This window comes from Acomys minous (assembly GCF_964271855.1).
Source record: "Acomys minous genome assembly, chromosome: 5".
Lineage (NCBI taxonomy): Eukaryota > Metazoa > Chordata > Mammalia > Rodentia > Muridae > Acomys > Acomys minous.
This window is the reverse complement of record NC_140494.1, coordinates 103,791,754-103,924,558: the sequence shown is the minus strand read 5'-3', so window position 1 is coordinate 103,924,558 and position 132,805 is coordinate 103,791,754. Positions and strand designations below refer to the sequence as shown.

Sequence of the window (132,805 nt, the reverse complement as noted above, 5' to 3'; positions counted from 1 at the left end):
GAGTATTCACCAGAGAAGACTGCTCAGACATGCGTTAAGGCAATAGAAAGTCTTTATTAGTTGGCCAGCACCTAAGATGGCTACCTGGATCCCAGCCCCCAGCCTTTCTCAGGGTGAGTTTTTAAGAACAAACACCGTGTCCTGGCCTGACACACTTCAGTTAGCAAGAACCGTTACCCAGAAGCAGAGCTACAGAAGCCAAAAAGCAAGACTAGCACATTTACAGACCATCCCATAATTGTGACCTTTGATGGATTAGGTCTTTGTTTTCATTTGGGCAGGTGGTGCTGTCTACCAGATGAGTTTCATAGCCTGAAGGGCACTTGTGTCATGGAGTCAGTTGTGCTAAGGTCTGGAGCTCTGTTACAAAGTTTCCAGGCAGCTATTTGGCTAGAAGGCAGGTGAGGAGGCTAGGCGACCTGTCTTGTGGCTATATTTTCATAGCAAGCCTTCATTCACTCCCACTATAGTGTTTACTTCAGAAGAATGTTTGGGCGACGCTAACCAAGGCTTATGTGAACAGGAAGTGTGTTAGCCAGAGGAGACATGCAGATGAGGCAGGATTGGGTTATGGGGAAACACCCTGGATTTCAAGATAAGTTAGGCAACGGGGTGTGGGTGTGGGTGTGGGTGTGGGGTGGGGGTGGGGGTGGGGGGCACTGAAAGCTTTTGAGCAACCAGAATAATGTGATGAAATGGGAATTTGACTTTACATTGGTTTCTTGAGATCTTTTTTGGCCCAAGAGCTCCCCCTGGTGCCTTTCATTTGGATTGCTCCCTCATTTTATGGACTAGGTGAGAGGATTCAGGCCTGGAGCTGCAGGATTCCAGAGTTACAGAACCCCCCCAGGCTTCCTGGGTCTGATTCCATTTTATCCTGAGTGATGCCAGAGCACTTCGGCAAAATGAGGTGACAGAGGAGGTTCGAGGATACGACGTAGAGGACGTGTGTGTGTGGGTCCCCCCTTCTCTCTGTTTTCTAACCCCTCTGCCTTTGGAATGGAGTCCACTAGTGTGTGTGTGTGTGGGGGGGTGACCATGAAGACAACATGCCCCTTTCTGAGAAGCGTGGATTCATAATGAGCCAGGCAAGTGGACTAAGATGTGCCAAGCACTGGGAAGCAAACACATGCATGAAACAGCTGTGACGACAGCTGTGTGGGTCAGGGGCAGCCTCCTGGAAGAGTGCCACCGAGCCAGCCTCACTCTGAGGGAGGAGCAGTAGGGTAACCAGGTAACTGTGTGTGTGTGTGTGTGTGTGTGTGTGTGTGTGTGTGTGTGTGTGTGTGTGTCCCTGCTGCTTAGAGAATAGCACAGTTCACTCTGTTGAAGGGACTGTTGGCCACTGGTCAGCATCCTGTGAGGGAGGAGGTTGGATTACAGACGATTTGTAAATTGTGATAAATTATTAACAGCAACAGGGTATACACCACGGTTTTAAGGAAGGAAACAATCCCAAGCTGCTTTAAATCCATTAATAAGTCCAGGCCCCAGAGGGCCAGAACCAAAGGAGGCTGCGCTTTTTAAGATTCCATTTCCCTTCTCTCCCTTAGATGGTGGAGATTGGGAATGTCTTGGAGGCAGTCTCCAGCAACATATAGGGTGTGGCCTCATTTTAGTCTTTTGTTTCCTACATGTGACTGAGGGTTTTTTTTTTTTTTTTTTGGCAGCCTCTTCTGCTTCGTGTGTCCAAGTAGAGGAATACACAACCACAACCCTTGGCCTTAAAGAGTAACTGCGTGAAGGGGAGAACTGGGCGGCTTCCATCAGAGCAAGTCTACTGGAGTCATGGTCAGGGTGTAGGTTTTGCTCCCTCCACTTTTTGGTTTCCTCTCTTCTCCTTTCCCTCCTTCCTTGCTTTTTTTTTTTTGTTGTTGTTGTTTGTTTGTTTTCCTTCTCTTTTCTGTCTGTGTGTTTCAAGACAGGCTATTCCTTTGTAGCCTATGCTCACCTGGAACTCCTTCTGAGCTGGCCTCATAAGTCCTAGGATTGCAGCCTTGAGCCACCATGCCTGGCCTAGGATGTAGTTTCCTATGACGAAGCCAGCTGTAGGGCCGGGAAGATGGTCTGTTGGGTTAGGGCACTTGCTGCCAAGCCTGAAGACCTGAGTTCAGTCTCCTGAACTTACCTGGCGAAATAGAACCAACTCCTGAAAGTTGTCCTCTGACCTCCACATGTAAGGGGGACACGGGCCCATCTCAGTCAACTCACTGTTGGTGTATTTGTTTAGCTATTTTTACTGGATTTGTATATCTCTACCTCCCTTCGAACTTACCTCTCTTATCCACCTTAATCCCTTCCAACCCCCCAGTTCTAGGTAGGAGAGAAGGAAGGTTAGAGGGCAGAGGGGGTGTAGACCTCTATAGACTACTTCCTGCTGAATAGGGGTGTAGTTCTTTGGGGCTAAGTCCAAACTTCATCATCAGGATATCCAGCAGTCCAGCAAAACAGCAATAGCAAACGCAGCAGCAGGAAGAACCAGCAAGGGGCAGAGGCAGCAACAGGAAGAGCAGCAACCACCACAGGCCCTCTCAGGGCTTTCCAATTTATACCCTCAAGAGTTCCCAGAATTAAACCATCTGAAGCTGGCACAAGTCACACTTGAGCATGAGACAATTATACTTAGTGGCTGTGGGCAAGCTAAAGCAGTCCCATCTCCCACACCTGGTATTAAGAACATATTAGCCACAAAACTGGATTTTTAAAGAAACCAAAATTCTCGCTACATCTCACCAAGTGGGCGGAGCAGCCTATGTATGCAGGCCAGTGTTTGGACCAATCACAGCCTTGTCTCTTAGCATCATGGAATCTCTCTGCTAAGCCACCAGGGGAAGGCTCTCTTCCCCCAGCTGGGATGGAAATGGTTGCAGGGTCAAGGCTTGGTACAGTGAAAATTCTGTGGCAATCAGTCTTTGTGCAGTTACCTCAGGTGTCCATGAATGTTCTAGATTCCTAGTGCTGGACGTCTGGTAATGGCTATGAGGCTGGCGGTTCTTTTGCTGAGGGGAGTCAGGGAGAGCCAGTGCTAGTGATGAAAACTGTCACAAATCTAATATGTGTGCTTATTTACAGGAAAATGACCACTAGTGGCAGTGTTCACAATACAAACAGACAGGACTTATTATTGACACTAATAGGGATCTTTTTTTTTTTTCTTTTTGAGACAGGGTTTCTCTGTGTAGCCTTACCTATCCTGGACTCGATTTGTAGACCAGGCTGGCCTCGAACTCACAGTGATCCACCTGCTTCTGCCTCCCAAGTGCTGGGATTAAAGGCATGCGTGAACACGCCCAGCCCACTAATAGGGATCTTTTAAACAGATTTTTAAAAAGATGTATTTATTTATTTATTATTATGTATATAATGCTCTGTCTGCACATACACCTGAAGGCCAGAAGAGGGCATCAGATCTCATTATAGATGGTTATGAGGCACCATCTGGGAATTGAACTCAGGACCTCTGGAAGAGCAGTCAGGGCTCTTAAGCTCTGAGCCATCTTTCCTTAAACAGATTTTTAACATAGTTCACCACTTGCCCAGTGCTGCAGAGTGCTCCTTATATGTGTCAGTGGTAACTTCCAGTATGAATTAAAAAGACCTATAAATAAAAAGACCTATATATAAAAAAGACATATATATGTGTGTGCGTGCGTGTGTGTGTGTGTGTGTGTGTGTGTGTATGTGTGTGTGTGTGTATATATATATATATATATATATATATATATATATATATATATATATATATATATATATGAATGATACATTGGTTTGGATGAGTAGACAAGTTCCAGTGCGCACTGTCAATTTAATGAGTATAAATGTATCAACATTGACTCATTGGATGATGGGGGAAAAGTGAACAGAACTTAAGAATTTATTTGTTTATTATTATTATTTTGAGACAGAGTTTCACTATGTAGCTCTGGCTCTCCTGGAACTCACTGAGTGTTTTACCTGAATGTATATATGTGTACCATGTATATGTCTGGTGTCTGAAGACATTAGAAGGTGTTGGATCCCCTGGGACAGGAGTCATAGATGGTGCCCTTTATTTTTTGAGACAAGGTCTTAACATTTCTTATGTTGTCAAGCATGACCTTGAACTCTTGAATCTCCAGCTTCTGTCTCCTGAGTGCTGGGGCTATAGGCAAGGACCACCCAGCCGAGTTTAAGATTATGTGGAAGGGATGGGAGTGGGTGTTTCAAGATAGGGTTTCTCTGTGTAGACCTAGCTGTCCTGGTCTACTCTCTCTGTAGACCAGGCTGGCCTTGAAGAAGATTTTTTCCCCTGAGGGCCAGCAAGATGGCTTAGTAGGTAGATGCTCCAATAGCTTATCAAAGCACTTACTCAGGAGGCTAATGCAGGAGGATTGCTTTGAGTTTGAAGCCTATCTGGGTTACATAATGAGATCTTGTCACAAGAGAAAAATGGAACAAAACACAAGTACTCAAAAATCAATAGTGCTTTCAATCACATCTGAGGGACACTTTGTAACGTTAATCCGTATTTCTCTTCAAATTTGTATATATTGCCAGGAAGATCAGAAGTGCAAGGCCAGCCAGGGCTACACAGTGAGACCCTCATACACATAAAATAAGATGAGACAGGGTTTCTCTGTGTAGCCTTGGCTGTCCTAGACCCACTTTGTAGACCAGGCTGGCCTTGAACTCACAGAGATCCGCCTGCCTCTGTCTCCCACGTGCTGGGATTACAGGTGTTCCACCATGCCCAGTGGAAAAAGAATTTCTAAAGAGGTAGTAGGGCCTTCAGGTTCCAAGAATAGAAATAGTTCTCTGAGCCAGAACACTGTTATTTCCAGAATGAATAATAGGGTTGATGGTGGTTCTGCCTAACTGACAGAGGAATTAGCAGCTATCAAAACAAAAAAGTTTTGTTTGGTGGTAGTATTTTGTTTTGTGCTTTAGCTTTTTGGGGTTTGTGGTTTTTTGTTTGTTTGTTTTGTTTTGTTTTTAGACAGGGTTTCTCTGTGTATCCCTGGCTATCCTGGAACTCTGTAGACCAGGCTGGCCTCAAACCGAGAGCTCTGCCTGCCTCTGCCTCCTGAGTGCTGTGGTTAAAGGCATGCGCCACCACCGCCTGATTCATTTTGGTTTTAGTACTACAAAAGTTTATTTATCAAAAACCTTCAGGGCTGGAGAGGTGGCTCTGAAGTTAAGAGCCCTGGCTGCTCTCCCAGAGGTCCTGAGTTCAATTCCCAGCAACCATATGGTGGCTCACAACCATCTATAATGGGATCTGGTGCCCTCTTCTGGTGTACATAATAAATAAATCTTAAAACAAAACAAAAACAAAAACCTTCAGAGGTCTAGAGAGATGGCTCAGTGATTAAGAGCACTTGCTGCTCTTACAAAAGACCTGGGGGTCAGTTCCCAGCACCCACATGGCAGCTGTGGTTTAACTAATAGCTGTCTGAAACTGCAGTCTCAGGTCATCTAAGCTGCCTCTTCCTGCTTCCCTGGGTGCCAGGCAAGCAGGCAGAGAACCCATACACGCACATAAAAGTAAACAAACCTTCTTTAAAAAGCTTATGAAAATGCAGATGACCTGATTTTGATACAATCTTTGTTTTTATATTATGAGTGGTTTGCCTGCATGTAGGTCTGGGTACCACCTGTTTGCTGTGTCCTCAGAGGCCAGAAGAGAACGTCGGATCCCTGGAAATAGAGTTATCCTAATGGTTGTGAATTACCAATTGGATGAGTGCTGGGAATAATAGAAGCAGGTCCTCTGGAAGGGCAGCCAGTGTTCTTAACCACTGAGCCATCTCACCAGTCCTCCATGGGCCCATGGCCCATGATGAAACAGGTTTTTGTGAGCAAGCCTCTCTGTGGACTAGCGGACATCAACTTTGTCTGTTTCCTCAGTGTTTTTCTGACGCCCACCACTTCACGTCTCCACACAGTCATCCACCACCACAAAAGTTACAAAGGGATGGGAGCCTCAACTGTTCCATGGACAACAGGGCTCCCATTGGTAACTTCAACCTTACCTTCTGGTCCATACACTCCTTTAGCTCGGGAGGGTGGGCCTTGCTCTGGGCCTTGCTCGAGGCAGCTCCTCAGTGGGCTGAGTGCAGCTGTGGAGGAGCAGGTGGCCTGAGTGCAGCTGTGGAGGAGCAGGTGGCCTGAGTGCAGCTGTGGAGGAGCAGGTGGCCTGAGTGCAGCTGTGGAGGAGCAGGTGGCCTGAGTGCAGCTGTGGAGGAGCAGGTGGCCTCGCTCTCTCCTCCATGAGTATGTGGGTGACTTCAAGACCTTGGGTGCTACTGGAAGGGGGACCCTGAGTGGAGAGGATTTGAGTGAAGAGCAGGCCCTCAGGGAAGGCACTTTTTTTTTTCTTTATTTTTCTATATTTGAGACACTGGGCTAGCCTCAAATCCATGCTGATCTTTCTGCCTCAGCTTCCTGAGCTGGGATTGTAGGTATAAGCCAACATGCATGGCTTAGAATCTAATATTTCATATAGTGTCGCTCCTCCCTCCCCTCCAGTGCTAGTGATTGAATCCAAGGCCTTGTACAAGCCACGGGCAAGTGCTCTACCACTGAGCTATCCCAAGCCCCATTTTAAGATAATTTTGACTTTGCCCCTGTAAATAAATTATTTCCGGGCTCGAGAGATGGCTCAGTGGTAAAGAGCACTGCCTGCTCTTTCAGAGTTCAATTCCCAGCAACCACATGGTGGCTCACAGCCATCTGTGATCTGATGCTCTCATCTACAGATAAAGCACTCATATACAAGAAATAAAATAAAAATTTACAAATTACTTCCTTGTACACACACACACACACACACACACACACACACACACACACGCACATGCACACGCACACACATATTGCAAGGGATGAAACCTAAGGCTTTGCCCATGCCAGGCAAATGCTCTACCACTGAGCTCCAGTCTAGCCTTAATTTGCATAATTAAAAAATAAATTACATAAAAAAGAAAACCTTCAACTCTAAATATCTTGGCAATCAACTTTATCTTACCAAGGAGATGAAGGAGGTAAGAACAGCATCGTAAACTGGACACAGTCCTGGTCTCATCCAACTTCTTAACCCACACACACCCCCATAAACTATAAAAAAAGCCCTACTCTTGTCCAGCTGTGCTTTCTCTTACCACGCCGAATGAAAGCCTGGCTGCCAGCAGTGCAGATGCCCCTGGTGCTAGAGCAGGGCCCCTGCAGGACTTCAGTGCTTGCCAGAGCATTTTCCCTTGTCAACTGCAAGGAGAGTACCTGTAGGCATCGGCTTTCTTCAGAGCTGGTTTACCAGCTCCAGAGAGCACACTGGCAAGCAATTACAAATTCTTCCACCAAGTTAGCTGAGCTGGGATTGCCCAACATTGACCACAGCTGGGATTCTTAGGTCAAGGGCTGTGGCTCATTGTAGGCTTTGTAGACCTCCTATCAGGCTAAGGGAAGGGTCTATTTCCAAATGAACAGGAATTGCCTTTGGGGACCCAGTCAACTGTGGTCTTTCCCTGTTTCTGCCTGCGGAAACCCAGCTGTTTTGTCTTGTTATTGTTTTCTTTCTTTTTTTTTTTCCCGAGACAGGGTTTCTCTGTGTAGCCTTGGCTATCCTGAACTCGCTTTGTAGACCAGGCTGGCCTTGAACTCACAGAGATCCGCCTGCCTCTGCCTCCCGAGTGCTGGGATTAAAGGCGTGTGCCACCACCACACCTGGTGCATGCCTTTATCTAATTGGTGTGGTGGTAGTTGTGTGTGCATGGGCCACAAGGCATTCACAGAAATCAGAGGACAGCTTTTTGGAGAACCGGTTCATTCCTTCTATGTGGGTCCCAGGGATTGAAGTCATTAGGGTTAGCAGCAGGGCCACTTTCCCGCTGAGCCATGTTGTAGGCCCTGGCTGACTGTTTTGTTTTGTTTTGTTTTTTGAGACAGGGTTTCTCTGTGTAACAACGTTGAATGTTCTAGACTCACTTTGTAGACCAGGCTGGCCTAGAACTCACAGAGATAACAGGCCTCACAGAAGGCCTCCTCCTCCTCCTCTTCCTCCTCCTCCTCCTCCCAGAGTACTAAGATTAAAGACGTGCACCACCACGCCTGGCCCCTCTGGTTGGCTATTTAATTGGAACCATTGGCAGCGTGTCAGGTGTGGCAGGTGTGCGAGGTTTGATTGTGGGCACAGGGAACGTGAAGCTTCAGACACAGGTTCAAGAAATAAAAATAAAAATAAAAAAGCATGCTAGGTTTTTGGAGATAGCGCAGAGCATGTCCTGTGTTTGGAGCAAGAAGACCCAAGTTTGAATCTCCAGCACCCATAAAAAGCTGTGTGTGAGCACTCGGGAGACAGAGGCAGGTGGATCTCTGTGAGTTCGAGGCCAGCCTGGTCTACAAAGTGAGTCCAGGATAGCCAGGGCTACACAGAGAAACCCTGTCTCAAAATACAAAACAAAAAAATCTGGGTGTGAATGGGTACACCCATAACCCCGGGGGCGGGAGATGGAGATAGACTCCGGGAACTCACTGGCCAGAGAAAATAGTCAAAATACAACAAACAAACAAACAAACAAAAAGGAAGTGATAAAAGACACCCTGGTCTCTGTGCACTTGCACGTATCTGTATCTGTGGAATTGTTCTCTCTCCTCCACTGGGGATCCAGATCAGGTCACTAGGCTTTCACGGAGCAGATGCTGGGCACCTGAATTCTCGATGGCATGGAAGAGCTACTGAACGAAAGGTTTATGGGGATCAAACTGCTGAGACCATCTCTCGGTGTGTCTGTGTGTGGGGGAGGTGGGGTGTGTGTGCAGGGAGAAGAGCAAAATGGCCGAAAAGCATCAAAAAAACTTTTTAAAAAAGATTTATTTACAGTGTTCTGCCTGCATGTACACCTGCAGGCCAGAAGAGGGCATCAGATCACATTATAGATGGTTGTGAGCCATCATGTGGTTGCTGGGAAGTGAACTCAGGACCTCAGGAAGAGCGGGCAGTGCTCTTAACCATTGAGCCATCTCTCCAACCCAAGCAAGCAGATTTTATATGACAGTGAGGAGAGTAGGGAGCTGATACAGGCTGTCAAGATTGATCCAGAACTAGGTGCCCTTGTCATAGGTTACTGACCTTTGTGGGAGGGTTAGGAGAACTTCTGGTGAGCAGAAGCTGCTTTGAGAGATCTGATTTTTCTAATGAATAGAAACCTTTAGGCTCATTTACCTGGTAAGAACCTTGTGCTTACCCAGCCAGGATCTATGTTTAAAACAGTGTCACCTAGCAGGGCTCGGTGGCACACGCCTGTAATCCCAGCACTCAGGGAGGCAGAGGCAGGGGGATATCTGGGAGTTCGAGGCCAGCCTGGTCTACAAAGTGAGTCCCAGACAGCCAAGTCTACATAGAGAAATCCTGTCTCAAACAAGACAGCTCTCTTATTTTGGACCTGATAACCTGCACAGCTATGTCTCTGGTCATTTTCTTTCCTTTCCTTCTTTCTTTTTCTCTTTTCTTTTTTTCTTGAGACACAGTCCCTAGGTAGCTCTGGCCTTGGACTTTGATACGTAGACCAGGCTGACCTCCAATTCACAGTTCTGCCTGCCGCTGCCTCCTGGGTGCTGAGATTAAAGGTGTGAGCTAACTTGTCGGGCCTTATTTATTTTTAAAGTCAGGGTTTCATGTAGGCAAAACTGTCTTTTCTGTTCGCAGCTCCCAGGTGCCCCACGAGGCCTCCTTTATGTAATGCCGAGGACTGTACTTCATGCATGCTAGGGAAGCGCCCTTCATGGGTGATGCTTGGAGGAAGGGCTTAGGCGCTGTTCAGAGTCTGGGTTAGAGCTAGCAACCGAGAATCTGAAGTCAAAGCAAGTAGGAAATTGAAAAACAAACAGTGGTGACCAGGGGCAGGGTAAGTGTCCTTGTTTACTTTTTGTTGCTTCGATAAAAACACTTTGACCAAAAGCAACTTGGGGAGGAAAAGGTTTGTTTACCTTACACTGTCAGGTCACAGTGCATCCCGGAGGGAAGCTGGGCCAGAAACACACCCAGCACATGAACCATGGAGGCTCCTGTAGCCAGCTGGTTCAGTTACTGCTCTGCTCTCTCAGCAAGCTTTCTTCTTCTTCTTCTTCTTCTTCTTCTTCTTCTTCTTCTTCTTCTTCTTCTTCTTCTTCTTCCTCTCTCTCTCTCTCTCCCTCTCTCTCCCTCCCTCTCTCTCTCTCTCCCTCTCTCTCTCTCTCTCCCCCTTTGGTTTTTCAAGGCAGTGTATCTGTGTAGCCTTCCTGTCCTGGGCTCACATTGTAGACCTGGCTGGCTTCAAAAATCACAGCGATCTGACTATCTCTGCCTCCCATGTGTTGGGATTAAAGGCGTGCCTCTTTAAAAGAAAGCAAGCTTTCTTTTCTTTTCTTCCTTGTCTTCTTCCTCCTCTCCTCCTCCTCTTCTTCTTCTTTGTGTGTGTGTGTGTGTGTGTGTGTGTGTGTGTGTGTGTGGTTTTTTGAGACAGGGTTTCTCTGTGTTGCCTTGGCTGTCCTAGACTCACTTGTAGGCTGGCCTCAAACTCACAAAGATCCACCTGCTTCTGCCTCCCAAGTGCTGGGATTAAAGGTGTGTGCCACCACGCCCGGCTTTCAGCAAGCTTTCTTATACAGTGGGCTGGGTCCTCCTGTATATCAGTTAACAAGAGAAATCAATTCTTCGCAGACAAGTTTACAGACCAACCCCAGCAGGGCAATCCCTTAAATTGAGACTTCTCTAAAATGATTCCAGCCTGTGCCGAATTTGACAATTAAGGCTGACAAGGGTGATAGTCACCCAAGAGACCTCCAAGTAAAGTAGAAAACATCAGGGCTCTTGATGTATGGGGCACAGGTGGCCTACACGGTAGGAAGCAGAGCTCTTTCACTCTATGGCTCCTTTTCTCAGTGACAACGAATCTCCTGTAACAACCTTTTTCTCTTTGTGAATACTTGAGACCAGACGGTATCTTAAAAAGGGTTGTGTTTCTAAAGCATGGTAGGTGCTTAATAAATGATACAAATAAATGATGAATGAGAGGATGAGGCAGCGGGTCCCAAGGGGACACAGAGGAGGGTAATATCCCAGAGTCCAGGATTGGGGGTGGGGGAGGGGCGGGCGAAACACTTAAAGGCAACTTCATTAAAGTCTGGCTCTGCCTGACCACGTAGGAGAGCAGCAGGAAGCCGTGGAAGAGGAGCTCCCGCAGCTCCTTATTGCTCTAAGCCTTTATATCACTTCCCGTTGTGCAAAAGCTTCCCGGACGCAGGCAGTTGGAGAGGGAGTTGAAAATTAGTGGCTCTGCCAAGCCTTTGCACCACACAAGTGCCCAGGATCCACTCTAGCTGGTCTGAATTTTTCTTCTTCCGAACTCCCTCGTTCACCTGAGAGGACAGGCCCTCAGTTCGTTCAAGGAGGAGTGGTCAACGTGTCTTTGGAGTGTTCGCCAGGATACCTCTGATGGTCAGAGGGTAGCGGCTGATACTCGGCATGGGCTTCAGCTGGAAGCTGTACAAGGGCATTCCTTTGCATCGTGGGTTTGATGCCAACTTCTTTAAAGATTTCGACGTCTGTGTCCTCATTTGTCTTCTGCTGTAACAGGTTGCTCCATTAAACTGACAGCTGCAGAACCGGATGTTGGCTTGCATATGGGACAGCTCCGCGGCCAAGATGTCCCCAATCGTCTGAACTGGCAGCTTCTCACCCGCAAGTTTTCTTCCGCAGACTGCTAGCGGACCAATCACCACCTCAAAGAGGAGGGGCTTTATAAATATATTTCCACCCCTCTCATTGGAAACTATGTCTTCAGGCGCCGTTCAAAAAGACCAATGGTTCGCCGACATTTCTGCCACTGCCCCTCACCGATTGGTCACAGGCTATAGTCCCGCCTCCCACTTGCCCCACCCCTTCGCACACAAGATGGCGGCGCCCAGTGGAGCGGAGGCCGCGCTTGGGCTTTGCCGAGGCTGACTCCCTGTCCGGTTCTCCCTTTGGGTGCCAGTCGCCGCGAGCGGGAGGACAGGGGCCGGGCGGGGACAGGGGCACCTGCGTGGCTGGACCGCGAGCCCGCGCCCAGCCTGCGCCGCCCCCACCCGGCCCCGGCCCGGCCTTTCCAGATCCCGTTCCATCTTTCCAGGTGTCCTCCCGGTCTGACCCGTTGCCCGGCCTTGTGTGCCGCTCCAGGCTTCTAAAGCTGAGGTACTTGCTCCAGTCTGGGCTCCCGTCACTGTAGAGATGATCCTCTTCTTCGTTCCGAAACAGCCCGCCTTCCAAACCGGGACTCCTTTCCCTCGTCTCAAAATCTTCCTTGTAACCCACTTTTTTAGACCGTCGTTCACATCCCTTCCAAATTAACCCCAAACTCTCCCCAATATTGGCAACCTTGACACCGCCTTCGCGGAGGAGCCAGCCTTCCTTTTGGCCTGAACTCCACAGCCCTATCATGGAGGCTGTGTACCTGGTCGTCAATGGGGTGGGCCTGGTGCTGGACTTGCTGACCTTGGTGTTGGATCTCAACTTCCTGCTCGTGTCGTCCCTCCTGGCGACCTTGGCCTGGCTTTTGGCCTTCGTCTACAACCTGCCACACACAGTACTGACTAGTCTACTGCACTTGAGTCGAGGGGTCCTGGTTTCTTTGCTGGCTTTGGTGGAAGCCTTGGTCCGGTTTACCGTAGGAGGATTGCAGGCCTTGTGTACCCTTTTCCATAGCTGCTGCTCCAGCTTGGAGAGCTTAAAGCTACTGGGGCACCTGGCCTCTCACGGAGCTCTGAGGAGCCGGGAACTACTGAACAGGGGCCTCCTCAACGTGGTCTCCAGTGGCCATGCTTTGCTGCGCCAGGCCTGTGACATCTGTGCCATTGCCATGAGCCTGGTGGCCTATGTGATCAACAGCCTGGTCAACATCTGCCTCATTGGCACGCAGAACTTCTTCTCCCTGGTGCTGGCCCTGTGGGATGCCGTGACCGGGCCTCTGTGGAGGATGACAGACCTGGTGGCCGCTTTCCTTGCTCACATTTCCAGCAGTGCGGTGGCCATGGCTATTCTCCTGTGGACCCCCTGTCAACTAGTGCTGGAGCTGTTGGCCTCATCGGTCCGCTTCCTGGCCAGCTCCGTGCTTTTCCATCTCACCGGTTTGGCGTTGCTGGCTTGCGTGCTGGCGGTGGCTTTGGCTGTGTTGCACCCGGACCTCACCTTGAGGCTGGCCACTCGAGCCCTCAATCAGCTTCATGCCCGCGCATCCTACCACCGCCTGCGAGAGGATGTCATCAGGCTGTCTCGCCTTGTCCTGAGTCTGGAGGCCTGGCACAGGATCTGGAGCCGGAGCTTACAGCTGGCCAGCTGGCCCAATTGGGGAGGAGCACCGGGGGCTCCCCAAGGTGGCCCGGGGAGGGTGTTTTCAGCCAGGACCCAGGGACAGGACACTCCTCCTGAAGCAGAGGAGGAGGAGGAGGAGGAGGTCGGGACCACCGGGACAGCACCTGCTAGAGGCCGGGAGAGACTCAATGACGATGAACCTACAGCAGGGCAAGACCCATGGAAGTTGCTGAAGGAACAGGAGGAGCGGAAGAAGTGTGTCATCTGCCAGGACCAGAGCAAGACTGTGCTGCTTCTGCCCTGCCGGCACCTGTGCCTGTGCCAGGCTTGCACTGAGATCCTCATGCGCCACCCTGTCTACCACCGCAACTGCCCGCTCTGCCGCCGTGGCATCCTGCAGACCCTCAATGTCTACCTCTGAAGATTCCCTCCCTCCCGCCTGCCCGCTGCGCCCCACACACACACACACACACACTAGGACAGCCTCAACATTTTTGCCTCTGGCTTTGGGCCCGAGTCTTCCTTGCCCAGGACGGCGACTCTGCCAAGCCTCAAGCCATATATCCAGGCCCTCGAGCTGGAATACTCTGGAAGACTCCAGTCTGGGTGGGACAGGGTGACAATGTCTCTGAACCCCGTGTGGGGCCTTGTGATGCTAAGGGTGGTGAGTATGGCACTCCGCAAGGGCCCTGAGACTCTGCGGTGGGCTCCTCTCCAGCCTGCCCGGGACCACCCAGATGCCTGCCTCTGGGGCCATCCTCTGCTTCTGGCTTTTTCTCTTGGAGTCTTTGGTCCTTTTCCCCCCAGGCCACACCACATCAGTGTCATTTGAGGATTTTGGCGACTCACGGGCCTTGGCGTGATCTTGATTTTTCTATTTTCTGTTATTTCTTGTTTTGGAGTGATCTTGAACCTTTATGTTCAGCCAGAGCCTCTGCCCTGGTGGGTCTGGGAGTAGATTCCCACAGGGGCCCTTAAAAGCCACTTCTGCCTGTCATTGTCTCTTAAAGACTCCCAACTTGACCAGAACCTGGGGTCAGGAGTTTATCCCTGGGTACAGGGGCACAGCTACACCTGGCTTTGGGACCATTTACCCTCAGGCTCCATGGGGGTCCTCAGAAGGAATAACCAGATCTCTACTTACTCCCACATGGCATAGAACATGGCATTCCTCCTGGGCTCTCTCTGACATCAGGGAGGGCATTCCGCACATTTCACTAGGGTCCAAACGGGGCCAGGCCTCAGGGGGCCGTGCTCCCGTAGATCAGCCTGCCCAGTTTCTATTAATAAAGTTCTGTTGACAGCTCTTACCGTGTGGTCCTTGCAAGTGCCAGCAGGTGCTGCCTGGGGTCTTTTGAGCCTGGCTAGGGTAAAAAGTGAGCATCTGGATTGCTGAGCTAGGGTGGGGATGAGGTGATACGGGGTGGTCAGCTTTGCTGAGAGAGAGGAAAGCCCACAGCAAGAAACGGCTTAGTGCTCACCCTTGTGGCCAGCCCTGCCGCTGCCATGGTTCTGGAACAGCCTTTTCTGTACTGCATTAAGTCCTTGTGAGCGGATTGTGAACTTGTCCCTGTAGCCAACTCTTCTGTGTTCCTGCAGGCACCCAAGGGCACAACAGAGCCTGCTGTCTGGAAGCCAGTCTGCCCTCCAATTCCTGGAGCAGCTGGCGTTTGTCTGCTTTTTGTTTTTTCAAGACAGGGTTTCGCCTTGGCCGTCTTGGAACTCACCCTGTAGACCAGGCTGGTCTTGAACTCACAGATCCACCTACCTCCACCTCCCAAGTGCTGGGATTAAAGGCTTGTCTTATTTCGTGTCTTGGTACAGGGCCTGGTACTGTGATGGGGTGGAGTGTGGTGGGACCTTTTGCTGGAGCTGGAGCCTACAGGCCTATTTGGAAGACACAAGAAGCCTAGAACCCTTTGATGCGGCTCCCCTCCCACAGACAGCAGGACATTAGGGGCACTTAACTGTAATTTTATGCTGCACCTAGAAACACTGTGTCCAGACGGAGGAGGAGGTGCTGGGTCCTGAAGGAGTTCCCTCCACTCTGCTTTGAGGGGTTGAGCAATTGGGATTAACAAACCTGGGTGTTTGTTAGTCATTAGTCTGAGCCTGTTAAACTGAGTGTCACAGGAGGTGGGCCTGTGGCCAGCCTCAGACTTTATGGCTTTGCCCACCCATCACAGTGGAAACAAGTTCTCCACCTCAGAATTGGAGGCCTGTGGCAAGGCTGCCCCCTCACCCCCAACTCCCCAACCCCTAGGGGAGGTAAGCCGACCGAAGCCTGGCTCCTTCCAGTCTCTGTTTAGTGTGGAGGGTAAACATTTTATTAGGGAAGATAAACTTCCCGGGCTGGGGCCCAAGGACCTCCTCTTCCACTCCCGTCTGGAATTCTTTCTGTAGGCCGACCTTAATATCCTTTCCCCTAGCCATCTTAGCTCAGACCTTAAATCATTGTTGCAGTCCGGAGCTTGGTCGCCCTCTTGTGGTCATCTCAGGAACTACTTGTCTCTGGGTGGGAGTGACAGCAATGGCTTTCCAGTTATCTAAGAAAGCAGGGGTCTTTATCCACGATCTGACATGCAAGAGAGGGCACCCATGATCGAAAGTCCCTAGTCCTTTTTTTTTTTTTACACCATACAGTGGCAGCTCCCATTTGGTTTAGCATCTCTCAATTAGGAAATTGTCACTCTCTGGGTGGTCATAGCCCTAAGTCAGAAGGGCAATCCGTGCTCAAGTAATCCTGCTCACAAGTCTACTTAACTAGGTGGCAGCCCTGTGGAGCCAACCGTTCTAGGTCTGCTTGCTTATATCTCCACCTCATGGCTCCATCCGACCCAGGGACCCCTCAGAAGAAAGGCAGAAACCAGTGGGAGGTTTTTAGGTTTATTAAGTGACCTCTGAGAAAAAAGTCTGGCCCTGGGAGCAGGAGAGACGGAATCAAGGACCGAGAGGGGGCACAGGACTCGGACGGGAGCGTGCCACCTTGGAGTCCTGGGCAGGAATCCATAGTTGCCAGCCCAGCAACTATGCAGAGAGACCCAGCCACTGCTCCACACTGCCTGTCTTGACCTCGGACAGCCTCTGTCTCCATTCTTTGCCAGCAGTGGTGTCCCCCCTCCCTTCCCCAGCCATTCACAATATTCCAGGGGGGCCAGCCCTCCTGGTATACATCTGTCGGTGTCACACCTCACACCCTCCTCTAGGAGCAAGTGCCAGCTCCGGGTTCACTATATTTTAAGCGAAGACTGGGGAGCTGTGCCAGTCAGAATAGACGAGAAATCCAGAAAAGGTGCTGTCTGTCTTGATGCTGGCATAGATGCCAATGTAATCACCCACGCCCACCTGCACCCACACCTGGTCCTCAGGCTCCAGCCTTACCATAGCACCCCCCGAGAGCGAGGCTGGCTTGGGCCACCCCCCGAAAAACTGGAAGAAAGAGGCGATGGACTGGCCATTTTTTACAAGATCGAACTGCAAGCTGGCCCGGTAGACCGTGGCGTGAACAGCGAAGTAGTAGACACCAGGCACTTGGCAGGTGAACTTGCCCGTAGTGGCATCGTAATGTCCCTGTTCATTCAGCAGCACGCGGTCGAAGGGTAGGGGTGTGTCGGCTGGCGGAGGTACCCGGCTCTCCGAGCGCTTGGCACTGAAGGCTGATCGCGGGGGCACCGAGCACTCCCCAGCAGGCCCGATAGCCCCCACCGGACCTGCCTCTCCACGGGGCCCGGGCTCCCCACGTGGCCCAGGCAGTCCTGCACGGGGTGGAGAGGGAGAAATTAGGAGCCACAGCTGAATGCAGAAGGGTGACTCCATTGACCATTTCTAAACCTCCCAGCCTCCTTGGCTATTTGCCTCCTGCTAAGAGCAGCTCTGAAGTGCAGAGTAGAAAGATCAGGATTTCTGACTCCCGTGGAGCTGACTCACTCGCCTCCACCCGCAGCTCACTTCGCCCCACATCAGCCTACTGGAATGGAGAGGGAGTAGCGCCCCCTGGTGGGGCCTATGAACTCCAAAGGATCCACCAGACCAGCTGCCACGCTCACTAGGATGTCCCCATGCACTGCTACTAAGATGACTTCTTACCAGGCCTCCCGCCCTCGCCTTTCTCGCCCGGAGCTCCAGGGGCACCGTCGCGGCCGTCACGGCCATCACGGCCAGGGAGGCCTTGGATGCCATGGTGGCCTGGTGTGCCTGGGAGGCCGGGCTGCCCGGGACACAGGCTGGGGATCTTGTTGTCATCCAGTGGAGGAGAGCCTGACACCAGGCCCAGAAGCAACAGGGCAAGAAGTGGTCTCATGGTGGTGACCCCAAAGGCCCGGATGCCAGGATCCTCTTGTAGTCTGTGGGCTGGGCAGGACCAGAGTTGGAACTCAGAATCTTGGGACCCACCTCGTGCCCCAGCAGGTCCCCGCTCCACAGACATGCCTTTGGGGGTGAGCTTAGTGTGACAGGCTAAAGATGGGGGTGCTCCAGGCCAAGAACTGGGAAAGGAAAGACAAGCCCTTCCTCCCTCGTCCCCTAGCTGGCGCCCAGACTTTCCCACAGTTCCCTCCCCTCTCCCCCCTCCCTTCTGCCAGACTCACCCCCTCCCGGCTCCCCTGCTCCCCCAACTACTCCGATCTGAATGGCTTCTTCAGACCCTCCAGCTGGCTCTGTTCCCACTCCTACCCCAACTAGGCAGCCCCTGCCCTTGCTGACTGACTCCCAGCTTCGGGCTGATCCTTTGCCGGCTCAACAGCGCTCCTCCCAGACTCCTAGCGGAAACCAGTTGTTCAGGGCCCAAGAGCTCCGGGGCTGGGAAATAGCAGGGAATTAACTCGTGGTGTCGCTCGGCGGCCGGCCAAAGTTGTGGGGGTGTAGGGGGTGTGGAGAAAGGAGGGGGTGGAGAGAGACTTGAGCCTGCATTACAGAGACGCTGAACTGTGTGACAGACACTTGGGGCTCCAGTTCCCAGGAGCAGGAGGGAGGGATGGGGCAGTGACAGAGACCAAGGTCAAGACTAGTGTGTTTGGGCCGGGTGGGGTGAAAAACTGGATTAGGAGAGAGAGTCTGGAGTGAAGAATTCCAAAACCAGAGGACCTCCAGGCTTAGATTAGGTTCCCGCCACACCGGTGGGCACTTAATACAGCTCTGTTGACTAAATGAAAAAGCTGAAGGTCAGGTGACAGTGACCGTAAATAAGTGGAAAAGGGGCAGGCAGAAGACAGGGTCAGAGACTTGGATAGGAAGTCTGCTAGGCTGTCCAATAACACAGTATGAGGCCTGGCCACTGCCTAGGGCTGTCTTGGCAAATAAGAGCACGGGGAAGGTGCAGGGGAGATGGTGTAGGTCAGAGTTGGAACTGGTCCCTCTCCTCCCTGGGAAGCACCAGAGAGGATGAGCAGAGTCCCACGCAGGCACGCACACACGCACACACGCACACACGCACGGCCAGGTCACTCTTCCCTTTCTTTTCTGCTTGCCCACCCATATAGGTAGGGGGATGGGCAGACAGAGGGTAGGGCCTGGCTTCAGGTCAGGGCTGGGCACAAGCTTCCAGGCTAGCTGCCTCAGGCAGCCTGTTGCAGTTGAAGGGCCAGGGGGTGCCTAGGAGTGCCAGGCTAGACTGGCACTGTTGTTCTGCCTCCTGGCAGACAGAGCGGCAAGGGGGTAGGATAGTGCCCAGTGGGGTGCAGTGGGGTACAAGCAGCCCGCAAAGAAACCTCCGGAACATCTGGTAGCAAGGTAGACTTGTCAGACTCTGTGGGAGGAAGAGACAGCCCTCAGGCGTCCAGTCCCAGTGTACCCACCCCTTCCTGCAACCTCCCTCGTCTCGGCCCCAGCACCTTGTAGCCTCTGAGGATGCTGATCACCTCGGCCTGGGTGGCCAGGCCCACCCAGATGTTAGGGAAGGCTGTGGTACTGTAGCTTAGCCCAAGGCACATCTCCACCTGAACAGGTTCACAAGCCAGCTCTGTAAGGGGGTGAAGGTTGTGTCACTGGGGGTTGGAGGAGAGGGGGAGGGGGGCAAGACACTGCCTGGCCCTGGGTCATTGTCTCCACAGGGGTCCAGTCTGAGTATCTCAAGAGGCAACCACAGAGTGGTTTCACACACTCCAAGGAGGCCCGCTGTTTCCCAAAGCCTGTGTTTGCCAGCCTCTGCATTGTAGAGGGCCCCCTGATCTTAGGGACTATGGGGAAACCACTGGGGACCACTTCTAACATGTGACCTGTAAAGTAGGCTGTGGAGAGGGGCTCAGGCCGACAAAGTTGGTAAGTCTCAAAGCCCCTACCACTGACGGCTACATTCCCATGTCCCTTGCAGGTGACACTAGCGTACAATGCCACCACTGGCAGAGACTCTGTGAAGCGGTCCCAGGATGAGCAGAGAGAGGCCCAGCATGAACTTATCAAGGAAGAAGGAAAGGAACACGAAGAAAGCATGGTAGAGAATCCAGCCTGTTCTGGCCAGCGGGACTTGCTCACAAGTACAGCTCTTTACCTGGTTGTGGGAACAATTGGCCGCTGCAATTGTCATTGCTGTCATTTGCACAGTCTCTCCATAAATCACACATCCACCGCAGATCCCTACATCCTCCATCCTGGCAGAACTCTCTGGGCCCACAAAAGTCTGTGGGCACAGGGGCGTGACAGTGCCCTAGGGCATGCCTGTACCCACTGCCCTCCGGGGTACCCTTTAAGAATCTCTGTTGCCCACACCCGCCTGCCCAGGGGCACCTACTCTCTGTAGTATTGATGGCTTGGTAGGTGGCGTAGAAGCCCCCGCTGTTGATACCAAGATCAGTCTTGAAGATTACAGCCAGCTGGTGCTTCGAGGAGACCAGGTGGGGTGGTGGCTCTGCTCCACAGAACCTGCCCAGGGCAGAAAATATATCCTGGCTCGGGCCACTCGCCAGGCCCTGGGGCTCTAAGCTGAGGCCTTGGCCATGTCTGGGGCCACAGGGGCCAAGACTGCTGATTCATGGCACTTAGGGGAAGGAAGGAGACATATGCTATTTGCTACAAAAAGTACGAAATGACTTCTTAAACTTGAGCCACTCTGAGATGGGGAGAGAGTCACGGAAGACGGGGGAAGGCAAAGACCATACAGATGGGAAGACTAGGACCAAGCAACTGCAGAGGCGAAGGGCCAGGCACAGGGAGAAAGCGTGAGCTGTTTCAGGATGCCAGCTGAAGACAGTGAAGCTGGCGACTCCCTTGAGCCTAGCATAGGGAGCCAGGCCTGCCGGGTAGGGGATGGGTTGCCCAGCGCGCATGCTCCCCCACCCCCATTAGTACCTGCCCAGGAAGCCGGAACCTGAGCTGTTGGCTTCGTACACCTCCACGTAGTCAAACCTGCACTCAGCCTGTGCTTCCAGGCTAAAGTTGAGGAACTGTAGTCTTATGCCGTATCCCACAGGCACCGAGAGGTACCATGTGCAAAGCTGGGGAAGGGTACACTACAGATGACTCATCGGGACCTTCGCCTGCCCCAGCCCTGACACGCAGGGGCCTCTTTGCCCTGAGCAGACTAGGCAGGGTGTGAGTGGCTGTTTCCTACCTCACTTTCCACTGGTGCCTCTTAAAATAGGAAGGGTCAATCAGGCATAGTGGTTTACACCTGTAATCCCAGTGCTTGGAAGGCAGAGTTCAAGGTCAGCCCAAGCTATATGTCAGGCTCCATAGCAGCCAAGGGGCAGCCATGGATACAGCTCACTTGGTAAAGAACTTGTCTGGCATGCACAAGCCCCTGGGGTTGACCCTCAACATGGAAAAAAAAAAAACCTCAGTAGGTGTGGGGGTACGGGCGAGGACATTGGGGTGCAAACCGTTAGTCCCAGGCCAGCCATGGCTACATAGTGAGATCCTGTCTCAAAATAAACAAAAACCCAAGCCTGGCATGGTGGCTCACACCTATAATCCAAGCATTCAGGAGGCTGGGGCAGGAGGATTCTCAGCAGTTACAAGATCAACATGAGCTACAGAGTGAGGCCTTGACTATATGTAAATAAATGCCTTTTCAAGTTGTCTGGTCCCTGAAATAGATGTGTTTACCCAGCATGGAAATCTCTGGTATACAGTTGGTGCTTAACAGGGGTTCCTTCTGGCCTGCATAAACTGGTTTTTACTAAGCACATTTTCCGGCATTCTGTTCCCAGGCACACTAACCTAGGCGCTGTGGTGTCCTACACCAGCTCCTGAGGGTGCTGCACTCACCTGTTGGTCAAGGTAGTGCTGTGGATAGTTGGGAGTAAAGAACACGCCGTGGAGCCCAGTCAGGTTCCCTCCACACCCTGTGGAGAAGCCAAATGGCTTATGAGTGACCAGGTGAGAAAATTCTGGGTCAGAGCAGGAGATCCCAGCCTGAACCCCGGACAGAGGCCTGAAGACGTATCTGCCCTGACCCAAGCTGGGCCTATACCGGGGATCTTGGCACTGCAGTTGGCCTCGTCGCTACCGTCGGCACAGTTGGTGATGCCATCACATACTAAGTCATGCTGCAGGCAGAGGAGCAGGTCACAGCGGAACTCATCAGGGGCACAGCTCCCTGGAGAAGGGCACAGGCCATCTGGAGTCGGAACCCCGCAGCCTTCTGGGAGTAGCTGAAGGGGAGGTGGTTGGCGACATGGGGGTGGGGGTGGGGAATCCACTTACAATGTCCGGGGGCTACAGCTTGGTACCAGGCCTGGAAACCAGACCCTTCCACATCGCCATCAGAGACGAAGGACACACGGAGGTGGCTGGTATTGGTGTTTAGTGTAGCAGGAGGCGTTTTACCACACACCCTGTAGAAAGCCAGGTTGGGGGTGGGGGTGGGGGTGGGGGTGGGGGTGGGGGTGGGATGGAGGATCCAAACTCAGGTAAGAAAGAGATCAGAGAGGCCGGTGACTTTTCCTAGGCCACACAACAAGGTACCGGCAAGGGAAGGGTCAGAGGTCAGCTCTGTTAATTTTCTTCCAGTCCTGATTTTTGCTTTAGCTTCTCATTTCTCTACCTTTCAGACAAGTGGGGTCCCCTAGAAGCAGAGGGACCCACCTGAGGAGAGGGCCTGCAGGCTCTGGGGTGATTTCCAAACGATCAAAAAGACAGGAGAGCACACTTTCTATGCTGAGGGCTTGAATCTTGAGCTGTATTGTCTGGCCTGTGGCTACCTGGATGTGCCAGACGCAGTGGCTGTGGGGCGGGTAAAGGTCTGGGTAGTTGGGGCTGCTGAAGAAACCCCTTGGACCAGGAAGGAGGCCTCCGCAGGCTGCAGGGGATGGAGATGAGAGTTCAGAGGTCACTAGAAAAGAAGCCTTTCTCCGACCTGCGAGGTTCCTTTTCCAGGCTTCCTCTCCCCCCATTGCCATCTTGGGCCTCCTCCAGAGAGCACCCTTGGGACTCACGGGTCTGGTGTGTTGGGCTCACGGCTGCTTCTTGCTGTCTGCTAGTTGCTGGGGAGGTGGTGAGGGTGGTAGTGTTGATGTTAGGGGTGGTGCTGGGAATGCTACCCATGGAGGTGGGCAGTGGGCTCTCGGTAGTTCTGAGGAGGGATGTAGTCTGCAACTCTGGGGGGGGGGCGGGAGGATAGAGCATTGTCATTCAGAAGAGCAGGTCCCTTGGGGGCTGGCAGAAAAGCTCATGGACTCACGATGTAAAGCCCTCCCAAGTCCTTACGAGCCAGGATGACAGCCACCAGTAGCCCCACCAGCAGGAGCAGTAGGCCACTGAGGAGCAAGATGCAAAGCCAGGAGAAGCGGCAGTCTGGTTGTAGCCCTCGGAGATGCTGGCCTGCAAGGGGGACACAGTGGGCTTTTGAGAGGCACCCCTGGGTGGGGTGTCCCTCACACCTCGCTCTCTCTTCTGCCCAAGCAACCCCTGATGGTTACCATGCCAGGGAGCTTGGTGGCTGCTGCTGGCATCTTTCTGTAAGGCCAGTGGAAGGCCTGCTTCAGGGTCAAAAGCAGGGTTGCAGAACTCTGTCTGGAATGGAAGGCAGTGACCTTTGAGCCAGCACAGGCAGGTTCACTGGGGACATGGGATCATGGAAAGTGGGTGCCATGAGGACCTTACCTTGCTTGACTCGGTTGCCTCTGGACAGAGAATGACATCAGAATAGTCCTTCATGGCTTGAGATTCTGCATGGCTTTCTGGAGATCCTGTGACAGCCCAAGACCCCCCCGAGGGTCCACTCCCTGGTCACAAGTCACCTATCAAAGAAGCAACCTTTGCTCTCAGAGGGACAGGGCTGTCGGGAGAGACCAGTTCTCTGGTTGCCTTTGGCAGAACGGTTCGAGCTCCGGGCCACTCTGTCTCCATGTGGGGGAGGGAACTGAGGCGAGAAGGAATTTACAAAAGGCACGGAATGGTCCTTAATCCAACTCAGCTGAGGATGCAGAGGTCAAGACCCCAGCACTGAACAGCAGTCCTTAAAGGCACAGGCAGCGGCTGTGGGCACCAGCAGAGAAGGCTAGGTGCTCTGTGGGGTGTGGGTAAGGGAGTCACCATGTCCCTCTTCCTCACCTTCCAGGAGTATGGAGGGAGCTCCTAGGGGTGGAGAACATGGCTGTAGGGTGCCTCAGGTGAAGAGAGACAGAGGCAGGGAGCAAATGCTCAAGGCAGGCTGCCTTCTAAGGGTCGCCGACAACGTTAGCAGCATACTACTACTCATCTGAGTGGCAAAGTTATTAGCTAACCCTGACCCTTTGGAAGAAGCTGTTTCTCCATCCTGGCTTTTTGTTTGTTTGTTAATTAGAGTCAGATTGTTCAGGTTTGAACTTTTTGTGCTAGGCAGGGATGACCTTGAACATTTTTTGTATTATGTACACACACACATACATACATACGCACACATTTATCAAGGCAAGGTCTCTCACCTGAGCCCAGAGCTTGCTTGAGCCTGCTTGTCTAGCCAACCAGCCTACTCCAGAGATCACAGATGGGGCTGCCACGCCTGACTGGCACTCACAGCACTTCCGTGAGTACTGGACATCTAAACGGCAAGTGTTTTACCTGTTAGGCCGTTTCCTCAGTAGGACCTGGAGCTTCGGATCCTCCTGTCTCTATTCCCCACGCTGCGTGAGCACCATGGTGTGTGGGTGTGGGGGTTGGGGGGGGCAGGGTATGGGAGGCAGGAGCAGGTGTAGGGGGAAGGCTGAACCTATGTGTGCTATATCAGCACTCTACCAACAGGAGCAACAGCCTCAACTCCATTTTTGGTAGTATTGTTGTTTTGTTTTGAGACAGGGTCTCTCTCGGTCGAAGCCAGCCTCAAACTTGGAGCCGTCCTCTTGCCTCAGCCTCCCGGCTGTTGGTAGTGAGTTTTCACATTTGGCTGGCAAAGGCCTCTGTTACATCCACTAGCTGTGCTACAAGAACAAGCAGAAAAGTGATCGCGCAGGAATGATGGCATGAGACTGAGGGCCTGGCTCCGACATCGGGGTCCCCAAGCCTGCAGGAGAAAGGGCCGGTGGGAGGGGATGGCTGGCAGTGTGGGCAGGTTGGGGGTGAAGTCTGCTTGTTGGTTCTGGTTGCTGTCATGGGGGTAGAAAGGAGTGTCCTCTCTCCGCCTGGCACAGCTGTTCCAGGGAGAAAGGCAAGGGACTTGCCACCCTATCTTGCTTTATCGCGGTGCTGGGCAGGGCTGAGAAACTGGAGGCGATGTCATACTCCTGGCTACTGCTTGTAGGATGTCTATCATGCTTTAGGCCCCAGGCAAGAGGTCTTACATATTGTTTTCTCTCTTTTCATACACAGCTCAGTGAGGGAGCACAGTCATTTTACAAAAGATGGTATTAAGGCTCTGAGATGCTAAGTAACATCCCCAAGGTTACAGCTGAAAAAAAAAATAAAATAAAGAGGTGCGTTAAAACAGAGCATGTGTTTTGTTTGGGATACAACCTATGAGGGGTCGAGTCCTGTTAGAAGGCTAGGAGGTGTGGACAGATCCTTGATCCTAAGACAGCTAGCTGTTCTGCACTCAGGAAAGAAGCCTTTCTCTAGATCCTCCATCTGCTTTCTCAGACACCTGCCTGCATCTTCCTGGGCGCTGAGCATGGAGTCCAGTATGGGCAGGGCCAGCTTTGGTAGCTTTAGGAGCAAGTGTCTTGAAGAGACCATGAGAGGCATTTTTTTGGGCCACAAGTCTTTGCCCATTCTGATTGGACCACACTGAGCAGTATCCCTAGCCATGGAAAGAGTTTGGAATAAAGAGCATGGTAGGGCACACCTTTAATCTCAGCACTCAGGAGGCAGATCTCTGTGAGTTTGAGACCAGCCTGGTATACAGAGTGAGCTCCAGGACAGCCAGGCATACATAATGAGACCGTCTCAAAAGTGAGGAAGAGGAGAGAGAGAGAGAGGGAGAGAGAGGGAGAGAGAGAGAGGGGGGGGGAGAAGAGGAGAGGAGAGAGAGAGAAACTAGGACCCACAGACTAGCCTGCACTGGTCCGTGGTGTAGCTGGTGAGTATGGGGGCTGAGCCCCTTGATTACTCACTGGAAGCTGCAGGTATCAGGCCTGGCTGGGTGATGAAATGGCACGATAGAGCTGTTCACTTCATCTTAGTAGCACATGACTTAGCAGGAGCAGCTTCAAAATGGGGCTCAGAGACTCCTCCTCTCCACCCTCAACTCAGACCGGATAGGATATCTTAGTCATGACTCAGTGGGGTAAAGGACAGCACAGTGGAACCCTGTGTGTATAGGGCCCATCACTTGCCTGGGGGGGCCATGACTGACCCCACAGCCATCAGTGATGAGCCACATCCCAGTTACCATGTCTTCAAGTTCACCCCTGTTAGGCTTATAGCAGCCAGGGGCCTTGAACTTGGCACAGGGGCTCCATGACTTGTTTCTTATTCTACAGATTGGTGTGGATGGGTCAGATGACCTGGGTATAGCCATGTACCTACCTGGTGCCTAGATTAGGGACAGCATGGACAACAGAAGAATGAAGACCACGAGAGAATTGTCTCCAAGGTCCTGAGGGTAACCCATGTAATCTACGAATGAGGAGCAGGCATTGCATCCTCCTCCTTTGTCACTTTTTTTTTTTTTGAGACATGGCCTTTATGTATATGACTGTGCCATGTGACCTATAGGGTGGGTCACTACGTGGGTTCCAGGGATTGAAAAAAATTTTTTTCGATAGAGTTTCTCCATGTAGCCTTGACTGTCCTGGACTCACTTTGTAGACCAGGCTGGCCTTGAACTCACAGAGATCCGCCTGCCTCTCTCCCAAGTGCTGGGATTAAAGGTGTGCGCCACCACGCCCGGCCCAGGGATTGAATTTGAGAGGATGTTTGGTTCGCTTCCTGATGAGAGTAGGACAGTTCTGCCGAGAATTCTGCCACCATTGCTGTCACCAATTCAACCAAAAGTCTTCAGATGGAGCCAGAGCCAGGTGAGATCCGCCCTGCTTCTGCCACAGCCAGGTGGAGTGCTGTTCGACAGGTCTTGAAGCCTCAGTGCCCTCACCGTCAAAATGACAGTATGGACAAGGCAGCCTCTAAGGTCCCATATCCAAAAACTATAAGTTGGGCTGAGCATCGATCAACAAAAAATTAAATCTGAGGCTGGAGAAGTGGCTAGTACCGTGCCAGATCCCCAATACAAGCAGATCTGTCTCTGTCCCTGCATTTGTTACTGGCTTGGCAAAGGCACTTGACTTAAATTTGATCCCTGAAACTGACATGGGGGAAGAAGAGAACTGACTGAAAAGTTCCACACACATACCGCGGTGTGCAACACTGTCCTCCTAGAATAAGTAAATGTAGAGACAAAAACAAAACAAAAACAAAAAAACCCAAGCTATAAACTGGGCCAGGAAACCACGGCTGTGTGAGTACCAACTCAAATGTGTGTTTGGAGGAAAAGTGGCTTAGAATGAGACTACCTGAGCAGCGACCTTCAGTTGGCTGAGGCCTGGAGGCCTACGGAGGGGGAGAGGCGCTTGTTCAAGGTCACAGCTGCAAAGGCAGCACCTCCTCTCAGTGAGGGCCTGTAGAACACTGGCTGAGAGCGATGAACTAATCCAAGTTGCTAGGAGGCAAAGCAGCTCGCAAAACAACGCAGACCATAGACTTGCTTGTGTTTGGGGTTTGGTGCAGTGCTGGGGACTGTTGCCATGGGGATGAGATGGCTAAGCTGCCAGCAAGGGCAAGGGCAAGGGCTTGAGTCCCTAATTCCTTACGGTCTGCTCTCTGGAGAACAGAATGCACAGGGTGGCTTCTACCACCACGGAAAAACTAGGCACTGTCAACTTGGCTGCAAGCCAATTTCTATTTAGTAGAGAATATATATTTTTTAATTTATCTTTTGTTTTTACCTGTGGCTGGCTGGGAGAAGCCATCAGCTTTGAGATCTCTCATCTTGGGTGGACAGGGGAGTCCAAGTTCCTCAAAGAGAAGTCATAGGGTTTGGTTTAAATCTTCTCATGCTGCTAGTGTGGTCTGCTGCATCCAGCCCCAGCCTAGCACACCAGAGGCCCTGGGTTCAAGCCCTAGTACCAACTAAAGTGGGATGGTGAGGGCACACAGGCCTTATGCAACGGAATCCCAGCCTCTGCAGGAGGAGAAGCTGGGGGCGCAGGCTTAGCTCATCCCAGGCCTCAGCTGGCTCGAGAGGTCACGTGGACTACATGAGCCTTTGCTACAGTGAGATTCTCAGGTTAGAATGCTGTCTTCCTAAATGAGGTGGGCCACACGGTAGCACTCGGGCACCAAGTGGGAACCAGGCGCTTGTGCCACAGCAGGGACGGCTGGACGAGACTGTTGTTTCCAAGTGTCCAGAGCAGTGAAGGCAGCTGGGAAGAGGGGCCCTGGTGCTCTGGTCTACACACATCAGGTCTTTTATAGAAATGTAAGCCAGGTGTGGTGGCTCGTGTACTTCATAGGCTACAGCAGGAGCACTGCTGTGAGTTCAAGGCTGGCCTGGTCTACAGAGACTGTATTTTAAAAGCAGGTTGGCTGTCCAGGTGGCTTTAGCAAGTAAAAGCACTTGTCCCAAAGCCTGGTGGCCTGCTTGATCCCTGGGTCCCACATGGCAGGAGAACCGACTCTGGCCCGGTGTCCTTGGACCTTCACAGGTGTGCACATGTAAATGTAAAAACATTAAAAAAAAAAAAAAAAAAAGGAGTTACCACCAGAGATGCCAATTTCCCCAGGTGTTTAGATTGCGCCCTTGCAGGATAATGTCCTCAGAAGATGCTGCTGAGGACTTTAGAAATGTGGTGTGCCTCATCTCTAAGCATTTTAGCTCAAAGAATTAAACCCATAATCACAAGGACAAACTCAACCTGCGAAGCCAGATGTGGAACATGGCACCTGAAATACATGCTACTTCAATGTAAAGAGTTTTAACAAGTGGGTAAGCTCCTAGGATACGGCACTTGGAGCTGAAGCAGTGAGCTGCCGCCCTCCCTGTGCTAGCAACACTCCCGGGACGTAAGCCCCTCCCAAATCAAGACTGTCAGGTCACCAGCTTCTTTCTCAAAGCTATTTATTCTGTACAAGGCTCCTCTGTACATTAGACATTCCACTCTTGCTTACACAGTAAACAAGTGTACACAGCCCTTGGGCTCAGGTTCACAGGTCTTCCCTAGAGAAGGGCACCAGGCCAGGTAAACTCAGGGTGTCTTTCTCAGGTCCCTCGCCCTGGGAACACTCAAGCACTCCAGGTTCTGAGGGCATGAGCCAGGCCCACCTGTGGGGTGTGCAAAATGCCTTAGTGATGAACAGCTTGGCTCTTGGGGGCAGCATGGAGTTTTGTCTGATGTCCTGGCAAAACCCAGCCCACGGCCAGTCATACAAGACATCCTCATAACATGCGGGTTCGCACTCCCGGGGTAGGACCAAAGACTGATGCCAAGAGGGGGTAAGGGGTGGCGTGGGTGTCCCTGAGAAGAGCTCAGTCCAGAGGGCCTTTGTCTAAGAGACTCTGAGAAAGGGACAGGTGGCAGGGAGCTTGGAGGATAAGGACATGAAGAGAATAAATTAAAGGGGAGGTATAGGGACAAGGGGCCTGTGCTGTCCTTCAAACAGCTGAGGAGCAGACCTGGGGCGGGTCAGAGGGTGGCAGGAAGAACCTGATACACTATCTTAAGAAATATCCTTTACCTGCTTCCCTCTTAACCACTGTGATGTACAAGAAGCCAGGGCAAGGGTGGGACCTCATTTCCCCAAGTGGCTTTCAACATGGCACCGGGATAAAGGGAAGCAGCAGAGAGATCTCAAGAAGGGGAAGTTACCCCCTGGTCCCCAAATGCTATAAGGCACAATTCTTGGAGGCAACTAGATTCCATCCAAAATATTAAAAAAAGAAAAAAGAGAGAGAGGGAAAGAAAGAAAGAAAGAAAGAAAAGGGAAAAAAACCTTCAAAACAGAAAATTTTAGATCCTAGGTCTACTGTGACTATGCTTGGGCCTGGCCAACACTCACCTAGCACCACAGGGGGCTAGTATTAGAAAAGCTGTGTTTGGACAAGGAAAATAATAACAATTAAAAAAAAAAAAAAAACAAAGCAAAAACAGAGGGCCAGCCCAATGTCCCAGCTGTGAAGAGGTGTGAAGGACGGCATCTCCAGTCAGAACACGTTTGTTACAGTTCATTAAAAAACAAAACAAAAACAAAAACAAAAAAAAAAACAAACTTGGGCTTTTGAAAACCCAAACCAGCTTTTTTCAAAGATGTCCCCCTCATTTGTACCCCTGGACTTAGCAGCGTTAAGAGGGCTCTTGGCTCATGGGTGTTTCCTCTCTGGACTGGTGAGCAGGTCCAGGGTAAAGGGGTGGGGGTGGGGGGGAACTCCGAGGAGGCTCCTCCCTAGCTCCATCCAGCAGAGATGCTACCAGCAGGCTCCAGATGGCGCTGTCCTCCCAGAAGGTGTGGTGCTGGAGAGAGGGCAGCAGGTGGACTGATCTCCCCACAGACCGCTGTTGTTTATGACACACAGGAAAAAAAAACAAAAAACAAAAACAAAAACAAAAAAACCACAGGCTTAAGAATGCAAATAAGAGAAGCAGAGGGGTCGAGGAACACTGCTGACTGTGTCTGCATCAGTCCGTCTTTCCCGACAGGCCGTGGCTCAGGGGCTCCGGGCTCCTGGCTCCAGACCCTGACCAGGCTGTATCAACTTCTGCTCGGCAGCTTTATTTTATGTTTATTTTTCTCTTACTTGTCAGGACTTTGCTGTTGTTTTTTAGTGGTTTTTTTTTTCTGAATTTTTAAAAAACTTAGGACGTGGGGCCACCACAGGGAAGAGGGAAGGGCTGTAGCTCCTCAATGCTACATACGGGAGGGTGGACTGGCCAGTTCATAGAAGAGCAAGTAGGCGTCGCTGGTGCGCACTTGGCTGGAGGACATCGGTGTGACACTGTGGAAAGAAGAGGGCAGAGTCAGAGCCTGTCAGGGAGGGCTGGCCATGCCAAGTTAACCTCTGCCTCTGTCCTTGGGAGGTTTTCTTGTTTTGTTTGTTGGTTTGTTTGTTTTTTAAATGTGTATATGGTATGAGTGCAGGTGTCCATGGCGACCAATGGCAAGTCCTGTTCTCTGTAATAGTAGTAAGAGCTCTTAACCGCTGAGCTATATTTTCAGTGCCACCCCCCACCCCTTGTTTGAGACAGGGTCTCACATAACCCAGGCTGACTTCAAACTCACTAAGTAGCTGAGGATGACCTTGAACTCCTGACCCTCTTGCCTTCACCTCTTAGGTGTTTGGTTACAGCTGTGTGCTACTGTACTCATTTCTGACAGCCCCAGAAAGGGCAGGGGACACTTGTGTCAGGAGGTAGCTTGTGGCCCCGACTTTCTGTCCATTCAAGATGGACACCGTATGAAGTGGTTTCTATCCAGGAGCCCTGCCCAGATCCTACTCCTCACCTGGAGTCATTGAAAGTGTGCCACTCGCCCGTTGCCGGACTTCGGCAGTAGGCTGTATAGTGGCCGCCCATGGTGGTTCCGGAGTGGTTGGACACAGCATAGAGGTTGTAAACAGCATGGTCTGAGGAGGGACACAAGTGTCAAGCCCTGGAGGTGGTCCTGTCCCCAGTTCCTTCCCTTCCTCCCTTTTATTTCCCAATCTTTTTTCCTTAAAAAAAAAAAATCCCCCAAAACAAAAACAAAAATAGCTTTACTTAAAAACTTAAAACTTAATTTTATTTACTTTGTCTATGTGTGTGTGTGTGTGTGTGTGTGTGTGTGTGTGTGTGTCAGAGCGAAACATGAAGGAGGCAACTCTCTCTTTTGCGTGGGTTTTGGGGACTGATCTCACCCGCTACCGTGTCTCACTAATCCTTACTTCCAGATTTTTCCCCCCCCCTCATTCGCTAGCTTCCTGCTGCCTGGTTGCCTCTCACCTTCATTCTTCCCCTGCTGAGGTATACTCACTGGTGTTTTCTGAAGCAAATTCTCTCAGGTCCAGGTCTCTTAGTGGGAAATTCACAAATGTTGTGAGCTTGCTGGTTCGTATCCTGGATTCTGAGAACCGCTTCAGGTCTGTGATTGCCTGGAGTCAAGGACGGCAAGCAGGAAGAGAGTCCTTGGGAGAGGCGGGGCCTTCTCAGGAGGCAGGGAACACAAAGGAACAAGTCTACACTCTTTTGTCCCTCCTCTGCTCCCCTCCCCTTGAGGTCCCCACTCTGTGAGTTAAGGATACGGAGCACCAAGATCTTTGGGAACCGCTGGACAGAGAACTTCTTTATACATCGCTTTCTGGCTCGGCAGCGGCAGCACGTCTGCAAGGCAAGATAGAAGGGGCTAGAAAGAACTCAGGCCTGAGGCTGTGAGGCTCAGAGGTAGCCTTCCCCAGCTGGGCACTGCGAAGGTGGCTGCCCTGTCACGGAGGAGGTGTGACTTACCGGCTTCTCATCCCCATCCAACACATCCTCTTTGGTGAAGAGCCTCATACAGTCCATTAATGTCACCTCAGGATAACCTCTCTGCAGAGAAAAGAGGTCCAGGTCAGCTGCGGTCACAGCCCCGCAAAGCCCCGAGAGGGAAGCCGCGCTGGGACGTACCTTTGCGATGGGCAGTGAGAGGTCCCAGAAGGGATCGTAGACTGTAGAGCAGTAGCCACAGTCGGTGCACGTCAGGGAGCTCTTCAGCTGCCCTACAAAGAGGTCTGGGGAGAGAAAGCCGGAGCATGCTGCTGGACATACTGCAGGCCTGCCTTCCTTCTCCCTCCCACTCGTGCCTTCGTTTTGAGAGGTACAGGCAGAAGCGGAGTTCCTTAAGAAATGACCCCCTGGATTGCTTAAGCAAAAGTTGGCAACAGCAGAAGCAGGTACTGTCTCATCTGTTACTTACCCCCAATCCGACTGTCTTCCCTTTCCAGATACTTCCTCCACATCTGTCGCCCTTTTTCATCATCACTGGGAACCACAGACAGGAAGACAGCTGGGTCAGAACTCAAACCCGGTAGGCTTAACGGGCTGTCAACTAGGTCTTCACGTATTTATATGTTAGTGCTGGGCACAGGGCCCCTGGCTTCCATCGTGTCCTTCACACAACCCTCCACCGAGCTGTCTCTCCCAAACCATGGTTTTCTTGAGACACCCTGAACTCAAATTCATAATCCTTCCCGCCTCAGCCTTTTGAACTCTAGGACTACAGGTGTGTGCCACCATGCCTGTCTTCAACCTTTTCATCTTCAAAAGCAATCTAGAGGATGTAACTTGGTGGCAGAAGGCTTGCCCATCATTTACAAGGCCCCAGGTACAATCCGCAAGAACACAGACACAGACACACACTACCAAAACCTTTTAAATAGCCGGGTTTAAAACCAACAACAGGAGGCTGGAGAGAGGTGGCTCAGTGGTTAAGAGCACTGGCTGCTCTTCCAGAGGTCCTGAGTTCAACTCTCAGCAACCACATGGTGGCTCACAACCATCTATAATGAGCTCTGGTGCCCTCTGCAGGCAGAACACTGTAAACATAATAAATACATCTGAAAACAAAAGAAAAAAACCAAACCAAAAAAAAAAAAAAAAAAAAAAAAACCCCAGCAGCAAAGCAAATCTGATTCTCCCCAAGTCATTACTCTCACTGAAGTCGGCACCAGTGTCACATTCACAAAGACCCCATCCACAGCATCCTCCTGCTCATACTTACGGGAGATGGTCAAGGTTCTCAGGGCTGGCCTTGGGCCTCACTGCCACCCGGTTCACCTCATTGTGGAGCCCGTCCAGGAGGAAGCGAAGGAACTCCTGAGCATCCTGCTGACTGGACCCAAACAAGGTGAGTGAGCGAGCAGCATCTACAAAGACCCTGCCTGTGCCGCCACCCTGGGGAGGACACGCACGCCAGGCCTTACTTATAGCCAACAAAGCGTGGCGCGTATCTCTGGATCTGGGTCTTGAACTCGGATGGGCTCACCACGTCATTAGGGGATGACGTCCAGATGGTCTGGATTAGTTTTGCAAACTCTGTTGGAATAGTGATCAGAGAGAGGGTGGAGAGCTGGTGAGATATTTTATTTGTTTTTCTTTCTTTCTTCTCCCCGCCCCGGTCTAAGACAGGGTTCCTCTGAGTAGCCTTGGCTGTCCTGAAACTTTCTCTGTAGAACCAGAGCGGCCTGGAACTCAGAGACCCGCCTTCCTCTGCCTCCCAAGTGCTGGAATTAAAGGTGTGTACTACACACCTAAAAATAAATAAATAAATAGCTGGGCGGTGGTGGCGCACGCCTTTAATCCTAGCACTTGGGAGGCAGAGGCTGGTGGATCGCTGTGAGTTCAAGGCCAGCCTGGAGTACAAAGTAAGTCTAGGACAGCTAGTGTTACACAGAGAAACCCAGTCTTGAAAAACCAAAAATAAATAAATAAATAAATAAATAAATGTGTGTACTAGCACTGACTGGCAGAGATATTTTCTTTTTTGTTTTTTGTACTTTCGAGACAAGGTTTCACTGTGTAGCCTTGGCTGTCCTGGACTCACTTTGTAGACCAGGCTGGCCTTGAACTCTCAGCAATCTGCTTGCCTCTGCCTCCTGAGTGCTGGAATTAAAGGCATGCGCCACCACGCCCTACTGATCTTCTCTTTTTTAAAAAGTGATTTTATTTTAAATTGTGTGTGTGCTTAGGTTTTGCATACATGCTTGAGAGTTCCTAAGGAGGCCAGAAGAGGGCGCTAGATCTGTTGGAGTTGCAGGTTGTTGGAAGCTGCCTGACACGGGTTCTGGGAACCAAATTCTGGTCCTCTGCAAGAGCAGTAAGCACTTTTTTAGTGTACACCCGTGATCTCAAGTTAAGGTAGGAGGATCAGGAGTTCAAGACCAGCTTGGGCTACCGGAGACGCCGTCTCAACAACCCAAACCAAACAAGTAAACAACAACAACAAAACCCAAGACAACCAACCAAGCAGCCATGGATCAACCAACCAACCAACCAACAAGATGGAACGCTAAAGCTGGAGCCAGGCATGACGTTGTACGCCTGCAATCCCAACACTCGGGAGGCTGAAGCGGGAGAGCCAGGGTTACACAGCAAGTCCGCATCTCAAACAACAGAATCTGAAACTTGAGTCCCAAGCAAGAACAGGCAAAGAGAGAAAGGAAAACAGAGGGGTGGGGGTGTTTCTACCACACACCAGTCGGTCCAGCCTGGTAGAACGCAAGAGTTGTGAGGGGAAGCAGGGCCACACCCACCCGGGGCTCACCTTCCATGAGGGCTGTGTGCGCGTTGCTGGTGTGGCCGAGGTCCCGCATGTATTGCCTCTGGAGGCAGTAATCTCTCAACTCTCGGGTGTTGCTCAGGCACTGAAGAATTGAGTTCATGAAGCACTAAAAGATCATCTGGCAGTTAGTGGGGGTGCACAGGTCTATAAGCCACGTGTCCCCCGCTAAGGGCACTATTGCCATGTGACAGCAACTGAGACGAGGCCCAGCGGGAGACCTTCACGGGGCTTGTCCTGAAGAGGCCTGGAGGACCCCGATCTCTTCTTTTCTCTCTTGCATCCTGGCCACGAGGTGGATGGTTTGGCTTTAATACATGTGCGGCCTTGTCACAAGCCCACAGCAACAGAGGCGTGAACTGAACCTCCCAAACTGAGCCCAACAAACTCACCGCCTTTTTAAGTTGTTTTCTCTGCTACATCTATCGTAGGGGAAATCTGACTAACGCTGTGGTGGAGGAAAGACCTGGGGCCTCTATTACTTGCAACTAGGGGGTCTCTGTTTTATCTACCCCCAAAATGAGCCCTCCCACAGCTCCAGGTTCCTCTTTTCTGAGCGAAGGCAGGAGGGTGTGAGACAAGGCCTCACTATGGGGAAAGGCTATATACTTGGTTATTTCCCACTGAGGTGTACAAAAGGGTGTGGGCACGCTGGCCAGGAGTGGGTGAGAAATGATGGGAACCAGGAAGCAAGTCCAGGAGAGCAGCGAGCTGCCAGTGACTATGGGCAACTTCCTTCTAGCAGTGCTTCCTGCTGGGGCGGGTGAGACAGAGGCCAGCAATTCACTGAAACACCAGGCAGGCAGGGCCAGTGCCCTTCCCAACTGCCTAGCTAGGAACGGTAGTAGGATCCCGGAAGAGGCTCCTGGATTGTCCCAGAATGAAAAGCATGGGGGGGGGGGGTGCTTGGGAAAGACATGACTTGGGAAGAACGTACCGTGTTCCCAAGGTTTCGAAGACCAGCCAGACCCTGGGCACCCTTTGAATTCTGTAAGCAAAGAACATACGACCTTTGAGGATGGGGTACACTGACCCCTGGGTCTGTGTACCCCATTCAACACGCTTCCCCTCACCGCTGGCGTGTTCTATTTTCAGCCTTGGTCCACGAGTCTTGGAGAAAAAGAAGATGGAGGAGTGCCTATTTTTCAACATACAGACAACTCTTCGGGGGTTTGCTTTTTTATGTATCACCACATCTTTTTGTTGTTTTGAGACAGACTCACTAGATAGCCTAGTGAACTTGGCGGCAATCCTCCTGCTGCCTCAGCCTCCTGAGTGTTGGGATCACAGGTATGAGCTAGTACACCTGGCTTCTGTATATTTATTCTTTCCCGGCTACAGTGGCGACTAGAGATTAGAACTAGGGGGTAGGGACTCATAAATCCGGAAATAGTCAATTCCTTGTTGAAAGTCCAGGTCAGGCATGGTGGTGACAAATCCCTGCAACCCCAGCACTCGGACGTGGAGACAGGAGAATTAGCAATTCAAGGCCAGTGGATTCACTACATAGGGAACCCAAAGGCTAGCCTGAGCTACATGAAACAACCCAAAGGCTAGCCTGAGCTACATGAAACAACCAAGAGAGGTTTCATATCCCAAGTCCAGGCACTATGTCAAATGACCTATATTTGTGCTCCATGGTCAGTGTAGCGATGAACCATCAGAATCGGCACTTTGAGGGCCGAGAAGGTTTAACGACCAACCACCCTGATTTTCCATCTTCAGCTGGGAAAAACTCAAGCGGCTTGCCATGCTGAATTGCCAGAGACAGGTGGAGTTCCTCCCAGCTGAACTCAGTGTAAAGGCTGAGCTAGGGAGGGAGGATCCTCCCTGGCCGCCTCAGGTTTCAACATCCGACCAGCCACGGGCAGCAAGCTGAGGAAGCACCTGGCTAAAGGTGCCACTCTTGTGTCTACTGTGGAGGCTGGTGAGGGGGTTGGAGAGAGAGGGGGAGAGCAAGCGAGCAAGCGAGCGAGCAGGTGCGAGATTGCAGGCTCTGAGTGTTATCTGTCAAGGTCTCTTAGCTAATCCTGGACATACCTCCTGGGAAACAGAAAACCTTCAGGCTCAAAGGGTTAAAGAAACAGTGGATGAGTCTGTGGATGAGTCTGCCACCCCCTCTCTTAGGAAGGGGGCCCCGGGGGTGGGGGGAGGCAACTCTGGAGCAACACTGGCTGGGGCATGCGTGGGGCCAGCTCAACCCTGATCAGAACAGGAGCCTGAAATAACTCAGCTAAAATTACTCATGCCATGTGCTGACAATCTCATAGGCTGTCAGTGGCTCAAAGCCCATGAGGCTGTCAGCTTGAAGGGGGGTGGGGGGAGGAAGCAGGCCGAGGGAGGGCTTTTCTTAAGAAGGGCCAGGCCCATCCCACCAGTAAGAGGATTCCTCCCCTCCCCTGGTCAGTTATCAGGTCCAACTCCAGCAGGTAGAGAAAGAAAACAGGCTCAGATGGGGGACATGGTTTAAACCTTCAGCTGGAGGAAAAGCCTGCCGGCAGCATGTAGGGTGTAGCAAGGCCCTCCTGCTCTGGCCTGAAATGCTTACCGTATGTGGCCCCAACTAAAATGTGAACCCCAACCACTGGGTGTCGTGGTTCAGCAGAGGAGGGCTTGACCCCTGGCTGGGGTGAAATGTGGATTCTGCCTTGCTGACAGACAGACAGACAGACAGACAGACAGGCAGCTGTGGACTACCACCTACACGGTCCCTGGGGACAAAGATCTTACCAAGCTCTGGACAGAATGGCAAGGCTCCCTTTTCCAGAGCCCAGCAAGAAAGCGGCGGCGCAGCAATCTCTCGTGCTGGCGGCCTGCAGGCACCCACCGCGGGGTGCCCACACACGATGCCCACTCACACCTGGTTTCGGTAGCTCTTATCTAGTCCTTACCCCCTGTGCCTGAGACGACATCGGTCTAAACAGGCTGTAGAGACAGAAAGCATCCTACCACCGGTGACCATGTCCACATCCACCAAGGCAGGCTCTCAGCTGAGGCACTTATCTCCCAGCACTAGTGAGGGTGGGGAAATGGAGGCTGGAGTCACCAGTCCACAGAGGCGCTCCTGTTTGCAGCCGGACGGGGCAGCAGGAAGATGGGAAGAGCATCTGGCCTTCTTATGGGCTCGGGGGCAGGGAGAAAGGAAAGGCTCCCCCAAATCACCATCAGGACCCTCTGATTTGTTGTTTTTTGTTTGTTTGTTTTTGTTTTTTCTTTTTTTAGTATGGGGAGTCATGTTTTTGTCTGAAATCTCCTGAACTCCAAAACACTTGTTAATCTCTTCTTCTTTCCTTTCATAGACACAGGGGTCTCACTGTGTAACCCTGGCTAGCCTAGACTCCACTATGTAGACCCGATACCTCTGCCTCCCAAGGGATGAGATTAAAGGCACTCACCACCATGCCTAACCCCATTTGCCAGGTTCTTAGTGCTCTGTGTAATAGGTGTGTGTAGAGGAGGGGGCAGGGAGTGGAGTTGCAGGGCTTGTGGCGGGGGGCAGTGGATGGGAGAGCAGAGCTGCTTTAGGCCAGGCCAGATATCCTTCAGCCAGGAATAGGAAACCAGGAGCTGCAGGGAAAGTCAGCTCTGTCCATTCCAGGGAGGAACAAAATGTCCCAGGAGTGACCTTTCTCACAGGGCAAACAATCCTACCTCCAGGCTGGCAGGCAGAGAGAGAGGGGGGCCGGGGGCTGGGACTGAAAAGGTGGGACAGACCCCTGCACAGCCGGCCTCTCACAGTGACAGCACAAGGGAACCATCCCAGCTGTGCGCCTGGGACTCACGTGCAGAGTTCAGAAAGTTTGGACTCGGCGCCTCCTTACACCCAGCCATCAGCAAACCTAGCTTTGACTCAGTAGCAAGCACTGTTCGAGAGAGCAGATGCCACCTCCATAGTCAACAGCACACTCCTCTGCCAGGGCAGGGGCGGGGGCTCAAACAGCCTGTCACTGGGTAATGCCGGTTGGCATCTGGGGATGGGCCTGTGAGAGAGGTGGGCTGAGATTGTGACTTCACACTGGGGACCCCAGCTGAGGGGGCATCCTTGCTTTATGTGCATGGGGAGGGTCAGCCATGTGTCCTGGCTGCAAGCAAGGAGCCCAGTGTAGCCCTGGCACGGGGCAGGGCACGCACTGCCAACACGGGAGCTGGTGCCTGTTACATAAGACCTGTCAAGCTCAGGCCCCTTCTGTTTCCCAAAGGGACAGTGGCCAGCCTTAGCCCCGGAATTCCTCTGGGAGCTGCTTCAATCAAGGAATCCACTGCCCACTCTACACAACTGAAGGAGGCCAGGAAGAGAAAGGATCCTCTCTCACCTGCCTGCAACCTCTGCCCTTCACAGGGTCAAAGCACCCTGGCCACTGACCCCTGGGAGAGACCTCATGTGGGAACAGAGAAGGAGAGGCACCCCTTTGATCCACTTTCCTTGTTGGAGTTTGGTCTTGGAGTCAGCCCCCCAACCCCACCCCCGACCCGAGAGTCGAGCGTGCTGCCTGGTCCCTCTAGCCACACACCAGCCCCAGTCAAGGTTACTGTCGCCTACACCTGTCTTGATATAGGTGACTGGAGCTAAAGACGCCAGGAGCCACCAGGTGCCCGGGTCACCCAGGGACAGGGGTCAGGGAGCCTTAAGGACTTGGACATCAACAGGGGAGGGGTCTGGGGCAAGCCTACAATCTCTAGGGAAGGGGGCATCCCTTGCCAGAAGATCCTTGGAAAACATGGGAAAGAGTTGGGAAGGAACATTCCCAGGCTCAGAGACTCGAGGTGGGCTGGGGTTGATCTCCGGAGCAAACAGGACCCCAGACCTTCAGCGTGGGAGGTCCCAGAAAAGGGCCCGCGTACCTTGGCTTTGTTGAGCAGGAGCCCCACGAAGGTAGAGAGCAGCAGGGACGGGGACAGAGGGGAGCGAGGCCGCAGCTCCTTGGCCAGGGCGGGAAAGGGGGCGGCGGGGGGCTCTTCGGGCAGGGTCACGGTGTAAGAGGTACGCATGCTGCGGAGCGGGCGGTGGGCTAAGCCCTAAAACCGTCACGGCTGGCCAAGGGGTAACCGGGAGTCCCCGAGCCGAGCCACAACCCGGACACCGAAGCCGGCGGAGATTCTCGGCGCGCTCCTCCGCCTCAAACTCCCCACCACGGGCAGCTAACCGACCCGACCCGGCCCGGCGCTCGCGCTTCGCCGGACTAGCTGACCCGCCGAGCCTCCAGCCTTGCGACGTCAGCGCCGGGGCGGGGCTGGGGCCGGCACCCCGCCCTACCCCGCCTCCGCCCCGCCCCGCCCGGGAGCCGGCACGCGGACGCCGGCGAGGTCGCAGGACCCGCCCAAAGCCGAAGACAGCCCCCTTCCCGCCCCCGCCCACAAAGACGCGGGAACCCTACTGGGGCAAAGCGAGGGTGCGCTGTCCCTGGCTGGCCTAGGTGTTGGACTCCACAATCTTTGGGATCTTTGGGAGACGCCCCCTTAAGATCAAGTGTCAGTTAGCCTAGAGCGCCTAGGCAGCAGACGGTTGTGAACTTGAGGGTTGCGGACCCTTTTCAGACCCTAAGGACAGTTCACTATTTTGGTGGGCAAAATGCACAGGCGCACACACTTTTCGTCAGTCATGCGGGGAACCTAGGTCTTTATAACGTCCAGCATTCTCTCGATCTGCAGGGGTCGAGGAACCCTGACTTGGAAAGATTTCCAACAGCCTCCGGGGATGAGCTCCGCTCCGTCTCTAGGTCTAGCCTAGCCCATTATCAAGAGAGGCGGTGCTCATTTTATCAGGTACAATAGGTCACTGGCCCTTCTGGCTCTAGGAAAAGAACCATTTCTGGACCCTCCTAACCAATTATCCAAAGCCATGTCTTCTGGAATCTCTAACTTAACCTTTTCTAGAGGATGGGAGGAAGACGCTCGTCTTGTGTATGGGGGGTGGTCGTGTGTGTGTGTGTGGGGGGGCTTTGGCCTCCAAGTGGGCGATGTTTAGAAGAAAGAGGTCTAGGGAGAGGGGTTTGTTTCTGATGCTCCGCCCCCTCACCTAACAGGGAAGCGCAGGAATCTGCCGAGAGAAAGTATCTTGTTTGGAGCTTGCAGGCTATTTTTAGCCAGTATTTTTAGCGTTTAAAAATACTCGGGGAGGCAGCAGTGTGCACTGTTACTCATCTGTGGGCTACTTCTGTTCCTCTTGGCATGCTCATCCCCACATGTACACGCGTACCGCACACACGACCAACAGCCACACGGGGGATCGCATCGAAGATACATGTGTGGGATGTACCCTAGGAGGGCTACCCACAAAATAGGAATTTGGTGCAAATATTTGCACCCACCATCATGTCCTCAGCAGTGATGGCAGGAGGAGGCAGGAGCAGGGGGCACTCGGCATTGAGGGCGGTCACGGTTGGAGGCGTGATCTTCAGACTTTGACCCAACCTGGACCCAGCGACAAGCCCTTTCCTTCTGCAGCCACACCCTTTTCCAGGGGGCGGGTACCACACTAGGTGCATCAATGCTCACATTTGATCACAGCACTGCTGCGAGATAACTAGAGCATCTTACACGTGGTCCAGGAGGCTGTAAAGCTCTCTGTTCATAGCCTCTTTCCATTACCATCACCCTCGGGTTTCTTTGATCCCTGCCGCCAGCTTTACCTTGCTCCTTTTCTGCTGTTAGGAAACAGGACCAGAGCTGGACAGAAGGCCCAGTGGGCAAACGTGCTTGCTTTCAAGACTGACTACCTGAACCTAACCCCTAGGACTCACAGGGTTAAAGAAGAGACCCTATTCACACAAGTTGTCCTCTGACCTCTATACTTACAAAGTAAATAACTACAATTTATTTTAAGACATAGTTTAAGTCTAACTATGTAGTACTGAGTGGCCAGGAACTTGCTATGTAGCCTCATAGAGATCTTCCTGCTTCTGCCTGGAGTGCTGGGATTTAAGGCAAACCACCAAGATTGGATGATGATGATGATTTCGAGACTGGGCTTCTCTGTGTAGCCCTGGCTGTCCTGGAACTTTCTTTGTAGACCAGGCTGGTCTTAAACTCACAGAGATCTGCCTGCCTCTGCCTCCTGAGTGCTGGGATTAGAGGCATGGGCCACCATGCCTGTTATTATTTGTTTAAGAAACAGAAGTAGGCAGGTGGTGGTGGCATTCTGGTGCACACCTTTAATCCCAGCACTCAGGAGGCAGAGGCAGGTGATCTCTGAAATTGAAGACAGCCTAGTCTAAAAGAGTTTCAAGTCAGCCAAGGCTATACAGAGAAACTGTCTTGAAAAACCAAAAAACCCAACCAAACAACCAAAATGAAAAAAAGAGAAAAGAAAAAACAGAATTAGCTGAGCATGGTGCTGCTATAATCCTAGCACTCAGAAGGCTGAGGCAGGAGGACTGCCAGTTTAGGGCCAACCTGGGTTGCATAGCAAGACCCTGTGTTAACATTTCTTTAGCAGTGTAGCCACTGATGGTTCTCACGCTCCGGTACATAATCTTTTAGTCATAGTCCTGTGAGTAGCTCTGAGGATGCTCACTGGGTCACCAAAAAGGGGGTGGGGTAGAAGAGGGACTGCTTGGGAAAGGGAAGGGGGTCAGCAGAAGTGGAAGGGAGAGGAGAGGGGGTGAAGGGAGGAAGTGGGGGGGTATGATCAAAACACACTAGACGCATGTAGGAGAATGTCATAGTGGATCCGTTATTATGTGTAGTTACACATGTTAACAGAGAACATTTAAAAAACAAAACAAAACAAAACAAAACAGAGGGCTGGTAAGATGGCTCACCCGGTGTAGGTGATTGCTACCAAGCCTAACAACCCGAGTTTGAACTCAGGTTCCACGCGGCGGGAGGAGAGAAATGAATTTGGCAAGTGATGCTCTGCCTTCCACTCAGGTGCTGAGGCAAAGGTGTGCCCACCCACAATAAATGAGTTAATGTCATAAGACCACCCATGCCTGGCTGCTGCTCAGTTGGTGGAGTGTTTGCCTTGCATGCACAAGGCCCTAGATTCACGAAGCACTGCAAAAATGTACAAATATGTGATCCCATGAGATGAGATGTTCAAGGTTATCCTTAGCTACACAGCTATATAAGGCTAGCCCAGGATAAGGCCTAACACACACAGACATACACACACACACACACACCATTAAGTCCCTTAAAAGACCAAGCACTGGGCTATGGGCTTTATATACATTATCCTAGTTAATTTCCATAACCACACATGAAGCTTTAACTATTATTTCTCGCTTCTAGATGAAGGACCTTATGACCCAGAGGGGTCAGTGTTCTGCTCAAACCTCAAAGCTAATAACTACGCAGGGCTTGAACCCAGGCTTGTCTTACAGCCAAACTCACACTTTTAACAAGCTCTAAGAAATTCTAGGATGTTCTTCCTTTTCTCTGCCTACTTATAAATTCTACTCAAAACTCAAGGTTTGCCAGGTGGGGTGGTGCACACTTGTAATCCCAGAGCTTGGGAGGGAGCGGCAGGAGGATTGTAAATTTGAAGCCAGGCTGGGTTACATAATAAAACCTTGTCTTAACACACACACACACACACACACACACACACACACACACACACACACACTCAGACCAGCTCCCTGAGTGGATGAAAGGCCTTGGGCTTGATCCCTTGAACCATAAAAACCAGACCAAACCAACTTCTGCTTGGGCTTGGTGGGGTGGGGGTGGGGTGTGGGGGTTGGGGAGTGTTGGTGGGGGGGCGACCACACACTTTAGTGGCAGAGTTAGCACTTGAACTTGATCCCCAAGGACTACAACCAGCCAAACAGCAACCTTGAGCCTTCCATAAAGCCTCCCCTAGTTGATTCCACCCAATTCTGAATGGCCGTTACTTCATCCCTTCAATTTGCACGCTGTTAATTTATCTGAATGTGTTTATCTTCGTTTTATAACTAGAAAACCTGCACATGGTCTCTGATGCTGTGTGGCTTGTCTTGGCTGCTCCAGCACCCTGGAACCTCCTCTAGGCCGGGGTTGGAGGTTCCTTAATGCAGGGCCTTAATGCAGAGGGCCAGACCAAGCTCTGCTGGGCATCTGCAAGCAGCAGTTTTCCTCAAGGGGAAAGCATGTGTCTGGTTTTACATGCCAAGCAAGTGTGTTGTGGATAGGGTGCTTGTCCAAGAGATGCTCGCCCACTGCAGCATGGCCTCTGTCCGCATGACTTAGTCTTAATTACATGCACAGTCCCATCTTGGCATTGCGCCAGGATGTTTTCCCCCTTTCCTGGGATGCAGGAGGTTGCCGGGGAGGTGTGGGTGTTTCTGGTAGCAGGGAGGGACAGATGGGGAAAACTGTTGCATGGGAGTATTTTGAGAAATCTAGGGTGAGGGAAACATTCACCCAGTGTCCAGTCTTGTCCTGCAGGTCTGGCTGCTGCAAAAACTCAGCCAACAAAGATCTACGGCTTATTTCTCAACTAGCCAAATTCCTGTGAGACCCTTCTGTTCAGAACCATTTCCTCAAGTGGGCTGGATAAAAAGAAGCTAGTCCTCTGAGGTCTGACTCTGGCTAAAACTCCATGATTCTTGTGTCTGAAATACACAGTCATGAGGGCCCAGCTGAGTCCTGCAGCCCAAGGCCACCATTTCTCTGAGCTTGGGCTTGGCCTGCCTCTGCTGTAGGACAGGTCTTTTTTTTTTTCCACCTTGGCCAGGGTTAGCTCTGCAAGGACAGTGACTGAAACCATCCTGCTGCTCTCAGAGCCCAGTGGGCAGCTTTGTCTAGGGTTTGGTGACACTGCTTGGGCTTGGGAAGATGTCTCAAGGCCAGTGGCCCAGATCCCTAGCAAGTGTCTGTCTGTCTCTCACCATCATCACAGAAACAGACTGCCTGCATGATTGACTGAGACACGGAAAGGCAGGGGCTCTGAGTTTTTGGGAGGGTTTTGCAGGCTTGCTGCCCAACAGTGTACTTTGCGGAGGAGGGTCAGTGTACTCTTCCCCTCAGGGTTAGGAAACTCCACTTCCTTGTAGGAATTAGACCCCCACAGGTCAAATGTTCTGGGCTCCTTGAAGCCCCAGGAAATCTGGTTTGAACCAGCTGTATTCTAGAAGCCCACACGCACTTCCTTCTCTTGCTTACAGCTCTGTCTCGGGTGCTAGTTTTATGTATCCATTGAGGTAAGAGGGAACAAGGGACCACGTGCGCAGCTCTGAGCTCTGAACATGTTTGTTTCTGAGGCTCATGGTCAGTGGAGCGGGTCCCCCAGGGGCAGGGAACATTTTGCTAGGCTTGGATTAACCTGTGTTGCTTTGTGCCACCCCAGCACCGTATTAACTTATGGCGACATCCTGGAGTGTATGTATGGGATTGTGGGGGCAGGGCAGGGGGGGCAGGATGGGTGGCCGGTTCTGGGTATCAGTTGAGAAATGCTTCACGGGATGGAGGCATATTAGCACTACACTGATTTTTAATAACAGTCATGCCCAGAGCCGCTGCCCTTCCTCCTCAGTAGCTGGGACTTGTCCTGACCGCGGAGTCTCACTTAATGTCTCCTCTGTGTGACCTTAACACAGACTGAAGTCCTCAGGAAGTTTGGTCTCCTCAGAGAGGCTGAGGCTCCTCAGAGGGGTGGGCTGGGTAAGGGTGGGGTGGGAGGCGGGTGAGGGGGAGGCAGGCTCTCAGGGTTGCCCAGCTGGCCAAACAAGACAGCAGAGGTGCAATTCAGTGTGGCTGAGTCAACAAAGTGGGAAGGCAGGGGACGGGAGAGGAAGGTCCACTTTCTGTCCTGGAGTTCTTGGGCAGTCACTGCCATCCTCCATTTGTTCTCACTGCGGGGCATCATTCAAGTCCAGAGTCCCACCCGAGAGGCGGGTCACGTGACCCTGCCTTATATAATCTCCCTGCCACTGAACAGCTGGAGCCCAAGGCTACAGATGAGTCAGCAACCCCAGTGGCAAACAGGACCCTGAGCCTGGGATTCCGTCACTTCTGGAGACAGCTCCCTGAGCAGAGGCGAAGGGTGCATAAGGTCGTGTGCGCCAGAGAACAGGCCGGGCCAGACCTGGTCCTCAGTTCCTGCCTCTGTGTGGAGGAGGCAGGTCTCTAGCCTGCTGACTGTGCTTGGAAGGGCCCTGGGCCAAGCCCTGGCTCTTCTTGGGGAGAGGAGGTGAGGCCTGGGAGGGGCAAGTGCAGGGCCTGAGGCCAGCAGGCAGTGTGCCAGGGCTGGCCAGGGAGCAGCTGGGGGGGTGGATCACAGCAGGATTAGGAGGGATTGTAGGGTTAAAGCACAGGGCTGGCAGTGCTCAGTGGGAACAGCTTGTCCTTCCATAGGCCCCGGGAACAGAAGAGGTGGGGGGGGGGCGGAGGTAAGGGGGGGAGAACTGACTGGGTTGGCAACTCTTGGGGCTCTAGGCTCTCTTCAGGCCTGAGCCACCTGGGCTGCTTTGCAATCCTCACTGGGATAGATAGATAGTGAAACACCTTGGCTTCTGGCTCGTCGACCTGCATTTTCAGTGAAAGGGGAGACACGAGGAGACCCTCATAGTCCCAGGGCTGAGCGGCAGCCTCACTCACTGGCATGTTGGTGGTGCCTACATGCCCTGCCTCCCCCCTGCCCCCCCCCTCCTTTACTCATGCTCAGTGGAGCTCGTGAAGGTCCAGGTTCAGGTTGGCCGTTACTGTTTTACTTGCTTGAGATGCCCCCACAGTCATGTTTGCTTTGAGCTTTGTGGCGACCCTACGAGGTGGTCAGGGCAGGTGCGATCACTCGCTTTTATAGAGAAGGAAACGCACCTGAGCTGGTAGGTATCCAAGGTTAAAGGGTCAGACTGTGCCTCTCAGAGGTCATGGGCAGCCTGTCTCAGCCTCAGATGACCTCTTCCTTTTCCTGTGGCTGACAGCACACACACTCAGGCCTGCCTCCTACCGTAATCATGTTAAGAATGGCTTTCCCGACGTGAACCGAGCGCGGAGACTGACTCACACATCTCTCGTCTCCTAAAGCACCTGGACAGGTGCAAAGATGACTGACCTTTACTGAGCACCTAATAAGTGTCATTTATGAAGTGGAAACGGTGAGTGTTTTCCTTTTACAGAAGGGCAAACAAGCTTAGAAGTTAAGGAAGCTGCCTGAGAAAACCAGGTGTGAGGTGCAGAGCCCTCAGTGCTAGGTGCAGAGCCCTCAGTGCTAGGTGCAGAGCCCTCAGTGCTAGGTGCAGAGCACTCAGTGCTAGGTGCAGAGCCCTCAGTGCTAGGTGCAGAGTACTCAGTGATAGGTGCAGAGTACTCAGTGCTAGGTGCAGAGCCCTCAGTGCTAGGTGCAGAGCCCTCAGTGCTAGGTGCAGAGTACTCAGTGCTAGGTGCAGAGCCCTCAGTGCTAGGTGCAGAGTACTCAGTGCTAGGTGCAGAGCCCTCAGTGCTAGGTGCAGAGCACTCAGTGCTAGGTGCAGAGCCCTCAGTGCTAGGTGCAGAGTACTCAGTGCTAGGTGCAGAGTACAGAGCTAGAAAGCAGAATGCCGTAAAGCCGTCCTTGGAGAACAGAGATTACTGAAAGGCTTGTGGTGGGACAGATTTCGAGGCACCGAAAAGGTCACTCTCACTTCCTTCGGATATAGTCAGCTCCCGGGACTAAGCACAAGATGGCTGAGGCTGAGAGAAGGTGCTAGGCCAGTGCGACCTTAGAGCTCTCTCCTGGTTGGTGGTGGTGTACTGAGTGGGGCTCAGGATGAAATGCTAGCTCAGCTTTAGAGCATTCTTGACCACCTACCAGTGCTGTGCCTGGCTTCTAGGTGGAAGGGGTGGAGGCCCCAGTGACTGAGTGTGCTCAAGGCATGTGTTACCCCTTTAAGGTCCTTTCCGAAAATAACTCTCTGGCCCTGGGGTGAGGTAAGGGCCAGGTGTCCCCAGGAGAAGTGGTGGGCAAAGGGGCAGCAGATTCCAGGAAGAGTTGTACCTAGGCTGTGGGACAGAGTGCCATTGGAACCTGACATGGCCGTATGGCAATCTGTAGTGTAGCCTTTGGCCAAGAATGCTTCAGCCTTGGTGTGTTTAGACAGCCCAAGAAGTGTGTGACACGGCAGGCCCCCTCCCCCCCCCCCCACACACATAGTCCTGGCTGTCCTAGACTCAGTTTGTAGACCAGGCTTGCCTCAAACTCACTGTGATTTGGCCTGCCTCTGCCTCTGCCTCCTGAGTGCTGGGAATTAAAGGTGTGTGCCACCACGCTAGGCTCGACAGGGCAGATGTTAAGGCACTGTCCTGAGAGTGTTTGCTTCTGAGGGCCTGGTGGGCTGTTAAGCCCACACAGGTGATTCTGATGCAGGCTGTTTGCAGACTCCACGGAGTAGCGCGCACACATGAGATGGGCCTTCCTGATGAGCAAGGGGAGAGCCAGCTGAAGCTCCCTCCACAGAGAGAAGCACTGGCATTGCCCCTCCCCCCTGTGAACACCACTGACATGTTCCCAGTGGACCCTACTTCACCCCACACCTGTCTCCAACCCTGACTGTTAAGGTCTGAATGCCCTGGGAGACACAGCTTTTGCATCTTCTATGGTACTCCCCAGGCCGACCAGAGAGGCCGAGACACTTTAAGTAATACTATCAAAGTCGTCCCAAGGCTTTTCCTCATGATATACTTTAGTCTACGGCTCAACTATGGTCCCTGGTCCTGACCAAGCCCTCTAAAGCACCATGTCCTGCGGTGGCATAGCTGTCCTTTACAGGGGACATATGTTCCAAGAGAAAGGATTCATAAGCAAACGGAGAACACAGCACCCATTCCTCCTGCCCGCCTGCATGCTTGCCCACCTATGTGTTCTTCTGCCCGCCCACCCCTTTCCTCCCCCAGGGCGGCCCCTCCAATCTATTCACCCATCCATCCATCCATGCAATCAGCAAGTCAGCTGAGCTCTGAGTTGCCAGAGGCACTCTGGGAGGGAGGTAGAGCTGGGATCGGTTTAAATCTCCGGGAGCTCGCCACCTAATGGACACACGAGTAACTACAGGAAGGGCGGGACATAGTCAATGTTGCAGGGAGGTGTGTTCAGGCATTAGATGTGAAGGAGATCCGGCTAGCCCTTGGTCAATCTCCAGCAAAGCTTCTCCTCTTATTCTAGCCCAGGCAGGCTGGCGCACTGAGCTATGAGATCATCTCTGTGTCCAGACAAGAGACACTAAGCTATTTCCTCCAAAGATACAAATCCTACTCTCCAGATACTCTGGATCTGAGCCTGCCTACTCGTGATATCTCCTGCCTGGACAGGAGGAGAAACATCCAGAATAGGGGTGGGGTGGGAAGATGGCTCTCTTCACACAGGGAGCACGGTGGTCATTTCCACTTTGACGTCCAGCCCTGGATGAACCAAAGCCTATAGGGGACCCTGATATTTTGGATGGGAGAGCACAGGGTGAGAAGAGCAATGCAAAGATAGGGGTGTCTGAACATTCTAGAGCACCACTGGGCCATTCCCAAGTGTGCAGGTCTTTGGAGCATGGGTCAGCCACGGGGACACCGGTCATGCTGGGATCCCCTGTGCTGGCATCAATCAGTCAGGCTGGGAGTTCTGTTCCTAGCCTGGCTCTTTGTAACACTGGCTGTCTCCCCCCAGCCCATCAAGCGGATCCCCAGGAGTAAAACTCACCATGGTGTCTCGCCCTGGAGAACTGGAGCGGCTGGGCCCAGAGGCCTGGCCCTTGCTCTTCTCCCACAGTGTGTAACGGCCACTTGGTCGGTAGGTGGGACTGAGGACTTCAGAGACCCGGGAGGGAGGGGCCGGAGTGAGCACCTGCGGTGCACTGCCCTTTCGACCACAATTGTCCAGATAGTCTGTTAGGTACTCAGAGCGGCTGGCTGCTTGGTAGAGGCCCTGCAGGGCACAGAGCTCCTTACGGGTGCGGGCCAGCATGGGGCTGCGGCCCAGGTTCCCGGGGTCTATCCGGTAGCTATCTGAGGTCCGGAGGCTGGAGAAATCCCGGGCCAGGTCTGATTGGCTGTTCGATTTCCTCTGGCTCAGGGTCACCCCCTGGTCTCGGGCACTCGTAGGCAGGTAGCTGAGCGAGTTGCTGGTCACTCCATAAGGGAATCCACTGCCTCCGTTGAGTCCACTGCCTGAAGGCCTTTCATTGCCACGGGTCTGGCTCTCAGCCCGCTTACTAGCCCCGATGTTGTCAGGTCTCAGCAGGGGGCGGCCCCTGTCATAGTCCAGGATGGAGGAGGGGCCGTAGGTTCGGGGCCTTGGGAGGAAGCTGGTGGGGGAGACCGGCTTGAAACCAAGCTTTTCCTTCTCCAGGAAGGAGGCAGCCAGGTTGGCCCCATAGGAAGAGGGGGTGTAGGTGCCATAGCCCGATTTGGCATAAGGGGCATCTGTGTAGCGGGACGATTCTGTATAGCGCTTCAGGGTGGAGGAGAGCTGGGACATCCTTCAGGGTGGTACTCAGTGGGTACTGGGGGCCTCATGGGCTGAAAGACAAGGAGAGCAGTTGTCAAAGGGCCCTGAAAGGTGCCAGGCCCACTCTGTGCTTGATCTTTACGTCAGGGGAGCCAGGGCCTTACGGCTTAACAGGAGCCGCTTGGAGCCTGTCCACCATCGGCAGCCTAGCTTCAGAGAAACACACACGCAACCAGGTGTGTACGGGCTTGTGTACACACACACACACACACACACACAGAGCAAGAGGCTCAGCCTCTCTAGCTCCCCAGCCCTCTACATCAGAGACTCTAGCTGACTTCCACCTGGGTCCATCTTGTAAGTCTTGGCAGGAACTTCAGAGCTGCTGGGGGTTTGCGGGGTCCCACCACCCTCAGTGCGTGGACTGGGGACAACAAGCACTTTGAGGGTTTTTGTTTGTTTCTTTGTTGTTGTTGTTGTTGTTGTTGTTGTTGTTGTTGTTTTTCCAAGACAGGGTTTCTCTATGTTATCTTGGCTGTCCTGGACTTGCTTTGTAGACCAGGCTGGCCTCAAACTCACAGAGATCCACCTGCCTCTGCCTCCTGAGTGCTGGGATTAAAGGCGTGAGCCACCACGCCTGGCAGCACTTTGAGTTTTAGCTGCTTCCCTACTTTTGGCAAGCAGTACTACTTCAGGTACCAAAGACTCCCAGAAGGCCTGGACTCTTAGTCTCCAGACCTACCTCTGTGGTCTTCCTTGCACACAGGTACCTGCTGCTTGGTCACACAGCGAGGGCGGCGGGGTGGGGTGGGGTGGGGGGGTGGGGGGGTGGGGGGAGGCGCTGATGAGGTGGAACATATCTATCTATTCTCTTCCTCTAAGTGGTTTAGGAACCGGAGGTCCCAGCACCAACGCAGGTGCCAAACTGGTCCTGGCGTTACTTGACTTGTGGCGCCCCCTAGGGTCAAGGCCCTGTACTGAAGGCATCCCCAGACTTAAGGTTTTTGCAGATGAATCGCTGAATGTGGAAGTTGAACAGCCCAAAAGACCATGTACTTTTTTAAACCTCTCCGTTGTCCAGATAGAAAGTGATGCTTGTTGGTCCAGGACTGGACCTGTAGAGTCAGGACTGGAACTTAGGTCGTGGTTCAGCACCCTTCCCCCTCAGCCTTGGTTTAACAGAGTCAGGCTGCGCTGGAGACTCCCAGACTCCCTCCATCACGGGCAGAGGTGAAGAAGGGGAGTAGGAGAAACTAGGCGCCTTTCTATAGGACTCTTAAGTGGGGCGGGGGGTGGGGCTGCAGTAGCGTTGGAGAGACCTATCCAGAACTCTCAAAGTTGAATATGATTTTTAAAACCTCTCTCTCTCTCTCTCTCTCTCTCTCTCTCTCTCTCTCTCTCTCCCTCCCTCCCTCCCTCCCTCATTCCCCTCCTCCCTCTCCTCTCTCTTTTTCTCTTCATGCAGGTTTAGGGGTTTGAATGGGGGTTTGTCATGGTGCCTTTGCTTGCTGAGCCATCTCACTGCCCCACCCCCAAGGGCTGGTTTGGACTCCCGCTGTGACAGACTACCTGAGCAAAAATTACACTAGTTAATTAACCTCTTTGAGCCCCGATTTCCTCACGTGGAAATGAGCATAATAATTATCAGGGTTCCTATCTCGCAGGGTTGTTGTGAGGGCTAAGTAAGATAATAACACGTGAAAGCGCTTAACAATGACTGGCTATTATCTCCTCGACCAGCTAGCCCAGCCCGGCTCCTCCCTCTGTCGTCTATAATAATGGCAGGGCTGGCCATCTCCTGGCCTGGCTGGCTCAACCTCAGCCTGGGCGCCAGGCTTCCCCCTGCCACCCCCAGTGAGTTAAGTGGGCAGTGAGCAGACATCTAGCCATTCGGCTGACACTGTTGCCTAGGCCAGCAGCCCAGCTCACTAGTGCCAAGCCCCAAATGCTGAGAGTTTGGCAGAAGGGTACAGAAACTCAAGCCACTCAGGGCTTGGGATAGAGACGGAGGTGGAAGGTGAGCAGATGGCCACAGGACAGTGTTCCTTAACTGTGCCAGAGACCTCAAGTAATTTCCAGTCCTGGCTGGCACCAGAAAGGCTGTCCACCTTACTGTTTTTTTTTTTTTCTTGCCTGGCCCAGGGGACCCCCAATACCCTGTTATGTCCACGGGCATCCCCTGGTCCCATGCAACTTCTACTTTGCTCTGGGAAATGGTAACTGTGGAGGATCAGGATTGGAAGCAGGGCTAGGGGCGGAGTCACTGTGAGGAGACAGACAGAGGCCTGGGGGTGAGGGCTGGAGGACCTGTCCTGCTCTGTTTCACTTTGGAGAACTTCATCAATAATGCAAAGTCAAAGAGACTCCAGGTCTCCGGAGCTGGGCTCGGGGACACCCAGCTGCCAATCAGATTGGTCCCCACCCTCAGGGTATGAGCTCATGGCTCCTCCCCATGAGGCTCCCAGACTGAGGCTCCTTGGGAATTGGTATTCTGCGGGCACTGCCTCAAGCCTGTGACCTCTCTTAGCCCCTAGGATGACGCACAAAATGCCCAGGCCAAACCAGATACAGCAACAGGGACAGTGTTGGCACTCTTAGGGCTGGACCTGCAGGCCCATCTTCTAGCTCCAGAACTCTGGGGAGGGTTCTGCTCACTTGTCTGCTCCAATCTGGCAGGCAACTACCCAGCCTCCTCCCCCTGCCCCCCCCCCCCCCCCCCAGTACCACCTACTCTATCCCAGCTCCTGGAAACTGCCAGCCCTAATGTCTGCTTTACAGCTCCCAGGGCTAGGAGAAGGTGTCTTTTTGGAGTTGAAACCTTGCACATCTCTCTCCCCTCCACTAAGCCCCACTTTTATTGGAGAAAAGTCCCAGCACCTTGTAGGTGAGAAGAGAGTTTAAGTTGGCACCTCTTTGCATTACCTGGTCCTGCTGTCCCTGGGGCTACTGACTGCGCCGTGGGCAGGAGCTTCAGTTGGGGACTCTGGCTGTGGCCTTGCTGCGTAAGACAGGGACCGGAAGGGCAGCGCTCACATGGCTTCGAGTCTCCCTGTTGCCACAGGAACGGCTGGGACTGAATGGCTCTTTCATGGGGCAGTGGGAGGCCAGCCTATTGGCTGGGATCCCCCATACTCCTCCCTGTCCAGTGTGGGGCCCCTGCTGCCTGGCTCCTTTCATTGTTTATCCAGAACTGGCAAGTTCAGGCATGTGGCTTCTGGCTGTGCCTCCCCAGGTGCCTGCCACCTTGGACACCGGTGGGCGGTAGTCCCTACACATGCAAACTCCTCTTTCATGCCATCTTTACAGAGGTGTCCATGCCTCCCTTCTCTCTGAGATTCTCCATCATTTTTGCAGAGTTTACCCCCCAAAACTGGCCTGCCGGCATTGTGTTACACAGATGCACTCAGCTTCCTGTGGGGACACCAGAGCCATGCAGCTGTGGCTCCCAGACAGATGGTCCCACATACCTGTAGACCAGGTACCAGACTCCCTGAGGACCTTGAAAGCAGCCTCAGACTTTGTCTGCCAGGCAGCCTCATACCTTACGCCCTTGGCCTCCCTAGCGTTCCTGACAGTGTGCTCAAATATAGAGTCCTGAGTCTAAGGGCAGACTGGAGCTTGAACTATTTCAGATACATAAATATTCAGGCTTACAAACATAATTGCAAAGGTTATATTGATTGCACTAAATTAAGACGAAAACAACATCCACATTTTTAAGAGCACAAGGAATTTAAAATAGTGATTTTTTTGGGGGGGGGGCAGGGATAGGTCTTACTTTGTAGCCTAGGCTGGCCTCAAACTTTCTATCTTGTCTCATGACCCAAGTGCTGGGATTGTAAATACAAGCCACCACACCCATCTAATAGTAAATTTTTCAAGTGACATTTTTATCAGTCATATTTCTGGCCTTAGCATTTAACACTGCACTGATTGGGCTACAGTACACCAACTCAGGGCTCCCAGCAGCTTTAAGCAGTGGGTGCTATCAATACATCTACTTGCGCATAGGGAAACGATTCCTTCTGCAAGTACTGTGGATCATCTCCCACAGTCAGGCTGCTGTGGTGTTGGGGCTGGGTCTGCGCTCTGTCCACTACAGTGCCTCTGAAGTCCCTGGAGCAGGACTGTGGGCTCATGGAGCCAGGGGAGGACCCCTCCAGGACACAGATGGCCATGTATCCAGCTGGGAGAGATGACTCCTTGTAGGAGCAGCCCCTGGATTTTCCACTGTAGGTGAATGAAAGTGAAGCCTGGTGCAACTTGAGCTGCGGCACAATGCTGATCGGTCCCGAGATGCTGAGGGAGGCCTCTATTTCACCTGCTGTGCCAAGCTCTGTGTGTCCCCTAGTACTGGTATCTACCCCAGCACAGGCTCCTGGGCCCCTACCTGGTTGTGGACATATCTCTGAGCAACTTTCCCCTAAGCAGTGCTTAGCCCACTCCCCAAGGTACCCATACTAGGTGAGTCAGGGGTTGAAATGAACCCTGTTCCCTTGTGCCAGCCAACCTCCTGGGCATCAAGTCACTGTCATCAGCCACTGTCATTTCCTGGAGCTCACGTGAAGGGCTCCCTAACCTGCCCAGCTAGGGGAGGGGCTTAAATCTCGAGAATCCCAGGCACTCCTGGCCCTGGAGGCAGAGGATGGGTGATGCCCCACATCTCAGCAGATTCCGTACCCGCTTTCTCTCTGGATGTGCTCACCTTTCTGCGGCAAAGGCGTAGCCACACCTGTGGCTTTGCTATTGCCTGTACTTACCTCCCATACCCCACAAGACACACTTCATGGACACACCCAAAAGAGCACCAAGTCCCTTTCTTCCTACCCAGATGTTCAGGGCAGGTCAGTGGGGGAGTCCCAGTCGGTCTCACTAGGTGCTTGGGAACCTCCACAGTGGTGACCTCAGAGCTTCCCAAAGCTGCTTGCTAACTGCATCAGAATGTGCTGACCTGAGGAGTAAAAGAGGTGAGAGGGGACCCTGTCATACCTATGGAAGGCCTCCTGGCTTCTTGGATGCCTTGCTACACAAGTGTACCCCCTGGCAGATGTGCAGAAAATGGCCAAGAGGATAGGAGTGGCATACATTTTATATGTTATACCATATGCTCCTCTTCGGGGGGGGGGGCCCTCGAGCCCCTAGCCTGGCCCTCTGACCTGTTGCTAGCACCCCTCTCTGTCAGAGGCTGGTTCACAGTAACCCACCCACTTTTATCACAGAATCCTCGCTCCTTTGGGGGATCCTGCAAAGGAATTTGTGCCTGTCTTTATTTCTCTTGCTCTTAGGAGGTGCTCAGAACTTGGGGAGGGGAGGGGGGAGGAGATGAAGAGGTAAGGTGAAGAGATCAGAGATTAAAGAGATTAAGGCAAACATCCTGATTTGTGGAGAAGAGGTGGGTGGGCCCAGGAGGCATTTTATTTGGGGTTGGAAAAAAAATGGATATCTCTTAGAAGCAGGCTTTCTGGAAGCAGAGGTATCTTTCCACTTTCTTCCTCACCCCCTATGCTCACGTACCTTCCTAGTGCCCCGACTCTGCACTCTCATCTCTCTCCTCTCCCTTGGGGCTTCAGTTGTCCTCTGTCCCCTTATCTTGAGGAGCATTTGGGTTTGGTTACAGGACTCACCCGGCCCAGTGGGTGGCCTCTGGAATATTCCCCCAAACTCACTCAGGGCTTGCTTGGGTCACTCGAGAGCTACTGACCTGTGTCCGGAGGGTACTGGACGGGACCTGGGGGCTTCTTTCCCAGCAGGGAAGGGACCAGCAGTGTAGAGTCCAGAGGCCGCAGCCTGACTGGGGCTGGGTAATCCGGGAGCTCAGGTTACGCTAGCTAGATATATATAGTATCTTATCTGACCTCGCAGAGATGGCAACTCACTTGCATTCCAAGCCCCAGGAGAATTAAAGGGGCAGTGACGAGCCCACCTCCTGCCCTATGCCTAGTGGCCGGGTGATAGCCGAGAACTAGCTAGACTCCCATCCCGGGAGGGGATATTTAGAAATAAAACAGCAGGAACGATCAAGGGAGGAATAATATAGAGAGCTGGAACTGAATTTGAGTCCTAAACACGGAGAAGGTGGATTCTGTAGAGCTGTCAGTCACAGACTGAGTGAACAGGAAGAGGCCAAACTGCTAGTTCAGCTGCTGGAATTTTGAGATAGGGAGGACCTGGTTCCAGGACACCGGGACAGAGAGAGGTGGATGTTTCCAGCACTCACTCAGGTCTCAGTCCACTACACTTTTTTTTTTTTAAGGTGGACTTCTCAGTGTAGGCCTGAATTCCTGTTCTTCCTCTAATTGGATCTAAGATACCTTTCCAAGATACTTAAGTCTCTGAATCTTAGCTATGTAATTTGTAAGACATGAATAATAGAACCAGTGTGGCAGCTCATGCCTTTAATCCCAGCACTTGGGAGACAGAGGCAAGCGGATCTGAGTTCAAGGTCAGCCTGGTCTACGAAGCAGACTGCTGGGGTTACACAGGGAAACTGTCTCGAAAAACCAAAACCAACCAACCAAACAACCAACCAAACAAAAGCCTGAATGACCAACAAACAAAACCCACAAATAATAACAACAGTCGTGATTACGGTATGCTTCACACCAATGAGGATAAAATAATAGTTTTAAGCTTCCTCTCACACAACAAGAATTCAATAAATGACAATCTTATTGACTATTTTCACTTATCTAGTCACTACTGATGTTAGTGGTAACAGACAACCTTTCCTAGAAGAAAAGGCCTCAAGCTGCCACTCAGGGGATTGCTGATGCTAGAGAGCAGCCCTGTGATTTTCTGAACTGGTCACATCCCCAAAATGGAAAGGGCAGACAAATTTTGCCTCCTTCCCGACGCGACAGGTCAAGCCGGCTTGGGCTCCTTTCCTCTTTGCTCAGGGAAAGAAAAAAGAAAGAAGGCCGGGCGTGGTGACGCACGCCTTTAATCCCAGCACTCGGGAGGCAGAGGCGGGCGGATCGCTGTGAGTTCGAGGCCAGCCTGGTCTACAGAGCGAGTCCAGGACAGCCAAGGCTAACACAGAGAGACCCTGTCTCGAAAAAGAAAGAAAGAAAGAAAGAAAGTGTGGCTTCCCCATGCTCCCATGAGTAATGCTTGGCTCCCAAGGGGGCCCATCCAGTCTACCTGTTGGAGGGCTCAGGGTTGCAGAGCAGCAAAGGCTGGACGGGGTCACTAGAGGAGGGCCTCTTTGGCCTTGGTGCACCTGTCTGCTCCCAAGATGATTCTTCTTTTTCTGGATGGCTCTCCCAGGAGACTGGAAGGCCCCGGGGCTGGTGCCTCCGCCCTGTCTCAGCACCGGGTACTGACTCAGACTGGGTCCTGTGATGCACTTTAGAGGACGCCCTCATTCCAGTCCGCATTCCAGAGTGGTATGCATCTATAGCATCAAAGAGTAGGGGACACCCCCACCCCAGTCCATCCACCAGTTCTCTATGCCTCTTGTTTTGTGGGTTGATTGATGTGTGTGTGTTTGTGTGTGTCTGTGTGTGTCTGTGTGTGTGTGTGTCTGGAAAGAAAAGCAGCCCAGAGGGATCTTCAACTCAACCTCATTCTCAGAAGCTCTGGGGCCAAGAGCTAGGAGAACTCTTAGTTCTCAGAGGAGCTAAGAGTTATTTATTTACTGTTTAGTTGGCCAGGGTTCCCCTTGGTAAGCTGTATGTCAGGGAACACTGCCCGGCTGCTTTTGCTTTGGCATTGGGTGAGAATTTCAAAGTTGCCTCTTTCTGATTTTGGATTGGTGGAAAATTTTTCCCTTCCGTTTAACTGCTGGTTTCCCCTGAAGCAGCCCCCACCCCCCACTCCGCTTTGGAAAACTGACCATAGACAGCCCCGGGAGGTTTAACGCTAGGGAGGGAGGTAGCTACACGCACACGTGGGAAGAAGGGGTGTCAGGGTCCAAGGCATCCTTCTCAGGCCACACAGCACACAGGGCGTGGAGACTGTACCGCCGGTTACAATGTTTCCTCAGAACACACTGATCAGCACACAGATGGCTCTTTCTGGCACCCTGAGCTGTCAGCTGTCAGCCCTTCTCACACACTGGCACCCACAGCTGGAGTTCCCCCACACAGCTGGCCCTCGCCCTACATTTCTCATGTCCAGAATGCCGGGCTCTCGTTGACACCCTACTTTCCGAGCCTCTTACCTGGCACTGACCCTGGCTTTTCCCTTCCCACATCTGCGACAGGTGGCACGTACCTGCCTCTTCTCGGAGGATGGACGAGTCGAACCGGGAACAAGCATGGAGCTGCGGTAGAGTCCAGGCTGGTACTGGCGCGGCGCAGCGAGCAGTGGCTGACGCAGAGGGCTCCCTGGCCTCTCTCGGAGCCTGCCCGCCTCTCCCCCACCTCCGCCGGGGGCCCAGAAAGGACCTCCCCGGGAAATCGGCGCCACCCAGCGGGCAGCGGCCTCATTGCGTCCAGGCCGGCAAAGCCACACCCCTTGTTTGCGTCGCTAGTGTACGTCAGGGCTATTGGCTTGTTCCTATTGTTGCGTCATACAGCCCCGCCCGGCGTGGGTCTCCCAGGCAACCGGTATATACAGAGAACCACGTGGAGCAAAAGCACGCCTGTTTGGAGCCGGGTGGCGCAAGGAAAGAAGTGGACTGGAGTGTAACACGTCCGGGCCGCTGGAAGGACTGAGACAGAGGATCTCGTCACGGGGAAAGGCGGCATACCAGCTTTCAGACTTTAGTGAAGGCTTAATGTTCCTGCATGCTTTCCTACCGGGCTGGGAATGCTGTATTCCACAGGCTCTTCTTTTTCTGCCTACCTTTTAATTTCATTTATTCATATTTAAAACTGTGTTTATTTAAACGAACAACCAAGTGCACTTCATAGCAATATTTACAGAGCCCCATCAACCAGTCAGGTAAAGAAGATTATGTCCATTCAACTCTCCTATTACCATTCAAACGACTCATTCTATGGGCTACTTATTAGGTACATTATTTTATTAGGCACTGTGATAAGTACTTTACAAATGTTAGTTTTCTCATTTAATCTTTTTAATGGTCTTGTAAAACAAGAACCACTATCATAGCCATCTATTGCATGATGTAGTTGAAGCCTCGAGAGACCGTGTACAGCTCAGGTAGTAAATGTTAAGGGCTTATTACATTTCTACCAACACAGTTCGTTTACATGACTGCTGGGAGGCACATACTCCAAGAAAGGTTAGAATTTTATGCAAGCTATTAGCTTCAGAATAGGGGGAAAAAAACAAGAGGCAATTTGTATTTTGATTTTAAGCACACTTGACTTTTTTTTGTTAAAAAATGATTATCTATCTATCATCTATCTATCTATCATCTATCTATGCACTGGTGTTTTACCTGCATGTATGTCTGTGTGAGCATGTCAGATCCCTTGGAACTGGAGTTCCAGACAGTTGTGATCTGCCTGCCATGTGGGTCATGGGAATTGAACCAGTGACCTCTGGAAGAGGAGTCAGTGCTCCTAACCACTGACCCATCTTTCCAGACTGCAAACTTGAATTCAAAGAGTTATTTATTTATTGTTTAGTCTGACAACAGCCTTAACAGAAATCGGAATCAACCCTACCCCCCAGACAAGATTTCTCTGTGTGCCCCTGCCTGTCTTGGAACTTGTTCTGACCTTGAACTCACAGAGATCTGCCTGCCTCTGCACCAACTCACATGGTCTGACCTCTACATGTGCATGTGTGGGATATATAAACAAACAAAAAAACCATTAAAAGGAAAATCAAATGTTAACTCTGTTGGGCTTTCTCTTTAAAAAGAAAAATAAAAGGAAAAAAAGAAGAGGAGGAGTCAAATCTTAATTTTTTTTCTTTCCTTGAGAGACAGGGTCTCTCTGTATAGGCTTGGTTGTCCTGGACTCACTTTGTAGATCAGGATGGCCACGAACTCATAGAGATCCGCCATCTTCTGCTTCCCAGAATGCTGGGATTAAAGCAGTGTGCCACCACCACGGCCCCTCCTTCCTCTTTATTTTTACACACTGATGAGGAAAACTGCCTAACCAAGTAGGGTGGTGCCAAGATAAGTCCCTTGACTTCAGCTTTGCCTGGATCATCAATTCTCCCAGGTGCCCTTAGCTGCTCCTCCCATTTCCGTACCAATGTCACAATGTGTCCCTACTCTCAAATTCCTCTTCCTCTTAAATTTCCCAAAGAATTGAGATGCAAGCAGCAGGGGCATATTCTTAAATCATTACCAACCCTCATTCCATCTCTTCATTTACCTAGTAAGTATGGAATATATCAGACACTACTCTAGATACTGGAGGCTAAGTGGGCGCACATTTTAGTAGGAGCAGAAGGAAAGGAAAAAGGACACAATACGGTGTGTGAGGTGGTGCTGCAGCGATGGAAGCCAGCTAGGCAGCTGGGGGTGGTGAGTGCATAGGCTGTGGTCTGAGATGACCCGATGTGAAAGTAACAGGACTGAGCTGCACGTGGTAGGAGGTGAGCCGTGTGCATGTTTAGGGAAAGAATGTTCTAGGCAGAAGGCACGGTAAACGACAAAGTCCTGAGGTGGGTGTGCCTGGGGTTGTGTATTGGTAAGCTTGCCGTGCCCGTAGCCATCTTGGGTCACAACCATCATCATTTCCTGAGTCCTCTAGCTGATTTTTCCTATGTGCTCTCTTGGATTGCTAGCTAACTTTCTCAACTTGACCCAAGCTTGAGTTATCTGAAAGGAGGGGGCCTCCATTGAGAAAATGCCCCCGTAAGAGCAAGCTGTAGACCATTTTCTTAGTTAGTGATTTGTTGGGGGAGGGCATTGGGGGTGAGGCCACCCTGGCTCTGGTGGCCCTGGGTTCTATAAGAAAGTAGGCTGAGCAGCGGAGCCCTCCATGGCCTCTGCATCAGCTTCTGTCTCCTGCCTCCAGGCTCCTGCCCTGTTTGAGTTTCTGTCCTGACTTCCTTCGACGATGACAATGATGTGTAAGTGTAAACCACACAAACCCCATCCTCTCCAAGTTGCTTTTGGTCATGGTGTTTCATCACAGCAAGGTCAACCCTAACTAGGACACCCAGAAAACCACAAAAGGGTAATACTATTAGAGTCATATATGGGGCTTTATAGTCATCCCCTGCCTCCAGCCAGAGATGCACCTCACTATGCTGTTACCTTTAGGTAAGTCAGAAATATTCTAGCCTGTGTCCTAACCCATTAATATGCCCCTCTTTTTGGCTCAATTTGTGGGGATCCACCCAATCTTGCTGCTGTCCTGGACCACACCTTCTCTTGTTCAACTGTCCATACACTGGGATGGGAGCCCCAGAAGGTTTTGGGCAGAGAAACATGGGTCTGATTCCTGAATGGAGAATGGATCCAAAGAGAAGCCAGACCAGAACAAGGTTAGTGAGTCCTCCTGGGGAGAAGGGACAGGTGCACTTGTTGGTTTCTGTGGAAGCAAGAGAATTGCCTAGAGCTGGTGGTAACCGGAGCATGCTCAGACTTCAGCATGAACAGGACTTTGTGATGGGTTAGTAGCAAGATGGAAAGGGAGGAGTTACTTTTCTTGAACATGAGAGAGGGGAGCTGTAGAAGGGAAGTGGTGGGGAGGACCAGGTAAGTTAGCCTGGGTTATTATATCGTACATTTGAGATGACCGTTAGGCATCCTGATGAGTTATCAAGAGAGCAGATGTTGGAGCCGGGCATGGTGGCACACTCCTATAATCCCAGCTCTTGGGAAGCAGAGGCAGGCAGATCTCTGTGAGTTTGAGGCCAGCCTGGTCTACAAAGTGAGTCCAGGACAGCCAAGGCTACACAGAAAAAAACCTGTCTTGAAAAACCAAAACCAAAACCAACCAACCAACTAACTAACCAAACAAACAAAAAACCAAGCAAGCATATGTTGTAGTCTGGTGAGATCTGGGCTTGGGGGAGGGGGGTTATAAAACCTCAGGTGGTTTAAAACTATGATATGAAGAGAGATTGGCCATTGGAGACAGAAGTGTGTGAGGACTGAATTCTGGAGTATTCCATTTAGTAGCTTCAGAGCTGGTTGGGTTGGAGCCCTCTGAGAGACCGAAGAGTGGCCAGTGTTCTGGAGGACAGTCTCAGGAGACAGCAGGCACTATGTTGGATGCTCAGTCAGGAAACTTATCAAGGAGGAGGGAAAGAGCAAACCTGTCAAATGTCAATAGGTTAATTGAGACGAGTTTCAGAATTGGGTTAGAAGATTGGTGACCTTGACCAGAGCACATCTGGTGAAGCTTGGTAGAGAGATCACATGAAAATTTGAGTTTGGATGAGTTCAACAAAGAATGGAAGGAGAGGGATGGAAACGTGTGTGTGTGTGTGTGTGTGTGTGTGTGTGTGTGTGTGTGTGTGTGTGTGCCTGCACATGTGTATGTTATGAACAAGAATGTGGACCCACTCATGCCATGGCAGAGGTCAGAGGACAACATTTGAGAATTAATTTTCAGTTGGCTTCGGTGGGGCACACCTTTAATCCCAACCCACACTTAGGGAGGCAGAGGCAGAGGCAGGTGGATCTCTGTGAGTTGTACAATGTGAGTCCAGGACAGCCAAAGCTACACAGAAAGCCTGCCTAAAAACACACACACACACACACACACACACACACACACACACACACACACACACACACAGAGAGAGAGAGAGAGAGAGAGAGAGAGAGAGAGAGAGAGAGAATATTAATTCTCCCTTCCTACTTTGTTTTGAGGCAAAAATCTCTCTCGTTTCTGTTGCTTAGCTGCATACTCTGGGCTAATTGGCCCAATTCTTCCTAACCTGAGCTCCTTGCTGTTGAAACACTAGGTCACAGATGTGCATGGTGGCCTTCACTTCTTACTTGGTCCCAGGTATATGGACTCGGGTTGTCAGGCTTGTGTGGCAAGTGCTTTTACCCACTCTTTGGCTCTGCCTTTTTTTTTTTTTTTTTGAGACAAGGTCTTACTATGTATCCTTAACTAGCCTTGAATTCACTATGTACAGTGTCCACCATAGCATCCCAGTTGGATGAAGAGATGGGTTTGAGTTTGGGAGCAGAGCGACTGACCGACCTGGCTCACCTAACGTGAAGGCAGGGGCACAGAACCTGGAGACAGGCCCTGGAGGTGGATGGATGTGGCAGGGACTCTAGATGACCTCGTCTCTTAGTGAGTCAGAGAGTCAGGCAGGCTAAGGGAAGGCTAGGAATTTGCTGAACTAAGAGAAGTTAGAAGAAAATAGCTGTTAAATTGGAAGTGGGGGTACAAACCTGTAATTTCAGCTATTCAAGAGGCTGAGGCTAGAGCATTCCAAGTCCGAGGCTTTTCTGGGCTACAGAGTGAGGTCAAGATCAGACTGGGTGACCCAGTGAGCCATTGTCTCAAAAATATGAAGTACTTAGCAAAAGTGCTAGAGATACAGCTCAGTGGCAGAGGGCTTGCTTGAAGCCCTGGGCTCAAACTCCAATAAAAAACAAAAAACAAAAAACAAACAAACAAACAAAAAAACCAAGCTGGGTGTGGTGTCTTATGCCTTTAATCCCAGCACTCGGGAGGCAGAGACAGATGGATCACTATGAGTTCGAGGACAGCCTGGTCTACAAAACGAGTCCAGGACAGCCAAGACTACTCAGAGAAACCCTGTCATGAAAAACCAAAAAACAAACAAACAAACCAAAAAAAAAAAAAAAAAAAAAAAAAGAAAAGAAAAGAAAAGGAAAAAGAAAAAGGTAGTTACCTAGGTCAGTGGTTTTCTAATGGAACCAGAACTCTCTAGAAAGACAGGTGGAACCCTCTCTCTGACTCAAGGAGTCTAAGACGGCCTTGAGTATTTGCATTTTCAACAAGTTTGTGCCACTGCCGCACCTCCTGGCCTGGGGACAACTGTCTGAGAAATTTTGGGCTTCCATGGGACAGGGGGCGGGGTATGAAAGGCATTGTGAACAACAGCCAGTGTCAAGGTTACGTCTCTGATTTGCCCTCACTTGTTAGGTAGATTTGGAATCCTATAGCTTTGCAAAAATTTTTATTGTGTGTGAGTAGGATGTGTGTGTGTGTGGTGCAAAAGTGTGCACATTGGTGCCATATGCATGTTAGAGGTCAGAGCCGGTTCTTTGCTTCTACCAGGTAGGTGGTACAGGTAGGGGTTAAAGGTCAACATATGCTACTCCTCTTTTTTCATTTCTTTTTCTTTTTCTTTCGTGTGTGTGTGTGTGTGTGTGTGTGTGTGTGTGTGTGTGTGTGTGTGGTGGGGGCAAGCAGGTACGTATGTGTACACACACACATTTGTGGAAACCGGAATGGGGCATCAAATGTCCTCCTCTATTCCTGTGAGACAAGACCACCCCCTGAACCCTGAGCTCGCATTTACAGTGAGGTTGGTAACCATCAAGCCCCAAACTACCCTCTGTCCCTGCTCCCACAGTGCCGAGGTGACAGGCTTTCTCAAGATCATGCCTGGGTGGTTATATGGGGGCTAAGATCCCAGCTCAGGTTTCATGGCTGTGTGGGTGTAGCCACGAGAGCCAGCTCTCCAGCCCCTGCCCTTCCTCTTCTCCTAACCCGTGTATCCTTGAAAAGGGGGTGGGTATTACTTGCTAGGGCTACCCTTAAAAGTGACCATGACAAAAGTGGTACTCCAGAACTCAAAGAGGCAGAGGCAGGTGGATCTCTGTGGGTTCCAGGACAGCCTGGTCTACAAAGTGTATCCAGGACAGCCAGGGCTACACAGAGAAACCCTGTCTCCAAAAAACCAGCACCCTACCCCAAGAAAGATCATGACTGAGGGGAGGGGCTTAAGATGATGGATGTGTATTATTTTCCGGTTCTGGAGTACAAAAATCCTAATCAAAGTGTGAGCATCTTTGCGCTGTCTCCAAAGCTGGAGAGGCAGGGCCTTCCTTGCCCTTCCCAGTTTCTGGTGGCCCCAGGTGACATTGTTGCAGTCTCTCTGCCCGGTTTCCCTGGCTGGATTTTCTCTGTCTCCCATTTCTCTTTGTCCCGATTCCTCAGGTTTTATGAGGCTAGCAGGGGCTGTTCTAATCTAGATGACCTTGTCTTAACTTGGTTGCCATCCCCAAGAGCATATTTCCAAAGAAGTCCACACTGACAGGGAGTGGGGAATCAGAGCTTGAGTGCGTCTTTTCTGGGTACACAATTTAACCTACTCTAAGCAGGGTAAATCCCTTTGCCCTCTCTTCACTAATGCCACCACTGCCTGCTCTGTGGAACAGCTGGCCTGTAGTTACGGTATGCTACCCTTTTTGGTTGGTCTTAACTATGGACTCCGTCCAGGACATGGTATCTCATCCACAGCTGGCTCCTGTTCACCCCTGGCTGTCGTTCTTGCTGATATCAGCCTCCCTGTCAGCCTGTAGGCCTCTTGACCCCCCCACTGTCTCACCATGCATCATCTGCCCACCCACAGGCTTCTTCATATCCATGCCCAGCTTAGTCTTTGACAACGTCGGTTCTTCTGCCCTTCCCCTCTGTCACTCCTGTCTGGAAGCACCTGACCATCCGCGAGCTGACTTGCCTCCCTCCTCAACACTGCTTCAGAAGACTAAAAGAGATGGGAAAAGGTGAGCTGATTAGGTCCACTCCAAGGTCATCACCACCCATCTTGGCCCTGTGCAGCATTTCCTTCATGTTTCTGTGCTCTGGTTCCTTTCCTATTGAGTTAATTTTCTCCTGCTGCATAATGCGCCCAGACAAAGAACAGCTTAAAACAACACCATTTTTTACAAGGTGAGGGTCTCTTAAGAATAGTGCTCCGGTGCGCTCCCGGCAGGATGCTCAGGGACCGAGCCCACCTTCATACTTGGCCAGGTTGTTGGTGGAATTTAGCTCCTCAGGATGCTGATGTGAGGCCCTTTAGTTCCTTTAGTTTTTTTTTGGGTCTGCCCTCTGTTCCTAGAGACCACTTACTTACTTACTCTTGCTGGGACCATCTGTAGCCATGGCAACACTTTGGTTCTTCCATCTCTGTCTTTCCTGTAGACTACTGGCCAGAGCCATTTCTCTGCTTTTTAAGCCCAGACAAATTCATACTCATGAGTTCCAGGGACTGAGGGTGGGCGTGACATCAGGAAGCTACCTCCAGGGTTCTGCTACTGTTCCCCCTTTTCTGATAGGGTGACTTTGTCAGTTCCTTTGTTTCTTTCCAACAAGTTGTGACAGCACTGAGCTGCAAGAGGTTGAGGTAACAGGCCACCCCCAACCCCAACCCCGCCCCAAAGAAGAATTAAAGCTAGGTCTCTCAAACTTCTGGGAACAAGCATTTAGGCTTCCTTTTCATTCCTTCCCTTTTGAGACAAGGTTTCATGTGTCCCAGGTTGGCCTTGAACTCGATATGTAGCTGAGGACCAGCTTGAACTCCCGACCCTCTCGCCTCTACTTCACAGCCGCTTGAATTACAGGTGTGCACCACCACGCCCAGTTTGTGTGTGGTGGGGACTGAAGCCAGAGCTTTGTGCTTGTCAAGTGAGCGTGCTACCAGCTGAGCAGTGTCCCCAGCCCACCGTTCAAGCTTTCTGCCACACTGCTGATTTATTTTTCTTTTTTCAAACTTTCCTATTTCACTTTCACTTCTCAAAACTCCTGTTTGTCCGCTTGAGCACACCTGTATTTAAGAAGCAGAGGCCCCTGGCATGGAAAGCCCTGTTTTAGTGCTTTCACCATTGCTGTAGCTGAAGTCTGGAGGAGGCTGGGTAATTTATAAAGAAGATTTACTTTGGCTCAAGGTTCTAAGGCCTGAGTGGTCTAAGGGTATGCTATTGGCATCTGCTGAGGACATTCTTTGTTTTTGTTTTAGGACATTTTAAAAAGGGTCTTACTATGTAGCCCTGGCTATCCTGGCTCATTATGTAGACCAGGCTGGCCAGAACTCACAGATCTGCCTGCCCTTGCCTTCTGGCTGCTGGGATTAAAAGCATGAGCCACTATGCCTATCTAGGACTTTCTTGTTTTATCATAATGGGGCAGAAGGTTCTAAGGGCAGGGCAGAGCAGATGTGCCGGCCTAAGTCTCTTTTCTCTGATTTTAATTTTCTTTTTATGATGTTGGGGATGGAATCCAGTGTGCATCCTAGGCACGACAAATAGCCTATATCTGGTTCTCCACCTTAATACTTCCTTGCCTTTTTCTGTCTGAACAAGTGTGATGTCACTGTTTAAGATTGAGATTCTCTCACACTTTCTCTCAGCGCCTCCCCAACAGCAATGGGGAGGTCACCAATAAGCAAAACCTCAAATAGAACTGGCAGGGCGTTAATAGGACTCTTTGTTTGTTTGTTTGTTTGAGACAGGGTTTCCCTGTGTAGCCTTGGCTATCCTGGACTTGCTTTGTAGACCAGGCTGGACTTGAACTCACAGTGATCTGCCTGCCTCTGCCACCTGAGTGCTGGAATTAAAGGCATGTGCCACCACCGCTCAGCTAATAGGACTCTTTTTTTATTTTTGTTTTTGTTTTTGTTGTTTTTTTTCATTACTAGAATTCTTTAAGCATGTTTTGTTTTTTATAGAGACAAAGTGATTATTAGGTTTATAATAAAAAGTAGTCTGTTTTTCCATCCCATATTCTCATCCCCCTAAGCAACCACTCTTAACTACTCTTTTCTTTTCTTTTTCTTTTTTTCAAAAAGATTTATTTATTTTTTATTATGTATACAGTACTCTGCCTTCATGTACAACTGCATGCCAGAAGAGGGCACCAGATCACATCATAGATGGCTGTGAGCCACTATGTGGTTGCTGGGAATTGAACTCAGGACCTTTGGAAGAGCAGCCAGTGCTCTTAACCTCTGAGCCATCTCTCCAGCCCCTCATTTTTTTCTTCTGTTTGTTTGTTGTACATACATATATAAAATATCTTTATATCAGTCAGCTTTTAGATAACAGCAGCAGGGTCACACCTGAGTAGCTGCTGGTTACTTGGGTCTGGGGACTGGGCAGTACTAGAATAACTGCTTCTCACTATGGGGGTGGGGTGCAACAAATCAGAAGGCACTCACTGGTCCCAATTCCAAACCTAGAAGTTTCCTGGAGAGCAGGCATTCCTCAGTGAAAGATTGGAAATGCTGGTTCTGCTCTGGTGGGGGTGGGAGGGACGTGGAGGGGAAGACCATCATCATCGTCTTCGTCGTCGTCATCATCATCATCATCATCATTGTCATGGTGAATCTACTCAGCAGCCAGAGGGAAGCTCCCTCCTGCAATCCTTGCTTTACCCAGGCTGCTACCAGAAGGTGCTGCCCACAAATCCCACATCAAGGGGATCAGGACAGTCAGTCCTTCAGGTGAGGCTCCCTATTCAGATGACTAATTTGTGGCAAGTGGACATTAAAACCAACCATGATACTTGTATATTAAAAAAAATTCCTGGTATGTATAAACATTAAAAAAATTTTTTGAGGTTGTGTAATCTATTGCTTTGAGCTTGTTTATTTACCTGTTGTATGTGTGTGAGCGAGCCTCCAGAGAAGGGACTCAAGTTGCCGTGCTGTGTGGCAAGCACATTTTCCTGCTGAATCATCTTCTGGTCTTAGTTTTAAGCACTTTTACAGGCTCACTTCCTGCCCAAACAAATATATTTACTTCTTAAAAAAAGAATCTCCTGTAGCCCTGGCTGGCCTTGAACTCACTATATAGCTAAAGATGACACTGAACTACTGATTTTTCTGCTAAGAATACACTTAGCCTACTTTTTCTTTTAAAAATATTTATTTATTTATTTACACCTGTTTATTGTGTGTGTGCACATGTACACATGGAAGCCAGAGGAGGATGTTCAGGGTCTTTCTCTACTGCTCTACCTCTTTAGTATGTATGTATGATGCATGTATGTATGTATGTGTGTATGTATTTTTTTTTTAGACAAGTTGTTTTGTTTTTGTTTTTCTCCCAAACCTGATTCTATGGCTAGGCTGGCTGGCTAGCTAGGTCTTGGGCTTTGCCTGCCTCTGCTCCCCTACACTGGGGTTATAGGCATGGGCGTTATGCTTGGCTTCTACATGGGTGCTGGGAATTTGAACTCAGGTTCTCTCGTTCTCACAGCAAGCACTCTAATCTACTGAGATGCTGCTCTCCTTTCCTTCTTCTTCTTGTTCTCCTCCTCTTCATTATTATTCTTTTCTTTCTTTCTTTCTTTTTTTCCTTCAAGATAGGGTCTCTCTGTGTAGCCTTGGCTGTCCTGGACTCACTTTGTAGACCAGGCTGGCCTTGAACTCACAGAGATCAGCCTGCCTCTGCCTCCCGAGGGCTGGGATCACAGGTGTGGCCATTGCATCTGGCACTTACTCGTGTTCTGATCTTTCCTATAGAAGCATTGCTGTGATCTTTGGCTAAGACCATGTTTATTGTTATCTTAGTCCATTCTGTCTGCTGGAACAAATACCGTGGATAGTGTGGCTTGCAAGCAAGTGACAAAATTTTACTTTTCACACACTTCAGCAGCTGTGCTAGTGTGGGTGTGTTTTCATTAAATCTTTGTAGCAACTTAAAAATAATGAATGTAGTGGAAAAGAAAAGATTATTCCAACCCCAAGAAGGTGAAATTATAAAAACTGTACAAGAAGGGCTAGAGAGATGGCTCAGTGGTTAGGAGCGCTTGCTGTTGTTCTGCAGGACCTGGGTTCAATTCCCAGCACCAGATGGCAACTTGCAGAAACATCTGTAACTCCAGTTTCAGGGGATCCAATGCCTTCAGGATGTCTGTACCCTTGAGGTAGGAGGTTAGAAGTCTTATACACCTGTGACTTGGTTTCCCCCAGTGGGTCGCAGCTTGTATAACCAGTACAATAGCAAAGTTGGGACATTAGTATTGGCAAAGTTTATGGGCTTCATTCGGATTTCATCAGTCCTCTGTCTAACTCAAACGTCTCTCCAAGTCACCACTTCTCTTTATTTTCACCTCTGCAACTTCTGTCCATGGCATCGTCCTTTCTTTGGACTCCTGCAGTGTCCTCTAATTCCAGCTCCCCAAGACAGTGCCCTACTCCCATAGTCCAGGCTCAGCTCAGTATGTAGCCCATTCTGGTCCTGAAATCATGGCATTCCTCTTGCTTCCGCCCCCACCAGGTACTGGGGTTGCAGGTGTCAGCTTGTGCCTGGGATTTCCCCTTCTTGTTTCAATTACTATTTTCTAATGAGAGAGAGAGAGAGAGAGAGAGAGAGAGAGAGAGAGAGAGAGAGAGAGAGAGGGCACACTAGCCACAGGCTTAGATCAGATAGATCCTGGCGTATCCAACTTGTGGTCTGTGCATACTATGACAGTTATGAATGTAGGCTCAACACCAAATTGTAAACTTGTGGAGCATGGCTTTGTACTGTTTTAATCCTAGAATTTGGAGGCTGAGATAGGAAGATCTCAAGGCCAGCCTGACCTACATACAGGGTTCTAGCCAGCCAGGGCTATATAGTAAGACTGGCCCCCCCCCCCCAACTATCAAGGTCCTTCCTGAGTGTTGAGCCATACTTAAGGCCTTCATAGGCCTTTGCTATTGGTCTTAAGCGACCTCCTCTGGCCCCAGGTTTTCCATTTGCCAGGTGAGAGATGCTTCCTGTCCAAGGGCTGGGAAAGATTCTGGGCCACATAGTCTTCTGAGGGCCTTGATGAGGAAAGCTGCTCCACCATTACCTTAAGTACTGTTGGACTGAGTAGGTAGAGGATGGTGACTCTTTAGCCCATGCCAGAACTTGGGAGGACCTCACCCTAGCTCTGTCAGGAGGGCTCATGGGAAGATGTACCTGCCCACAACACAAAAACTACAAATTCAGGCAAGAGTTGGACTTTGTGCATAGAGGCAGGAAGATGCATGTCACAGGTCCCCGAGGCTATGATGTTTCCCTCTTGGCCAGCGAAACACCCCAAATCTCATGGCAAACCCCTTTTAGCCTTCCCAAGAGAGTTCTGGATGTCAAGAAGACTGCTAGAGTCATGGCCAGTACCGTCTGTCTCTGAGGGTGGCCCCATTCAGATGTCGGGAATAGAGAGGGGCATCAGAAACATTTAACACTGGGTGTGGTGGCACATGCCTTTAATCCCAGAACTCTGGAGGCAGAAACAGGTAGATTGACATGAGTTCAAGGCCAGCCTGGTCTATGAAGCGAGTCCAGGACAGGCAAGGCTACACAGAGAAACTCTGTCTGAAAAAACAAAACAAAACAAAACAAGGCAAACAAACAAAGAGCATTTAAAATAAACATTTTGAAAAACAATTTGGTGCATGAGCGTGTGTGTATGTGTGTGCATTCACAGGCATGCATACAAGTGTGCCAAAGTACAAGTGTGGAGCTTGGGACAGCTTTTAGCACTTGGCTTTTCTCCCTCCATCAATGTGCATTCCAGGGATTGACCTCAGGCTATCAGAGGCAAATGGTTTTACCACTGAGTCATCTCACCAGCCCCAAGACAGGGGCATTTGATGCTCTTGGACAAGAAATTGTAGGCCTTAAGGTAGGGAATTACGTGGTTGAATGTAGAGAGAGGTTAGGGGCAGTGAGAAAGTAGGTTGGAAGCCTGTGGCATAGGGGCAGGAGCCCCAGGCTTTTCTAAGTTACCTCCAGATACTACAGACATCCCACAGCCTCTACAAGATTTGCTGACTTGGCCAGAGAGACTGATGGGTATCATGGCCAACTGCCGAAAGCATTCCTGTCCGCATTTGTTCATGGTCTTGGGTTGGTTTGGTTGTAAGGCCTGCCTGATGGCTTTCCCCACCTTATCCTCATCTGCTGTCCTGGTCCATGGTCCTCTGTGGTGTCTTAGGCTGACTATATTTTAGGCCTCAGAGTCCACAGCTCTGAGACAGCTTCAGAGAGCAATCCCACCTCCCCAATGACTGAGTGTGGCCACAAAGCTCTCCAGGGAAGAGTGCCAAGTGTGACAAAGGCTACAGGAGGAGCACCAGGAACCAGGGCCTCACACTGACCTCTCACTTGAGGCTTCCTATCTGGCCTCTCAATTCTTTCCAGAAAAACATATGAATTTGACCGCTCATTGCTCTATGGGTGGGGCTTCCCAAAATTGCCTGGTGTTTAGTCACTCCTTTCGCTGCAAAGGTTTCCTTACAGACTTCTCTGGCTTGACCCTTGTAGCTCCAAGGAATTGCTGAGCAGGGAGCCTGGCTCTTGACAGTGTCCCTTCCCTGGATAGCTCAGGCTTGGCTGCATGCACCTGCCAGGTGACTGTTAGGCACATGGTCTGTGATGGGTGCCTTCTCCTGCCTTCTTCAGGCATGGTCAGAAGAGAGGCCAGCGCAAGGGCCGGAAGACTGGGAGCTAGTGGTATTAATTAATTAATTAATAATTATTTTCTTTTTTGGTTTTTCGAGACAGGGCCTCTCTGTGTCAGCCTTGACTGTCCTGGACTTGCTTTGTAGACCAGGCTGGCCTCGAACTCACAGCCTCCTGAGTGCTAGGGAAAAAACGTTAAATACCAGGTGATTCAGCCTCCTTCCCCATTCTGCCTGTCAATGTGGGGTCGGGCAGGTGGAACCCATTACCATCCTGTGTTCTCTGTATCCAGGATGGCCTGTGGTGCCTGTTCACATTTTTACTCATTACTTTTTGAGGAGGACCCATGTTTCCACTCCCGAGGAGGGGAGAGCCTACCGCAGCCTGATGCCCCACCCCCACCTGTCCCTGCTCCAGGGCTCCAGGGCTCGCCTTCTCAGCACACAGGACTTAAGACTGCATTTCTGCAGAACTAGAGCTGGGAACAAAAGGTGGGGTGCTTATCTCAGCACAAACTCCCTGGCACTTCATGAGCCAGGGCTGTGTGGCTGGGCTCACGTGTTGGCGGTGGACGCATGGCTGGCCCCAGATGAGTCAGCAGAGAGAACATCCATCAATTCGGGCACAGATCTCATGTTAGAGTCACTCTCAGGAGAAGCCCAGCATACAGGGCTGCAGAATGTCGGAGACAGAAGGCAAGGGGACAGGAAGGGCTGGGACATCCTCTGCACACAGAAGCACCCCCCAGCCAAGCCATCCAGGCTGAGGACCTTGGGAAGAACAGAGCAGAGACTCCAGAGGCTTAGTTTTATTGGGCAAATTTCTTTTTCCTCAAGAGAGATGCTGTAAGCTGTGGTGGCAATTACACGTGGTTGACAGGACAGGCAGAGTCGCCTGTGGGAAAAAGAAAGTGTTTGGAAGAACGGTCTTCCCAAAAGTGGGCACGCTGGGTCTCACTCTGCCTGACACTAAGAGGTCCTGGAAGAGGCAGGTTGCAAGACTCTGGTTGTCTGGGGGTGGGTGGGGGGCGGGATCAGGGACAGCAAGAGGGGCTGGCACAGAAACAATGATCTCCCTTAGTGAGCTGGGGCCAGCTGAGCGGCTCTAGGACCCCCGTCCTCCACTGCCTTAGATCCTGTGGTCCGAGTTCTGGCTCTTGGGGAGCAAAGGAGGGGGCCTGTCTTCCTTTGCCCCCTTTTTCATTACAGGTAGTGGGAGTTGGAGACAGCAGGCTCAAGTGTTTTCAAGGAGGGGTGATGACCCCGCCCCCCCCCCAATCTCCTACCCTTTCCGTCAACATTCCCTAGCTGAGCCTGCATCTTTACCGAGTGTACCCTGGCTCGAGACCCCAGGGGACTTGTTCAGTGATAGGAGGGGGCTTGTATGTGGTGGCTGAGAAGTTCTCATCTTCATTTGATGGGCCGCTGAGGCTCAGCAGTGCCCTGATATCTTGAGGATCCCCTCTCTGCCCACTGGGCGTACCAGGCACAAACACTCTCCGACGCCTCCATCCATGTATCTTTCAGGCATCTGGTTTGGTTGGCAAGGAGGAACTAACTCCCCACGGGGACCAATATATCCTGCCTACCCATCACACGCCCTTATGCTCCACCAGGTCCCCAAATCCTGGCTTCCCTTGTTAGAAATGCTCGGAGAAAAGGAAGGATAAACTCTAAAATAAACAGACAGAAGCAGAAGCGACCGTGGAGTAAAGAGTACAAAATGGCAGCCAGTGAGGAGCGGAGAAGGTGGAAGTGGCAGAGGTGGGTGGCGATTACATGCAGCACTGGGGTTCCTTAGGAGGGACAAGGTCCCTGTTTCTCCCCCATTTTTGAGATATTTGAGGGTCTGGGGGAAGGAGTCAGTTGACGCGGAGAAGCAGGAACTCTGTACTGGGCCTGGAGGTTTCCTGTTTCTTGCTGGGCCCACCCAGTCACAGAGAACAGAAATCCATGGCTTGGAGGAGGGGGAGTGAAAGCAGGAGCAGCAGCAGCCACGAGGTGTTCTGAAGCAACAGGCTTATGCCGCCACACCTCACCAGCTTGTCTGTGGAGAGAGAAGGGGAGATAAGGGGCAGAAGGGAAACCCGTACTCAGGCAGGCAAAGAGGAACGCCAGGTGTTTATCCTTTAAGGGGACTGGGACTTTTGTTTTTGTTTTTTCAAGACAGTGTTTCTCTGTGTAGTCTTGGCTGTCCTAGACTCGCTTTGTAGACCAGGCTGGCCTTGAACTCACAGAGATCCGCCTGCCTCCGCCTCCCGAGTGCTGGGATTAAAGGCGTGCGCCACCACGCCTGGCCTGGGACCCGGACTTTGATATCTTAACAGAACAACCACCACCACCACCACCACCACCACCACCACCACCTTTGCCACTTTCAGTTTCTGAAGCTCTTTGAACGGAGTAAAGTTTCTACTACAAGGCCCTGCCTAGCTGGCCCCTCATCTTTCCCCACTCACACTGAGGGCAGTGGTTTCCTAGGGCACCAGGGAGCAGTTAGGGGAACATGACAAGGCTATAGGGCTCCTCACCTCTCTGGCCTATTGTTTTTGTAGGCAGATTGGCTAACCCCAGCCTACCTAACCCAGCCATTTTATCTTTCCGGGGGACCAGTCTCACCTCTGAGCACAGAGATATTTTGAAAGGAGGTCGTGGGAGGCTGGGTAGGGGCTTGCAGCTCACACCTGTAGATGCCCTCATCCTTGTGGGTGAAGTTGGCTAAGGTGAGGACCTTGATGTTGGGCTGGTTGGACACTTGGACCCGGGAGCGGTAAGCGTGCTCGGGAACCCCAAGGGTGCCTGACAGCACGTGCTTCTTCTTTTCTCGGGTCAGGCTGAATTCGTGCTGGAAGGGCACGTTGCTGTTGTTTTCATGGCGGCAGTCTAGGCGAAGGTTCTGGTTCACCAGGCAGGCTGTCAGGCTGGTCACCTTCTGCCCTTGGGACACCTGCAAGACTGGCACAGCAGTGCCTTCTCTGAATTGGGGGAGGTACAGAGCAGGGGCCTCCCACCTGCAGGAAGAGTGGCTTTGGCCTGGCCCGGGAGGATGTGGGGTTTGTACTCACCTCCCTGGGGTATTGGTGGGATGTCCTACCACCCCTACACCCCAACTTCCATCTCTAATCTACTGAGGCTCTGGGCCCCACAAGAAGTGTTTTGTTTTTTTGAGCCTGGGGTTCTCTGTCTCGACAACATCCCTGGCTGTTCTGGAACTTGCTCTTTAGACCAGGCTGGCCTCGAACTCAGAGATCCATTTGTCTCTGCCTTCTGAGTGCTGGGAGTAAAGGTGCTCCCCACCACCACCCGGCAAGAGGAGTTCTTAGTTCCCATATGGCATTTCCAATATGCCAAAGACCACCACAAGCAGGAGATCAGCGAGGTTGAGTGTCCCGCCCCAGCCCCCTGTGCTCCTGAGACTATGGCAAAGAGGCCACTTCCCCTAATGGCAGGAAGCCTGATGCCCCGGAATGCCAGTCCTGACCCTTGCCCAGTACCTGAAAGCAGGAGAGCGATTCCGATGGCTGGGTTCATGGTGCCAAGAGTTCAGCCCTGGACTCTAGGGTTGGGGGGTGGGGGGGTGGGAGAGGGAGAAAAGCTGTGTGTCAGTCAAAAGATGAGACAAGTGGGTCCACATTTACCGTCAGGGCTTGAGGCTCATGGAGAACATGACGGACACCCTGGCCCTTCTGTTTACCTACTTCTTTTTGTAGGTGATGACGCCTAAGGCCCTTTTGCCACTCAGAGAAAGCCAGGGAGAAAGGAACAAATGTCCTGGGATGGTGTGTCTGTGCTGTCCCTGGGGTACTTCCCTGCTGGGTGACTTCATCACTTTTCTGTGGGACTTAACACCTATGGGGCAAGGATTGCCTACATTTAAATTTTTAATTTGCAGGGTGGTGGCAGAGGTGCACACTTTTAATCTCAGTACTCAGGAGGCAGAGGCAGGCAGATGTCTGAGCTTGGAGCCAACCCAGGCTACAGAGTGAGTTCTAGGACAACAAGAGCTACACAGAGAGGCCTTGTCTTAAAAAACAAACAAACAAACAAAAAACCCATTTTTTAAAAATTTGGTAAGCTACATATAACTTTTAATGTCCTAATCGGTTTGACTGTATGCTTCAGGAGTGTTTGGCTCAGTCACATTACTGTGCAGCTGCTCTCTAGGACTGAGTCTTCCCAAATGGAAACTTTCCTACCCATTAAACAAACAAACAAACAAACAAACAAACAAACAAACCCTCCATCAGGCACGAGTTCTTGTTTAGAAGGGGGTCCCTAATATCCACGTCAGACCTAGCATATAGTAGATATGCAAATACTTATATATTGATAGGGTCTCACTACAGACCTTGAGCTGGCCTCAAACTTACCAAATAGCCCCAGTCTCCTGAGTGCTGGGCTTGTAGGTATGGTGCCTCCACTTGGCCTATTATTTTATTGAGACTGTATCTCCCAATGTAGCACAGGATGTCCTTGAACTCTGTCCCACCTCAACAAAAGATAATTACTGAATAAATGAGGCTTTCTGAACCTTACACACAAATAGGATGGTGATGGGGTTTAAGAAAACTGATAAACGGGCTGGAGAGATGGCTCAGAGGTTAAGCACATCGTCTGTTCTTTCAAAGGTCCTGAGTTCAATTCCCAGCAACCGTATGACGGCTCACAACCATCTATAATGAGATCTGGTGCCTTCTTCTGGTGCGCAGGCATACACGTGGGCAGAATACTGTATAAATAATAAATATTTAAAATATTTTTTAAAAACTGATAAACATCGGGCACGATGCCCCATAGTCAGGCATGGTCTCGCTGAGGTGCCACAGAGGCCTTGTACAGGACACAGGACTGAGAAGCCATTGTGCTCTGATTGCACATATGCTAGAGATGTTTGCAAATGGCCAGCTCATGAGGGTTCCTGGGGTGGTAATTTGCTGGTCCAGTGTTCATAGCTATCGGGCACCGGGTTTCTGCTTTCTCCACAGCGCCCCAGCTCGGTTCTTGCCCAAGAGAGGCACAGTCTACTAGAGTTCAAGGGCTCCACCTAGGCTACTAACAGCTGAGCACTCTCCCAGTCCAAGGTCTGTGGGGAAAGAGACTAGGGTGGGTGGGTGGGGGGATGGGTTATGATAGTTAATGTCATCACAGCCTGGGGAGGAGCTGCAGCCTGGAGCCGGATCCAAGGCTCTGTGGTGGAGAAAGGGGACTAGTTATTTTAGAGACAAAGTCTCCTTAAGAAGCCCTGGTGAGTTTGGAATCCTCGATGTGGTCCAAGTTGATCTCAACTCTTCTGCCTCCACCTCCCGAGGGCAGCAAAAGGCTTGGATCTGAGAACACTGGGCTGTGGAGTGAGGGCTTAGGATTCAGTAGGGGAAGAGGGAACCCCTGAGGAAAGAAATGGGGCTGGGCTGGGGCTGGAGAAGTCCAACAGAATTTGATGGAAGGCTAGAGTGAGCTGGCAGAGCCGCCTCCGCCGCCGCCGCCGCCGCCGCAGCAGCCCCGAATTCCGAAGCCTACACCCAAGCCGAACTCTGCGCCCTTCCCCTGAGGCCCCGCCTGGCTGACCCCACCCTGATGACATTTCCTTTTTTCAATCCTTTACCAATTGAAGTTCCCCTTCCCCGCTCGCATCCTATCTAGCTCCCCACCCCCCGAGCCTGTCACCCAGTTTCCACCCGCAGCACTGCGGTTTCCTTACCTGCGGTGCCCCGCACCCAGCCAGCCTCGAGGTCACCCGGCGGAGACTCCCTCCAGCTTGCCACCCGCCTTCACCCTCTATTCGCACCATCCACCTATCCTAGCTGGCTGAGTTTGGGTGTGGGGCAGAGGTACTGTGGAACCGGGAGGAGCCGGTTAGATGGAATGGTGTCCAACACCGGAAACTCATCTGGTGAGCCGTAGGTGAAAGGACCACTCCCTTCCCCGCCCCCCCCCCCCCCCCCGGCCTGCAAGTCCTTTCTGCCCCGACCTCTGTCACTTAGCCTGGTGGTCTGGTTACAGGTTAAACTTCCTTATAAAGGCATGTCCAACAAGCACCTGGAATTCCTTTTCATGAAAATACAGCGTTAGCAGCACCTTAGCCTCAGCCAATGATGTACACTCACCCCGAAAGCCTCTTCCTCTACAACCCCCCAAAGGTTAAACAGCCTTTGTCCCCCCTCCCCCCAATTAAATAAGCTGTTCGATGATGCCTGTCTCCCTAGAAGTCTGTTTTTTGTCTCCATTCCCATCTCTCCACCGCGGTTCCCGCCTCGCCTTCCCTCTCAAGCCAAGAATCTGACCGCAGACTCCCCGGCCGTTAAGGGAGGAGGTGCAGAGTGGGAAGATACTTAAGGGACCGACCTCTGGGTGGAGGGCAGAACCAAGGGCTGTCCTCGGTGTTCTTACTCACGGATTTCCTCTGGCATCCAGTCTCAGAAAGAGCCCACCAGCAGGTAAAAGCCCGCGACCCTGCACGGTCTTCCACTCCCGCCCCGGCCTGGAATGCAGGTCCCTCCCCTAGTTCCCGGGACCCGATAGAGAAATACCCTGGTATTTTCCCCCAAATCTGCAGCTGGGGGAAAAGCTTGAACCCTTGCCCTGGGGCTGTCCCTGAGTGCGGGGGTCCCTCTTGGCTCATGCTCTCACCTGGATTCCGGTAGCTGTAGCCTCCTCCGGATGCACCACCGCCTCCAGTTACTGCACCCTGCTAGAAGCCCGCAGTTTTCACTGGGGGTGGGGGGTAGAGGGGGAAGTGGGGACGGGCCTCGGGATTCAGCCAATCAGAGGTTGAGGGAAAAGGATGGAGGGGGATGGGTGGCGGGCGAGGGCTAGCAGGAGGTGTCGCGTTTGGGTAACGGAAGGTAGCTTGCTGGAGAGGCACCCTCAGTCCTATGGTTGGGCTGGCTTGCCTAGGGAAAGAACGGTTTGGCCCCCCCCCCCCCCACCCCGAGGATCAAGGTGGGGTAGCCTCCTTCTCACACTCCGAGACGCTTGCTCTCCTTTTAAAGCTGTAACCCTTTCTTTGCTAGAGAGGCCGCCAGCTTCCACCTTCCTTTCCATCTAGGCTGAAGCCTTGCTCTTGAGCCTCCTGTTACAGATTTTGGCTTTGGAGCCCCGGTCTTTCAGCAGAGGAAATTGGTTGGTTGTTTTCCATGCTGTAGCAGCCCTTTGGAAGCAAAGTAAGGGATGCACTTTCCTGGCCCCTCTCTGCTTCCTAGGCCCCAGAACAAGTACGCAGAACATCAGAACGCTTAGTTTGCAGGGAAACTGTGCTTTCCGCCCCCACCCCACCCCATCTCGGGTTTTTCCGAGAGAGGGTTTCTCTGTGTAGTTGTGGCTGTCAGGGAGGAGACACACCTACCTGCCCTTGCGCCAGCACTACCCAGCGAAATTGCATTTCCTGTCCCAGCCACGGAGAATGCTCTTGCTTCCCTGAGTACAAGATGGTCTTCAGACAAGGCAAAGAGTGTTGCCTTCTACCAAGCATTGCTGGGAGCATTACCTCCATAGTCACGTTATATCCCCACTCTGATCCCAACAGACGCATCCTAGCCGCCACCACTCCTTGTTACTTCGTGGCTGGTGAGCGTCCAGGTGGACCAATTGTAGGACTCTGGAACCCCACCTCCTCCCCCCGCCCCCGCCCCCACCCCCACCCAGCCGCCACTCTGTTCCCTTCAGCTAACTAACTGGAAAGGCTGAGACTCAGTTTCTGATCTTCAGGGACACCCTCTCTACACCATGGACTTGATGTCAACAAAAGGCTCTTTTTTTGTGTGTGTGGTTTTTTGGAGACAGGGTTTCTCTGTGTAGCCTTGGCTGTCCTGGACTTGCTTTGTAGACCAGGCTGGCCTGGAACTCACAGCCATCCACCTGCCTCTGCTTCCTGAGTGCTGGGATTAAAGGTGTGCGCCACCACTGCCCGGCCAAAAGGCTCTTTCTAAAACCTAGTGTTAATGGTTTATTTGTTTATATATTATTATTTTCATGAAACTATAGATGGATAGATAGATAGATAGGGAATGTGTGTGTGTGTGTGTGTGTGTGTGTGTGTGTGTGTGTGTGTTCGCCATATTTGTAGGCCAGAAGAGACTTTTCAGTCTGTTCCCTCCTACCATGTGGTTCATGGGGACTGAACCCAGGTTGTCAGGTTTGCTGGCAAGTACCTTCACCCACCAAGCCATCTTGCTGGTCTCTATATCTGCTTTTAAAGGGCTAGTTTTATTCCTGGTCTCTGAATTCTGGTTGGGATGTCTTGTGGCCTGGCTCTTGCCTCTCAGCAATCTGCCTGCTCACTCTCCTATTTCTTCTTAGAAGTTGGCCCTGGCACCATCGCTGCAGTTTTCAATATGGTAATGGCACTCTTGGAAGCCATCCCTGGGCCTGCAGATGCAATTTCAGTGGCCTCGCTTGGAGGGCTGGGTGGTTTCCAGGGCTTGTGATGACGAGACATTCTAACAGGAGCGGAGGCTATCTTTCTGGTAAGCCACCGCACTGCTGGAGTCGTTATGTAAAGCTCCTCAGAGACTGTGGGCTGAGGAACAGGGGCCTTGAAGACTCACAGATGAACCCACCCAGCCCTCCTGTTTTGTAGGGGGCGTTCTCCGGCTCCTAGTGCTCTGGCCTCAGCTCCTCACCCCCATAAGCCATTCTTTCTCACTCATTCCACCTCCTTCTCTTTTCATTACACACACACACACACACACACACACACACACACACACACACACACTATATTCTCCTGCCCCTGGACTGACACGTGCTCCTTCTGGCTTAGTGGCTTTCGGGTTGGGTCCTGGGGATCTTTCCTATCAGAGTATGGTTGCTTTTGTTTTGGGACTTTTTCCTCCCAGAGCTTGGGGCTGGAGCTGGTTGGCTCTCTTATTTTGGGGGCAGGACATGGGCTACTCAGAGGGCTGTTAGCTGCAGGTGTCAGGGCTCCGGCTGGCTGAGGCCCTGGATGCTACCCTGCAGGCCCATCGGAGGCTCAGCTGTACTACTTTGCGAAGGTTTCCAGGCCCTGGCCTACTTTCTGGGTCCCCAGGCGTTCTGTCTTCAGGAAGGGGAGGGGAGCATGGCCTGTTAAGAGCTCAGAACTCTGTCTGCTGGAGCAACTTCTCCAGTTGGACAGAATCAAAGGCTCAAAGAAGACACTCTGGCATCTGGGAAGGGGTAATGGATGGGGAACTGGGGGAGACTGAGAAACATATATTTACTAGCAGACAAATCGGAAGCTGGAAGGTGGAAGTCAAGGTAAGATAGTCCCTTCTTGGTCACCTGGACCCCTCTCCTTTCTTTCTTTCCTGTAACTCCAGCTTGCGAAACATGGATAGTAAACTCAAGATCAAACAAACAAACAAACAAAACTTTTCTTTAGAACAACCTGGGGCAGTCACTCTTTATAGTCATATAAATATGATCATGTAGGATGTATTTTTTTTTTTGTCTCAGGGTTTCTATTGCTGAGATGAGACACCATGACCACAGCAACACTTAGAAAGGAAAACATTTCATTGGGGCTGCCTTACAGTTCAGAGGTTTGGTCCATTATCATCATCAGGAATCATGGCGGCATGCAGGCAGACATGGTGCTGGTGGAGTAGCTGAGAGTTCTACATCTGGATCCACAGGCAGCAGGAAGAGAGAGTGAGCTACTGGGCCTGGCTTGAGCCTCTGCGACCTCAAAGCCTGCCCTTCAGTGACATACTTCCTTTAACAAGGCCACACCTACTCCGACAAGGCCACACCTCCTATAATGCCACTTCTGATGAGTCTGTGGGGGGCCATTTTCATTCAGCTCACCACATGTTTGTAGATGTTATCAGAGCACTGACAGAGTCCTCCATCTGCTTTCTTCCTCCTGAGGAGGTCAGAGCAGGCGGTAGGCACTGTGTCTTCAAAGATGAATCAGAGTTGTTCATGGGTGGTAGATTGCCACATTAGTAGGCCCCAAGGAATCAAGCCTTCAGCATCTATGTCAATTCTGGGGGTGGCCATGGACACGTTTTGGCCAGTTGGCTATTTGTGTGTGTGTGTGTGTGTGTGTGTGTGTGTGTGTGTGTGCGTGCGCACGTGCGCGCACGCGATGCAAACAGATGAATAAACACTGCTTTTGTGTTGGCAGCTGATTTCTTGGAAATTAGTTCCTGTGTGAAGAAGTCTGAGGTAGATGTGTGGAGGACTGACCACAGATCACCCGTGGGACTGCACAGCTCAGACAGTTCATAGGCGATGAGCTTTTTGTATATTTATGACTGCAAAAGTATGTGTGATTGCAAGTGACTCAATGTACGCTAGACTGGAGGGTGGGGTTGTAGCCTGGTGGGTGGAATGTGTACCCAGCATGCATAAAGCTCAGGGGTTAATACTTAGCACCCCAAAATGAGGTATGGTGCTACATGTCTGTAATCCCAGAACCCAGGAATTGGAGGCAGGAGGATCAGGAGTTCAAGGCCATGTTTTCCTGAATAGAGATCTTGAAGCCAGCCTGGAATACATGGGATCTTGTCTCAAAAAAGAAAAAAAAACACAAAAAAGAATGAAAACATAATAATCTCTTAAAACAATAAACAACCCCAGACCGACCCATGTTGATTCTAAAATCTAGGTGCAAATTCTTGTATATTTCTTAATTAAGAAATGAGCTCTGGAGAGCAGCTGGAGAGATGGCTCAGTGGTTAAGAGCACTGGCTGCACTTCCAGTGGACCCAGGGTTCAATCTCCAGCATCCACATGGCAGCTCACAACTGTCTGTAACTACTGTTTCAAAGCGTCTGACACGTTCACACAGACATACATGCAGGCAAACACTAGTGAACACAAAATAAAGTATATAGAAAAGAAATGAAGTCTGGACATAGAAAGGCCCTGTATAGAGGGAGAGGGAGAGGGAGAGGGAGAAGAGAGGGAAGGGGAGAGGGAGGGAGAGAGGAAGGGGGAGAGGGAGAGGGAGGGGAAGGAGGAGGGGGAGAGGGAGAGGGAGGAGAGAATGACCTTGAAATTCTTACCATCTTGTCTGTACCTCCCAAGTGCTGAGCATACAGTGTTCACCACCACAGCCCTGTGTCCTCTTCAGTCAACAGGTCATGCAGAAGCTACGCCAAGAGATTCCTGAACAGGAATATTAGGAAGCCATGGATCTCAGAGTTTCATTGTTATGAAGAGACAATGTAACCAACATATAAAGGACGGCATTTAATCAAGGCTGGCTTACAGGTCAGAGGTTTAGTTCATTATTGTCACGGCGTGAAGAATGGCAGCCTGCGGGCAGACTTGGTGCTGGAGGAGCCGAGACGTCTACATGTTGATCTGCAGGCAGCCAGGAGGAGGCTGTCCTCCGAGCATGAGCATAGGAAACCTCAAAGCTCACCCCGACAATGACAGTCTCTCTCCAACAAGGTCACACCTCCTATTAGAGCCACTCTCTGTGGGCCAAGCATTCAAACACATGAGTCTATGGGGGGGGGGCGGGTAAGGGGTGGGGGTGGGCAACAAACCTATTCAAACCACCACATCATGTATCTTCTACCTGGTTTGCTGGATCATTCTCTCCTGGTGCTCACATGGGAAACACGTGCCTGTTCGGTTGCTACCCTGAATGGTCCCAAGCTTTCTTACTAAGGAGGTCACACAACAGCTGGAACGAGAGTGCTTGTGCTAGGTGGTGGTTTGCACAGTTGGTAAAAAACATTGGGTGTGGTGACTTAAAAGATAAGAGATATTCCTGTTGTGGTTCAGATATGTGTGAGTGTCTGGCCCTCTCCCCCCCCCCCCCCCGCCCCCTAACCTCCACCTCCCCACTCATGCTAGAAGTTTGGTCCCCAGAATAATGGTATGAAGCTGTGGGGCTTGGTGGAAGGTAATTAGGCCACAGGGGCTCCATCTTTGTGAGTGGATTATGAGGGCCTGGGTTGGTCTCACCTCATTCTTGCTTCCACTTCTGTGTGAGCTCTCCCAGAAACAGCTGGAAGGGAGGGTCTTACCAGATGCTGACCAGATGGGACACAGTCTTGCACTTTGTATTCCAAAACTGTGAGATAAACATGTCTCTTTTCTTCTAGTTCTTCGTTTTTTTGCTAAACCAAAACCAAAACAACAAAAAAACCAACAACAACAAACCCCCTTTTACTTAAGTATGTGGTGGCTTGAACAGGAATGGCCCTGATAGGCTCATATAGTTGAGTGCTTGGCCATCAAGGAGTGACACTACTGGAGAAGGATTAGTTAGAACGTATGGCTTTGTTGGAGGAAGTGTGTCACTAGGGTTCGGCTTTGAGGTTTCAGAAGCCCAAGCTAGGCCTGGTCGTTCTCTCTTCTTGCTGCCTGTGGATCTAGACGTACGACTTCCGGCTCTTTTGCCAGCACCGTGTCTGCCTGCGTGCTGCCACACTCCCTGCCATGATGGTAATGGACTAAACCTCAGAAACTGCAAGTCGGCCCCAGTTAATGCTTTCTGTTGTAAGAGTCACTTTGGCCATGATGTCTCTTCACAGGAATAGAGTAGTGACTAAGACAAGATTATTTTTATATTTTTATATTTATTTATTTTTATCTTTTATTGTGTGCTTGCATATGTCCTTTTGCCTGCCATGGCCCATGTGTGGAGGTCACAGGACAATTACAGGAGTTGATTCTCTCCTTCTACCATGTGGAACCCAGGGACTGAGCTCAGGTCATTCATCAAGCTTTATGGCAAGCATCTTGACCCAATGACCCACCTCACTAGCCACTCCCCCCCCCCCCCCCTTCTCAACTGTGATGTTCAGGCTGGTGGTGCTGGCTAGTTTTAACTCAACTTCTCACAAGCTGAAGTCATCAGAGAAGAGGGGAACCTTGATTGAGAAAATGCCTCCATAAAATCAGGCCATAGGCAAGCCTGTAGGACTCCTTCTTTCTTTCTTTCTTTCTTTCTTTTAAAAGATTTATTTATTTATTATTATGTATACAGTGCTCTGCCTGCATGTACACCTGCAGGCCAGAAGAGGGCATCAGATCATATTGTAGTTGGTTGTGAGCCACCATGTGGTTGCTGGGAACTCAGAACCTCTGGAAGAGCAGTCAGTGCTCTTATCCTCTGAGCCATCTCTCCAGCCCAGGACATTTTCTTAGTTAGTGGTTGGTGTCCTAGGCTGGTGGTCCTGGGTTATATAAGAAAGCAGGCTGAAAAAGCTATGGGGAGCAAGCTAGTAAGCAGCACCTCTCCATGGCCTCTGTATCAGCTCCTGCCTCCAGGTCCCTACTTTGAGTTCCCACCCTCAGTGCCTTTGAAGATGGGCAGTTACATGGAACTGTGTGGGGGGAAAAACCTCTCTCCTCCCCAGATTGCTTTCGGTCAAGGTTTTTCACAACAGCAGTAATATTGCTGTGAAGAGACACTGTGACCATGGCAACTCTTATAAAGGAAAACATTTTATTGGGGCTGGCTTGCCACTTTAAAGGTTTAGTCCTTTATTGTCATGGCAGGGGCTTGGCAGCATGAAGCAGATATGGTGCTAAAGAGGTAGCTGAGAGTTTTACATCTGGATCCACAGGCAGCAGGAAGAGAGCGTCACAAGGCCTGGCTTGGGTTTTTGAAACCTCAAAGCCCACCCCCAGTGACCTACTTCCTCTAACAAGGCCACACCTAATCCAACAAGGCCACACCTCCTAATAGTGCCACTCCCTATGGATCTTGAGGGGCCATTTTCATTCAAACCACCAGACTGGCCTTGAAATCAATTTATAGTCCATGCTTCCTTGCATCCTCAATTTTCTTCTTCTTCTTCTTCTTCTTCTTCTTCTTCTTCTTCTTTCTTCTTCTTCTTCTTTCTTCTTCTTCTTCTCCTTCTTCTTCTCTTCCTCCTCCTCCTCCTCTTCCTCCTATTTCTCTATCTCTCCCTTCTTCCCTCTCTGTCTTCCAAGACAGGGTTTCTCTGTGTAGCCTTGACTGTCCTACAACGTGCTCCATAGACCAAGCTGGTCTTGAGCTCAAAGATCCCCCTGCCTCTGCCTCCTGAGTCCTGGGATTAAATGTGTGTGCCACCACTGCCTGGACAAGATAGTACTTTAATGAAGTTGTGAGTTTGGCTCAAGGGATCTAGAAAGAACACTGAAAGTGTCATTTGGATGCTGCTACCTGGTTGACTATTGTAAGGAGGGAGGCACTAGCCAAGAAGTCCTTCCCCATTTGTGCTTGGAAAATAAACCAGTCCTCTTTCTTAGTTTGTGATGGAATGGATTCTTTTTTTCTTTTTTTTTAAATTTTTTTGAATGGATTCTTAAAGTAAGAGAATGGCCTAAATAAAAGATTAAGTCAAGAGTGTGGTTGTGGGGCAATCAGGGACTGCTTCTGACATGAACTCTGGTGCCCCCCATTTGATCACTTTCCCTTGGTGGGGATGCCAGTGACACACAGAGGAAGGGGAAATAGGCTATCAAGGTGAGGCCTGATATGCTGTGGTCATATGGTTAGTGAGGAGGTCTCTTTCTGTCAGAGGTCTAGGGAGGGGAATAGGGCAGAAGAGGGAGGAAGGGTGGGAACAGGAAGATACAAGTGAGGGGATAACATTTAGATGTAACCTGAATAAGTTGTAATATGTTAAAAAAAAAAAAAAGAAAATGAGTGTGGTTGTAGAGCCTTTGTTAAGAGGATGGTGGTGGCGCATATCTTTAATCCCAGCACTTGAGAGGCAGAGGCAGGGGGGAATTGAATGAGTTTGAGGTCAGCTTGATCTACAAAGCAAGTCCAGGACAGCCAGGACTACATGGAGAAAGTTATAGTCACAGAAAACCCATTAGATTTAAAGAATATTATATTGGACAAAGCTGCAGAAATTTGGACACCAAAGGACTAGAAATGCAAAGTGGATCTCAACTTCCTTTGGACAGGAAGCATACGTGGGCTTTTTCTCAGGGAAAGAAGGGTCTGGGAGATGCTTAGTGGGAGTAAAGGGAGGGCCTGAGTTTGATTGACAGCACCCATTTAAAATGTTGGATGTCACCAGAGTTCGTGTGAAAGTCAGACCCCACTCTCCACTCAACTGTGGAGAATGTCCTGTCCATTGGCTAGATCTGGGTAGGCGTTTGACGTTTACTGCCTGTATTGTCCTTGGCTGGTGCCATAGTTTGAGCGGGACCCCTGGGCCCAAATCTGCCTATCATAATGTTCTTCTTGTAGGTTTCTAGGACCCTCTGGATCCTTCTACTTTGCCCCATATTTGACCACGTCCCCTGGATGGGGAGGCTTGGTGGCACTCAGAGGAAGGATAGCAGGCTACCAAGAAGAGACTTGATACCCTATGAGCATATACAGGGGGAGGAGGTCCCCCTCAGTCACAGTCATAGGGGAGGGGAGTAGGGGGGAAATGGGAGGGAGGGAGGGAGGAATGGGAGGATACAAGGGATGGGATAACCATTGAGATGTAATATGAATAAATTAATAAAATATATAAAAAAGTTGAGTGTGATCTGGGTGGGTGGCACTCAGGGAGGTAGAGGAAGGTGGATCTCTGTGAGTTCAAGACCAGCCTGGTCTACAAAGCAAGTTCAGGACAGCCAAAGCTACACAGAAAAACAAAAAACCAAAAGCAAAAGTTGGGCATGGCGCCGTATACCTATAATTCCAACACGGAAGCGGGTAGCTGGTGGTGGTGGTGACAGAAACAGGTAGGTCCTGGGAGCTCAGTCTAGCCCAAATGGTGAGCTCAAGTTTCAGTGAGAGACTCTGTCTCAAAACACAGGTGGAGGTGGCTGGAGAGATGGCTTAGCAGTTAAAACTCTTGGCTACTCTTAAAGAAGACTAGAGTTAGTTCCCAGCAGCCATGCCGGCCTGCTTACAATCACCCACAATTCCAGCTCCAGAGGAGCTAATGCCCATATATGCATACATACAAATACAAGTAAATTAAGTCTTTGAAAACAATAAAGTTGAGAGCGATTGAGGACAACATCGGGACTCAACTTTTGGCCTCTACGTGTGAATGAAAGCCGTACACACTTACGTATACCACACCAGAAAAGTGGAAGAAGAGGAGTAGGAGGAAGGAAGGGATGCTTAGATGCTAGGACCAAGAAGAGCCCAGAGGGTGTGACCAAGAGCCAAGTGGGTGTTTTGGGAAGGGCTTGTGGCGTTTCAGCCAAGGGCAGACTATGCAGACTATGCCTGATCCCTACCTTGATGGCCTTCCAGATCTGTGCCCTCTCCACGCTGAGTGTGGGTTTGACCATAGACATTTTGGCTGATGGTCTTCCTTAAGCACAATGCACAAGTGTCACCTGACTGCCTTGGGAGGAAGACCTGCCCTGCTGCTGCACCCAACAGGCCTTCCTGATGATGAACCCCTCCACAGTCACCAAGCAGGTCCACCTGTCAGCTGGTGGTGAGTGCATCCCGGCTCGATGAGGGCGGAGATGAGCACTGCAGCTGGTCCAGGGCCGCTCTGCTAACCCACAGACTGCTGCCTTTGCTTGCTAGCTGGAGCAGCAAATAAGCAGAAGAGGAGAGGGAAGAGGGTTTAAGCCAGAGGTAGCAGCATAAGCAAGGCCTAGGATTAAAGCAGAGCAAAATGGGGGTGACAGCAAGTGCTGAGGGGGACAGAAAAAATGAGGTCCTGTCTGGACATGGCAGCTGGGAGCCACGCAGGGTATATTCTTTAGAACGAGTCCCCTGGAGAAGCACAGGGGAGGGGCGACTGAATGCCCACATAGATCCTGCCCCACCCTGCTGGTTCTTTACACTCGTTGTCTGTTCAGCATGGAGGTGGGAGGCAGGAAGTGACTTCTTCTGTGGGGGAGGAACATGTGGTAGACCGTGCCCTGAGGTTAGGGTCCATGTTTGTCTTCTTTACTACAGTGTTTTGAGGGCTCTAGGTCCTGGCACAAAGACACACACACAAAGATACACACACACACAAAGACACACAGACACAGACAGACAGACAGACACATATACACATACAGACACACACAGACACAGACACAGACAGACAGACAGGCAGACAGACAGACAGACACAAACACACACACGGTGGACTGGAATTCACTAGGGTAGCCCAGGTTGCTCTCAAACTCATAGAAATCCTACTGCCTCAGCTTCTTCTTCATTGCTGGCATTGTAGGCATATGCCATTCTACCTGGATGTGGTGGTTTGAATGAGGACAGCACCTATAGGCTCCTGTAATGTTTGGTTGGAGGAACTATTTGGGAAGTATTGTTGGGCTTTGAGGTTTAAAAAGCCCACACCATTCTAATCTCTCTCTCTCTCCCCCCCCCCCCTTTCTCTCTATGTGTTTGTGCTGTCTGTCTCTGTCTCTCTTGCTCTCTCTTTCTCTCTGTCTTGTGTTTTCCTTATTTGTTGAGACAAGATGACTCCATGTAGCCCTTGCTGTCCTAGAACTCCATATGTAGACCAGGCTGGCCTTGAACTCACAGAGATCCACTTGTCTCTGCCTCACAAGTATGCTGGGACTAAAGGCAAATGCCATGATGCCCTGCTTTTTACTTATGGATCAAGATGTGAGCTTTCACCAGCACCATGCCTGCCTTGCCTGCTGCCATGCTCCCTGCCATGATGGTTATAGACTCACTCTCTGAAACTGTAAATGCCAAATAAACTCTTCTATAAAAGTTGGCTTGGTCATGGTGTCTTTCACTGCAATAGGAAGGTATCTCAGACACTGGCTTTCAAGAATTTTGTTTTTGATTTTTGAGAGGACATTATTATTATTATTATTATTATTATTATTATTATTATTATTATTATTAGTATGTGGTTTTCATGAGGGCAGGCATGCACTAACTTCTAGGAGTTGGGTCCCTCCTTCCAGTATGGGTTGTGGGCATTGAACTCAGATCATCAGACTTGTGTTTTATCCACTGACCTATCAGCAGGCCCTGCTTCTCCACTGCCTCCCATAAGGTCTAGCCTGGCTTAGAAATCAGGCTGGCCTTGAAATCCTGGCAATTCCGAGTGCTGGGAGTGCAGGTGTGTACCACCATGCCTGGGGAGATGTCTCTTTGCATAAACATAAAAAGAAATAAGAATGAACCGTGTAGTACAAGCATCACATAAGGCCAGAAGGAGCGTGGAAGAAGGCTTGGGAGAGAGCAGCGGCGTATGGACAAGCATTCTCAAGGGAGCTGAAGCAAGGAAGCAATGACAGACCACAGTGTGTCTGGGGCACCACACTGCATTCTGAGGGGGGGGGGAGTAGTGGGGTGCGGCAGGCTGGGGTGTAGAATGGGAGGAGGAGCAGCGCTAGAGATGTGCGCGGAAGGAAGCCGTTCCGCACAGCCTGCATTGATGAGGTCAGAGGTTTCAGACTTTCCAATGAGCATTAGGGAACTATGGGTAGCCCTGAATCAGGGGAACAATCTGATGATGTACTGGGGATGGATAAATGGGAAAGAGCTGGAGGGTACACAGGAGTGACAAAGGGATCAGAGCAGAGGGCTGGAACCCAGTTGAGGGGGGAGGGGCTGCCTTGGGGGATAATGGCAGCAGGCTCAGAGTAGCTGGTCACAGGCTGTAGCCCACATAGGCACTCCTGGGAGGTTTTTGATGAGGGTCCCTGGCGGGGCGGGGGGGCTCTCAGGTTTCCAGTAAGCTTCTCTGAAGGGAGAACAAAGAGAAGACAGCATTGAGGCAAAGGCTATGAGTTCTGGGATGAGCTTGGGAAATCTGGAGACGCGTGCGTGCGTGCGTGCGTGCGTGCGTGCGTGGAGCAAGGAGGAGCGAAGGTATCTAGTGGGTGTTGCAAATAGGTGGCAATTGGCACCTGATGTGGCTCTGGAAACGGACAGAGCTCTGGGGCCCTACAGAGCACTGATGGGGGCAGCAACAGCCGAAGAGTCTAAGGCCAGGGCCACTGAACCCAGACAGAGTGACCTGCAAAAATGGCATGCTCCAGCGAGGAAGTGGTGAATGGTATGTGGTAAGGATTTGGCAAGACAGAGATTGGAAAACATGGCAAGGGAAGTTTCAGAAGAGGGTGGAGCCGAAAGCCTGAGGCTGTTGCTTCAAGATGGCTGCAATTTATTACAGTCAAGGTGTCGTTAATTATTTAGCATAGACGAGTACAAGTAATATATCATAGCACTGTAATAGACGAGAAGTTATTGTGCCTATTGTTATGAAACATAATGCGGTGAGGGGGTACCATGGCAGGCCCATGCCAAGGTATGCCGCTGAGAAATGACGCTATGCAACAGAGCTGGCATGAAGCGAGAAGAGGGAGGGCTTGGAGAAGTGGTTGAGTAGACATGCAGGCAGCCAGGCAGACGGGAGCAGAGCCGTGAGGGCAGAGAGAGGGGTGGGGTGGGGTGTGGGGTGGGGGTATGCTCAGGACAGAAAAGGGGAGAGAGAAGCCACTGAAAACACACACACACACACACACACACACACACACACACACACACACAGAGAGAGAGAGAGAGAGAGAGAGAGAGAGAGAGAGAGAGAGAGAGAGAGAGAGAGCTGGGGTGGCAGGCAGGCCCTATCATCCGGCCTTTGGCCACACACATCTGGTGCACCTGGCTGCCTCAAGTGACGATTGCCAAGTAAGCAATTGCTAGGTTCTTGGGGGCAGGCCATCAGGATCACCTGCACGCTAACCTTCCTCCCTTTTTGTTTGATTTCAAAGTGAGGAACTAGGAAGGAGTGATCTAAAGGGTGTGCTCTTTAGACTACTTCCTGCTGACTGGGGGAGGGGGACGACATCATCTCTGGGGACTCTAAGAAAATTTGGATGTTGGCTAAGTCCTGGGTGAGCTGGCTTTTTCACTGCTGTCTAGGATCTGTGGGACCGTCTGCGGCTAGGAAAGTGCAGGTCCAGTTGAGGCAGTCTGTGAGGCTGGACCAGAGCATCTGGGGCCAGCTGCCCTGGAGCTGTCCTAGATATAGGTCTCGAGGAAGCACCTGGTCTTGGTAAGATGCTGCCCCTATATATATTAGGGGCAGAAGATTAAGTTGGTTATTCTTGGGTGTACATTTGAAACTTTTAGGCCCATAGACTTGGTAGTTGGGGGGAGGGGAGTCCCAAAACCAGGGAAAGGGGGAAGAATCCCATCCTCTCAAATAGGCAGTAATAGGTGGAAAACTTAGGCTGTTGATGGCCAGACCTAGGGCATGGGGCTCCGAGAAAGAAGTCTTTCTCATCTTCACTCACTCGCTCACTCATCTAAGTTTGGGTCCCATTTGTAAGATGCTTTTTGGAGCCTCTTCATCCTCCGTGATGCAGCTTTCATTCTAGTCCTTGTCCTCATCTCTTTCCTCTTTCTTCTTCTTTGCATCGCTGGAGATCAAACCTGGGGTTTCCCACATGCTAGGCAAGCTCGCCGCCGCGCAAGCGCAGTCTAGCGTCTGCCACTTGCTATCGGCAGCTTTGGCCTGGGGAATGTTACAAAAATAACTTTCTTTTTTTGTTTCAAACTACATATTAAAAAATTTAAAAAATTTAAACATTTTACACATATGGGTGTTTTCTCTGCAGGTGTGCCTGGTGCCCTCAGAGGCCAGAAGAGTGGGCGTCAGATCCTCCGGAACTGGAGTTACCGACAGTTGAGTGTTGTCATGTGGGTGCTGGGAGTTGTACCTGGGTCTTCTGGAAAAGCAGCCGATGCTCTCAGCCATGCTCCAGCAATCCCAAACCACGGGCTTTCTCCTCTAACGGTAGCCGGGCACAGTGGCGCATGCTGTCATCTCAGTTACTTGGGAGGATGAGGCAAGGACTTGCTTGGTTCTAGGACTGTGAGGACAGTCACCTCAAAAATTACACACACTTATCATGAAGTGTCTGAAGTTTCAGGACCCGCGTGACTACTGCAGTCGATGCTGCCCTCCGTCATGGTTGGTGGTACAGTTATGGCGTTCTGCACAGTAGGCAGAGCCTCCCATATATCTTACTTCTCACACATGAAACAAGGAAATACCACTCGAACACTTTCGGACATATCATTTACAAACCGGCCAGAGAAAAGTCTTCATGTTAATTTAGTAATATTATCGATCTGAAAAATATCTTTTGATAATCGCACCTCTATGATCTGAGGAGGAAATGTTAAATTATTCAATATTGAAAATGACCACATTCTTTGGAGAAATCCCTTCCCTGCTATATTTTAAAAAAAAAATGGCGCTGCTTGCTAAACTCTGTTTATTGAGAGAGTTCATATTTCAGTTAAGGGAGGTGCCACCATCCTAAAGGTTTTCTTCCTGATGAAGGATCTGACTCCATAACAGATCTTCCTCATATGCAAGGAAAAAAGCAGGGGAAGTCAGATTCCAAGCCGAATTTCACCTTCTCTCCAGGTGCACAGCAGCTCGTGGCCTGGCATTTACATCTGCCCGCTCAGATAACAGAGGGTAAGAGGGGACAAATCCATCCAGAAAAGGTTGCCCAGGATTATGGGAATGGAACATGCTCATTTGTTTTGTGTGTGTGTGCGTGTGCATGCATGCGGAGGTCAGAGGCCAATCTTGGTGTCAGTCCTCACTCAGCAGCTGTCCTTTTTTTTTTTTTTTTCTTTGAGGCAGGGTCTATTACTAAGACATAGCGTTCAACAATTGTGCTAGGCTGGCTGGCCAGAGGGCCTAGGGATCATCTGTCTCTGCCTCCTGTGCTGAGGGTACTGGCAGCTGACACCAGGTCCAGCTTTTTACATGGACTGGGGATAGAATTCAGGCCCTTACTAAGGTGAGCACCTTACTGACTAGGCTGTTTCCTCAGCCTCAGTGTGCCCATTTCTTTCTTTCTTTCTTTTTTTTTTTTTAACTCTTTTTATTTAATTTTTTAAATTTACGTGTGTTGGTGTGAGATTGTCAGATCTTGGAGTTACAGACAGGGGTGAGCTGCCATGTGGTTGCTGGGAATTGAACCTGGGTCCTTTGGAAGAGCAGGCAGTGCTCTTAACCGCTGAGCCATCTCTCCAGCCCAGTGTGCCCATTTCTTTGGGTCCTTCTTTGATCCCCTAGCTTCCCGCTCTCCCCTCTTGTCCAGTTTCGTGGTGTGTTGCACCAACCTGGCCAGTTTGGTCCCAGGCACCATACTGGGATGGTCAGGGAATAAAGAAAGAGCAGACACACAGATACATTTCCGGAAAAGCTGGCATCACATGGGTTGTGCTCAGTCTGACGGAGCAGCGCCTACTACTGCAACAACCCCCAACCTCAGCGAGTTTATTATGTACCTACAGCACCCGAGGGGAGGCTCCTAGTCTCTGTGAGAGGACTCTGAAGGGGAACAGTCTCTGCGGTACACATGGGAGGAGGATGCTGTGGTAGATGCTTTACGTACACTCTCAATATTCCGACATGGCCCAGAGGAAAGCTCTGCCAGGTCCCCCTGAGTCGGAGGCATTGGGGTCCTCGGTGTGGTCGTGTCCATGTCACCAATACACATTCATGCAGGATCCTCTCCCCACAGTGGGTAGTGTGCACCCTGGAGTCCTTGCCTGCTGGGTGATGCAGTCCTGCCCCAGGGGTCCAGAAGATCTCATGGTATAGTATCAGGGAGATGGGCTGGGGTCTTATGTCACTCAGGCTCCCTTAGCCATTTCAGGAAGGCCTTTCCTCTGACATGTGTTTCTGTTTCTGCATCTTTTCTGGGGTTGAGGCCAGTGGGAGGAAAATGAGTACCTGCCCCGCTGTGGCTGCTCTGACTACAATTGCATTGCCTTTCCCAGTGAATTTTTAGGACTGGGACTCAGGGAAGGTGAGGAAGGCCCTTGAGGGGAGTGCGCCCTTAAAAAGTGTGAGTTGAGTCCCCTATATCCATTTGCTGACAGTTATTCCAATAGCGAGGGGTTGAGAGATGGAGACTTATCCCGTCCTTGGGCTTGGAAGTGGGACTTTGGGAGGTGCTTAGGGTGAGATGAAGTTGATCTAGGGCTGCAGCACAGTAGCAATGTTTGCCTACCATTAGGCTTCCATTATCAGTACTGAGAAACTAAGATTAGATAATGTCATCATAATGCCCCTATGATTGAATCCTGGTGGTGGCTTTATATAGAGACTAGACACACAGATACAGACACGCAGATAACACACAGACACACACACACAGACACACAGACACACACAGACAGGCACACACACAGACACACAGACACACACACACACACACACACACACACACACATACACACACACACACCACCCCTCTTGCCATGTGTCACTCTGAGCAAGAGGGCTGACCCTAGATGTTGCTCCCTGATCTGGCATCTCAAGAGCTGGGCCTACATAACCTCCTTTCATTATAAGGCAGCCTGTCTCAGATAGTTCCTTATAGTTAAACACACAAACAACAGATAAACCAGTACAATGCCTTAGTCTCTTTGGGTTTCTATAGCCAAATATCAGGGGATTATGTACATACTTTAACCCTAGCACTGGAGACACAGAGTCGGGTGGATCTCTGTGTGTTCAAGGTCAGCCTGGTCTACATATTGAGTTCCAGGCCAGCCAGGGCTACCCTGTAGTCCTGTCTCAAAGTTAGACCCTGTCTCAAAATATAACTTAAACAAGAAATGTATAAATAACAGAAATTTATTGCTCGCCGTTTTGGAGCTGGGGAAGCCCAAGGCCAAGGAGCCTGATGATTCGGTTTCAGTCTGGATCCTCTTATGGTCGAATGAGAGGCAAACTCTCCCAGGGGCTCTTCACGGGGCACTAATTCTGTTCCTCAGCTGGGTCCCTCGGCACCTCACCAACCTCTTAAAGGCCTCACTGCTCATTACCGTGGGGATTAGGTTTTGGTGTATGAGCTTTGAGAGGCCATATGAATTTAAACCTTAGCCAAGGGGATTGCCAAAGGTCTGGTAATTAAGATGAATAACATTTACTGATTTATTTTGCAACAGTGTCTTATTCTGTAGCCTAGGCTAGCCTGGAATTTACTCTTCAGCCCAGTTTCAGGTTGGCCTGAAACTTGTGGGAAATCCTGCTTCTTCAGCCTCTTAAGTGCTGGAACTATATGAGCTACCAGGCCTATAAGGCTTTCTTTTCTTTTTCTGTCAGCATACAATGTGATGAGTTCATTATGACATTTTTCGTACCAGATGCCAGTTGTCTTTCTACCATGTCTTTGCTACTTTATGGGTTCTTCTTTTTCCCACCCTTTAGCACTTCTCCCACTTTCTCCCCTTATCACTAGATAGGAGAGAGAGAGAGAGAGAGAGAGAGAGAGAGAGAGAGAGAGAGAGAGAGAGAGAGAGAGAGAGAGACATTCCTGAATCTAGTTTCTTTCCTTTTGTTTCTTTTTTGAGCACAACTACTGACAAACCACAACCAAGCCCCTCCGTACCCCCACCCTGACTCTTGGGGCCCTTGCAGTTATATAACCTCTGAAAAGTTCCCAGAATCCCAAACGTCGCACAATTGCAGAAACTATCTGCAGCTGGCAAAAACACGTCTCTGCTAGAGCATGAGGCAAACCATTAGTCAGCCGCTGCGGGCAGTCTGAAGCAGCCCCTCGTCCCCACACCTGGGATTAAAATGAAAACATGTTCTTACATTATTTCTGTGTTTTTAAAAATATAAACTGAAATCCCGGAATTGTCTCTACATCCTAACTCATTCCAAGATAGCCGGTGATTAATGGCAATATTCCGGAAAACCAGAATGAATGTGGGGGAAGCCTGAGGAATCAAATATTAACACTTGAAACAAACGCAGGACCTGACTTGGCACTCGTGCAATCATTTCCTTCCCATTACCCTCGCTAGTCTCAACTTTTATTTATTCAAGTACAAAATAGATAGATGGCTCTGCTTGGGTCAGCAGCATACAGCTGGATGAAATGTCACGAGCTGACCCACAGGGACCAGCGTCTCAGAAGCTGAGGCAAACCCTTAGCCTATTTGCTCCTCTTTGAAAAATGTTTTTTGAGATAGGCTCTCACTGTGTGACCCTAAATGTCCCAGAACTCACTCTGTAGACCAGGCCGACTTAAACTCACAGAGACCAAATTGCCCTTGCTTCCCATATGCTGAGATGAAAGAGATGTGCAACTATGACCAGCTTTTAGGTTTAAAAAATAATAATAATTTATTATAATATATAAATATATAATACAATATAATATATAATACAGTATAATACAAATAGATAATATAATATATAAATTATATAATAAAATTATTGTCATTGTTATTATTATTATTAAATAATTATTATTTCCAAGAATGTATTGTATGTCTGTTTACTCATGCCATGGTGCACTTGTATAAGGCTGAGTACAGCTTTCAGGAGTTGGTGCTTTCCTTCTACAGTGTAGGTCCCAGGAATCAAACTCAGGTCTTCAGGCTTTGTGGGCAAGTGTCTCCACTTGCTCAGCCATCTTGCCAGACTTTTCCTTTTATTTTTATTGAGGTGAAATTCACTCCACATAAAATTAGCCTAGTGCATACAATTCAGAGCATTTTGTATGTTCATGATATCGTGCAACCCAACCACTTCGGTCAAGTTCCAAACACAGCTCCATCTCCCCGACAGGAGATGGTCCTGTGGAACAATTCTTTCTCATTCTTCCTGCTCCAGCCTCTAGGAAGGACACGTTACCTTTTATATCCAAGTCTCATTTAGCAAGACTTCACTTTTATGTAAAACATTCCTTTGAGACGTGTCTCATGCACTCCACTTAGCCTTACACTTGCTATATAGTTGAGGGTGACCATGAGTTTCTGACCCTTTGGCTTCCATGTTCCAAAGCCTGGCATTGTAGGCTTGTATGGCCAGGCCTCGTTTACATGGCATGTAGGCTAGGCAAGCACTCTACCAACTGAATTGCACCCCCAGCCCTATTTTCTTTTGTATTTGTCTCCTCTCTCCCCCTCTCCCTCGATCCTTTTCTCCCTCCCTCCCTCTCCCCTTTCTCTGTGGTGCATGTGCAGTGTGTGTGTGTGTGTGTGTGTGTGTGTGTGTGTCTGTGTGTGTCTGTGTGTGTCTGTGAACATGCCCCTGTGCATGTGCTTGTAAAGGCCAGAAGAGGATGTTATGTGGCCTGTTCTGTCACCTTGTTCCCTCGAGAGAGGGTCTCTCACTAAAATTATTGCTAGGGTGGTGGCCAGCAAGCCCCAGAGATCTTCCTGTTTCCACCCCCCACCCCCACCCCCCAGAGATCTTCCTGTCTCCACTTCCTCCCAGAACTGGGGGTGCAGGTGTGTTGGACCATGCCTAGTTGTTTTATGTGGGTTATGACAGTTTGAAGTCAGGTCCTTGGGCTTGTGCAACAAATGCTGTTACCCACTGAGCCAGCTCCCAAGCACCCCCTGCCTTGTTTTCTTGAAAAACTACAATCATGCCAGTGGCTGTAAGGTGGCATCTCTTTGTGAGCTTCTGTTCTTTCAATAGTAACTATTTATTGTTACCGTGTGTGCGCGCCCGCATGTGATGTGGGTGCTTGCTCTGAGGTCAGTGGGCAACTCTGTCAAGCTAATTCCCTTTCCACCTTCATGCAGGCTGCTCTGAGGACTGAACTCAGCTGCTCATCAGCCTTGCACACACATGCCTTTACCCACTGAGCCATACCCCCCAGCTGCCTCCTTCAGGTTTTGGTTGGCATTTTACAAATGGCTAATCTGGCTAAGCATCCTTCCGTATGCTTGTTGACCATTTATGGACCATCTTTTGAGAAATGTCTATTCAAGACCCTGTCCAGCCAGGTGGGTAGTGGCGCACGCCTTAAGTCCCAGCAGTCAGGAGGCAGAGGCAGGCGGATCTCTGTGAGTTCGAGACCAGCCAGGGCTAAATAGTAAAATCCTGTACCCTTAATTTCCCCCATCCCCCAAAAAACAAAGAAGAAAAGAGTCTTCACATTTAAAATTATATTGTTAGTCTCTTTGCTGCTGAGTTCTAAGAGTTCTGAATATAACGCGGTCTTTTGTCTTTTATTAGAGCACTGATCTGGGGGCAGCATGATGCAGTGGGTAAAGGTGCCGCCTCCGAGCCTTATGATCTTAGATTGATCCCAGGAGAGAACTGACTCCCACACGTTGTCTTCTGACCTCCATTCCCCACCATATATATACTCAGATGAACACATTAATTATAAAAGGCACTAATTCTATCAGGTCAGGGCCCCACCCCATCCCAATCTTATGACTTCAAGCAATTTTAATTACTTCTTTATTTTGTGATACTGGGCATCTGGATTTTAACATGTGAATTTGTGTGTGTGTGTGGGGGGGGACACAAACATTCAGAGTGTAGTAGTTCATTTTTCACCTTGAATTTTTCAGTCTGTCTTTTTAGAATTAAGGGGTAGGTTTCATGAGGCACTTTTCCTGCACATGTGCTGTTTTACTTTGCTCTTTAAATTTTTTTCTTTAAATGTTTTTATTTATTTATTTACTTATTTATTTGTGTGTGTGTGTATGTGTGTGTGTGTGTTCCTGGGTATCTGTGTGTGGATACTTTTGTGTCACTTGTGTGTCATAGCTCAAATGAGGAGCTCAGAGAACAGCTTAAGGAGTTGGTTCCCTCCTTTCACCATGTGGGGTCCAGGTGGCTTTTGATGCACTTGGTGTTGGTGAAATCCACCCTGCCTTTTCTGTTGTATCTAAAGGTTATGAAGGTCACCTTCTCTTGTGAGTCTCGAAGCTCTAGCCTGTGGGTCTGTTTTGAGCTGGTGTCTGTGGACGATGTCTGGCACACAAGGTGCAGTTTCCTCTGTACACGTGGCTCCTCCCAGCACCATCCACTATACACTGTTTACCCCCTGCTGGATGCTCTCACCACTTGTGCTAAGCACTAACTGGCCGTGGATGCACTAACTACACGTGGATGCGTGTAGTCCATTCATCCATGCGACTATGTCCACTCTTACCCCAGCACCACTTTGATAACTGTAGCTCTGAAATAAGCCGTGAAATTAAGACACATGAGTGCCCTAGCCTGACTTGATTACAGTACATTAATGTCAAGTCCATCCATTTCTGCAAGTGGATCCGTGCAGCGTCCACTCTTGGTGACTGTCTTCTTCCACTTAATAGTCTGTTGGGAAGTGCCCTTCAAGGTAAGTTAATTAAATAGCACATTTACATGATTTAGTAAAGCCACATAGAGCCAGGCGTGGTGGCACATGCCTTTAATCCCAGCACTCAGGAGGCAGAGGCAGGCAGATCTCCGAGAGTTCGAGGCCCAGCCTGGTCTACAAAGTGAGTCTAGGACATCCAAGGCTATCATAGAGAAGAAGAAGAAGAAGAAGAAGAAGAAGAAGAAGAAGAAGAAGAAGAAGAAGAAGAAGAAGAAGAAGAGGAAGAAGAAGAAGAAGGAAAGAAAGAAAGAAAGAAAGAAAAATCCACATAGATGAATGAGAAAAGCAGAAAACAGTGCTGTGGCACCATTTTCCTGTGCCTTTCTGGAAGATATCTCAGGCATAAACAGTTCTCTGAGGGCGATCCTGTTGCCTGCTCTCAGGGTGGTGGGTTTCCAGAGCCAGCAGTCCAAATTTGGTTTCGAATTGAAGACCTAGATCCTGACCAGTGATGACTTGTCTTGACTGGATTGAGAGACACTTAGAAAACGGATAAAACACTCTCTGGCGGGGTCCAGTGAAGGCACTTCCAAAGATGGTTGGCATGTGAGTGAGCAAACTGAAAGGAGACCCACCCTGATTGTGGACAGGACCATCCAACAGGCTGGGACCGGCGCACACATGTGCAGCTCACTTGTCATCGAGTGCGTCCTCTGCAGCCATTGCCTGCTAATAGTCCCTTCCCAGACTCTTCAGTCTTTGAACACGGATCCACATCAGCAGCTCTCCAGGGAGGTTCTGGACCTGACAGGTTGCATTATTGTGTAAGTGTGTGTGTGTGTGTGTGTGTGTGTGTGTGTGTGTGTGTGTGTTAATATATACACATGTGGGTGCATGATGTGTGATGCACAGGGGTCATTCTTCAGGTCTCCCTCACCCCTGTTTTTGAGTTAGGATCTTTCACTGGCCCAGAAGTCACCAAGTAGGTTAGGCTGACTGGCCAACAAGCCCCAGAAACGCTCTTGTCTCCAGCATACTTCAATGCTGACTTAAAAAAAAATTTTTTTTTAAAATTTATTTTAATGTGTGTTGTTTTGCCGGTGTGTATGGCTGCGCGCCACGTGCATGCAGTTCCCTCGGAGGCCAGAGTAGGGCATTAGATACTCTGAGACTGGAGTTTTTAATAAAGGGTGTGAGCTACCATGTGGGTGCTGGTAGGAGAACCCAGGTCCTCTGCAAGAGAAGGCAGCACTGCTAACCACAGAGCCCGCCCTCCCCACCACGCTGGCCTTTAGATGAGTCCAGGGGTGGTGGCGGTTTGAACTCAGGTCCTTGCGTTTGTAAGACAAGTACTTTACCTACTGAACTATCACCCCAGCCCCCATCATTACCCCGTGTCCTGAGACTTCCAGCAGCTTGGACTCAAACAGCTGGTGGGTTTCTGGCTCTGCAGGCTTCACACGGCTGTGGTAGAACTGCTCAGTCTCTGACCCTGCACCAGTCTGGTTAAGTCCACTTTTGTAACTATACACACTCCATTGGGTCTGGCCCTCTATAGAACCCCGATACTCCCGCCCAGAAAAAGGAGATGTGCTGACATCTCAGAGCAATATTCAGAAGCGTGGGGTGGTCGCACAGCCTATGACCTTGGCCTTTGGGAGGCTGAGGCAGGAGGACCTTGTGTTTAAGACTAAGTTATATAATGAACTCAAGGCCAGTCTGGGCAACGTAGTGAGTTACAGCCCACGCAGGCTGTAGGAGGAGAGCCTGCCTCCTTTGCTTTTCCTGGGTCTTCACCATTGTCCCGGAGCCTGTGGTAACAACAAGATGGCCTTCAAGAGGGCCTACATGCTTTGTGAGCCTGGTTCTGGAGTCCAGTAGAACTTAAGGACTCTGCAAATATAAGCACAAACAGCTCTGCCCACATCACAGTCAGAACTGGTGCTAATCCCATTGGGCGAGAAGAAGACCACTATCACAATTTGGAGGCAAATTTGGAGCAAGCTTTATTAGATGCTGGCTAGGACAATGGACACTGGCCAGATCCCTACCTGGGCTCCTACGGACCGGCTACAAATTAAGGTAGTCAGGTGCTTATAAAGGCAAACCCCACAAGGCTAACACACTTCCTACCCTCATCCAATGGGGGTGGGGTGGCAAACATACTTCCTGATGTACTTCCTGCTTGCATAGCTCCTTCCTATATGTGATCAAGCACATCCTGTGAGCTTGGGCCAACCAACTTGTTACAGAAGTGAAAACACATGGTTTGTGAACAACAGCCCCAGCATTCCAGGAAATTATCTGTCCTTGGGCAAATGATTACAGGCATTTTGTTCTCCCTCTCTGCCCCTGTCTTTCTCTCTCTGAGACAGGGTTTCTCTTGTAGCCTTGGCTGTCTTGGACTCACATTGGAGACCAGGCTGGCTTCAAACTCACAGCAATCCATCTGCTTCGGCTTCTTGAGTGCTGGGATTAAAGGCGTGCGCCACCACCGCCTGGCTGTTTTATAGCTCTCTTAGGCACAGCAATTTAAACTTAAAACATAACTTTAGCCCTTACACTAGTGTGGAAGAGAAAATTCACGTGAGTGAATGTTTGATGAGAAACAAGCAGACACTATTCAGAGACTCTCCCACCAACTCATGATTAGTTACAAAAGAAATGCGCGTGGTTGTGCAAACCCTACCAGCCTGATGCAGTTTCAACCAATACCAGCATTTACTTTGGCAGGAGTAGCGCTGGCTGATGTGCCAGCTGTGGGATGGACGGCGAGGGATAAACCTTCAGCAGGATTTACTAAAGCATATGCTGAAGACGATTGTGAGGAATTGCCAAACAATACCAGGCCACACCCTGTACTCTTAAAAAAACTAGAGTAAGCATAGGTAAACCAACCGAGGCTTTTATTTAGAAAATAGATCTGACGACCCGGGTGTAGCAGCACACACCTATTATCCCAGTGCTAGGAAGGCAGAAGCGGGTGGGTGCCAGCAAGCTTGAGGCCGGTGGAGCATGTCAATCTCCTGAGATCCAGGCCAGTCAGCCAAGGCCACATATTGAGACTCTGTCCCCCAGCCCCACAAAAAGAAAGAAAGAAAGAAAGAAAGAAAGAAAGAGGAGTAAGGCACGTGGCAGTCAAAAATGTGTTCTGTGTGCACACACGTACATGTAGTGAAAACACTACACATAAAATTAAAAAATAAAAATTTGAAAAACAAACAAATAAACAAAGGTTTCCACGGGGATGAATACTAAGGAGGGAGCAAGACTCCTGACATTATCTAATATCTCTACCTTGGATCTGTTTGATTTTGTCTATGGCCTTGGCTTGGTTTAAAGCCTTCATGTGCTCTGGTTTTCTTTGGAGTAAGCCCCAAGTTCTTTGATTCTGAAGCCATATTTGGCTTGTAGATTCTTACTTTTTCAAAAAAAAAAATGTCAGTGACCTGCTATGAAGGTCAGAGACAACTGGTAAGAGTGTATTTTCTCTATCTGTCTTGTGGGTTCCGGGGGTCAGGCTTAAGCGCTGTTACCTGCTGAGCCATCTCACCAGCCTCCCATGTTGCCTCCTAAAACATGCTTCTGTCTGAAAGCGTAGCTGGCTTAGGGTTGTTGGTTGGCTGTCAACATCAGTTGTCGGTGGCTCCTCTGAACTGGGTGCAGCTGTTCCAGGCTTTCACAGGGTCGGAAGCATTGTCCCATCCCGGGGAGGTGGGGAGAGAGTCCTGGCATCCATCCTAGGCTGGAGCTAGCCAGAGTGTTCTTGTTGAAATACAAATCTGAGCTCTCCTGGGCCCAGCTGAACAGCCCTAGCTAAGCTGTCCAGTGCCTGCAACATCCGAAACACTAGGTCACAATCTGTGAATTCATGGCTCTGTCAGGTGCTGCCATCTTGATCTTTATTTTGCATATAAAATTGGAGGTGTGAATAATTTATGAGGCGGTCATTGTAGTTAGTGATACATATAAACGGGCTCTGGCATTATCTGTGGATCTGCGGAGTCTATGAGTGTGATTGTTATAGTGAGTGTGTTTTTAAAAAGTGCATGTGTGTGTGTGCCGTGTGCTGTGCGTGTGTGTGCTTGCATGCGTGTGTGTGTGTGTGTGTGTGTGTGTGTGTGTGTGTGTGTGTGTGTGTGTTTCTGGGGGTCAAATCTAGAACCTTGCAAGTGCTGGGCAACTGAGTATTTACCGTTGAGCTAAATCCTTAGCTCTGGGTTTTTTGAGACGGGATCTGTCCTTGAATTATCTTTCTCATTGCAGTAGTGCAGATTGAACTGGGGCCCTCGTGCACTAAAGGGAGCCACTTTAACACTGAACTGCATTCCAGTCTTTGGCCTTGAACTCTTGATCCTCTTGTCTCTTGTTCCCAAGGGCTACTGAAGTGATTCTTAGGGCGAGGGAATCATTAATTTGATGCTTATGCTCCATAAACGAAGCCCCTCCCTCATGCTCATGGAAGCAACATGAATTGAACTCAGTAGCCCCCCCACACACAAACACACACATACATGCACACTCACACACACACTTACACACATACTCATTCACATTCTCAGACACACCCACTCACTCTCACTCGTTCACCCTCACACACATATTGACACACACTCACACCGCACTCACTCCCACACATACTCACTCCCACATACTCACACTCACTAATTCGCTCACTCATACACACTCACTCTCACACTCATTCACTCACACACATGCTCACAACTCACACACATACTACTTGCACTCACATACACACTTACACAAACTCATACACACACTCATGCAGACATACTCACACTTAGTCACCCACTCACGTGACATGAAAATAGGAGGAGGGGCTTCTTAGGGAGAGAAGAGTTTCATCAGGAGAGGGAGGGGGATGAGAGAGGGAAATGGAGGTTGGAAATGATCAAAATTTAGTATATAGAGAGGCATAAAATTACAAAGGAATTAAAAATATATATATTCTTATCTAGATAATGGAATATTTTAGTACTAAGAAGAAATGAGTTGTCAAGTGATGAGAAGACGTGGAGACCCTTAAATGGGCAGTAACTAAAGAAGCTGGGTAAACGAAAGGCTGGGTACTATTTTATTCTAACCAGAGGCCATTCTGGACAAATAATGAAAACAGTAATAAAGATCAGTGATCCCGGAGTTGAGGGACGAGAAGGTGGGACACTTAGGGTTGTCAAGACGACAGGGAGATTAATTGTCCTCGTGTGAAACCCTATACTGTGTTTAATGCTTACAGCAAACCCAAACGTAGACTAGGGCCTTTGGGTGATAATGACGTGTCAATGCAGGTGCCAGAAATGGGTGTCTTTTACGTTTAAAAATAGTTTGCATTGATTTTCCTCTGTTTGTATATATATATATATATATATATATATATATATATATATATATATATATATGGACATGCCTATGGAGGCCAGTGGACAGACAGTTTGTAGGAGCTGAGTCTTTTTGCCACGTGGGTTCTGGGGATTGAACTGAGGTCCTTGGGCTTGGTGGCAAGCACTTTTATCCACAGGCCATCTCACTTGCTTCAAAATGTGGGTCTTGATGGGGAAATGCTAGTGGTGGAGGATTTTGGTAGTGGGGACAGGAGTCCTAAGGGAGTCTGCCTCGCCATGAATCTGAAGCCGCTCTACAAAATGAAGTCTATTTTAAAAATTATTTTACTTTATAATTTTATTAAAGTTTGAGGGAAAACAATATGGCAGTCAAGCTGGAGATCTGGAAGTCGCTAGGAGAGGAGGAGGTGGAGAAAACATGTCCCTTGAGCTAGGTAGGGAGGCCAGAGAAACAGTGAGAAAGCCCAGCGCGCGTCTGAGAAAGCTTGTTTAGGACTGCTAAGCCAAGGATCTGAGCAGAAAGCACATCCAGGTCTAGGCTCTTGTATCCCAGTGATGCTTGACTAGAAATGCAAATAAGGATGCTTATTTAAGAAAGAGAAGGGCAAGAATGTGGGGTGAGTGGGGGAGGGGTAGGGTGGGGGTGGGGGGGAGGGGGTGGGGTGGGGAGTTTAGAGAGGAAAGTGAGCTGAGGAAAAGACCAAATGACCCTTTACAAAACATTGACACGACACAGGCCTCACATAAAGCAAGGTTTGCATAAAGTAAGCCTATTTTTTAAAAAACATATTTTTAGTAATTTAATTTTAATTTATGTGCATTGGTGTGAGGGTAACAGATCTTTTGGAACTAGATTACAGACAGTTATGAGGTGCCATGTAGGTGCTGGGAATTGAACCCAAGTCCTTTGGAAGAGCAGATAGTGCTCTTAACCACCGAGCCATCTCTTTGGGCCACACTGGCCATTTTGCTGTGTTGTTCCTTGCTTCATGCCTCTGCCTTTCCCACCTGTCTCTTGAGGGAGGTGGGGCTGGCAGGAGGAGGGGGAGACCTGTGGGAGACTCACTGCAGATGCCAAGCCCATGGTGAGCGCTCCGCTCCGTTGGAGCGAGCATCCTGATTGGAAATCTCTGCTTCCAAAGCGTTTCTCATCCACGCTCTTTAAGGCAGCGGCCTCTTGGGTAGAAACAACTAGGCTGAGGAATCTATTTTCATCCGTCATCTATGATTTACATCTTTCTCACCAGAGCATCCTTCTTTCATTAAAAGGATGATGGCCTAAAAGCAGCAGGCAGGATGTGGATGAGAAAGTCTGTGTAACACAGGATAAGAGTGAAGTTCCTCAAATGCTGAGGGTCAGGCAGTGCTGCGCTTTCACACAGCGTAGATCCTTTTCAGCAGGCCTTCCTCTAGTCACCACACCCCCATTTCACAGATGAGGAAACAGCTTCCTAGAGTCCCTGCCTCTAACACCACCACAGGGGCATCACTGATCTGTGTTGAGCTGGGGATATGGTGGCCCAGAGGGTTCAGCTTTGCTTTTTGGCTCTTGAGCATGCAGGGGTGGGATAGGGGTGGGGTTGGAGGGTTGGGTGTGAGGTCAGTGTGGATTCAAGAGCCTTGACTTCTGCTTGGTTGCATTTCTTCTCCTTGGGGGCTGCTTTCTTTCAGCTCGGGCCTAGGTCACCTCACGCATACCTGCTTCTCCTTCAGTGAGCTGGGCTAGCAGGTGTAGAAGATGAGCTTTTGAGGCTTAGGCCACTGAGATCTCTCAGGCCCCTGGCTGGCAGGACATGCTTCCTTTCTTTCTCCTGTACCCCTTGGCCTTGCAGGAGGCTGGTGGGATCTTTTGCTTTCCCAGCCTTAGTGTCTCTATCTGTGAACCAAGCTGGTAGGTGTCTAATCTGCCTGCCTCAGAGAGCACTATTAGGAGGCTATGCTCTGTACCCTCCACCCCCATCCTGGCCCTGCAGAGAATAAGCCACCTGCCGAGGATATTTTCAGACACAGCTTAATTGAATAAATCATGACAGGAAAGAGGCAGCATGGTGACAGTTCCCCCGGCTTCTTGGAAGGCCTGGAACTGGTTTCTGAGAGGGCTGAGGATGTTGCAGGCTTTGTGCCAGGCCCCTTCCTCTCAGCCTGGCCGAACTGAGCTCCAGACCAAAGCTTCCGTCTCTCCCTAGAGAGAGCCTGGCTTCCCAGCTTCGGGAGACTGTCCCCATTTAGTTTCACCTTTGGGCCGCTCTGGGTTTCCTTTGCATCTTTGTGTGTTGACCTGGTGCCACTTTTAAAAAGAACACCAGCTGGGTTCCTGCCTAGACTAGGGTGGGTTGGAGGCCTGAGGGATGAGCAGAGTGTAGTCAGCCCTAGCTGCTCACCCTCTTTTAACTACTTTAAGGCAGGACCACACTCAGGGCAAAATGTAAGAATGTAGCTGATGTGAGATCAGTGCCTGCTACTGTCTAAGGGGAACTCTCATAGGCTGATTCTCTTTGATTTTTTTTTTTGTCTCTCTCCCCCTCAGACACACACACACACACACACACACACACACACACACACACACACACTCATGTCATATATTCGAGGCTTGCTTGGAACTCACCACATAGCCAAGGACCACCTTGCATTTCTGGCTGTCCCCCAAAATACTGAGGTTACAGGCTTGTGCGACCATGCCTGGTTTATATGGTACTGGACCTCAGCCTTCACAAGTCCAGGCCAGTCTTCTTCAGCTGAACTATACTCAAGCCCCAGTTACCATTGTTTTAAGGCCATCTGGGAAGGATGAGAAAAGAATAAGTGAACACTGGACTTGGAAGGTGGAGGCAGGTGGATCAGGACTTCGAGGCAGCCCTCATTGCAAGTTCCATGCCAGTCTGTTTAAAACAAAACAAACCCCGCCTCAGATAAGCCTGTATGGCTCTAAATTCCAGATAAGAATTCTTCCTTCCTTACTCCCTTTCTTTCTTTCAAGTGTGTGCGCACACTCCTGTGTGCGTGTGCGTGTGCGTGTGTGTGTGTGTGTGTGTGTGTGCATGCGTATGTACATTAATGTCAGAGGACACCTTTCAGGAGTTGTTTTTCTCTTTCTACCATCAATTCCAGGAACTAAACTAAGGTCACTGGGCTTTCACAGCAAAGACTTTTATCTACTGAGCTATCTCTCCATCCTAGACACTCTTTTCTTTCCTTCCTTCCTTCCCTCCCCTTCCTTCCTTCTTCCACATCCCACTGCAGTTTCCTCTCCTTCCTCTCCTCTCAGTTCTCCCCCCACCCTCCCCTCTTTGCCTCACCCTCACTTATTCCTCTTCTGTTTCCCTTCAGAAAAGCATAACCCTCCCATGGGTGTCACCCAGCCATGGCATATCAAGTTGCAGTGAAACTAGGCACCTCCTCTTCCATTAAGGCTGGACAAGGCAGCCCAGTAGGAGAAAAAGGGTGCCAAAGGCAGGCAACAGAGTCAGAGACAGCCTCTGCTTCCACTTCCACAAGGAGACCAAGCTACACAACTGTAACACCTGTGCAGAGAGCCTAGGCCAGCCCCATGCAGGCTCCCTGCTTGGTGGTACAGTCTCTGTGAGCCCCTACGAGCCCAGGTTAGTTGATTCTGTTGTGTCCTTGACCCATCTGGGTCCTACAACCTTTCCTTCCAATCTTCCACAGAACTCCTCAAGTTCCCCCTAATGTTTAGCGTGTATCTCTGCATCTGTTTCTATCAGTTGCTGGGTGAAGCCTCTCTGATGACAATTGGGTTGGACACCAATCTATGAGTATAGCAGAATGTCTTTGGAAATCATTTCACTGTCTCTCTCTCTCTCTCTCTCATTCTGTCTTTCTTTCTTTTCTTTCTGCCAGTTGTGTTTGGTTCTATCCTAAACCTCTGGGTGCTGGCCCTCCAGGCAGTGCCCAGCATGGGCTCCCTCTCATGGCATGGTCCCAAGCTGGACCAATCATTGGTTGGCCAGTCCCACAATTTCTGTTCTGCCTTTACCCCAGCACGTCTTGTAGGCAGGACAGATTGAAGGTTGGAGGTTTTGTGGCTGCGTTGGTCTCCCAGTCCCTCGACTGGAAGTCTTGCCTGTTACACAGAAGGTGGCTGTTCAGGCTCCGTATCCCCATTGCTAGGAGTTTTAGGTAGGGTCACCCTCGTAGATTCCTGGGAGTTTCCACTGTTGTAGGTTTCTAGCTCATCCTAGAGATGCCCGCCCCTGATTCCAGGTCTCTCCCCCATCCCATCCTCCCCAGCCTGGTCCCTCCTGTTCCCATCCACCTCCCCATGCAGATCCCGCCCCCATCCACCCAGGATTGTAGACACACATCCTTATATATCCCTCCACCGACAGATGAATACATGTGTCCTGTTTTTTTTTTTTTAATTGTTTCAAGGTGACCTCATTTAGGCACTGTGTGAGTGACTATGTCAAACCACAGTCTATTACTGTAAAAACCAAACCAAAACCAAACCAAAACAAAACAAAACACCAGAAACAAGAAGAGCCCTGATACAATTAAGTTATAAAGAGGAAACAATTATCCCTTGTTCATAATTTCAGAGGTTTTGGTCCACAGTTGCTCAGCTCTGTTGTTCTGGTCCTGTGGGAGCAGATTGCATCATGGCAGGAAGCATATGGTGAGGGCGGGTTGGGTTTTGTTCATCTCATGGCATTGAGAAGCAGAGGAGAGGGTCTGGAGAGATGGCTCAGAGGTTAAGAGCACTGGCTGTTCTTCCAAAGGTCCTGAGTTCAATTCCCAGAAACCACATGGTGGCTCACAACCATCTATAGTGAGATATGGTGCCCTCTTCTGGTGGGCAGGCATATATGCAGGCAGAGCATTGTACACATAAACAAAAATATCAATCTTTAAAAAAGTGGAGGAGAAATCACCAGGGTTCCAGTATCCCCTCTCTAATAACCTAACTCCCCGACTAAGCTCTTCCCATGGTACCAAGCTGGTGGCACCGGTGGGAGAGAGATGATAGCAGTACTCACTGATGAGTCCCCACTGAGTGACTGATAGGAGCCCCTGCTTAGAAGCCTTTGAAGGGCATCTGTCCCTGTCCCTTTCTGCCTGTCATGCTCTCGGCTTTCTAGCTGCCACAAGGCCAGCAGTTTTCTTCCAAAATGTCCTTCTGCCATGTTGTTTCTGCCTTGCCACAGGCCTAAAGCAGTGGGGCTAGCTGACTGCAGACACCTCTGAAGCTGTGAGCCAAGATAAATACTTTCTCTGTTTGAGTTGTTTACATCAGCAAACCAGCACAGATTCCCTCGTCTGTTGTTCGTGTTTTTCTGGTTTGCTTTGCTTTTTGTTTTTGTTTTTGTTTTTGTTTTTCTGTTATAATAGAGTATTGCTGCTTGGGTAACTTATAAATTATAGTTTTTTGGGTCATGGTTTGGAGGCTAGGAATACTGAGGGTCATGGTACTGGCATTTGGCAAGGGAGCATGTGCAAAGCAGAGAGGAATGCCCCAGCTCTAACATGTCCTTCTGTTAACAGGCTGTACTCACAGCAACTAACTTAACCCCGCAATGACATCAATCCATTCATGAGGGCAGGGTCCTGATGACCTCATCTCCTTTGAAAAATTCTATCTCTTGACCTTCTTGCAATGGTAACTCAATTTAAATATCACACACACACACACACACACACACACTCATATATATATTTTGAGACTGAGTCTTTCTATGTAGCTCTGGCTGTACATCTGGAACTCTATGTATACTAGGCTGGCCTTGAACTCACAGAACTGCCTCTGCCTCCCAGGTACTAGATTTAAAGGCCAGCACTACCACACCTGGCTTATAAGGGACTTTCCCTTTTTCCCAGTGTTGTGATGAAACAGTGTCTGATGAAAGCAGTTTAGAGAAGGAAAGGTTTATGCTTACAGGCATTTCTATCATGGTGAGACAGTGCAGTGTAAGGCGCTAGGCGTAAGGGCAGGTAGGGGGCGCTGTCACATTGCACCTGCGGCAGGCAAGCTAAGGTGGTCCCTGGTGTTCAGCCCCAGCCCATGGAGTGGAGCACCCACATTCCAGGTGGCCTTTCTTTCCTACTTAACTTTTCTGCAAAGATCCTCAAAGACACACCAGACATGAGTCTTCTAGGTGAGTCCAAATCCTGCAGCCCCACACTGAGGAGATGGAGGTGGGGGGGGGCACAGGGTGGGGGAACAAAAGTTCAAGGTCATCCTCAGGTACATAGCTAGTTCTTGGCCAGCCTGGGACGTGGGGCACCCTGTCTCAAAGAAAGAAAATAAAATAAGCACATAACAGTGGGAAGTGCGGAAGTGCATCTGCCTGCTTTTGAGGCTATCTCGCTGAAGGAAATGAGTGTGCAAAGTTTGAGACCAGGGCAAGGCCAAAGCTATGCGCAGGTTGCCTTTTTTTTTTCTTCCTGCAGTGACCCCCCCCCCCCCCAGACCTACTCTGCTCTACCAGCTCTTTAAGGCTCAGGCTCAGGACAGAAGAATCCTAGGCTGACAATGTTGGATTGCTGTTCTAACTCTGGGCATCCACTGCAGAGCTACAGAATGTGAGGACAGGCTGTGCTTCCCAGGGCTGGCAACACCTCCTCCTTGCCTCGCTGGCCCTACTGCTAGTTTCTTCCTCAAAGGCACTTAGCTATTCGCTCCGGAGTAGCTCTGGAACAAACTACACCATTACTGCTGTGCTTGAGTTGTCCTCATCCACGCCTAATTTGTGTTGAAGTTCTAACCCTCTTATCTCAGATTGTGCCAGTGTTGGGGGATAAGTGCTTTAAAGAGGTAATTAAGTTATAATGAGGTCTTTGGGGGTGGGCCTTAATCCAATACACTGGTGTCCTAACAGGAAGCAGAGAGTAGAACACAGATGTGTGTGTGTACACAGAGGAAAGGCTGGGCAAAGACACCAGGAGAAAGTGGCCTTCTACCAGCCAAGTATAGGGACCTTAGAGGAAGCAAAGTTTTTTAAAACAAATAAATAAATAATTTTATTATTATTATTATTGTTGTTGTTGTTGTTGTTATTGTTATTATTGTTACCATTGTTATGATGATGATGATGATGATGATGATGATGATGATGATGATGCATATGGTGTTGGTCATATGAGTGCCGGCACACACAGATTAAGGTACACATGTGGAGGTCAGAGAACAACTTTTAGAAGTCAGCTCCCTCTTGCAGCTTGACATCTGGTCGTCAGGCCAGTGATTTTAGTGCAGCCAGTGAGTTTGCCCACCAAGTCACCTTGCCATCTCTACAAGAAAGCTACTGTGCTGGGACCTTGTTTTCAGGGAACTATGAGAAAAGTAAGATTTTGTTTTTGTTGTTGTTGTTCAAGCTACCCTGTCTATGGTTTTGTTATGAGGGCATATCTGCTCTTTGTTGTTGTTGCCAAATCTGTGTGCATGGCAGGAGTGTCTTGTTCTCAAGAGCTTGACCAGTTATGAGTCCATTAGGAGACTGCCCATTACAAAAAACAAAAAACAAAAACAGAAACTTTGCTCCATTATCAACCAAGGCAGATACCAGGCATCTATGGGGGTGGAAACACAATGCTTAGAAAGCAATGTGACAAGCTGTAAGACAGAAAGTCACCCTGGGACTGAACATCTGAATAACAAATGACAGCAATGACCTCCCCACTGAGGCCCTTTCTGAGCCATGGGATTTTGCTCTGGCTTACAGTAAATCTAATCAGAAACTCACTCATAACAGCTGTGCCACCTTTGCACCCACGGGGACATCTTGGTGCTATATCATGCAGTGCCCATCGTTGGTGACAGTTCTCTCCCAGAAGGCCACACAGTATCTGATGACACTGTGAAACTAGCCTGCAGGAAGGGGGATTCTGGTTCAGGCCTAGTCTGATTTCTCTGTCTTATAGCCAAAACATGCAGTGTCTTTGGCAATGCAATCTTACCATCCACTTCTATGGTGCAACCAACAGCAGTGCCAATAGCTTGGATGGTGTGGGAGACCCAGGGTCTTTTTGGCCGACAACTCCTGGTAAGGTAAGCATACCCTTGGTGTGTGCCCTTCCTGCTCACACAGAGGACTTTTACTTACATTCCATACTTGCTAGCTTTGCTGTTCTTCCAGATACAAACCTGCAAGGCTTTCTACAAAGGAGCCTTTCTACAGAGAGTGGGTAGGACCCGAGGCTCACCATCATCAATTCTAAGAGCCTGCCAGTCGGTCATGAGCTGGTGAGGGGATACAAAAAGAGGTAGTTAAGAGTCAACTCAGTGCAAAACAATCTCATTTCTTGCATCAACCATTTTGTCAAAGAGCAATGTTTGGTACAGCAGCATTGATGGAAGACGCTGTAGCTCTTCACAACGCAGTCATTTCCTATGAGACATCCCCTCCTCCCTTATCTTCCTTCTCCTGCCGATGGGGCCTTTGCATATCTGCCTAACCCTGACAGTTTCAGAAGTGCCAGCTTGCCGTGCTTGGCTCTCCTCAGGGTTAATGGGAGGTGGGTTATGTTCTAGCCTGCCCTGCCTGCTGCTGTAGCCACCTTCCCAGTTTTGATAGGCTGTGGGCCAGGACTGTGGGCCTAGATTTTCTACCAGACACACCCGGCTGCTTAAAGAGCCCTGGGCTAGGTGAACAGTCTATACTCCTAATATATGGAGAGAAACGTACGCAATATGCGCTGGAGGATAATTATCCACCCTTAGCTTGAGCTTAATCTTTTACCTGCAAGTTGTTCCTTAGGCTTAGAGTTTTCCAGAAACTATCACAACATTCGGTTTTTGGTTAATTTTTTCCTAGGAACTCCGGTTTGTCACATTTGCCTTTGAGCCGCCCAGATAGGCCCCTTTGTCTGCTTTGCCCTTCTCTCAACCCCCTCTTGATTGCTCTAGCACCTTACAGACGCAGTTGACAAGCTCGCCTAAGTGTATTCAGATCTGCGAAAGACTTCAACTCAACTCAGGCTCAGCAAAGCCGGTGACGCTCATTATTGGTCCCCCGGACCCTAAGGTATTAACCAGCCTCTTTCTTGATTCTCCCAGGAGCACAGCCTTGTCTGGTCTGGTGACCTGAGCATCTCACTTTCAGTTCCTTCAGTGAAGCCTGACACTGTTCTTTCATCTTTCGGTTCCCCTATTCACGGATATCCGAACAAAGGACCCTCAAGCATCCTCGAAGGCTCCTGTGTACTGGTCAGTCAGAGACTGGTATCCCTCATATCACCTCAGGCTGAGCAGCTTTGTCTCAAGGAAGGATGGGAAGTCACACCAGCTCCTCTGCTTTCCTACCCCCCCATCTCACAGCTTCGCCTTCGGACTTTCGGGCCTCCCCCGTTGCTTCCTCAGGTCTTTGCCCCCTCAGCTTGTTCAGATGCAGAGTGTCCCCTGATCCTCACACTGTCTTGTATTCAACCATTAGTAAGGACCCTGTCTGCATGCAATTCATGGATTTCCCTTCTTCTGCACAAAAGGTTGGACCCAAGATGTTTCGTCTATCACTTCTACCCTCTTTCCTGCCTCTTCCATGCTCAGGTCTTCCTGTGAACTCCAAGTCTTTGGATGCAGGAAGGGCTATTTAGCACAGATCTCATTTTCACTTTCCTTGTATCTTGCCAGCGGTAAGAAATGGCGAGCCAACAACTCCATCTTATCTCCTCATCCCCCTACAGAAAGATTTTCCTCCAAATCAGGGGCTAATGCAGCAGACAGCATTTGCTGCCCTTTTCCGCTTTGCCATTCCTTCCTCCCTTAAGTAAGTTCTTTCTGGGATGATAGCCAAATTTGAGTTGCATGCAGTGACTACAAGAAAGGCCACATAATCGACACCATGGCCTGATCACCCCATCCTCTAAGTGTCACTTTCAGAGAGGGCAATGCAGTCTCCAGTTCAGCAGTAGTCTGGGGGTACCTCATAGTCACATGATGACATCGTTCATTATACCATCTCAGACCAAGTAGAAGAACGTGGCCGCTCTCGACTTTCCCTCGATGATGCCGTACTCTCTGGTGGTTTAGATTTGGTTCCATGTCCCTATCATTCATTGCAGGGAGCATGAACACCCTACTATGGCAAGGAGACACAACATCCCATGCCACATAGGGAAAAGCCCACCCCTAGATGCTCCACCTCACCTGTATGTCCCCAAATCCATGGCAGGAGCCACACAGCTGCTCCTCCCCCAACTCAGCTCTGGTTTTCTTGCTCTCTGTTCAGGTGTCAATTGTTTATTGTGGCTTTTCCTGGGAAGCCCTGAACATACATCTTTTTCCTCTAGGCTGGGCACGAATGACAGATAAAAGAGAGGATTTCATCTGAGTCTACACCCAGTGAGCCAGTGAGTTTACTGGAGTATCTGACTCAAAGAGAGCTGTGTCAGCAGAGCCTACCTCAGCATCCTCATGACTTATGGGAGCCACAAGTCTGGAGCTGTCTGCACAACTTGCAGCTAGTTTGGCTGCCTGGAATGTCCTCATGCCCGCAATGGTTACTGTCTCTATAATAACAAGGGGTGGCCCCCCCCTGGGTCTTAGAAGTTTCAAGGCTCCCCGATCCTAGTCTTGAATATGGTGTGTTCTAAGTTTCCTTCATCTCCTGAGTCTGAAGAGTCTCTCTCCTCTCTCCAGAAAAGAGAATTCGAGTTTGGGAGAAATAACTGCACCACCTTCCCTTTGCTACTTCCCTATTTGTTTCACGTTGGAGAGCTAGTGCTTGTGACCATAAGCTTAGAGAAAGACTATAAGACAGAACAGGTGGACAGGAATTGAAGGCACCATGAGCACTCATCACATGTGGCGAGCCAGGGATCCATGAGATAGAGCTAACCCATAGCTAGGGCTGCTTGGGTGACCAAGAACCCGAGACGAGATAGGCCAGGGACCTAGAGGCAAACCAAATACCACTGCTCTTCTGCTAAAGGAACATGAGCATAAAATGACTCCTAACAGCATGCTGCTCCACCCATAGGTCCGCGCCTTGCTCAGCCATCGTCAGAGAAGCCTCCCTGTTGAATTATGGTATTCATAACAGCCTTTCCTAATACCTGCCCTAGCTCCCAAATGATTGACACAGAGACCTATTAGATTTATTCAACTATAACTGGACAGCTATTCATCTATTCTAATCCATTACACTAGCCTGGCTTCTTCCCAGCCAGGTGCCCTTTTACCTGCCAGGCTTGCCCTGGCTGCTCCTGCTCCATCTTTGTCCTCATGGCCACCTCCCCATGGCTCCCTTTCTCTCTGCCCCTTGCTGGGATCAGAAGTCCTCCTTCCTATCTCTTCTGCCCAGTCATTGGCTGTTCAGCTTTTTATGAACCAAGCAGAGATAATTGGGGAGCATTCTTTACACAACATTGATACAGGTGAGTCTTCAATGATCGTGCCCGTGCCCGTGTCTGGACTCCAACCTGATCTCTGGTATAGAAATCAGCATCTGAATACACAGTGCATAAGACCAACCTCCAACACTTCCCCTGGTAGCAGATGGGAACAAATAAACACAGACAGACAATATATATATAGAGAGAGGGAGGGAGAGAGAGAGAGAGAGAGAGAGAGAGAGAGAGAGAGAGAGAGAGAGAGCCTGGGATACACAGCCCTAAAAGGGATTTCTCCATCAAATCTCTCTCCCTTCTGGGCTTGGGGAACCCTTTGAAAGAGGAGGTAGAAAGATTGTAAGAGCCAGAGGGGATGAGGACACCAAAGGCACAAGGCCTTCTAAACACAGCAGGACCTACACACATATGAGCTCACAGAGACTGTGGCAGCATGCGCAGGGCCTGCACTGGTCAGCCCCAGGTGGGATTCGAGAGCTGAAAGAAGTGAGCACAAGACCCATCCCCAACCTAATAGCTCTCTCCAATTGAGCACCACCTGTAGATGAAAATATTGGTTTTCTCCAAGGGAATCTCACCTGGGGAAACAAACCAGTCTGAAGGGCAGGCCCCATGCCCAGCAGTAGAGGGCAAGCAGAAAACGAACCCAGCAGCCTCTTTGGAAATTCTTTTTCCTGTACGAACCTTATAGGTTCCTTTGCGTCTGTATTTATTGCTTCTGGTTTTGGGTTTTTATGGGATTCCTGTGTGTGAGAATGTGTGTCTCTGCATCTATATGTGTTTCTTCTGTTTTTTTTTTTTTTTTTTTTGGTCCTTTTTCTTGTTTGCTTGTTTTGTTCTATTCTGACTCATTCCTGTTTGAGCTTAGTTTATTTTATCATTATTCCTTAGACGCCGGTTTTGTTTTCTATTGAGAAAGAGAGAGGCTGCGGATCCAGGTGGGAAGGAGGTGGGGAGAGACTAGGAGGAGAACGGGGAGAGGAAGTCACAGTCGGAATATATCATATGGACAAATTTTATTTTTAATAAAAAAAAACAAGTTAAAAAAAAAAAACGCTTGACTTTCCCCAATTCAGTAGGATGAGGTATGGACTCTTATGTAAGGGAGTGAAGTCAATGGGTGTAGTTCTGGCGTTTTTAGGTCCGGTCTATCCCGGGTCACCGGGGTCTTAGTGAGCATGGCTGGAGATGGCTGCACACTACAGCTTAGTTAGTCTTTAGTCAGGCGAAGATGATGAGATTCTCTCTCTTTCATCTGTTTGTTTTGTGAGTGTGTGTATGAGTGCAGGCACGGCGGCACGTATGTGGAGGTCAGAGGCTGCGCGTGGGAAGCGGTTCTTCCCTTCCACCACGTGGGTTCCTGGCAGTTCCGCAGGCAGCCGGGCCTCAAGGCAAGCACTACTCAGCTAGCGGCCAGCCCAGCTTTGCTGCAAAAACAAGCAAGCAAACAAAACCCGTTTTAGGATGAGCCAATTTAGAGCATAGTTAGAGTTTATTAAGAGGAAATTCTAACCTAGATTTAAAAACAGGGGCTCATAGAAGGAGAGACACTCAGGGAAAGATATCTCAGTGTGGGTGTGTGCTGCTCAAAAGCTTACCTGTCTTAGTTAGCCATATATGTGATTTTCTTGGCTTCCAAGTTACATATCAAAGGAGTAGAAAAAAAAATTGAGAATGTAGGTTGGCTCTAGAGGTGCCTTAGACATGACTGTTATCTAATAAACTGTGGAAGCCAAGAAGAGCAGTCAACATTCCAGTGGGTTAAAAAAAAAAGTGGTGTGGGGTGGGGTGTGTGTGAGCAGGAATGTGTTAAGAGGTTAGGAGCGGGCTGTATGTGATCTAGATACACTGTATATACATATGATGTTGTCAAAGAGTAAACTGAAGGTGTTCTGGCCTGGAGGTGGCTCAGGGTTACTAAAGAGTGATTTACTGGCCCTGCTGAGGCCCTGAGTTCAGGTCCCACAGCTGACTGGTGTGCGACTTCCCGTGCCTCCAGCTTTAAGAGATCCAGGGACCTTTTCTGGCCTTCATGAGCCATCCCTGGGCCGGTGGTCCTGAGTCCTATAAGAAAACAGGCTGAGCAAGCCATGGAGAGCAAGCCAGTGAGCAGCACCCTTCCATGGCCTCTGCATCAGCTCCTGCCTCCAGGTTCCTGCCCTGCGTGAAGTCCTGCCCTCACTGCTTTTAGTGATGAACGGTTATGTGGGACTGTGAGGGAAATAAACCCTTTTCTCTCTGAGTTGCTTTTGATCATCTTGTTTCACCACAGCCATAGAAACCTTAACTGAGACTTAAACTCAATCTTAAAAAAAAAAAAAAATTAAAACACTAAATAAAAGATATCCTCAGAAAGAAAGAGCAGCCATGGGTCTCAGGAGTTACACAACAGGCCTTTGCTGTTAATGGGGTTTCTTGCTTTCTTGTGAGATTTGCTAAGAAGTTGCAGCCTTATAGCTGGGAAATGAGAAAGGCTGTCTATGCTTAGGCCAAAAGCATGATTTGTTGCTATTAATATTTCAACATTCTTATTTGGAACGGCTCTGTAAAAAAAAGGAATATCATTTCTGTGTAGGCAGCCTTCACAGCTAATGTTAAGAGGCCTGGGATTCTTGACTCTCGGCCTCTGAGAGGCTTCAGCTAGACTCCAGGATGACAGCCCTTTTCGCTTCCCGTGATCCCCTAATTTCCGTCTGTCTGTCCTGTAGGTCAAAGCCTGGGCCCTGGCTGCCCTAGTAGTGAGGCTTGCCACTTGATTTAGCAAACACAAAGACAGTGAAGAGCAGAGAAAGGCTTATTCCGTGTGCCCACAAATGAAGAAGAGGCCCAGTGAATGCCCCGTGTCTGCCTTTGGGGTCCTGACGTGATATTTTAGTAGAGAGCAAGTGTGAATGTGACCAAACAGTACCGGTCAGGGTATGGGGCCACCTATCATTGACCCGTTTACTGACACAGCATCCTCCCAGCTCCTGGCTCCCCTGGCTGCGCAGTTAGCAGCTCTGTGCTCTGTCTCTTCCCGAGAGGCAAGTCCCTTCTTGCTGGCACCAGGCTTCCGGCCCTCTTTCCTCCAGCGCACGAGAGTTTTTGGGAAATTCCAGTCCCTTAGGGTGCGTCCCTGCTAACTCAAAGGAGGGGCACAGGGACTTCTCTTTAGTCTGTCTTTGCTCCTGCCAGGATAGTTACAGGAACAGTTAACCAAGGGAGGAGCGAAGAAGAGGGCACTTGAGCTCAAAAGAACAAAACCAGCAGCCTGCCCCGGGAGACTCCCTCTCCCAAGCAGTCCTGGCTCACTCAGGTGTCCACAGCACTGCCTGAGCAGCAACCCAGGGTGCTTTGAAGTACCAGCTCTCCCTGTGTCTCCAGCTGTCATGATTAATGTTAGTGCTGACAACTACAGCAGCATCAACATTCCTGTAAACCTGATTTCCTTCTGGCTTGCAACGATCTTTTGGTTCTGATTTAATTTTACAGTCCCGGGAGTAATTGTTCCAGGCACGTCGGGGTCAGCTTTGCTGGTTCCCAGTTATTTACAGCTTTGTCATTTGTAGAGTGGAGGGGCCCAAGTAAGCGATATCCCTTCCCACGTCTGCAGCCACGGTCTGTTGAAGAGACAGAAGCACACGGGTTGATGTAACAGGATTCCTTTGATCTTGACAAATCTTGAAGTAGACCAGACCTCCTTGCTGCCTGGGTGGCTAGGAGCTGGAACTTGAGAGGGAGGGGTGGAGGGAAGCCAGAGCTGGTCTAAATCAGCCGTGGGAGAGAGAGCCTGGAGGCTGGACAGCCCCAGCGGTGACTGACAGTGAAACAGGCCTGGATCCGCATTCTAAGACAAATTTTCAGCAGAGGTTAGGCTGGGGTGATCTTGATTTGGGGGGGGGAGTTCCCGGGGGGGGGTTCCCTTCAGCAAACTTCTGTGAGAAAGAAGACACGGGCATAAGCAACTAAGAGTCAGCTGAGCCAATGAATGACTTGGAATAGCAGATTCTGAGGGCTGTAGACACTAGACTATTATGCATTACCCACAGAATAGTTACATAGGAACATTTGGAACTTAAATGCGTAAGAGTATAGAAACTAAAGAAATTCATTTACAAAGAGGCATAGACAGCAGGAGGTCATCAGAAATAATGAGATTTGAAAAAAGATAAAATGGTTTTACTACACTGTAAATGCACCAATTGTCACTTAAAAAAATTTTTTTTTCAGTATAATAGGGCCAGGTGTGGTGGCACACGCTTTTAATCCCAGCACTCGGGAGGCAGAGGCAGGCAGATCGCTGTAAGTTTGAGGCCAGCCTGGACTACAAAGTGACTCCAAGACAGCCAAGGCTACATAGAGAAACCCTGTCTCGAAAAACCTAAAATAAAATAAAGTTAAATTAAATTCAGTGGAGCTCACTAGGTATGGTGGTGTAATCCCAGGACTCAGGGAGGCAGAGGTACTCTGTGAGTTCAAGGCCAGCCTGGTCTACAAAGCAAGGCTACACGGGGAAACCCTGTTTCAATAAATAAATAAATAAATAAATAAATAAATAAATAAAATCAGTGGAGCTCAATATGGTCACTTACACTTGTAATTGCAGCACTGTAGGCTAAGGAGGGAGGGATCAAGCGTTCAAGACTAACCTGAACTACTTGGTGAGTTCTGGCTAGACAGGGCAGTATAGCAAGACCTCCTGTTAGGAAAAAAAAAAATTCAATGGCTTAAAAGTAGCCTAGGCCTGGTTGTAGAGAGGATTAGTAAATGGGAGACCTATCTTAGAAATTTAATCCTTGAGGAAAAAAAACAAGGTTGAAATAGGAGAAGTCAAAGGATGCAGGATAAAGTAAGATGCTCTAATAGCCCTGGCTGAGGCTTGGGTGTGATTTGTTTCCATCAAGACTGACGAAGGAGGAGGGCCTGGATCAGCAGTGGCGAAGTGGGGTTGTTACAAAGCAAGGCTGTCCCTCCTGTCTGTCCTCCACTAGCAGCTGTTTGTCCTTCTGTGTTCTGCTGTGGACTGAAGCATTTGGCCAGCACCAGGTTCTTGGGCTTCCAAGCTTCCAAAAGGGCAGCACACAAGCATTGGTAATTGTAGTTACACAGGATCCAACGTCCTCTTCTGATTCCCAAGGGCAACATACACATGCAGGCAAAACCCTCACACGCAACACGGTCAAACCCCAAAGCGGTGATGGATGGTGAATGATGAATGACAGCTGAGGCTCTTGTCCTCTGTCCTCTGAAGACTTGTGCTTACACACCTGCACACACATGCACACGCACACACACACACATACACACACACACACACACACACTACAATACATCAGGAGTAACACCATCAACAGATTTGATATTGAAAAATGGGTAAGTTCCTAGAAGATTATATAATTTAACAGAACTGTGTCAAAATGAATAAAAATGTTATAGCTATCCAACCATAGTAAAGCAATACTTCATATTTCTTTTAAACAAGCTGCCTGACTTGATGGAAAAATTGTCGAGGATTAATTTTCATTAGAAAAAAACCACATTTTCTGTGTCTGTATGTGTTTGTTTATTTTTCTGTTTTTTGAGGTGTGCATGGACCGTGACACACTTGAGGTCAGAAGACATCTGCAGGAGTTGGTTCTCGTCCTTTGCTATGGGGGTCCCGGGGGTCAAACTCAAGCCATTAGGCTTGGCAGCAACCACCTTTTCCTGCTGAGTCATCTCAATGGCTTTATTATTTTTTTTTAAAGAGTAATTTACCCCCAGTTAGAGACAGATCGTTTTACTGTAACAGCTAGGTACAAGGAGTTTTAGAATTGTCTGCTTTAACAATGGTAAAATTCTCTAGTTGAACAAAGTAGGCAAGGAATGTGTGTATGTGTGTGTGTGTGCGTGTGTGTGCATTTTTAACACTAAACATAACAACTTACTGGGACATAAAGACAAGAGCTGACTGAGTGTGCCACCAGTGGCCCCACAGAACCAACACTTTGCCCAGAGCATCTTCATTTGGTGTTAACTACAACAGAATACTGGCTGGTGAATACACACACACACACATACACATACACACACACACACACACACACACACACATATTAATATGCTTGTACATGCACATCAGTTACTTCATGTTCAATAGCCGGGCAGAAAGGGGGAGTGTGAAGAATAGAGTATTGTAGTCATCAGCTTGGGATGGAACCAAGTTGTGGCTTTCAAACTGAAAACATGTTCTTGGTCTGGAACAAAATTCTGGAACAAAGTGGCCGGGCCTTTCTAGCCGACACCTCTGTGTGTGGCTGGACCACATCAGTTGTAGCTTCATCTTCTGTTTCCAACTGTGCAACTGTGTCTGCTTTGTTGATTGGCTGCTTATGAAATCAGAATCCAATGCCTCACTCATTGCAGAAAACACATAGACTGTTAGTTTTTATTATTACAAGTCTTTAAATGTTACAGTGGTTTTATTTAACCTACTACCAAACAATAAAAGACACAGGCACATGGTAGATTTTATATAAGCCTTATTTTACCTCCTTACCACCCAGCCCCACATCGCATACCATTCGCCTTAATCATCCCATCTGGGCTTCTTCCCATCTGATGTCCCCATAAAAACTTGCATATGCTTTCCACCTGGGCCACTCCCTTCTCCTCCTGGCCCACATGGTTATTTATCTATCCCATGGGGCTGTACTTTTTCCTTTACTTGTTTCTTTCCCTCCTGTGACCCTTTTGTCCTCAAAGCTGGTGAACCTTAGCTTCACCTCTCATTTCTGCCCTGCCCGGGTGTGTAGGTCTTTGATTTAGCCCATCAGGGATAATTTTGGAGGCAAGGTTATATAGCAACATTTGGGGCACGTGATCGTTTGCCCATAAGAGACAGCAAGCCGATCTTGGGGAAAATAATTAAGAATCAAATGCAAAGCACGAGATCATGATGTAACATCACTGACATCCACAACATGCTTACATTCATTTACTAAGTGATATTGAAGAGAAATAGAAATATTCACAAGCTTTAACTTTTTTTTTTTTTTTGAGACATGGTTTCTCTGTTTTAGCCCTGGCTGTCCTGGACTCGCTTTGTAGACCAGGCTGGCCTCACAGTGATTTGCCTGCCTCTGCATCCCAAGTTGTGGGATTAAAGGCGTGCGCCACCACGCCTGACTCCACAAGCTTTAACATTAAGTAAATATGATCAGAATGAATTTACTAGTAATCATACTCAGAAACTATTATATTACATAGAAATAAGAATTTAGGCTGAGGGCCCTGCCTGCATCATGACTCAAACAGATTTAAGATGGCTTTAAAGAAAGGTTTTACCTAAATGATATAGAGAATGTTACAGAATTAGAGTTGTGTTACTGACTTAGTTAGAAGTGAAGTTTGCTGAAGACTTGCTTTCTGTAAGGTTGCTTAATAAGCCAATTCCTCTGATCAGAAAAAGCAGTCGGGCTGCCTTGAGGAAATGAGCTCAGTTGTCAGCCATTTTGAGAGTGAGTTGTAAATGCTTAAGATAACTTAAACTACAGTTTCTGTGAATTCATCCATCCATTTTCTCATCCATCCATCCATCTACCCATTCATCCATCCATCCAACCATCCATCCATCCATTCATCCATCCATCCAACCATCCATCCATTCATCCATCTACCCATCCATCTACCCATCTATCCATCCATCCATCCATCCATCCAACCATCCATCCGTCCATCCATCAACCATTCATCCAACCATCCATCTACCAACCCATCCATCCACCTACCCACCATCCTTCTATCCATCCATCCATCCATCCATCATCCACTTATCCATCCACCCACCCATTCTCCCATCCTCCCATCTATTTATCCATCCTCTCACTCATCCTCCCATCCATCCATCCATCCATCCATCCATCCATCCATTCATCCATCTATCCATCCACACACACAGCTATCCCTGGTTTATAACTGGTTGAATGCTAGTTTTGCCTCATACTGCTAGCAACACCAGTTCCTCAGAGTTCTCAATATCTTCACAGAATCCGAGTTCACTTACTAGCTTGTTAACTTCTCAGGGAAAGGAATTTTGCCAAATCATAATAGCTCTAGTTTGGTCTGTTTTTGTGTTGCTTGTTTGCACGCTTGCTTATTTGGCTGATTATGGGAGCATGTGCTATACATTTGTGTGGAGGTCAGGAGTCAGTTTTCCTTTCCTCTTATGTGGGTTCTCAGGATCAAACCCACATCTTTGGGCTTGGTGACAAGCCTTTTACCTCCTGACATAAGATAGTTTTGCTTGTTTGCCTTTTTTTTTTTTTTGAGATAGTCAGGCTGACCTCAAACTTGTTATATAGCCAAGACTGACCTTGACCTCCTCATCCTCCTGCTTCTGTCTCCTGAGGGCTGGAGTTGCAGGTTTGTGCCACTATACCCAAACTCTCTTTTGTTAATGGCTAGAATGTATCTCTCAGTCAAGTAGATGCTGCCAATAGCCCCCCTGCCCCCCCCCCCCCCCCCGCCGAGCATCAGTTCCCTTCCTAAAGCTGCAATGGCATAGGGCCCTTCCAGTTTCCAGTTTCACGTGAATGTTTCATAAAGGCAATTTCCCAACGTGCTTAGTCTGTCCAGAAAGGTCTCAGATGGTGTGGGCCCATGGAGACCTTACTGGCAAAGAGCAGTGCTTTAGAGGACCGTTTTAGAGCTCACGGCAGCTGCAAGGACCGGGCTGACAGGCCCAACCTCTCATTCTATTTAGCCATTAGTGGAATAAAAGGCTCCAAAGTACTTGGTGTTACTACAGCAGCTGTTCTCTGCTCCCAGATGCCTCTGGCTACTGATTCCCATCCACAGGAGGAGGGGCAGGGCTAGATTTGAGGGAGAGACCCCAGGGGTTGCCATAGATACTGGTCTCAGCCCATCCCCTCTTTCTTTCCTCTTTGCTTGATTCGCAGGTTGGGGGACCATTACCCAGTGTCCTGCAGTGGCAATGCAGGACTGCATTCTGTAGAATTCCAAGCGACAGAAGGCTGCACTGCTGTGTGGGCACTGGCTGTCCTGGGGGCCACAGTTCACTGGAGCTCCATCAGACGCTGTTAGCACCAGAACTCTTGTGAACGCCGGGCAGCTGGCTCTTAGAAATCAGAGCTTTCCGAGGCAAGCTAGTCAGGAGCCTAGTTCTGAGTCTGCAGTGGGTGGAACCATCATCTGCTGGTCTGGAACCCCAGTGGTCAGATTTTGACTTTTACTGAGGACCAGCTCGATATACTCAGGGTCTGAGTTGGCTACCCCACCCCCCCAGACTAAAAAGCTAAGAAATAACAAGTCAGCACAAAGCAGGGTACTGAATGTCAGTACTCCCAGCATGCCCAGCGCTTCCTGGGGCAACAGAGATTGGAGGTCTCCGAATGAACAGTGGACCTTAAGGGAGAGAAGGACAAAGCTATTCCAAGCCAAAGAGGCTGCTTGTGCTGAAAGGATAGCAAAGGGCTCCGCTGATGGGGGGTAGCCTGAGCTCGCCCTTCTGGCTAGGGAGGAAGCAGGGCTGGGATAGTTTGGGACACACTTGGGGGACTTGTGTGATCTGGTCTGCGTGCTGGGGGAACAGATAAGAGATGAATCATGCTGAGTCTGACCTGATGCCCTGGGCCTCTGGTGACCTTCAGACTAGAGCAGGCTGCTCGCCTTCTCTGATCTTTAACTGAGGCCCCCACACGTAAGACTGTGAACACCCATAGCTGAAGCACTTTGGGGGCTTGAGACAGTAGGATCAGGAGTTCAAGGTCAGCCTGGGCTACCTTACAAACAGTCAAGTAGGCATGTGCTATATCTAATACACAAAGGTCATTGCAAATGAGAAGGCACATAAGAAAGTGCTTTGCCGGGTGCCAGGAGCCTAATGACCCTTAATAAAATAACATCCTTTGCTTCCCTAGTTGTATGATTGACAGCTGGTGGCTATCGCTGAGGGGCAAGGTCGGTGGGGGTGTGGGAGGATGAGGGTGTATGGAAGATTGGGGTACTTGTGGGTAAAACTGGCGTATCAGACAAATACCAGCAAGTGGAAGTCTGGGGGCACCCTTCTCACATGGTGGGTAGCGGGGACGGGACGGATTCCAGGCTGCCTCCTGGAGATCTTGGTAATTTGGAAGAAAGGGAGTTCCAGGGCAGATTTTGAAAACCAACGTACTTGAGAGGCTGGCTGAGGAGAAGAATCTACAGAGAAGTCAGGAAAGGAACATGGAGAGCCCCGGGGCGACTGCTGGGATGTGCAGAGGGTGTGGTGATGCTGCTGCTGACGGTTAGAGGCTAGTGGAGCAGACTGCAGAAGGCCAAGGTGCCCTTCATACTGCAGCAGGGAATGGAAGGTCTTAGAGGGCACTGGGCGAGCTGTTGAGAGGACTCAGGGCAGGGGAACCAATGCTGTGTGCCAGCTCTACAGCTGTGTGTGGAAGAGAGAGAGAGCTGTGGCCTGAGAGAAGCTTCCATGGCAGGAGTGGGGGGGAGGGGGGAGGGAGAGGACGAAAGACTTCATGGGGGTCAAGGGGCACGGAGCAGGAAGCTATAGGGTTCAGATGCTGTCTGAGTTGGGGGGCGGGAAGCATCACATGGGGGTGTTCTAGATTAGGACAAAGACCAGGAAAGCAGCAGTTAGGCTCAGAGGAAAGCCTTTGGCTAGAAGGGAAGGGGCGGGTTACAGAGTTGAGGATAAGCTTGCATCAAGGAAGGAAGGACAGCACACTAGGGGTGAGGGCAGATCCTGTCCCTTCCATGGGGGCTTGCACTCTACGGCAGTTGTATGTGTGTGTCTTGGAAGTGACACTTACCCAACAACTTGCCCTGAGCTCACAGGGCCAGGACCGGGCTGTTTAACATGGGTTGCTGACTTGGCTTTCTTCCTGGATTTGTGGTCAGCATTGTCCATCTTTCTTCCCATCCCCCAACCATCCCTCCATCCTCCACCCCCCCCCACCCCCACAGTCTCTGGAGACTGAGGCTGTGTTGCAATTACATCTTGTGCTTTTAATTCGGTGCTCTTAATAAATGGTGCTTAGGGAGTGGCTGGGAGAGACAAAATGGAATTTAAACCACATCCTGGGGCAATGAAGTCTCCAAGGGGCCTCACTTCCTTACCCCCCCCCCAACCCCTCGCCACTGTCAGAGCCTGCTGCTCTGCTCTCCTTCTTGGAGAGCCTCGCATCTCTGATTGCCTGATGGAATCCAGTTCCCTTTCCAAGGATAACTCAGCTGGCACCATCCCAGCGGGAGGAGAGGAAGAGAATCTCGTGCGATCATGATGAAATGGTGGCAAACTGTTTCTGGGGGGGGGGGCGGCAAAACGCAGTGAAGCTGGAAGGAGAGGGGGAGATTTTCATGGAAAGCCTGGCAGGAGCGTGGAGAAGGCTCTGGGCCACCGGCTTTCGAGGGCCCTTGTGCTGGGCAAGTCAGGAAGCAGATGGGGACACCCTGTGCCCAGGAGATGGCTGTCTAGGAAGCAGATCAGACTTGCTCCGCTCCGGGGACAGTGGGGGTGGGGGTGGGGGAACATAGGAGTGTGGGGTGCTGGTGGAGGGTGGGAGTGGGGTTGGGGAGCAGCCTGAATTCTAGGTTACATTCTGCGCTCCTGAGTTTCCTTATGAAAGAGTTCTATGACCATTTCCCATTGGCTGGACTGGGATCACTGCCTCCGTTTCCCTAGTAGGGTAAAAAAAAAATGAAATAGTTAACAGTATAGAGTCAGGGATGATAAAGGGGAAACAGGCACAGAAAACAACTTGAAACTCACCAATTTGCTGCCTCTCCAGCTAAGGGTCTCCCGCCAGGTCTCTAGCTCCTGTTCTTTCATATGAGACAGAGATCACCTTTCTCTGTGTCTCCTGACCATGGGCAACTGCTTTACTGTGCAGTCTCTGAAAGTCAAGTTCCTCAGACAATATTACATCAGCTCCTATAAGAAAGGCTCACAGGTGAGGCACAGCCCCTCCTTCAGTTGCCTCCCTGGACTTTGGGGTGCCCACTTTTCCCTGGCCCCAGCAGCAGCATAGAGTTGGAGGCCCAGGCTTAGAGAGTTGGCTCAGTGGGTAAGGGCACTTGAATTCCTGATATCCTTGACTGTGCCTTTCTCAGGGAAATAAGGCTGAGACTGATAGCAGAAGACACCCAGGGTTCTGCTCTGACCTCTTCACGTGCTCATGGACATTGATAGGTGCACACTGGTGTTCCTGCAACACACACACACACACACACACACACACACACACACACACACACACAGAGACAGACAGACAGACAGACAGACAGACAGACAAAGAGAAGGTTTCTTTGAGAGCCTATGTTAGGACAAGATCCCTATTTTTGTATCTTGGTGTGTGTGTGTGTATATATATGGTTTAGTTTGTTTTTAATTATATGCATGTTATGTGTCTGTGCTGGGGCTGTGCGTGTGGAGCTGCTGTTTCAAGCAGTTTGAACTACCTGACATGAGTTCTGGGAACAGGATTCAGGCCCTTTGAAAGAGCAATATGTTCTCTTAACTACCCAGTCATCTCTCAGGTCCATTGTTTGACCTTGATCTTATTTTAATTAATTAATTAGTAATCAATTAATTAATTTTGGTTTTTTTGGAGACAGAGTTTCTCTATGTAGCCTTGGCTGTCCTGGAACTCACTCTGTAGATCAGGCCGGCCTTGAACTCACAGCAATCCGCCTGCCTCTGCTTCCCAAATTCTGGGATTAAAGACGTGCACCATCACTACCTGGCTCTTATTTTATCAAAAAAAAAAAAAAAGACCCAAGTTATTATTACTATTATTATTGCTTTATGTGTATGAGTGTCCTCCTGCATGTATGTATGTGTACCGTGTGAATTCCCTTGGAGTTGTGAGGCACCATGTAGGTCCTGGTCACTGGAAGATGTCCAGACAGTTGTCAAGTCTTCAGAGCTGTGGGGGTCTCTGACACCCAGACACTGGCCACTGTCAAAGCCTGAGGAATGCCTGTCCCTAGGTCAGAAGGTATGACACCAGCTGCTTCCAAGGACTGGGGAGACATGATGGTCTAGGTCTGCACATGAGCTATAACATGTGAAGGGTCCTAGTGCCCTCCATCTACCTAAGAGATTTGACGCCCACTATCTGCAGTTTGCACAAGAGCTGCAAGACTAGAGAGTGCTGCTGCTGCTGCTGCTGTTGCTGCTGCTGTTGCTGCTGCTGCAGCTGTTGCTGCTGCTGTTGCTGCTGCTGCTGCTGCTGCTGTCAAACACAGGGGGCGGCTGCAAAAGCTTTCAAAGACCGGTGACTTTTGTCCAGGTAGAGACAAAGCCCCCAGCCCACTGACTGGTAACATTGGTGTTTCCTTCTCTACAAATCATGGTAGAGAGGCTGGATTCCCGAAATTGGGCCTCCCCCAGCCCTCCTGGGCATGCTCTGCAAGACTGGGGGGGGGGGGGAGTGAGTAGAGAGGTGTGGTCTAGAATGTGAGTGTGGGCTTTCCTGGGCTTCTCAGAGTCTGTGAGCATGGTGGCCGTCTCCTTGCTGACTGTCCTCTGGGGCCAGAAATACAGAGTCTGAGCTCGATTCTTTGGGCCTCCTGGGAATGAGGGGTCTTGGGGACAACCTGTCAATGGCTAGCCTGGTCCTCCCAGCTTCCCCCCTCCCCACCACAGTGCTCCAACCCATTGCTTTCCTTCAATCCAGGGACGCTTCTACTTTCCAGAAGTGAAGAGAGTGAGAAGACAGTGGCGCTCTCCAAAAGGACCAGGGTGGTGACTGGGGAGGGGAGAGTAAGGGAGAGATGCTACTGGTGAACAGAGATCAGCCTATTCATCAGTACCCAGGGCACTCAGTCCTACCTAGCATATTTGATGATCCTCAGCAACCTAAGGTACTGGGTACTTAGTACTCAGAGTACCCAGCAGCTCTCCAGGGTAGACCCTGTCCCTCCCCTGTGGACACTCAGCCACACTTGAGACTCATAGAAGGCTTGTGCTTCAATGCTTGAGTGGGGCTATAGGTGGGAAGGTTGCACCCTGTCCCTTATTTAAGGTGGGCCTAACAGGACCAGCAGGAGATTTGCCATGAGTGGGAGGGGCAGGGGTGATGGGGGCAGGCGGCCTTGTATACCCAGCTTACCTTTGCCTGCCGCTGGGCAGCTGCATCCTCCCTTGGGTGCACAGTCCTACTTAGAGATCCTGTGGCACTTCTGCAGTGACCACCACACGCTCCCAGCTCTAGTCGCCTGTCTTAGCTCAGGCCCCAGAGTTCTATGTACTACATACTTTTCCTAGGACCTCCTTGGCCGGGCGCCCAAGACCCCTGCTCAGAAACAAGGGTTGCTGATGGCCAGCTTTCCCCTCTGTGTAATTTTACTCTGTCCCCTTTCTTTTTTTTCTTCCCTTCTTTTTTTCTTTTAGTTTTTCGAGACAGGGTTTCTCTGTATAGCCTTGGGCTGTCCTGGACTCACTTTGTGGATCAGGCTGGCCTCGAACTCACAGCAATCTGCCTGCCTCTGCCTTCCGAGTGCTGGGATTACAGGTGTGCACCACCACCGCCTGGCTGCATACTCTGTCCCCTTTCAACGGCTTCGTTTCACTAGTATCTGCACACCCACAGATCTCCTCCAGTCTGGAAGACCTTGGGTCTTTCTTCTCTTGCTTTGTGCTCTACAGACAAACCTGATACCAGCCACACCTCCTCCCCTCACTGCTCCGCCCACCTCTCCTCGACTCCACAAGTTGCTCCTGCCAGTGAGCATGACCGCCATGTCGCCACTCCCGGGCTCCTCTCCAGTCCTCCCTCCTATTGCTCTCATCCCTTTGGCCATTCCCTCCTCCTGACACACCCTCTCCCTGTGTGCAGACTCTCTGCTATCCTTCTGGCCCCCCTGGTGGCCGTATGGTCCGCTGTGTGAAGAAGTGTGGTCCAGACCTCGGTCCTGCCTACCCCACCTCCTTGAGGTGTCCTCCCTGCCACGGGACTCTGGTTGTGTTGAGTGAGAGTCTCAGTAAAGAATCACTGGAGGGGGCTGGAGAGATGGCTCAGAGGTTAGGAGCACCGTCTGCTCTTCCAGAGGTCCTGAGTTCAATTCCTGGCAACCACATGGTGACTCACAACCATCTATAATGAGATCCGGTGCCCTCTTTTGGCCTGCAGGTGTTACATGCAGGCAGAACACTGCATACATAACAACAACAACAACAACAACAACAACAAAAGACTCATTGGAGGCCTCAGGTCCAGAGATGCACTGCCTGCCCTGCACGTGCCCTGGGAAGGGTCACAGGTGGTCTCTCAAATATCCAATCAGATTTCTGGTTTTCTCCCTCCCTCCCTCCCTCTACCAGGAATCACTCTGGGCATCTTTTCTTCCCTCTCTCATGCCAGCAGTCACCCTGTGCTGTGTGTCTTCCCTCCATATCGTCCCTACCTTGTCCCCCCCACCCTCAGGTGGAACCCTCAGAGCTCCTGCAGCAGGCCCATCCTGCCCACCCTATCCTGACTCCACTGAGGGGCGTGTCCACTTACACTCTCCCTGTGGACACCCCATACCACGTTCTCAGCTTTCAGGGAAATTGCCAGAATCTTTGTCACCCCAGAGTCTTTCTTGATGTTCCATACCACCTGCCCTTACCCTTTGAACTCACTGTTCTTCCTTCCACACACACTGTTTGAAGTGAGCAGTGAGCCTTCCGCCCTCTTACCTTCTGCACAGTGAGTGGTCTACAAGGAACCAGAAGGCCACAGACAGGCACCTTCTACCCAACCGAGGTGTGGGACACACTCCTGCTGGGCA

The 132,805-nt window shown here is 50.2% G+C and overlaps 5 protein-coding genes and 1 long non-coding RNA gene across 16 annotated transcripts; 2 read left to right on the top strand and 4 right to left on the bottom strand.

The window, feature by feature from the left end:
- The first annotated feature begins 11,165 nt into the window (after positions 1–11,165).
- On the top strand, positions 11,166–14,609 carry RNF26 (ring finger protein 26). The gene has a single exon (XM_084783615.1). The coding sequence runs from the start codon at positions 12,432–12,434 to the stop codon at positions 13,722–13,724; it is 1,293 nt and encodes a 430-aa protein (XP_084639741.1). The 5' UTR covers positions 11,166–12,431; the 3' UTR covers positions 13,725–14,609.
- A 1,566-nt stretch (positions 14,610–16,175) lies between these two features.
- Positions 16,176–18,130, bottom strand: C1QTNF5 (C1q and TNF related 5). 2 transcript variants are annotated; one of them, XM_084782625.1, is made up of 3 exons: positions 17,975–18,130; positions 17,390–17,653; positions 16,176–17,058 (listed from the first exon to the last, which is right to left on the bottom strand). In XM_084782625.1, the coding sequence occupies exons 2-3, from the start codon at positions 17,601–17,603 to the stop codon at positions 16,541–16,543; spliced, it is 732 nt and encodes a 243-aa protein (XP_084638751.1). In that variant the 5' UTR covers positions 17,604–17,653; positions 17,975–18,130; the 3' UTR covers positions 16,176–16,540. The 2 variants fall into 2 exon arrangements, with proteins under 2 accessions (XP_084638751.1, XP_084638752.1); XM_084782626.1 differs by having other exon boundaries at positions 17,890–18,040.
- Positions 18,131–18,321: 191 nt separating this feature from the next.
- Positions 18,322–23,692, bottom strand: MFRP (membrane frizzled-related protein). Of its 3 annotated transcripts, none has more exons than XM_084782623.1 (13): positions 23,339–23,690; positions 23,155–23,248; positions 22,943–23,077; positions 22,672–22,833; positions 22,322–22,535; positions 21,941–22,071; positions 21,708–21,833; positions 21,503–21,579; positions 20,585–20,730; positions 20,028–20,158; positions 19,788–19,916; positions 19,132–19,259; positions 18,322–19,046 (listed from the first exon to the last, which is right to left on the bottom strand). In XM_084782623.1, exons 1-13 carry the CDS (start codon positions 23,390–23,392, stop codon positions 18,822–18,824), a joined length of 1,752 nt encoding a protein of 583 aa, XP_084638749.1. In that variant the 5' UTR covers positions 23,393–23,690; the 3' UTR covers positions 18,322–18,821. The 3 variants fall into 3 exon arrangements, with proteins under 3 accessions (XP_084638749.1, XP_084638750.1, XP_084638748.1); XM_084782624.1 differs by having other exon boundaries at positions 22,943–23,056; positions 23,339–23,689; XM_084782622.1 differs by having other exon boundaries at positions 19,788–20,158; positions 22,943–23,056; positions 23,339–23,692.
- Positions 23,693–28,746: 5,054 nt separating this feature from the next.
- On the bottom strand, positions 28,747–58,719 carry USP2 (ubiquitin specific peptidase 2). 5 transcript variants are annotated; one of them, XM_084783603.1, is made up of 13 exons: positions 58,476–58,719; positions 49,515–50,332; positions 35,865–35,915; positions 34,913–35,036; positions 33,573–33,684; positions 33,371–33,481; positions 32,567–32,631; positions 32,278–32,381; positions 32,119–32,199; positions 31,917–31,995; positions 31,649–31,756; positions 31,142–31,262; positions 28,747–30,635 (listed from the first exon to the last, which is right to left on the bottom strand). In XM_084783603.1, the coding sequence occupies exons 2-13, from the start codon at positions 50,289–50,291 to the stop codon at positions 30,548–30,550; spliced, it is 1,821 nt and encodes a 606-aa protein (XP_084639729.1). In that variant the 5' UTR covers positions 50,292–50,332; positions 58,476–58,719; the 3' UTR covers positions 28,747–30,547. The 5 variants fall into 5 exon arrangements, with proteins under 5 accessions (XP_084639729.1, XP_084639730.1, XP_084639731.1 ...); XM_084783604.1 differs by lacking the exon at positions 58,476–58,719 and adding an exon at positions 57,402–57,549; XM_084783605.1 differs by lacking the exon at positions 58,476–58,719 and adding an exon at positions 53,184–53,203.
- A 14,530-nt stretch (positions 58,720–73,249) lies between these two features.
- On the bottom strand, positions 73,250–79,232 carry THY1 (Thy-1 cell surface antigen). 3 transcript variants are annotated; one of them, XM_084784214.1, is made up of 4 exons: positions 79,083–79,232; positions 75,950–76,011; positions 75,075–75,410; positions 73,250–74,502 (listed from the first exon to the last, which is right to left on the bottom strand). In XM_084784214.1, the coding sequence occupies exons 2-4, from the start codon at positions 75,984–75,986 to the stop codon at positions 74,390–74,392; spliced, it is 486 nt and encodes a 161-aa protein (XP_084640340.1). In that variant the 5' UTR covers positions 75,987–76,011; positions 79,083–79,232; the 3' UTR covers positions 73,250–74,389. The 3 variants fall into 3 exon arrangements, with proteins under 3 accessions (XP_084640340.1, XP_084640341.1, XP_084640342.1); XM_084784215.1 differs by lacking the exon at positions 79,083–79,232 and adding an exon at positions 78,154–78,310; XM_084784216.1 differs by lacking the exon at positions 79,083–79,232 and adding an exon at positions 76,826–76,850.
- Positions 78,798–90,027, top strand: LOC311598810. 2 transcript variants are annotated; one of them, XR_014779678.1, is made up of 4 exons: positions 78,798–78,889; positions 83,512–83,651; positions 88,603–88,792; positions 89,778–90,027. It is a non-coding gene; the product is annotated as an uncharacterized lncRNA (long non-coding RNA). The 2 variants fall into 2 exon arrangements; XR_014779677.1 differs by lacking the exon at positions 83,512–83,651.
- The last annotated feature ends 42,778 nt before the right edge of the window (positions 90,028–132,805 follow it).

Excerpts from the sequence above, each read along its gene's own strand:
- RNF26 (XM_084783615.1), top strand. The coding sequence starts at position 12,432 with ATGGAGGCTGTGTACCTGGTCGTCAATGGGGTGGGCCTGGTGCTGGAC.
- C1QTNF5 (XM_084782625.1), bottom strand. The coding sequence starts at position 17,603 with ATGAGACCACTTCTTGCCCTGTTGCTTCTGGGCCTGGTGTCAGGCTCT. Across the intron at positions 17,059-17,389 it reads AGGCGAGGGCGGGAGGCCTG|GACTGCCTGGGCCACGTGGG; the intron begins GTAAGAAGTCAT and ends CACCCCGTGCAG.
- MFRP (XM_084782622.1), bottom strand. The coding sequence starts at position 23,392 with ATGAAGGACTATTCTGATGTCATTCTCTGTCCAGAGGCAACCGAGTCA. Across the intron at positions 22,536-22,671 it reads GAGCCCAACACACCAGACCC|CCTGCGGAGGCCTCCTTCCT; the intron begins GTGAGTCCCAAG and ends CATCCCCTGCAG. Across the intron at positions 19,260-19,787 it reads CCAATTGTTCCCACAACCAG|AGCTGGCTTGTGAACCTGTT; the intron begins GTAAAGAGCTGT and ends ACCCCCTTACAG.
- USP2 (XM_084783603.1), bottom strand. The coding sequence starts at position 50,291 with ATGTCCCAGCTCTCCTCCACCCTGAAGCGCTATACAGAATCGTCCCGC. Across the intron at positions 35,916-49,514 it reads CTCCAGGGCGAGACACCATG|AATTCAAAGGGTGCCCAGGG; the intron begins GTGAGTTTTACT and ends CTTTGCTTACAG. Across the intron at positions 32,200-32,277 it reads TCTCACTGCCCATCGCAAAG|AGAGGTTATCCTGAGGTGAC; the intron begins GTACGTCCCAGC and ends TTTTCTCTGCAG.
- THY1 (XM_084784214.1), bottom strand. The coding sequence starts at position 75,986 with ATGAACCCAGCCATCGGAATCGCTCTCCTGCTTTCAG. Across the intron at positions 75,411-75,949 it reads AATCGCTCTCCTGCTTTCAG|TCTTGCAGGTGTCCCAAGGG; the intron begins GTACTGGGCAAG and ends CTGCTGTGCCAG. Across the intron at positions 74,503-75,074 it reads AAATATCTCTGTGCTCAGAG|ACAAGCTGGTGAGGTGTGGC; the intron begins GTGAGACTGGTC and ends CTCTCTCCACAG.